Genomic DNA, 113,334 nt, shown 5'->3' on the forward strand with positions numbered 1-113,334 from the left:
ACCTATGCTCATCCAAAGACTTCACCGAAAGAGTAAAAAGATTACCAGCAGACTGGGAAAAAGTTTTTGGCTATGACATTTCCGGTCAGCGGCTGATCTCTAAAATCTACTTGATACTGCAAAAACTCAACTGCAAAAAGACAAATAATCCAATTAAAAAATGGGCAAAAGATATGAACAGACACTTCACTAAAGAAGACATTCGAGTAGCTAACTGATACATGAGTAAATGCTCATGATCATTAGCCATTAGAGAAATGCAAATCAAAACTACAATGAGATTCCATCTCACTCCAACAAGGCTGGCATTAATCCAAAAAACACAGAATAATAAATGTTGGAGAAGCTGTGCAGAGATTGGAACACTTCTACACTGCCTGTGGGAATGTAAAATGGTACAACCACTTTGCAAATTGATTTGGCACTTCCTTAAAAAGCTAGAAATAGAACTATCATATGATCCAGCAATCCCACTCCTTAGAATATATCCTAGAGAAATAAGGGCCTTTACATGAACAGATATATGCATACCCAGGTTCATTGCAGCACTGTTAGCAATAGCAAAAAATGGAAGCAACTAAGGTGCCCATCAACAGATGAATAGATAAATAAATTATGGTACATTACATAATGGAATACTATGCATCCATAAAGAACAGGCATGAATCTGTGAAACATTGCATAGCATGGAGGAATCTGGAAGGCATTATGCTGAGTGAAATTAGTCAGTTGCAAGAGGACAAATATTGTATAAGACCACTATTATAAGAACTCGAGAAATTGTTTAAACAGAGAAGAAAATATTCTTTGATGGTTGTGAGAGGGGAGAGGGAGGGAGAGGTGTATTAACTAGGTAGTAGATAAGAACTACTTTAGGTGAAGAGAAAAACAACACACAATACAGGCGAGGTCAGCACAACTGGACTAAACCAAAAAACAAAGAAGTTTCCTGAATAAATTGAATGCTTTGAAGGCCAGCATAGCAGAGGCAGGGGTTTGGGGATCGTGGTTTCAGGGGACATCTAAGTCAACTGGAATATTAAAATCTATTAAGAAAATATTCTGCAGAGGGGGGCCAAGATGGCTGACTAGGTAGACGCTACCTCAGATCCCTCTTGCAACAAAGACTTGGAAAAACAAGTGAATCGATCACATACATGACAATCTACGAACCCTGAACAACAAACACAGATTTAAAGAGTTGACCTGAGTGACAGAGACGGAGAATGAACAACTACGGGGAAGCAGCGACTGTTTTCGGAGCCTGGAGCCAGTGTCCCAGTCAGGTAACCTTGGCGCCGGGCTTTGGACTGGGCGCAGGGGAGCTGAACATGGCATCTGGTCATGGTGCAAACACGGGGCGCAGCCCTACTCCCCTGAACTAACACCGGGAGGGGGCCCAGCCTGTCCGCGGAGGTGGCGGGGCAACGCGGCTGGCGGGACTAGAAGTTCCCGGGAGGAAGCGACTGATTTTGGAGCCGGGAGTGCAGTGTCCCAGCCAAAGGACCTTGACACTGGGCTTTGGACTGACAGCGGAGGATCTGACCATGGCTTCAGCGGGCCAGACCCTCGGGGACAATCTCCACAGAGCCAGCACACATAGGCAACACACCCCTCGGGAATCTCAGATAAAATAGTCATCCCAAGCAAGATAAGCAACTTTGGCTTTATTCCGGGGTGTACTCTCTCCTGTTTTTCTGAACCCTCCCCTCCCCTTCCCAGGTGGCTTCATTAACATTGGAATTTCCTGAGCCAGAGGGAGAACGGCTCCGGCTCCACGGCTGTGCTTTTCCCTTTTTTTTTTGGTCTTTTCCTAACCCATTCTTCCGGCCTGAGAGAAGCAGCCACAAAAAACCCAGGGACCAAAAATCCTTCCCTATTTGGACTAAAAACACAGAACCAGCTCCAGCCAAGCATATGTGATCCAGATCTTGGGCTTTCATCCTTACAGTGAACAAGGTGGCAGTAATAATGCAAACGCAGTTCTGATAGGGATCTGACTGCATTTTTTTTAGTGGAGTTACTGGAAAAACAAGTTTCCCAGGTCTGCTTATTCAACAGAGCCCTAACTGACCCACAACAGGGAACTGAGGGCTGAAGCTCCCCCCAGACCACCTAGCCTCTTGCCTTAGGGGTCTGAGGAGGGTGACACCTACCAATCAGTAGGGGTACTTGCATTGGGGGCGTAAGGTCCAGCTGCAGAGCCCTCCCACCAAGGTGCTATAGGAATAGAGACACACCTACCTCACTGACACTTGGGGGAAGCCTGTCAGCATCCTGCCCCCCCTGGAGTGAGAACCCCAGCTGCTAATAGAATCTGGTGCACACAACTATCACCACTACTTCTCGAGGTGGATAGGTGTTAGGGTGCAGCACACACTTGATGACCCAAAATCAGATTCTACTCAAGAATAGTGAATAGACTCAGGCATATATATATATCTGGCAAGAGCCCAAACCAGCTGGTAATAGGTCATAAGTAAGTCAAGGGCTACAACAAACAAGACAGCACAATCTAGTAGCCCATCCACGTATATTGAAAGAAAACAAAACAAGAAAAGACTCAGTGACCAAATATAGAATAATTTTTTTTTTATATCTTAGTGATGGCTCGGAGACCGCAGTCGATATCAAACCACATAAAGAAGCAGACTATGACAGCTTCTACAAACCCCAAACAAAAGAATCAAAATCTGTCCCAAATGAAGATACAGTCCTGGAATTGCCAGATACAGAATATAAAAAACTAATTTACAGAATGCTTCAAGACATCAGGGATGACCTCAGAAATGAAATAAGGCAAACTGCAGAAAAAGCCAAGGAACACACTGATGAAACAGTTGAAGAACTCAAAAAGATTATTCAAGAACATACTAGAAAAATTAACAAGTTGCAAGAATCCATAGAGAGACAACATGTAGAAATCCAAAAGATTAACAATAAAATTACAGAATTAGACAACGCACTAGGAAGTCAGAGGAGCAGACTCGAGCAATTAGAATGCAGACTGGGACATCTGGAGGACCAGGGAATCAACACCAACATAGCTGAAAAAACTCAGATAAAAGAATTAAAAAAAATGAAGAAACCCTAAGACTCATGTGGGACTCTATCAAGAAGGATAACTTGTGTGTGATTGGAGTCCCAGAACAGGGAGGGAGGACAGAAAACACAGAGAAAATAGTTGAAGATCTGCTGACAGAAAACTTCCCTGACATCATGAAAGACGAAAGGATATCTATCCAAGATGCTCATCGAACCCCATTTACGATTGATCCAATAAGAAAAACACCAAGACATATTATCATCAAACTTGCCAAAACCAAAGATAAAGAGAAAATTTTAAAAGCAGCCAGGGAGAAAAGAAAGGTCTCCTTCAAGGGAGAATCAATAAGGATAAGTTCAGACTACTTAGCAGAAACCATGCAGGCAAGAAGGCAATGCAAAAACCAAACCAAAGCTACAAGAAATACTAAAGGAAATTGTTTGGTCAGAAAACCAATAACATCAGATACCACCACAACACAAGGTCACAGAACAGAACATCCTGATATCAACTCAAATAGGGAAATCACAAAAACAAATTAAGATTTAATTTAAAAAAAATGCTCAAAACAAGGAATCATTGAAGTCAATATGTAAAAGATCACAATAATCAAAAAGAGGGACTAAATACAGGTGGCATAGAACTGCCATATGGAAAGGGATACAAGGCGATATAGGACAATACAAGTTAGGTTTTGACTTAGAAAAATAGGGGTAGATATTAAGGTAACCACAAAGAGGTATAACAAATCCATAACTCAAAATAAAAGCCAAGAAAAACGTAACGACTCAGCAAACATAAAGTCAAATACTATGAAAATGAGGATCTCACAATTTACAAAGAAAAATGTCTCAGCACAAAAAAGTAAGTGGAAAAATGAAATTGTCAACAACACACATAAAAAGGCATTAAAATGACAACACTAAACACTTAAAAAAAATTACTTATCTATAATTATGCTGAATGTAAATGGACTAAATGCACCAATAAAGAGACAGAGAGTCTCGGACTGGATAAAGAAACACGATCCATCTATATGCTGCCTACAAGAGACACACCTTAGACTTAGAGACACAAACAAACTAAAACTCAAAGGATGGAAAAAAATATATCAAGCAAACAATAAGCAAAAAAGAAGAGGAGTAGCAATATTAATTTCTGACAAAATAGACTTTAGACTTAAATCCACCACAAAGGATAAAGAAGGACACATATAATGATAAAAGGGACAATTGATCAGGAAGACATAACCATATTAAATATTTATGCACCCAATGACAGGGCTGCAAGATACATAAATCAAATTTTAACAGAACTGAAAAGTGAGAGAGACACCTCCACAATTATAGTAGGAGACTTCAACACACCACTTTCGGAGAAGGACAGGACATCCAGTAAGAAGCTCAACAGAGACACGGAAGACCTCCTTACAACAATCAACCAACTTGACTTCATTGACTTATACAGAACTCTCCACCCAACTGCTGCAAAGTATACTTTTTTTTCTAGCGCACATGGAACATTCTCTAGAATAGACCACATATTAGGTCATAAAACAAACCTTTGCAGAATCCAAAACATCGAAATATTACAAAGCATCTTCTCAGACCACAAGGCAATAAAACTAGAAATCAATAACAGAAGAACTAGGGAAAAGAAATCAAATACTTGGAAACTGAACAATACCCTCCTGAAAAAAGACTGGGTTATAGAAAACGTTAAGGAGGGAATAAAGAAATTCATAGAATGCAATGAGAATGAAAATACTTCCTATCAAAACCTCTGGGACACAGCAAAAGCAGTGCTCAGAGCCCAATTTATATCGATAAATACACACATACAAAAGAAGAAAGAGCCAAAATCAGAGAACTGTCCCTACAACTTGAACAAATAGAAAGTGAGCAACAAAAGAACCCATCAGGCACCAGAAGAAAACAAATACTAAAAATTAGAGCTGAACTAAATGAATTAGAGAACAGAAAAACAATTGAAAGAATTAACAAAGCCAAAAGCTGGTTCTTTGAAAAATTAACAAAATTGATAAACCATTGGCTAGACTGACTAAAGAAATACAGGAAAGGAAACAAATAACCCGAATAAGAAACGAGAAGGACCACATCACAACAGACCCAACTGAAATTAAAAGAATCATATCAGATTATTACGAAAAATTGTACTCTAACAAATATGAAAACCTAGAAGAAATGGATGAATTCCTGGAAAATACTACCTACCTAAACTAACACATTCAGAAGTAGAACAACTAAATAGACCCATAACAAAAAAAGACATTGAAACGGTAATCAAAAAACTCCCAACAACAAAAAAAAAGCCCTGGCCTGGATGGCTGTACTGCAGAGTTCTACCAAACTTTCAGAGAAGAGATAACACCACTACTACCAAAGGTGTTTCAAAGCATAGAAAATGACGGAATACTACCCAACTCATTCTATGAAGCCACCATCTCCCTGATACTAAAACCGGGTAAAAACATCACAAAAAAAGAAAATTACAGACCTATATCCCTCATGAACATAGATGCAAAAATCCTCAACAAAATTCTAGCCAATAGAATTCAACAACATATCAAAAAAATAATACACCACGACCAAGTGGGATTTATACCAGGTATGCAAGGCTGGTGTAATATTAGAAACACCATTACTGTAATCCACCATATAAATAAAGCAAAGACAAAAACCACATGATCTTATCAATTGATGCAGAAAAGGCATTTGACAAAGTCCAACACCCATTTATGATAAAAACTCTCACCAAAATAGGAATTGAAGGAAACTTACTCAACATAATAAAGGGCATCTATGCAAAGCCAACAGCCAACATTACTCTAAATGGAGGGAACCTGAAACCATTTCCCTTGAGAACGGGAACCAGGCAAGGATGCCCTTTATCACCACTCTTATTCAACACTGTGCTGGAAGTCCTAGCCAGAGCAATTAGGCTAGACAAAGAAATAAAGGGCATCTGGATTGGCAAAGAGGAAGTAAAATTATCTCTATTTACAGATGACATGATCGTATACACAGAAAACCCTAAGGAATCCTCCAGAAAACTACTCAAACTAATAGAAGAGTTTGGCAGAGTCTCAGGTTATGAGATAAATATACAAAAATCAGTTGGATTCCTCTACATCAACAAAAAGAACATTGAAGAGGAAATAACCAAATCAATACCATTCACAGTAGCCCCCAAGAAGATAAAATACTTAGGAATAAATCCTACCAAGGATGTAAAAGACCTATACAAAGAAAACTACAAAGCTCTACTACAAGAAATTCAAAAGGACATACTTAAGTGGAAAAACATACCTTGCTCATGGATAGGAAGACTTAACACAGTAAAAATGTCTATTCTACCAAAAGCCATCTATACATATAACGCACTTCCAATCCAAATACCAATGTCATTTTTTAAGATGATAGAGAAACAAATCACCAACTTCATATGGAAGGGAAAGAAGCCTCGGATAAGCTAAGCATTACTGAAAAAGAAGAAGAAAGTGGGAGGCCTCACTCTACCTGATTTCAGAACCTATTATACAGCCACAGTAGTCAAAACAGCCTGGTACTGGTACAACAACAGACACATAGACCAATGGAACAGAACTGAGAACCTAGAGATAAATCCATCCACATATGAGCAGCTGATATTTGACAAAGGCCCAGTGTCAGTTAATTGGGGAAAAGATAGTCTTTTTAACAAATGGTGCTGGCATAACTGGATATCCATTTGCAAAAAAATGAAACAGGACCCATACCTCACACCATGCACAAAAACTAACTCCAAGTGGATCAAAGACCTAAACATAAAGACTAAAACGATAAAATCATGGAAGAAAAAATAGGGACAACATTAGGAGCCCTAATACAAGGTATAAACAGAATACAAAACATTACCAAAAATGACGAAGAGAAACCAGATAACTGGGAACTCCTAAAAATCAAACACCTATGCTCATCTAAAGACTTCACCAAAAGAATAAAAAGACCACCTACAGACTGGGAAAGAATTTTCAGCTATGACATCTCCGACCAGCGCCTGATCTCTAAAATCTATATGATTCTGTCAAAACTCAACCACAAAAAGACAAACAACCCAATCAAGAAGTGGGCAAAGGATATGAACACACACTTCACTAAAGAAGATATTCAGGCAGCTAACAGATACATGAGCAAATGCTCTCGATCATTAGCCATTAAAAAAAAAAAAAAAAAAGCCATTAGAGAAATGCAAATTAAAACCACGATGAGATTCCATCTCACTCCAACAAGGCTGGCATTAATCCAAAAAACACAAAATAATAAATGTTGGAGAGGCTGCGGAGAGATTGGAACTCTTATACACTGCTGGTGGGAAAGTAAAATGGTACAACCACTTTGGAAATCTATCTGGCGTTATCTTAAACAGTTAGAAATAGAACTACCATGCAACCCAGAAATCCCACTCCTAGGAATATACCCTAGAGAAACAAGAGCCTTCACACAAACAGATATATGCACACCCATGTTTATTGCAGCTCTGTTTACAGTAGCAAAAAGCTGGAAGCAACCAAGGTGTCCATCGATGGATGAATGGGTAAATAAATTGTGGTATATTCACACAATGGAATACTACGCATCAATAAAGAACAGTGACGAATCTCTGAAACATTTCATAACATGGAGGAACCTGGAAGGCATTACGCTGAGCGAAGTTAGTCCGAGGCAAAAGGACAAATATTGTATAAGATCACTATTATAAGATCTTGAGAAATAGTTTAAACTGAGAAGAACACATACTTTTGTGGTTACGGAGAGGGGGAGGGAGGGAGGGTGGGAGAGGGTATTTTACTGATTAATCAGTAGATAAGAACTGCTTTAGGTGAAGGGATAGACAGTACTCAATACATGGAAGGTCAGCTCAATTGGACTGGACCAAAAGCAAAGAAGTTTCCGGGATAAACTGAAGGCTTCAAAGGTCAGTTGAGCAATGGCTGGGGTTTGGGGACCATGGTTTAAGGAGACTTCTAAGTCAATTGGCAAAATAATTCTATTACGAAAACATTCTGCATCCCACTTTGAAATGTGGCATCTGGGGTCTTAAATGCTAACAAGCGGCCATCTAAGATGCATCAATTGGTCTCAATCCACCTGGAACAAAGGAAAATGAAGAACAACAAGGTCACATGACAACTAAGAGCCCAAGAGACAGAAAGGGCCACATGAACCAGAGACCTACATCATCCTGAGACCAGAAGAACTAGTTGGTGCCCGGCCACAATCGATGACTGCCCTGACAGGGAGCTCCTGAGGGAGCAGAAGATCAGTGGGATGCAGACTCCAAACTCTCATAAAAAGACTATACTTAATGGTCTGACTGAGACTAGAGGAATCCCGGCAGTCATGGTCCCCAAACCTTCTGTTGGCCCAGGACAGGAACCATTCCCGAAGACAACTCATCAGACATGAAAGGGACTGGACAGTGGGTAGGAGAGAGATGCTGATGAAGAGTGAGCTAATTATATCAGGTGGACACTTGAGACTGTGTTGGCATCTCCTGTCTGGAGGTGGATGGGAGGATAGATTGAGTTGGAAGCTGGCAAAATTGTCACAAAATGAGAAACTGGAAGGGCTGACTCATTAGGGGGAGAACAAGTGGGAGTACAGAGTAAGGTGTATATAAACTTATATGTGACAGTCTGACGTGATTTGTAAACGTTCAGTTGAAGCTCAATAAAAGTTATTAAAAAAAAAGAAAATATTCTGCATCCCACTTTGGAGAGTGGCATCTGGGGTCTTGAACGCTAGCAAGCGGCCATCTAAGATGTATCAATTGGTCTCAACCCACCTGGACCAAAGGAGAATGAAGAACACCAAGGACACAAGGTAATTACGAGCCCAAGAGACAGAAAAGGCCACATAAACCAGAGACTACATCAGCTTGAGACCAAAGAACTAGCTGGTGCCTGGCTGCAACTGATTACTGCCCTGACAGGGATCACAACAGAGAACCCCTGATGGAGCAGGAGAGCAGTGGGATGCAGACCTGAAATTCTCATAATAAGACCAGACTTAATGGTCTGACTGAGACTAGATGGACCCCGGAGGTCATGGCCCCCAGACCTTCTGTTAGCCCAAGACAGGAACCATTCCCAAAGCCAACTCTTCAGACAGGGATTGGACGGGACAATGGGATAGAAAAAGATGCTGGTGAAGAATGAGCTTCTTGGGTCAAGTAGACACTTGAGACTATGCTGGCATCTCCTGTCTGGAGGGCAGATGAGAGGGCAGAGGTGGTTATCAGCTGGCAGGATGGACACTAACAGAGAGAGTGGAGGGAAGGAGTGGGCTGTCTCATTAGGGGGAGAGCAATTAGGAGTATATAGCAAGGTATGTATAAAATTTTGTATGAGAGACTGACTTGATTTGTAAACTTTCACTTAAAGCAAAATAAAAATTTTAAAAAAAGAAAAGTAGGTGAGGTGTTAGTATATAGGACAAGAAAGGCAAGATGGAGTACAGCCTGAAACCCTAAAGCAGCCACTTTATTTTATCAAGTGCCTCCATTTACTTGCTCTTATTCACGTGTGTTCTTTGTCGTCTACCAAGGTGGGCAATTATGGGGGTAGGGAGGGCCTTGCAAGTTGCAAATCTGTAGGGGTTGTGGACAGGATGGAAGCTCAGTCAGGACTTGATGTTTCAGTCTAATAGCACATTTCTTCTTCTCTGGGAAACCTCAGCTTTTGCTCTTGGGACCTTCAAGTGATTGGCTGAGTCTCAACTGTATTATCAGGAGTGTTGTCTTTACTTAAAGTAAACTGAAAATTTTAGCCACAACTACAAATACCTTCACAACACCCAGATTAATGTTTGATTAAATAAGTCGCTACTATAGCCTAGCCAGGAGCCCTGGTGGCACAGCGGTTAAGCATCCAACTGCTAACCAAAAGGTTGGCAGTTTAAATCCACCAGCTGCCCCTTGGAAACCCTAAGAGGCAGTTCTACTCTGTCCTATAAGGTTGCTATGAGTCAGAATTGACTCAACAGCAATGGGTTTTGTTAGGTTATACAAGTATAGCCTAGCCAAGTTGACACGTAAAATTAAATATCACAGCCCACCCCATGTCAACCTGGCAACAATGCATATGTCCTTAGGCAATACTTAATCTCCAAATCTACCACCTGTCTGTCACTTTGTCATACTGTGGTGGCTTTTATGTTGTTATGATGCTTGAAACATGCCAGCAGCATTTCAAATACAAGCGGGGTCACCCATGGTAGACTGGTTTCTGCGGAGGTTCCAGAATAAGACTGGGAAAGAAAAAAGCTGCTGAGCTACTTCCAAAAATTAGCCAAAGAAAACTTTATGGATCACAAGAGAACATAGTCTGACTCACTTGCTTTGGACACGTCATCTGTAGAGGATAATTTTGGAGAAGAACATCACGTTTTGCAAAGTAGAGGCCAATGAGCCTTAAGGAGACCCTTGGTGAGATGGATTGGCACAGTGGCCACAGTGATGGACTCAAACAGGCTGACAATTGTGGGGATGACACAGGACCAGACAGCATTTTGTTCTGTTGAACTTGGGGTCACCATGAGTCAGAGTTGACTTGATGGCTGCTAACAAAAACAACAATCTCCAAACAAAGAAAATAACAAAGCCATACTTCTGTCTAACACTGTTCAACTATCCTGCCTACATCCCAAAACTCACTAACCATTTCAGTAAACCAAACCAAACCAAACCTGTTGCTGTTGAGCTGATTCTGACTCATAGCAACCCCGTAGGACAGAGAACAACTGCCCCGTAGAGTTTCCAAGGAGGGCCTGGTGGATTTGAGCTGCTGACCTTTTCATTAGCAGCCATAACCCTTAAGCGCTATGCTATCAACAATTTCACTAGAAACCAAAAAAAAAAAAACCCACTGCTGTTGAGTTGATTCCAACTCAGAGAGAATATATAGGACAAAGTAGAACTGCACCATAGGGTTTCCTAGTTTCAGCTGGTGGATTTGAACTGCCTGCCTGGTCATGGGCAGCTGTAGCTCTTAACCACTGTGCCATCAGGGCTCCAACCGTTTCACTAGAAAAGGATACCAATTCCTCGGATATTGTACCCTCTTCTCCGTGGTTATTTAAACACTAAGATGTAACCCAACCCACTGCCGTCAAGTTGATTCCAACCCATTACGGCCCCATAGGACAGAGTAGAATATTATTAATACTTCGTTTGTTATATAAAAATAGAAGAGGTAAGAAAATTAAAGCATGAGTGTGTATATACATGTATAAATACACATATGTATTTATATATAGACACACACAAGCATATATTTATATGTACATATGTGTACATATATACCTGTATATACACATTATGTTTATATATGTGTGTATGTCTTAGGCTGGGTTCTCTAGAGAAGCAAAACCAGTAAAGCATATAAATATATACAGAGAGAGAAATTTATATCAAGCAAACGGCTCATGCAATTGTAGAGGCTGAAACATTCGGAGTCCTTGTGAAGATCGTCAGATTCCAAGATCTGCAGATAAGTTGATAGCACAAGTCCCAAGAGCCAGAGTTCAGAGGAACAGGAGGTAGCACACGATCCACCTTCTGCTAAGAAGCCAGAACTTCTGCTTATATTTGGATGCAGGTGACACCCCCAAGGAAACTCCCTTTCAACTGATTGGCTACTCACAGCAGATTCAATCATGGGAGTGATCACACATAAACACTGAGAATCATGGCACAGCCTAGTTAACAGCAATCTTAACCATCACAGCGTGCATATATATATACACAGGGAGTCGCCAACTTATGACATATTCCACTTATGACAAACTGCACTAATGACTGTTCACATTTTGTTTTGTGGGGGAGGTTGTACATTTTATTGCCAGTAATATGTGGCAGTGCGTAATTAGATGATGTTGTCATTCTCAGACGTTCATTTGCAGATGTTAAATTTTATGATTTTGTAAAGATACTGATAATAAAAGGGAATAATAATAAACTTTTTAAAAAAATGACGTATTGAATTTACATCAGAACAAATTTATGATTGAGTGATTGGAACTGAACCCTGTCTTAAGTCAGGGACTAACAGTATACATAATCGATGTCTTTGAAATGTGGTGTTGGCAAAAATATTGAATATACCGTGGATTGCCAAAAGAATGAACAAATCTGTCTTAGAAGAAGTACAGCCAGAATGCTCCTTAGAGGCAAGGATGGTGAAACCGCATCTTACATACTTTGGACATGTTGTCAGGAGGGACGAGACCCTGGAGAAGGACATCAAGCTTGGCAGAGTACAGATTCAGCAGAAAAGAGGAAGACCCTCAACGAGGTGGCTTGACACAGTGGCTGGAAAGATGAGCTCAAGCATAAGAACGATTGCAAGGATGGCCCAGGACCTGGCAGTGTCTCATTCTGTTGTGCATATGGTCGCTATGAGCCTGAACTGCCTCAACGGCACCTAACAACAACAACAATTGGCCCGACATGCCATCAAGATGCATTAATACTTCTGGTGATTGGAATGCAAAAGTTGGAAACAAAGAAGAAGGATACATAGTTGGGCAATACGTCCTCGGTGATAGAAAGGAGGCCGGAGGTCATGATAGAATTTTGCAAGATCAATGACTTCATTGTAATTACCTTTTTCAACAACATAAACGGCAGCTATACACATAGACCTTCTGGATGGAATACAGAGGAATCAATTCAGCTACATCTGTGGAAAGACATGATGGAAAAAACTTAACATCATTTGTCAGAACAAAGCCAGGGGCCAACTGTGGAACAGACGAAGTCTCCAGGAATTCATGGAATATCAACTGACATGTTTCAGCAAATGGATGCAGTGCTGGAAGCACCCACTGTCTATTCGAAGAAATTTGGAAAACAGCTGTCTGGTCAACTAACTGCAAGAGATCCATATTTGTACCCATTCCTAAGACAAGTGATCCAGAAGAATGTGGAAATTTTGGAACGATATCATTACTATCACACACAAGTAAAATTTTGCTGAAGATCATTCAAAAGCAGTTGAAGCAGTGCACCAACAGAGAACTGCCAGAAATTCAAGCTGGATTGGAAAAAGGGATATCGTTGTTTATGTCAGATGGATCTTGGCTGAAAATAGGGAATACCAGGAAGATGTTTAACTGTGATATTAATGATATTGTCGGATCATTTCCACATTCTGTTCGTCTCCTTTCTCTGGAATGCGCATGTGTATTGATCTCTTCCAGTCGGTTTTTCCAGACAATTCTCTTCCAAGTTCTTTGACATAGATAGTGAGCACTTCCGGTGTTGCATTTGTTTGTTGAAATATCTCAATTGGAGTACCATCAATTCCCGAAGCCTTGTTTTTCCCCAATGCCTTCAGTGCAGCTTGGACTTCTTCCTTCAGTACCATCAGTTCTTGATCCTATGCTACCTCCTGAAATGGGGGAATGTCAATCAATTCTTTTGGTGCAGTGACTCTGTGTATTCCTTCCAGCTCCTTTTGATGCTTCCTGCATTGTTCAATATTTTGCCCCTAAAAGTCTTCAATATTGCAACTCAAGGCTTCAATTTTTTCCTTCAGTTCTTTCAGCTTGAGAAATGCAGTGTTTTTTCTCCCTTTTTGGTTTTCTATCCTAAAGTTTTACACATTTCATCATAATAATTTGATATAGTTTTCTCAAACAACCCTTTACAGCCTACTTCTGTTCAACTCTTTTATTTCGTCATTTCTTCCACTTACTTTAGCTACTCTACGTTCAAGAGGAAGTTTTACAGTCTCTTTGGACATTCATTTTGGTCTTTTCTTTCTTCCCTGTCTTTTTAATGATCTTTTCCTTTCTTCATATATGATATTCTTGATGTCATCCCACAACTTGTCTGGTCTTTACTAGTGTTCAATACGTCAAATCTATCCTTGAGACGACCTCTAAGTTCAGGTAGGATATGGTCATGGTTGTGCTTTGGTTCTCATGGACTTGTTTTAATTTTCTTCAGCTTCAGCTTGAACTTCCAAAGGAGCACTTGATGGTTTCTTGCACAGATGACTCCTGCCCTTGTATCTGACTAATGATATTGAGCTTCTTGGTCATCTCTTTCCACAGATGTAGTTGATCTGATTCCTTTGAATTCCACCCACAAGGCCCATGTATATAAGCTATTTTTATTCAAATAAGGTGCAACTTCTACGTTTGTTTGACAACCTCCCCCTCCCCCAGTGAGGTATTTTCATAAGCATCCTGTGATAATTTTTTTTTTAAGCAACATTTAAGAAATTTCCAGTTTAGTCATCTTTGGCATTAGTGGCTAGTGTATGAATTTAAAAAATAGTTGTATTAACTGATCTTCCTTGTAGGCACATGGATATTATCCTGTCACTGACAGTACTGCATTTCAGGATAGATCTTAAAATGTTCTTTTTAACGATGAATGGGACATCTTTTCTCTTCAATTTGTCTTTCCCAGCATAGCAGACAAAATGATTATCTAATTCAGAATGACCGATACCAGTCCATTTAGCTCTTTAATGCCTTAAAGCTTTCCATTTCATTTTTAGTGGCTTTCAATTTTCCTTGATTCATACTTCATACATTTCAAGTTCCAATTACCAATGTAAGTTTGCAGGTATTTCTTGTCATTTTGAGCCTTGCCACATCCGTAAATGAAGATCCCCAAAACTTTTCTCCAGCCAGTCATTAAGACTCACTCGACTTTCAGAAGGCAGGTCTCCCCTAGTTATATTCTGAGTGCCTTCCAACCTCAGGGGCTCAGCTTCCAGCACTACTATCAGACAATGTTTTAATGCTATCCATAAGGCTCTCAAGTATCGGGCAGTTTGTACAACTGTGGTGGCTTGCATATTGCTGTGATGCTGGAAGCTATCCACTTGGTATTTCAAATACCAGCAAGTTTACCCATGGTGGAGAGGTTTTAGCTGAGCATTCAGACTAAAACAGACAGGTAACATATATCTTAATAACCTACTTTCAAAAAAAAAAAATAGCCAGTGAAAACTTATTTTGGTGTGTGTATATACTGTGTGAGGACTGTTACCTGATTGGGGCCCATGCCCCGAAGGATTCAAGTCAATGAAATGTACTCCAAGCTAGAAACAGTGAGAATGTTTATTCAGGAGATGTAGACATGACTGGGAGCTCAGCAGCAACACAAGCTGTCTCTATGGAGTCTCAAAGAGCAATTTTTACATCAGAGTTTATATATCATTTTGGCAAGGGTTACCTAATGGTTTTAAGCACATAGCCCACAGATGGTCCTATACATCACAAAACAACTACAAGAAACTCTTTCTTAAACTAAAGATATGCATGTCAGACATCTGGACTCTAATCTGTATGCTGTAACAGGCTGAAAAGAACTTACATAAGGATCTCTCAGCTAGCAGAACTGATCTGCCCAGTCCACTCTGACTGAGATAAGGAGCAAGAAAGGAAGTTTCAGACCAAAAGTGCCAGGCAGCCATCCTAGCTGCCCTCTTGCAGGCTGAAAGCCATTTCTCAAGAGAACAAAGAACAGATGAGAGACCAAGGCCACAGGAGCTGAGAGAGCTCTGCTCCCCTTTAGAAGAGATCAATGCAACTGGTGCAATAAAAAATGCTCAGAGATTACTCAGAACATCATTATGGGATTAGTTATGTCAAGCTCTCAATCACCCATTTTGAGTAGGAGAAAACATATTGCAAGGCATTAGCGTCACAGGACATTTTAAATTTTGAGATGCCAGTAGGTCTAACTGGAGGGAATGTCAGAACTAAAATTAAGAGCTCTATAATCAAATTAAACTTACTTAAATTACTTCTACTCTCATGATAACATTTGACTTCTGTTAAAGTTTACCATTTGAAAAACAAAGCTCAGTCATGCTAGTTATGTTAAGAGTGGAACAGGCTGCTCAGCCATATCTTGAACAGAACCTGCACATTTTTCCTTTCCCTAGCCTGTCGCTGTCTCCAAGTATGATTTTGCATTAACTCCTCTAAAAGTTAAATGGTAACCAATGTTTCCCCTAGGACCTTGAAAAACAAGTGATATCAATCTAAGCCTGTCAAATAGGACTATGCTCATCAAGATGGCACCAGTCACCCCCTGGACTGATGAGATAATAGCAGGGAAAGATCAACCTGTTTGAGATGTGCTCACCTAAACCACACAGAAAGAGAATGGACATTTCACAAGTTCCTGAAACACGGTGTCCCCTTTTCCCTATAAAACCCCAGTGGGGCTGCAGTTTCTCGAGACAGACAGCTTTCGGAGGAGATCATTCCCTTCTGTCTCCATATACCGGTATATACAATAAAGCTCTTGCTACCCACCTCAGCCCTGTCTCAAGAATTGGCTGTTTGCGGCAGGCGGGCGGCTCTAACTCACGAAATCTCAGTAACAAGAGTGTTCCCACAACTGGTGTTAAAAACAGGCTTCATTGAGTTGTTAAAAAACTTAGAGCCTATAGATAGACACATTATTTTAAGTACCTTAAAGAAGTTCCTCAGCAAGCACCTAGGCATTATCTCTTTTCCTCTCAGTTAAATAAAAAAATCGAACCTGTTGTCACGGAGTTGATTCCAACTCATAGCAACCCTATTGGAGAGAGTAGAACAGCCCCATAGAGTATCCAAGGATTGGCTGGTGGATTCAAATTGCCAAACTTTTGGTTAGCAGCCATGCTCTTATCCACTGCACCACCAGGGCTCCGCCTCAGCTAAGGAAGCAGAGTTCATTTGCAATTTCCGAACTAATGGTCAGCTTTGTGTTCAAAGATTCCAATTCACTATGAGTCGGAATTCACTCAACCTCAACGGTTTGGATTTTGGGTTTTTTTTTTTTTTTTTTTTAGTTTCAGATGTAGCACTAAACTTTCTGATCACTACACTTTCATGTCAAAATTTTCTATACTTTTCATTTTAGAAATATCGCCTTAGTTAAATTGTATCAGGAGTGAGATATTTGTGTTAGACTAGAAACTAATGTAAAGAAAGATTTGCAGTTAAATTGCCACCCTTGAAAATCTCACCTCCTTTCCTGTCATTTGCCTTGATGTGACACTGTTATCTGTACTCACTCTACTTGATACATATCTCTTCATTTTGTCAGAAAGCAGAGCATAGCATTACAGCCAAACACAAGCTCTCCCATGCTTCATTCCTTCAATAAATTATAATTGTTTTTAATATTAAATTGGAGTGTTGGTCCAGGGGCTTCACTAAGACATTTACTAGCAACACCATGAAGCAACTCAATGGATTTTACCTCTGCAGCATCCAGGGCAGCAAGAAAATCAGAGCAAAACCTCTTGGGCCTGTCTGCTTTTCATGCCATAACAAGGGTTAAGGCAGGTAAACACCTCTTGGGTCCCAGCCCTGCTCACTTTTCATACAGGCCCTCCAGCATTTATTGAAGGATTTGTTTTTCTCTCCTCTCTGTCTTTTGAACAGAACATAAGTTCCTTTGTTTCAGGTACCTCAGGGTCACTGTTTAAAGACCTCAGAACTTTAAGAGCTGCATTCCCAAACTCTGTGGCAGTCTTTTGTTAAATAAATTAGCGGGGTCTGAGAAGCTGAGAGCTCTGATCCTCTGTTTGAAGAGCTTCCAGAGCTAATGTACACACCCTCTGGAAGTATGGAGAATGCTAATGCCAAGGGCAAGATGGGGTTTTCTCTGAAAACTCCTGCTCATTATATAAATAAGCATTATGGTTCTTCCTCTTGCTTCTTTTTGTCTACTTGGCATGATTCTACTAAGTCCAGTTTGAATGAATAGCCAAATTATGGAATTTTGAACTTGCTTAACTGAATCATTTGTGCAGTAATTAGAAAAGAGGAACTCCAGAATAAAAGAAAAAAAATTGTAATGGTATGTTTTTTCTGCCTAGCAATTGGAAGCCATGAAGTTGCAGATTCTCTATCTAAACTGACTAAACAGAATAAAGAATTGCAGAATGCGGTTTCTGAATTAACTAAAAAAAATAAAGAATTAGAAAGCCACAGCACTGCTGTATTTAGACTCCTCGCAGGAGCTCCTTCTGCCAGCAACCTCTTCTCTACATCCTCCTCTGCTTATTTGTCCATCTAAAAGTACTCTACGTGCACTTCCTTTCTTTTAGAGAGATCGTACTCATGATTCTAAGACAGATGATCTTATTCGTGATGCGAAGATCCCCATAAATTTACTAGACAATTCAGGGTCCTTATTAATGCTTACCGGAAACCCTGGTGGCGTAATGGTTAAGCGCTACCACTGCTAACCAAGGGGTCGGCAGTTCAAATCTGCCAGGCGCTCCTTGGAAACTCTATGGGGCAGTTCTACTCTGTCCTATAGGGCTGCTATGAGTTGGAATCGACTCGACGGCACTGGGTTCTGGGTTTATTAATGCTTACCAGCCCAGATTGGCTAATTTATATAAATTAATTCGTCTGTGAATTTGTCCTAGGGAAGTAAAATTATGCTGAGAATGTGCAGAATGGAAAAAAAGAAAAAAGAAAGAGTTTAGCTTCAGATATAAGCCAATGTCCTTCTCAAAGAAGTTAAAGACTAAGTCAACCAGCTGCATAAATGGAATCCTTAAGGCCTTTCTCCTCCAGAATCACCAGGATGAAAGTTCATTCTTGCACAAAACACAGAGATGAAAGTGTTCATGATTATCGATACGGATTATTTCAGAAGTTCTCAGAACATCCTGGGCTGAACCCATCAGATGAGAAAATGAAAGGAACTTTCAATACAGTGATTTCTGGCCTCAAGTCTGAAAATGCAGAATTAGTCAAGAAGCATCGTTTAGATTGGAAAGCAGCTTCCATTGAGGAGTTAACTGCTTTAGTTTATGAGCTTACTTAGACTTTAGGAACAAAGCAAACTGCTCAAACTAACAAATCAAATAAATCAATAGCCCTCCAGTTACAACAGCTAAATGGGTCTACTCAGAAAAAAATGGTTTAAAACCCTCCAGTAGACCTCGAAGTAGTTTCTGAAACTATTATAAAAGCCCTGCTCACTAGAAAAGCAAATGCTTTAAGTTAAAGGATAAACAGAAGGCTTCCACCTCAGCCACACTTCCTTTACCTCATTGAGAACGAAAGGGCTCTCCGGACAGAACAGAGACTTTTTCTATGGTAGCTCTAAACTCTCAAAGACAAGCAACTACATATACTAATGGAGAACCTTGTAAATTTTTATTTCATTAGGGGACTGCTTTATCTGTGATAAATTTCACTTGCCCAAAAAGCCCATCCCAGAGTAAAAAGATTTCAGTTTTAGTGGAAGTTACAAATAAAGAAGAACGTTCTTTCATTCTCTACCTGCACCATTCTGTCTTGGTTCTACGGAAAGTTTTCATCCCCGACTTACTAAGCCTTGAAACACTTGTTAATTTATTAGGAAGAGATGTTTTATCTAAATGGAATTGCCACTTACAATTCAATGAAAAGGGGGAAATATTGTTAATCTTGCCTAATAATCTAAACTCAGGAGTGAATAACATTTGAAAGGAAGAGATTATTCGCCATATGCAAGCCCCTACAATGCCTCTTCAAAATTCTCTTCCAATACATTTTCTCCCCTCTGAACTTATTTCTCAAGTCTCTGAAACTTTGTGGGCCATAAATCACATAAAAACCAAAAAAACCAAACTTGTTGCTGTCAAGTCAATTCCGAGTCATAGCAACCCTATAGGACAGGGTAGAACTGCCCCATAGGGCTTCCATGGAGTAGCTGGTGGACTCGAACTGCTGACCTTTTGGTTAGCAGCCTTCACTCTTAACCACTATGCCACCAGGTTTTCCAATAGATGTTAGTAAAGCTTTATCTGCTAAACCTATTAAAATCCTAGTAGATGTATCTAACCCTTTATTAAGATCCCCCAATACCCACTCAAACAGAAAAAAAAAAAAAGGAGGAATAACACCTATTATTCAAGAATTTCTTTCTAAAGGATTATTTGTCACCTACACTAGCCCTTGCAACACCCTTATCCTCCCTGTTAAGAAACCTCATAGAAAGCGTTGGAGATTTGTTCAAGACCTACATGCAATAAACCATTTTGTTATTCCTAATTACCCCATTGTTCCAGTCCATACCTGCTACTTTCTAATGTTCCCTTAGAAGCAGTGTGCTTTACTGTTACAGACCTTTGAGCTCTGGTGACACAATGGTTAAGAGCTACGACTGCTAACCAAAAGGTCAGCATTTCAAATCCAGCTGATCCTTGGAAACCCTATAAGGCAATTCTACTTGGTTGTATAAGGTCCCTATGAATCAGAATTGACTCAATAGTAATGGGTTTGTGATTAGTGCCTTTTTTAACACTCCTCTTGACCCCAAAAGCGGATACCTGTTTCCTATTTCCTAGGAAAACCAACTGACTTGGAATGCCATGCCCGAGGAGTATAGAACCTCCCAGTTATTTTTCTCAAATTTTACGCATAGACTTGTGGCCTTTGCAACTTCCAAGTAAATCTACTCTGTTAAGACAGTATTGGATTGTTAAAACATTTAGCCCTTGGTGGACATGAAGTTTCAAAGGAAACATTGGAATTAGCTCAGCCTTCTGTCAAATACCTAGGTCATTTAATCTCTACAGAAGGCATTTCCATGGATCCCAAAAGAGGCAATGCTGCTTTTCCCTTGCCTAAGACAAGGAAACAATTAAGGGGATTTCTAGGTCTTTGTAGTTATTGTCAAGCTTAGATTCCTAATTATTCTTTAATGACACAAACGTTATGTACAGATCTAAAAGCCTCTAAATCTGATCCATCCTGCCTTATCCCCAAAGGTCAAGAGGTGATAACTAAAAAGAAAGCTTTGATTAAAACATCTGCTTTAACGTCTGGGGTCTCAAAAGCTTGTGAGTGGCCATCTAGATACTCCACTAGTCTCACCCCATCTAGAGCAAGGGAGAATGTAGAAAAACAAAGACACAAGGGAAAAATTAGTTCAAAGGACTGATGAACCACAAGTATCGTATCCTCCACCAGACTGAGTCCAGCACAACTAGGTGGTGCCCAGTTACCACCACTGTCTCCTCTGACAAGGATCACAAAGCGGCAGTTATGTTAACGAAGCACAACTCAACCTGCAAGATTGGATTGTGTCTTGAGACAATTTCTTTTGGGATATAAAAGAGAGAAGCCAGCAGAGGGAGAGGGAGTTCATACTACGAAGAAAGCAGGGCCGAGATTAGAGCACGTCCTTTGGACCTGGGTTTCCTGTTTGGAGAAGCTCCTAGTCCAGGGGAAGATTGATGACAAGGACATTCCTCCAAAGCTGACAGAGAAAGCCTTCCCCTGGAACTGATGCCCTGAATTTGGACTTCTAGCCTACTAGACTGTGAGAGAATAAACTTCTGTTTCTTAAAGCCATCCACTTGAGGTACTTCTGTTATAGCAGCACTAGATGACTAAGACAGCAGCAAAAAAGTACAATAATTCATCTTATATTTGGGCTTTGATGTGTTTAGCTGGCTGGAGCGTGCTAGGCCAATGTACTCCAGGAATATTAGGAGTTTCCATGAGCACCCATTCATACAGTGATTACTTACTATGGAAAAGTGATTCAGAATTTATATCCAGAAAGAAGAGAGACCTTGTTCTTACAAACAATCCCATAGCTGGTTATTCAGGATAGGGGTAGTCTTTCTTATGTGCTAGTATACCATGGTTTCTAATTGTGCCATTGGAAATGTCCATTCATAATCGATCTGCCACTATGGCCCAAACTGCTGATTGTGTTGCTAATGAAATAACTACACCAAAAGAACCTTTAGAGTCCTTAGTAAAGGTGGTATTGAATTACCGAATTGCATTAGATTTTATCTTAGCTCAACAAGGAATGATTTGTGCTGTCTCTGATATAACCATATTTATAACAACTTTTTTCTACTATCCTTTCCGTATTCCCTGATTACCTGGCCTCCATAAGCCCCTACTCTTACTGGTGAACCAAACTGGTATTGTAAGTACATAACCAGTGTGGAATAATCCCCCAAAGTCTTATTATTTTCTTTCCCCAAATGCACAATGTGATTGTTTATGCTTCAACTTGGATAGCCAATAGTGTCCAATTGCTGGATCAAACACTGGTCTAGATATAATGAACTATTTGCATGTGATTGAACCCATTGACCTGAAGTATAACAGATGAGCCCCCATAATCTTGGTGGGTCTCATCCAATCAGTTGAAGACCTTGAAATCAAATATGGAGGTTTTTCAAGGGAGTATTCTGCTCCAGAGGATAAACAGACCACTTCTACTGGCTCCTCCATCAGCTGACCTACCAATTTTGAGACACAAGACTGCCATGTTTTCCAGACTCACCTACATATTTTGGACTTGCCAGCCCCACAATCACATGAGTTTATTCCTCAGATATGAATCTCAATCTATCTACACACGTATATTTATATCTGTCATGGACTGAGTTACATTCCCCAAAAGTTGTGTGTATCAGTTTGGCTGGGCCATGATTCCAGTACTGTGTGATTGTCCTCTATTTTGTGATTGTAATTTTATATTAAAGAGGATTAGGGTGGGCTTATAACACCCTTACTAAGGTCACATCACTGATCCAATGTAAATGGAGTTTCTCTGGGGAGTGACCTGCATCAGCTTTTATGTTACAAGAGATAAAAGGAAAGGGAAGCAAGCAGAAAGTGGGGGACTTCATACCACCAAGAAAGTAGCACCAGAAGCAGAGCACGTCCTTTGGACCAGGGGCCCCTGTACCTGGGAAGCTCATCAACCAGAGGAAGACTGATGAGAAGGCTGACAGAGAAAGAAAGCCTTCTCCTGGATTTGATATCCTGAATTTGGACTTTGACCCTATGTTACTGTGAAGAAATACATTTCTCTTTGTTAAAGCCATTCACTTGTGGTATTTCTGTTAGAGCAGCACTAGACGACTAAGACAATATCTGTTGATCACCTATCTATTGTACTGGGTCTGTTTCTCTAAAAAATCCTGACTTTGACACACAGCCACTCTGTTAAAAACTATAGATACTTTTGGAAAAGGCTGGGAGAAATATTAACAGTATAAATTATCAACAGTGTAGTGCAGTCCTACGTCAAAATTAAGTATTTAGTACACCACTTATCTATTTCTCTTTTGTGAAGGCTATGATCAACCATAGTTCTCCACTAGTCAGACTATTCTGATTAATGTTTCCACTCCTCTGTCTATTATGGTAACCACACACACACCTTGTCTTTGGTGATTAAGTGCACCCCTTGGGCCCTGCCACCTGGGATACAATTATCCCCATTGCACTTAAAGATTCCCAGTTCAGTGGCAGTACTTCCCTCTGTAAATTCTAACATACATGGAAGAACAACCATGGAGTTTTTTACGTATATTTGGACTCCTTTCCTATTTATTTCTCAAGCTATGAAAAATATGTCCTCTGAGCTCTTTTGGGATGGATGGCTAGGTTTAACCCTTTGAGCTATGAAACTGAATCTAGAACCTCTGCTTAGTGAACCCATATCAATAAATTCACAGTGATTCAACTTTATGTTCCTTCTACCATTATCCCAGGTACTTAATATCCATTCTCACACAAATTCTCTAGATTTTTGTTTGTATAAATTGGAATAATCATGCATCTTTTTGGAGTATTGCAAACTTATGGGTCATACTTTGTACCTTATCTTTTCGGGCCTGATGAAACTTAAGTCTTGTTATAATCCAGAAGACAAGATGAGTGGCTGGGTGGGTTCTGAGAAGAGTCAGCAATGTCTTTCAGGGAAAATACCTGAGGGGAGGCCATTACAGATTCTCTTGGAAAAGTAAGGTTAATTTACCAAACCTCAGACAGGAGTGTAAGGACTACTTCTACTGGCAAAGAAGACACATTAGTGGCTTCAATGTCCCCAGCTTCATCAGAGTCTGCCTACATGTCTCTCTTCCAATTTTCAAAGATCCTATTCCTTTCCAGGAAACCCTGGTGGCGTAGTGGTTAAGTGCTATAGCTGCTAACCAAAGGGTCAGCAGTTCAAATCCACCAGGTGCTCCTTGGAAACTCTATGGGGCAGTTCTACTCTGTCCTATACGGTCTCTAAGAGTCGGAATCGACTCGAGGGCACTGGGTTTGGTTTCGGTTTTTGGTATTCCTTTCCAATCCATTGTCCTATAGGGTCGTGGTTCTAGGAGGTTCCAATCAATAATCTCACTTTAACAGAAGACACCCTGCAAGGTTGGGAAATCAATTTGCATTACAATTCAGCCACTCACAGTATGAAACTCTGGGTTTTGTTTCCTGAAACCTTATGCTTGTGACTATAGGGGAAAACATATTTTTTTTTCAGGGAACACATAGAAACTTTTATGTCACTTATAGGGTACGGCTACTGGGAATTTGAAGCCCACAAATAATGCTTTTCTTTCTCTATTTCCTTCAAAACAGTTAAGAGCAACTACCCAATCTCATTATACCCATGAGTTTCATACAAATTTTGTAAGGTATCAAATACGTGTTCATCCAGAATCTTGCCTCCAATAAATACTAGGAATATTCAGTGATAATATTTTGTATATCTTGACTGACACATCTGATCATGAAATACTAGTGCTCTTTTTACAACTTGAGGAGTCGCTGGTGATGCAGTTAAGCATTCAGATACTAACAAAAAGGTTGGCAGTTCTAATCCACCCAGAGGAGCCTCAGAAGAAAGGCCTGGGGATCTACTTCTGAAAATCAACCATAGAAAACACCTATGGAGCACAGTTCTACTCTGACACACCTGGGGTCACCAGGAGTCAGAAAGAGCTCGAAGGTGACAGAAAAAAAATCATTCTTTGCTCTGTTTGAGAGTGATAACAGAAAGAATTCAGTTAGGGAAAGATTAAGCCATGGTGATCAATATAAGTATTACAGAAAATGGAGAACAAGAGATAAATTTATTTCATGAAACACAAAAAGTCCCCTTAATAGAGTGGATATTCATTAGATCTTGAAGGAATAGGGGATATGGAGAGGAGAGTTCAAGAAAACTAAAGGGAAGGAGTTAACGACGCCCCAGTGCAGGGGATTTGCAAGTACAGGAGGGGAGCAGTACGACAGTATGGCTTTTTCAGACAGGAATGAAGCAGAGCTGATACGAGGGTGGCACAGAGGCCAAGCCATTGGTCACTGGGGTGGTGTCAATATGTTTTGGATCAACCAGAGGCTTCAAGGTAAATTTCTGTAAAATGGTGGTCAGGAATAAAAACAGCTCCACGCGGGCCAAGCCTTCTCCCAGACACATTCGTTTTCCTGAAAATAACAAGCAGAGAGGTTAGATACTCCGTGGACGCTATGTTTCTTATCTGGTACTGACAGAATATGCAGTAATTATTTGATGAATAATTATATACACGGGTGGAGGAAAAGCAGGATGGATGGAAGGATAGTTGCATAGACAGATGGACAGAGGTATGAACAAACTTGCTATCTAACTAATAATACATTATGTTAACAAAAACCTTCATTCAAGGAATATTTATTTTGAGCTCTATACCAAGTACTTTTTTAAGTATCCTGGATTGTACTTGTTGTTTTGACATTTCAAGTTTCCATCACTCTTTTCCTATAAACCACCTACATTGCTTGTCCAAGAACATTAAAGGGAGAGGTGTAAGAGGAGGGGGCTCATACATCTGTGTTTCCTCTGTACCCCTGGCATAAATTTAGTCAAAGACTATGTTTCCCTCATGTACTTTCAAAAGCACATATCTAAACATGTTTCTCCCACACTTCACATCTTCAAATGGCTCCCCGAAGCTATCTTAAGGCTTAAGGGTGAAACTGGTTGATTGGCCCTTCAGATTATGTTCCCAGTCTGACTTCCATGACCTTTCCTCCAGTCTTCAACCCCACATGCTTAGCTCTCACCATACTCATCCTTTGTCAATTTCCACCACACCATGCAGTTTCTAGATTTATTTCATGCTTTTTTCTTTGTCTAAGACATACTTCCCTCATACTTTCTTCAACAACTAGGTCAAACGTCACTTTCTCATTAAAATGTGATCCCCTTAGGCAGTAGAATCTTGCTCTCGAATGATTTCCTCAGCATCATATTTATCATAGTCTTGCTTTCATTGAAGCAAAAATCACATTGAATTGTAATTCTGTCACTATTTATTCTTCATTCCTGCTAAAACGTGAGTTGCTTAATGGGAGTGTACAGACCTTTGCCATCTGGGTATTTTCCATGCCAGATCCAATGCGGGCATCAAAAGCCAAATAATTAGAGAAGTTTCCTTCATGACCAGAAACTCAACTGACACACAGGAGGTGTTGAAATCTCAATATCCAAGAAGGAACCTCACGACTGGAAGAAGATCAGGGTGCTCTGGAATCATTGTAAGGTATGCAGACACATTCTCATGGTTTCCCTGACCCCTCAGGTAATTGGCTGGCAGTTCTAACATATTTGATATAGAGAGAATGTCCTATTCTGTCCTTTTGGTTAATTACATAGGTGAAAATAGCCTGCCCCTCAATTGTACACCAAGAAATTAGATAACCTACATGTAATGCACAAAGTCCTAGAAACACATAAACTTCCTATACTGACTCAACAAGAAATGGAAGACCTCAACAAAACCATAACAAGTGAGGAGACTGAATCAGTAATTAAAATCTCCCTAAAAAGAAAACACCCAGACTAGATGGCTTGACTGAGGAATATAGGAAACATTTCTAAGAATTAACTCCACTGCTTCTTAAACTTATCTCAAAAATAGAAGAGGAGGGAACATTTCCGAACTCAATCTATGAGACTAGGTAGTACTTTGATATCAAGCCAGGCAAAGACAACACAAGAAAAGAAATCTATACTGCAAAATTCCTTATGACTTTAGATGAAAATATCTTAAACAAAATACTAGCAAACTTAATCCAAACACGTATTAAAAGGATTATGCACCACATTCAAGTAAATTTTATCTTAGGAATGCAAGGGTAGCTCTACATTAGAAAATCTATCAATACCTTATAGCACCTTAATAGAACAAAAGATCATCTCAGTTGATGAAGAGAAGGTATTTGATGAAAATCCTACATGCTCTCATGATTAAAAAAACATTCAACAAGGTAGGAATATGAGGGCTATTCCTCAAGTAATAAAGAACATTTAGGAAAAGTCCACATATAACCTCATACGAAACGGACAAAGTCTGAGAACATTCCCTTTAAGATCAGGGACAAAACAAGGATGCCCACTCTCACAGCTCATGTTCAACTTTATATTGGAAGCCCTATCTGGAGCAATTAGGCAAAATAAAGAAAATAAGAGGTATGCAGATCAAGAAATTAGAAGAAGTAAAACTATACCTTTTTGCTGGTGTCATGATCTTATATATAGAAAATCCAAAAGAATCCACAAAAAAGTTACAAAAACTAACAAATTCAGCAATGTGACCAGATAAAAGGTAAACACACAAAAATCAATCAGGCTTCTATATATCATCAATGAATATTCAGAAAAGGAAATTAAGGAAACAAGTCCATTTGCAATACCATCTAAAATAATAAAATATCTTGGAATGAACATAGCCAAAGATGTAAAAGACTTGTACACTGAAAACTATAAATCATTACTGAAAGAAATCAAAGATGACCTAAATAAATATAGGGGCATTCCATTTTCATAGACTGGAAATCTTACTATTGTTAAGATGTCAATATTACTCAAAGCAATATATAAATGCAATGCAATACCCAACAAATGCCAACATTCTTCTTTGCAGAGATGGAAAGCCATTCCTCAAATTTATGTGTAACTGTGCAGGGCCCCTGATAGCCAACACACTCTTAAAAACACAACAAAGTAGGAAGACTCACATTTTCTAATATCAAAGCATATCATAGAGCTACAGTGGTCAAAAGAGTTGGGTACTGATATAATGATAGGTATATTCACTGATGGAATAGAATTAAAAGTTTAGAAAGAAACCCACACATCTGTGATCAACTGAGTTTTTATGAGGATGCTAAGTCCATTCTATGAGGAAAAGAATAGTCACTCTAATAAATAGTGCAGAGACAACTGTAACATTCCAAATTAAAAGGAAAAAAGTGAACTCAAAATATATCAAGAACCAAAATGCAAAAACTAAAACTATAAAACTCTTAACAAGAAAACATATCAGTAATGCTCTGAAATTTAATATTTAACAATGGGTTCTTAGGCATGGCAACAAAAACATGAACAACAAAAGACAACATAAATAAATGGGACTTTATCAAAATTTAAATGTTTATTCATCAAAGAGCTTCATCAACATAGTGAAAAGACAACCTACAGACTGGGAAAACATTTTGGGGACTCTATATCTGGTATGGTTTAATATCCAAAATATATAAAGACCTCCTGAAACAAAAAGACTAACAATGCAATAATAATAAAAAAAAAGACAAATGGACTAACAGCATAAACAGACATTTCACCAAAATGAAATACAAATGGTCAGAAAGCACCTGAAAAGATTCTCATGTCATTTGTCATAAGGAAAACTACAAATCAAAACCTCAATATCACTTCACCCCCACTAAGATTACAATAATAAAAAGAAAAAGAACAGGTGCTGGCAAGGATGTGGAAAAATTGTGAGTACAAAATGGTACAGCAACTGTGAAAAATAGTTTGAGGTTCCTAAAAACATTACCACTTGTTCTTCTAAAGTAAGAAAGCTAGAGAAGGGGTTGATTGCCTTCTGCTTCCAGATACTTCACTGAGCTACACTCAGTACCACTCCTAGGCATACACCTAAAAGAATTGAAAGCAGAAACATAAACAGATAAATGTACACCAATGTTCACTGCAGCACTGATCATGACAGCCAAAAGGTAGAAACAAACTAAATAACCATTAACAGATGAACAGACAACAAAATGTGCATACAGACAATGGAATATTACTTTGCCATAAAGAGAAATGAAGTCCTCATCCATGCTCCAGCATGGAAGAAACTTGACAACATTATGCTCACTGAAATAAACCAGTTACAAAAGGGTGGATATTGCATGATTCCACTTACATGAAATATCCAGAATAGGCAAATGTAAAAGAACCAAAGTTTATTAGTAGTTACCAGAGATGGGACTGTTAGTTTGTCATACTGTGGGGGCTTGCTTGTTGCTGCGATGCTGGAAGCTATGCCGCCAGTATTCAGATACCAACAGGGTCTCCCATGGAGGACAGGTTTAAGCTGAGCTTCCAGACTAAGATAGACTAAGAAGAAGGATCGGCAGTCTACTTCTGAAAAGAATTAGCCTGTTAAAACCTTATGAATAGCAGCGGAACATTGTCTAATATAGTGTTGGGAGATGAGCCCCCCAGGTTGGAAGGCACTCAAAAGACAGCTGGGGAAGACCTGTCTCCTCAAAGTAGGGTCGACCATAATGACATAGATGGAGTAAAGCTTTTGAGACCTTCATTTGCTGATGTGGCATCACTCAAATTGAGAAGAAACAGCTGCAAACATCCATTAATAATCAGAAACTGGAATGTACAAAGTGTGACTCTAGGAAATTTGAAAATCATCAAAAATGAAATGGAACACATAAATGTTAGGCATTGGTGAGCTGAATGGACTGGTATTGGCCATTTTGAATTGGACAATCATATAGTCTACTATGCCAAGAACGACAACTTGAAGAGGAATAGTGTTGTGTTCATCATCAAAGAGAACATTTCAAGATCTATCTGGAAGTACAGCACTGTCAGTGATAGGATAATATCCATATGCCTAGAAGAAGACCAGTTAATATGACTATTTTTCAAGTTTACGCACCAACCACTAGAGCCAAAGATGAAGAAATTGAAGACTTTTATCAGCTTCTGCAGTCTGAAATTGACCAAACGTGCAATCAGGATCCATTCATAATTACCGGTGATTGGAACAGGAAAGTTGGAAACAAAGAAAAAGGACTGGTAGTTGGGAAATATGGCCTTGGTGATAGAAATAATGCTGGAGATTGAATGACAGAATTTTGCAAGACCAATGACTTTTTCATTGCAAATACCCGTTTTCACCAACAAAAATGGTGACCATACACATGTACCTTGCCAGATGCAACACACAGGAGTCAAATCAACTACATGTGTGGAAAGAGACAAAGGAGAAGCTCAATATCATCAGTCAGAACAAGGCCAGGGGCCGACTGTGGAACAGGCCATCAATTGCTCATATGCAAGTTCAAGATGAAACTGGAGAAAATCAGAGCAAGTCCATGAGAGCCAAAATACAACCTTCAGTATATCCCAGCTGAACTTAGAGACCATCTCGAGAATAGATTTGACACCTTGAACACTAATGAGCAGAGACCAGAGGAGTTGTAGAATGACATCAAGGACATCATACATGAAGAAAGCAAGGGGTCACTGAAAAGACAGGAAAGAAAGAAAAGGCCAGGATGGATGTCAGAAGAGACTCTGAAACTTCCTCTTGAAGGTGGAGCAGCTGAAGCAAAAGGAAGAAAGGAAAAGTAAAAGAACTGAACAGAAGATTTCAAACGGTGAATCAAGAAGACAAAGTAAAGTATTATAATGACATGTGCAAAAAGCTGGAGATAGAAAATCAAAAGGGAAGAACACACTCGGCATTTCCCAAGCTGAAAGAAGTGAAGAAAAAATTCAAGCCTCAAGTTGCAATAGTAAGGGTTCCATGGGGAAAGCACTAAAGGACGCAGGAAGCATCAAAAGAAGATGGAGGGAATACAGAGTTCTTTACCAAAAAGAATTAGTAGACTTTCAACCATTTCAAGAGGTGGCACATAATCAGGAGTCAATGCTACTGAAGGAAGAAGTCCAAGCTGCTCTGAAAGCATTGGCAAAAAACAAGACTCCAGAAATTGATGGAATATCAATTGCGATGTTTCAACAAACGGATGCAGCACTTGAAGTGCTCACTTGTCTATGCCAAGAAATATGGAAGACAGTTTCCTGGCCAACCAACTGGAAGAGATCCATACTTATGCCTATTACCAAGAAAGTTGATCCAACTGAATGTGGAAATGATAGAACAATATCATTAATATCACACGCAAGCAAAATTTTGCTGAAGATCATTCAAAAATGGCTGCAGCAGTATATTGACAGGGACTGCTAGAAATTCAGGCTGGGTTCAGACGAGGACATGGAATCAGGGATATCATTGCTGATGTCAGGTGGATCTTGGCTGATAGCAGAGAATACCAGAAGGATGTTTACTTGTGTTTTATTGACTATACAAATGCATTCGACTGTGTGGATCAGAACAAATTACAAATAACAGTGCAAAGAATGGGAATTCCAGAACACTTAATAATACTCATGAGGAACCTATACATAGATCAAGAGGCAATTGTCCAGACAGAACAAGGGGGTATTAAGTGGTTTAAAGTCAGGAAAGGCGTGTGTCAGGGTTGTATCCTTTCACCATACCTATTGAATCTGAATGTTGAGCAAACAATCCGAGAAGCTAGACTATATGAAGAACAACGGGGCAACAAGAGTGGAGGAAGATTCATTAACAACCTGCTTTATGCAGGTGATACAACCTTGCTTGCTGAAAGTGAAGAGGACTTGAATCACTTACTGATGAAGATCAAAGATCACACACAGCCTTCAGTATGGATGACATCGCAACATAAAGAAAACAAAAATCCTCACAACTAGACCAATAAGCAACATCATGATAAACGGAGAAAAGATTGAAGTTGTTAAGGATTTCATTTTACTTGGATCCACGATCAACACCCATGGAAGCAGCAGTCAAGAAATCAAAAGACACATTGCATTGGGCAAATCTGCTGCAAAGGACTTCTTTGAAGTGTTGAAAAGACGTCACATTGAAGACTAAGGTGTGCCTGACCCAAGCCATAGTATTTTCAAATGTATCATGTGCATGTGAAAGTTGGACAATGAATAAGGAAGACAAGAAGAAACTGACGCCTTTGAACTGTGGTGTTGGTGAAGAAGTGGAGAAGGACATCATGCTTGGTAAAGTACAGGGGCAGTGGAAAAGAGGAAAAGCCCCTATGAGGTGGATTGACACAGTGGCTGCAAAAATGGGCTTGAGCATAACAATGATTGTAAGGACGGTGCAGGACTTGGCAGTGTTTCGTTCTGTTGTGCATAGGGTCTCTACGAGTCGGAACCGACTCGATGTCACCTAACAACAACAACTAAGGAGCAAAGGAGAAAGAGGCATTGTTCAAGGTTACTGAGCTTCTGTTAAGGGTGAGAGAACAATTTGGAAATGGATATCGGGTGACTGTTGTATGCCGTGATAAATGTAATAATGTCACTGGTTGTACATCTAAAAATGTTGAAACAGGAAATGTTTTGTCATATGTATACAAATACATATATAAACACTACTACAATTTTTTCAAAAATGCCTTGCCCTCTCTTCTTTCTTTGTTCCCTGCCCCTGTAATGCAGCTCACATTTCATTGCTATTATTAGAATGCTGCTTATTCCATTTTATGCCTTATTGTGAGGTATGTGAGAGCAGGAAGTTGGTGGCTTTCCCAGTTTGTCCCCTGAGCAGCCTGTGGTTCCCTCTCTCACAGCTCTAGTCATATTGGATTATAATGGTTTGTTTACTCATTTGCTTTCTTATCTAGGGAGTGGATGAGGCCCTTGAGTGCACATTCTGTGTTTATGGATATTTGTGTTCCTAGAGGTCAGCTTTGGGGCAGGGGGGAGATGGTGTGAGGGGCTCACAAAGATGCTAGCAATCTAAATGAGTTTCACCCTGTAGGAGATGCTATCGGGTAGCTCAGTGATGTATCTGGAGACAGAATTCAATCAACTCATTCCCTAACTTTCTCACTATGGGAGAACTGGGTCACATCCCCCAAAACTCACTAAAAAAATCTGGCCCAATATTAAGAATTTTTCATGAATAGGAAAGCATATGGCATTGGGAATGGTGCTCGAGATCACATACAAGCAGCAATTCTACTAGCCCCAAGTAGGCACCATGCAAGCCTCAGCCGATCTCTTACAGGTACCCGGTTCCCTAAATTACAGGTGGATAACCCATCAACTCATTGCCGTCGAGTTGAGCGTCTGGTGGACACAAATTACACAAATTACAGGTGGATACAAATTTCTATTACCTGCTGAGAAAGGCATGAAGTAATCACTCTTCTTAAAGTTGCCACGTTCATCCAGAAAGTGACCAGGGTCAAACATCTCTGGGTTAGGGAATTCTTTGTTGTCATGGAGCACAGAAGACAGTGAAGTTAATATGGTTGTGCCCTAGAATGAATAGGTATCATTGGACTTAGTTATACAGAAATCATGGAGTTGGTAAAATACTGGACATCACTTAGCCTAATGTCTTTGATCTATAGATGAGGAAACACACATCCAAAGAAACACAGTTACATTTCCACCCAGATAGATAAAGTAGTAAACAAGGATGGTTTTCTTTACATCTCTGGGGGTTTATATCTGTAATAATAATATTACAAAAGTAGCCTCCAACTATAATGGAAGTAATGAATATCTAGGTGACAGACCTTCTGAATGTCTTAGGTATTGTATATAAAATTTGTCCATGATTCACTGACTCCTACATATTCCTATCCTCAGAATATTATTGATCAGTTTATAAGGAAGTTGTCATGTATTTCACCTATAATGAATTTTATTCTACATTCTGAAAAAAAAAATGAAACAGAGATAAAGAGTTATGACTGATTATAAATTATTCCATTTATGTCACATTTCATTATATAACATTCTTGAAAAGGCAAAACTGCAGGGACAGACAGACAAAACTGGAGGCGGTGGAGTAGACTGGTTGCAATAATAGCAGGAAGGAAGTTTTTTGGGGGATGGTGATTGAAATGTCTTATATCTCAATTGTGGTGGTGGTTACATAACTGTGAAAACTCAATGAACAGTTTACTTAAAAGGGTGAGTTTTATTAAAAAATAGAATACGTCAAGACACAAGAGTACTTGTAGTCAAAACTATGACTTCATTGCATTTAACAAAAGAACCCCATTTAGACTTTCTAGAAACAGCAATTCCCACCAATTAGTTACATATCCTTCCAGAAATATGCCCTTCCAAAAATATTTTATGCACATCAGGCAGATGAACCTATATGCATTCATGTCACTTCTCAATTTCCTCTTTCCTTTACCTGAATGTCAAGCACTCTACTACATCTTGATTTTTATATTTATTGAATGATTTGAATATTGTCCCATACAAACACATACATTCTATTTGTTGTTAGGTGCTGTCAAGTTGGTTCTGACTCACAGCGAACCTATGTACAATAGAATGAAACACTGCCCCTTCCTGTGACATCCTCACAATCCTTCCTATGTTTGAGCCCATTGTTGCTGCCACAGTGTCAATCCGTCTCATGGAGGGTCTTCCTCTTTTTCGCTGACCCGCTACCTTACTGAGTATCGTATCCTTCTCCCGGGACTGATCCCTCCTGATAACATGTCCAAGGTACATGAGATGAAGTGTTGCCATCCTTGCTTCCAAGGAGCAGCACTCTGGCAGTTCATCTTCCAAGACAGATTTGTTCGTTCTTTTGGCAGTCCATGGTATAGTTCAATATTCTTAGCCAACAGCATAATTCAAAGGTGTTGATTCTTCTTCAGTCTTCCTAATTCATTGCCCAACTTTTCCATGCATATGAAGCAGCTGAAAACATCATGGATTGGGTTCCCAAAAAACCTGGCACACCATAGTCCTCAAAGTGACGTCTTTGCTTTTCAATACTTTAAAGAGGTCTTTTGCAGCACATTTGCCCAATGTAAAACATCATTTGATTACTTGACTGTTGCTTCCGTGGGCATTGAATGTAGATCCAAGTAAAATGAAATCCATCACAACTTTGATATTTTATTTTTTAATTTCTCATGATATTGCTTATTGGTCAAGTGGAATTTTTGCTTTTTTTGTACTGAGGTTCAGGCTGAAGGCTATAGTCTTTGATCTTCACCAGTAAGTGCATCACGATTTCTTTACTTTCGGCAAGTATGATTGTGTTATCTGCATATCACAGGTTGTTAATCAGTCTTCCTCCAATCTCAATGCTGCATTCTTCTTCATAAAGTCTAGCTTCTCTCATCATTATGAACACAGATACATCTGCCTTATTCATGTTGTACAATATGAAAGAACCATTTCACTTCTGACGAATATACAGATAGTTTATAAAAAAAAAAATAGTATTCCTTTATTCCAAGCAATGATGAAACTTATTTAGATGCTCCTCCAATTGTACATGGAGTAGACATCAAGAATTTGAATTCTTACATTATAAGATATTAAATTTTATATTATACTAGATATTGTCGTCTTCCAAATAGATGTACTATTTAGTAATTCAGCCACCAGTGTATGCAAGTACTCATCTACACATATCCTCACCAATACAACATTTTTCAGCTTTTGTCTTCATCAGTTTGATGGGTGAAAATGGTATGTTACAGGTTAGAAGCTTGACAATATGAAAAACAAGTTATCAGGATTGGAAGAAGATTCAGTAACAACCTGTGTTATGCAGGTGACACTACCTTGCTTGCTGAAAGTGAACAGGACTTGAAGCACTTACTGATGAAGATCAAAGACCAAAGCCTTCAGTATGGATTACATCAAACATAAAGAAAACAGAACTCCTAAGAACAGGACCAATAAGCAACATCATGAAAAACAGAAAATATTGACGTTCTCAAGGATTTCATTTTACTTGGATCTACAGTCAACATTCATGGAAGCAGCAGTCAATAAGTCAGATGACATTGGGCAAATCTGCTGCAAAAGACCTATTTAAAGTCATGAAAAGCAAAGATGTCACCTTGAAGACTAAGGCACACCTGACCCCAAAGATTTCATCTTGAAGACTAAGGTGCTCCTGACCCAAGCCATGGTATATTCAATTGCCTCATATGCATGCCAAAGCTGGATGATAAATAAGAAGACCAATGAGGTATCAATGCCTTTGAATTGCGGTGTTGGCAAAGAATACTGAATATATCCTGGACTGCCAAACAAACCAACAAATCTGTCTTGGAAGAAATACAAGCAGAACGATCTTTAGAAGCAATTATTTAGCAGTAGTTAATACTGATAACGAAAACTCTAGTGGCATAGTGGTTAAGTGCTGTGGGTGCTAACCAAATGTGGGCAGTTCGAATATGCCAGGTTCTCCTTGGAAACACTATGGGTAGTTGTACTCTGTCCTATAGGGTCGCTATAAGTCGGAATCTACTTGACAGCAACAGGTTTGGTTTTTTGATTTTGGTAAGTCATACATTGCTAATAATATTTGAATTTAAACCAATTAAAAATAAATAAAATTAAAACCTTAGTTCCTTAGTTGCATTAATCATATTTCAGGTACTCAGGAACTGGCTACTGTATTATACAGTACAGATGTAAGACATTTCCATCATTGCAGAAAGCTTTTTGGGTATGGCTGTCTTAAATCAGTTGTCAACAAATCACAGTCCATAGGAAGCCCAAATCCCACCTACTATCTGTTTGTTTTTATTTGTTTATTTGTTTGTTTTTAATAATTATATGCGTGAAATTCATATAAGATAAATCAACCATTTAAAAGTGAACAATTCAGTGGCATTTAGTACGTTCACAATGTTGTGCAAACACTACCTCTATCTAATTCCAAAACATTACCTTCACTCCTAAGTAAGCCTCCTACCATTAAGTTTATCCCCATTACCCCTCCCCCAACCCCATATAAATGAATAACATAACATGTAACCTTTTGTGTCTGGCTTCTTAGCAGATGTTTTAGTGGCTAATTGCTGGTTTATAGAAACACAACTGATTTTTGCAGGTTGATCTTGTACTCTTGCTAATTTGATGAATTTGTTTATTAGCTTTTGAAGCTTTCTTTTGTGAATTATTTGGAATCTCCTATATATAATCACGTCATCTGGGACTAGATTTAATTTTTGAAACCTTACCAAACTCACAGCCCTACCACCCCAAACAGAATTTTTAGTTCTCTTTATTTATTATAATAGCAATATGTGATGGCTTCAAGTGGGATGGAGTAGCTTGAGCAAGTAGGCACCATGTGTTAGAAGGCCTTGGAAAGCTGCTAACAAAAGATGTGCAAGCCACTGCACTGAAAACAAAGCATTATTGAGAAAAGTAAAGAACGCCCAAATAGATTGGTAGCATATACCATATTCATGAATTGAGAGATTCAACATGTCAATTCTTTCCAATTTGATCTACAAATTTAAAGTCACGCTAATTAAAATCCCAGTGAAATGTTTTGGGAAATTGACTAACTGATACTAAAATTCATTTGGCCATGTAAACAGGAAGGAGAAACCTAAGCAATCTTAAAGAAGCAGAACAAATTTGTAAGACTTACACTGCCAGGTCTCAAGGCCTGCAACAAAGCATGTAGCCCCAAACTAGATACACCACTTGTGATATTTGCACTTTTCTCAACCCGAGTTTGTCAAAGATTGAAATCATACTGTGAATATGGGAACTTTAAGAGAACTTGAAGAAACAAACCTTACCTTGGGGATGAGGCAGTTCCTGAATTTAATGTCACGGGTCACCCTGTGGGGCAGGGACATGGGGGCGAGGTCAGTGTATCTCTGGATCTCGTGCACTACGGCATCTGTGTAGGGCATGCTGCTCCTGTCCTGCATGCAGGGGCTCCGGTTTCGGCCAACCACATGGTCAATCTCCTCCTGGACTTTAACTGATAAGACAAAAGTAAGAACTGATGAAAAGGAGAAAACTGGCACAATTGCTATAGAAATTCAGCATTACATGAAGCCTTATGAAATTGTCCCGATATCATTATTAACATAAGTTATATGCCCAGAAGTACACCTAGACGGAGAGAATTGCATACATACTACCACCCGTCTGTCAGTTTGTTGTACCGTGGTGGCTTTTGTGTTGCTGTGATGCTGGAAGCTATCCCACCAGTATTCCAAATATCAGCAAGGTTACCCATGGTCTCACCTTCTTTGGAGATGTTCAGAGGAGGGACCTGACCTGGAGAAGTACATTATGCTTGATAAAGTAGAGGGTCAGTGAAAAGGAGGAGACCCCTCAACGAGATGAATTGACAGCATGGCTGCAATAATGGGCTTAAATAGAGCCATGATTCTGAGAATGGCACAGAATCGTGTAGTGTGTCATTTTGTTGTACATTGTATCACTGTGAGTTGGAACCAACTAGACAACACCTAACAACAACAACAACCAGGTATGGGAGATAAGGATTTACAAGTTCAACTCACCCCCATACAAAACACACATATACATGCATGCACACTCATACACACATGCACAAGCACTCATGCACACATATGCACATACACTCATACATACATTTCCTACCCCTTTCTATATCATATTGATATCACCATTTTTTGTTATATCAATACTCATTTTTTATATCATTATGACTACATAAATATTATTTCCTGCTGTGATCAAAAAAATTTTTTTTTCATATGCTTATATTTCATTTTTATACACTCTTTGATTTAAAAGTGTCTCTTTATTTTATTACTAATTTCTTAGATGCAAATTTAGAATGACTTCTAGATGCTCTGGAAAATCTAGAAGTTTGAAACTCCTAGTAATAATCTCCTAATTGTGCAGAAGCCTGAGATAATTGATCACATCCCCTTCATTCTTGGTCTTCCCTCACATGAGCTTTATCCACCCACTCCACTGGGAACTGGTTGCTTTCTAGGCCTGGTGGCCAGTAGCCTTCCTGAAATTTTCCTGCTGCAACTCTCTTCCCATGGAATCCTGACACCGCACCAGAGCTTTATCATGTTTAGTTCTGCCCACACTGTCCTTTCCTTCTCTCAGTGCCCTTCCCTGTAATGGGTTGAATTGTGTTCCTCAAAAATGTGTGTCAACTTAATGGTCTGACTGAGACTAGAGGAATCCCGGCGGCCATGGTCCCCAAACCTTCTGTTGGCCCAGGATGGGAACCATTGCCGAAGACAACTCATCAGACATGAAAGGGACTGGTCAGTGGATAGGAGAGAGATGCTGATGAAGAGTGAGATATTTGTATCAGGTGGACACTTGAGACTGTGTTGGCATCTCCTGTCTGGAGGGGGGATGGGAGGAGAGAGAGAGTTGTAAGCTGACAAAATTGTCATGAAAGGAGAGACTGGAAGGGCTGACTCATTAGGGGGAGAGCAAGTGGGAGTACAGAGTAAGGTGTATATAAACTTATATGTGACAGTTTGACTTGATTTGTAAACGTCCACTTGAAGCTCAATAAAAGTTAATAAAAAAAGAATGTGTGTCAGCTTGGCTAGGCCATGATATGCGGTATTGTCTGGTTGTCCACCATTTTGTGATCTGATGAGATTATCCCATGTGTTATTGTTCCAAACCTCAATGATGTTAATGGAAACCCCAGTTAAGAGCTATGGCTGTTCACCAAAAGGTTGGCATTTGAATCCACCGGGCAGTTCAATTCTGTCCTACAGCGTCACTGTGAGTCTCAATCCACTCAACAATGGCAATGGGTTTAGTTTTGGTTTATGATGTTAATGAGGCAGTATTAGAGGCAGTTACATTAATGAGGCAGCAGGACTCAATCTACAGCATTAGGCTGTATTTTGAGCCAATCTCTTTTGAGATATAAAAGACAGAAATGAACAGAGAGAATAGGGACTTCATTACCACCAAGTAAGGAGAGCTAGGAGCAGAGCATGTCCATTGAACTTGGGGCCCCCTAGACTAAGGGGAAGTTTGATAACAAGGACCTTCTTCCAGAGCTGACAGAGAGAGAAAAACTTCCCCTGGAGCTGATGCCCCGAATTCAGACTGCTAGCCTCCTAAACTGTGAGAGAATAAATTTCTGTTTTCTAAAGCCATCCACTTGTGGTATTTCTGCTAAAGCAGCACTAGATAACTAAGAAACTCCCCTATTGAGCAAAGTTCTCCCATTTTTACCTCTTCATCAAATTTAGACAAATTGCACCTGGGGGCACAGAACTTTAAATAATGAGCCTTGTCTAAGAGAAACATGATGGAATACATTAGCTGTGTCTTGCCAACTTCCTTTCTGAATTTTATCTTGCCCACCATCTGTGGTTTTACCTGTGACCTCTGGGTGCTTTAGCAGAAGCAGGAGTCCGTATCTCAAGGTGGTGCTTGTTGTCTGTGACGCTGCTCCAAGCAGATCATGTACTGTGTTCAACAAATTTTCAACACTGTATTCAGACTGTTGATTATGCTTTTCCTAGGAATGATTTGACAAAATGTTGACAAATTAGTTTGCCAGCATATTTAATGACAATGCATCCAAAACAACTCAGGTTGTCCTAGAGCTAAGCAAACTTAGAAACTGAAAGTAGAGTTTTCTAAAATAAACTAGTGTATTTTTTTTTTTTTTATGGCATGGCAGAGGTTGTAGATGAATTGACCTAATCTTTATTTTCTAACCCTTTATCGTATACTTGAAAAATAATTTCATTTCACAGCTTCTTTAGCAGTAATATGGGTGAAACAACATATTTCTTGCCAATGAGATATGAGCAAAAGTCCCCTGATACAACTTCTTCTCTTTCCTACTTCTTATTCAAAACCCACATGTGCAAGTGCATGTTGGACAGACATTATCTCGGGACAAGAAGATTGAAGCATGAAGATAAAGGCCTATATATTGAGTTTGGTGAAGGCAAGCACAAGACACTTGACTCCTTGATGCTTCTAGGCTCTTGTACTTGCTTGGACTGCCTAACATGAGACTCCTTGTGAGGTAAATATGAGACAAACCCACTATGTGATTAAGCGTATTGTTAATTTGGTTTAATTGAAGAACAAACACAATCTTAATTGATAAAAAAAAAAAAATTTTTTTTTCTAAACAAGTGAGGTTGCTTTAGGACTAGGAGATGATGATGGGACACTGAACAGTCAATACAAAAAGGAAAGCATGAAATATTGACTTGAAGGAGTCATCCACATACCTGAGGAAAAACTCTTTTCCTAACTAGTACACTACAGCAGCAATATTTTAATGAGGCACCTTAAAATCTCCTGGTGACCTGTGGCATATCTAACATCACACAATGAACCCCATTAAGACTGATTTACTCCTATCAATGGGTGTACATGTTAGGCAAACCAAGTCAACTCCCTTGGCAACATTAATTTCATTGTTTTCTAACTCATCAACACAAAATTGCTCTAAAGCCAAAAAAGGAGCAGAGCACTTATAAACCAATATTACTACTGTCATCTGTTCGAGTGAATTTAAAGATTAAGTGGTCATGTGTGCATAGCCTATCAAAATTAAGATAGATTACACCAAACCTTGTTGAAAGAAATTAAAGAACGCTATATAAGTGGAAATACATTTCATGTTTATCAATCTTAACACTTTTTATTGCTAACGTGGCATTACTCCCACACCTAGTTACAGATTTAAGGAGATCTCCTATCAAAATCAAAATCCAAAATCCTGTCTTCTGCAGACATTGGGAAACTTATCCTAAAATTCACGGGGGAGGGTTATGGCAAAATGGAGGATGACTGCTAAAGGGCATGTGGTATCCTTCAGGTCGATGAAAATGTTCTGAAATTGATGGTAGTTATGGCTACACAACACTGAATAAACTAAAAACCATTGAATTATGTACTTTATATGAGTGAATTTTGTGCCATGGGAATTAGATCTCAATTTAAGTTTAACAAAAAAATTAATCCAGGTTCTTAATACAGGAGTAAGGCCCAGAAAAATAATACTCTTTTTAAATATCACATTGAGATAATTGATGTTGTTAGTTACCACAGAGTCAGCTTCAACTCATGGCTCCCTTGTAATTGAAATGCCAGAGAGCTCAGAGCCTCCGTAACCTGGGATAACTGCAGATGCTTCAGATGATTAAGGATCCCCTATAAACGCAAGCAAAATACTGGATCTCGTGTAGGTGCATTGGTAAAAATCATTCAGGTGCAACTCATGTGCACACTTCTGAGAAAGTGTCCACACCTTGAATCAGATTCTCAAAATAACTGGACCACAAGAAAGGAGAAAAATCATTGCCCTAGCAGCAGCAAAGGAAACCCTGGTGGCGTAGTGGTTAAGTGTTATGGCTGCTAACCAAGAAGTCAGCAGTTCAAATCCACCAGGCGCTCCTTGGAAACTCTACGGGGCAGTTCTACTTTGTCCTGTAGGGTCGCTATGAGTCGGAATCGACTCGACGACAGTGGTGGTGGTTTGGTGGTGAGCAGCAGCAAAGGCTGACAGGGGAAGTTATTTGCTTTTTCTCTCTACCAGTTTCTTTAAACCCCTCCATCTCCTTCACTGCATTTCATCTGGAACACATGATTTGAGTGGTCTGGGTCAAATTCAGGGATAATTCTTTGAATATTACTTCCTTCAGTATTTCACTCCCTCCCATTTTGGGCTACTATTTTTCTGCCCAGTGCCAAAAAAAGGTGGCTGAATGGAGTAATGATGGCCTCAGGGGAAGGACTCTCTATCAGAGTTAGCTCTTTTCAGAGTGTTCTGAATTCTACCTCTCCCCATTTCAATGAGAACATTGTAGCTTAGCACGTATCTTTATGGAATCTATATTACTCTTCTTACACAGATTTTCAGCATGTCCTTATCGTTATTAAAATTCAGCAAAAAAATCATTATCTCTTTGCTAAACTTGTCAAATATGACGTCTTGTCTCATGACTACAGTTTCCCACACAATCCCCTGTTATTTTTCTCCCACCCTCCCCTCTCTACTAAAACCACACTCTATAGGGTTCTTCCAGCACAAAATCTCAACTAAATTCACAGACCTTTCCAAATACAACATCCTTCACTTCTCTATTTTATTTGATCCATTTCTTCTAAAACATTGCTTCTTCTTTGACTTCCTGGGCACTGCCTCACTGATTCTCTTCCCAGATCTCTGAGAACACGACATAATGAACAACTTTCATTTTATTTCAGACACCTCTGCATTTCCAAGGTTCACACTTTCATTGAGACCAAGTCTAAATAAATGGAAAATCTCCCAGATGGTCCTTGAGCTCCATTCTTATCATACAGAGTTTTTTTACAGGTACCAGAATGATTTCCTTAATAATTATTTGCATTTCATCCTGGCATGACTCGTAAACTAGCTACTTGATTAGATGAAATCTTTCCATGCCAGCATTTATGTTTACAGTTTCCCTGAAAGACATCAACAGCCAATTCCCTATTTGTCCAAATTCATCTTCGGGAACACTCCATGAAGGCTTTGCTCTTCCAACTCCTTTATCTCTTTGACATCACAAACCTCTCATCCTCTGAATACACCATTCAACCCATCTGTAATGCTCTTTCATGTCCTTCACTGAAAATATTGTAAGATCTGCATCAAACCTCAGGACATGCAGAAAGTTTACCTAAGTCAAGCCTTTCCTTCTCACGGTGGGCAATGTTCACTTGCATCTTTGTTTTTTGCCATCGTATTTCCTATATTTTATCTTGTTTGTAATTGATTCCATTTCACTGAGGTGTGCATTCTGCTTCTCTTTAAGTAGATTATTAGTACCTAAAGAACAGGGTCTATGTGCTCTAATTATTTAACAATTTATTTCTTCTGTGATGCTTAATGCAGATCTATGCATACCTAGGTACTAAAAGTGCTTGTCAAGAATTTCTTGCCTGACATTTAACCATCCCTAGTAGTTTTTTCTTTTAAGTACAGAACTATGCAATTAACCACAAAATGCAAAAGCAATAAAGAACTGAATGGCCTCTGACATCTTACCTGTTCCATTTTGATCAGGAAACAATCAATAAAGTCCCGAGGATTGTTAATGTCCAAGCTTTCTTGGTGTTCTTTCACTTTCTCCAAAATATAACTTTTTACATAAGCATCATTATTAATATAATTCTTATGACTCCCTGGGAAATAATCAGTGAGCAAAGGGAATGCATTACAGACCTACAAGAGAAAAACATCATTTATTAAATATAAATCTTTTAAATAATATATAGGTATGATGTGCGGAAACCTGGTTAAAACTGGAGCTATAAAGATGAATGAAAATGTCTCCATCTGGAGCTGGAGTTTCTTACTTTACACATAATTCTCTATGCTTATAGAAAGATTCCAGGCAGAAAAGTGACCAGATGATCAATGATGATCATCATTTCTGATACTCAGATATTATTCCTATAGTATAAAAGGAATCTTTATATCAATCCTCTCATTTTTTATATCAATACTTTTCTACAAATTTTATTTACCAATGGCATAAATTACTATGATTCACACTTTACTGTTGAGGACAGAGGAGGTTAAAGAAGTCTAAGCAACCTGGTTGATATAGACCACAAAGCTACTCATGACTACTATCAAGCTGAAATAGAAATAGAATTGGGGTTTTAGAACTGGGAGGAGATTGAAGATACCATGAAACCCAACTGAACATTTTGTGGATAGATACCTGTACACCAGAGCAGCTAAGTGAGTTCTCTAAGAGCACACGAGTGTCATCTAGGCAGGGTGCAGGATATGCCAGCTAAACACAGGGTAAAATTGTGATGATTGTTTATGGTTCATACCCTGTAAACCCCAATCATTTTGTCATCTAGGATCCCAGATGAGGCATAACCAAACTTATCTTAGTAACATCAGTTGTCCTATACATTCTCCCTCTTTGACATGCTAAGTTAGAATATTTCTGCCAAGTTTTCTGATGAATATGTCACTACAAATTGAATGAAGGACAAGCCTTACTGGTAATGGAAGCCTTTCAGCAAGGGCCTTGGATCTCCAATGACTGCTATAGGCATACTTTTGGGGCAGTAACCATAGTACTTTATGGAAACTGGGCTTTGAGGTTTAGGAGAAAAACCACTGTGTAGGGAGCCAATGGGATTGAAAAGAGCTCTATATTCTGAGATCTCAATTTCTTCTGTGTAAAATAAAGAGGTTGGTTATATTTCCCAGATGTTTACTCCAGGTTGCTAAGCTCTGGCCAGGATTTTTGTGTTCAAACTTTCATTCCACAGCTTGGTCCATTACATAATTTTGCACTTCTCAAAGAAAGGGTATTGGCCTCACCTGAATCCATGGGGAGCACAGAATCTTGATGTTTTCATTTGATTTTTTATCAAATTAAGAAAATTCTGATCATTATAATCAAAACGATTCTGGAAAATAATGGAGCACATCACATTGTAGGGAGCACAACCCGTGATGAAAGTGGGATCGCAGGGCAAGGCTAAAGAATTGGACACGTGAAAAAAATAGCATTAAAATATACATATAAAACTGTCACTGAAATAACTTTGGAAAGTTTGAAGCAACATGTACCTAGAAATTCCCTTGTCACTTACACATTCATGCATGCCTATAATCTCTTCAGAGTGAATTGACCCTTTTTTTTTTTACTCTCTAGTTTAATAATGATGTTCCCAAAACTGCCTTCACTTCCCTTGCATTTTATTTACACCATTCTAAATCAAGATGCCTATAATTTTGGAGGGTAAAAGAAAAAAAAATTTAAGAGACCATTTTCTAAAAAATAATAATAAACCTCTTTAGAGTTCTAAACTGCAAAGATGTCACTTTAATGACTGAGGTCGACCTGATCCAAGCCATGTCTTTTCAATCACCTCAAATGCATGCAAAAGCTGAACAATGACAAAAGAAGACAGAAGAATTTATGCATTGAAATTGGGGTGCTGGCAAGCAATGTTGAATATACCGTGGATTGCGAGAAGTATGAACAAATCAGCCTTAGAAGCAATGTAAGCAGAATGCTCCTGTGAGGGAGGAGGATTTGTCTGGCTTAATTTATACATGTCATCAGAAAAGGCCAATCCCTAAATAAAGACATTATGTTTGATAAAATAGAAAACACCCATTGCTGTCAAGTCAATTCTGACTCGTATCAACCCTACAATAGGTAAGTACAGAACTAGCAAAAATGAGGAAAACCCTCAATGAGATGTACTGACACGCTAGAGAAGGGTTCATTCTATTATACATGAGGTTGCCAACATCAACAACAATAAATCTAAATTATGATGGTAGAATCACATCTGTCTGCAAAGTCTGCGAACAATTAAGCATTGATAAGGGAAAGGAGAAAATAGTTAGAGACCTCAACACTTCTTATATATACCGAGTAGTTAAAGGAACCACGTATAGAACTGGCAGAGGGACAGATTAAAGAGAGTATTTACAGGCAAATTTGGGTATTTAAAGGAACAAATGTAAAAAATAAAAAAGCCTTCCTTGCAGTATGAGTAGGTAGGTTAATACCAACAAAGAGAAGTCCTAAGAAGATAGTTTGCCTAATAAAAGTAAAACGAGAAATTTTCATTTCATACTAAAATGATATGTAGGGCAAAAAAATGAAGAAAGTTAATTAATAAATGGAATACTTTTCTTTCTTTCTTTCTGTTGGGGAAAAGAGGATTCTTTCCTGCTCTATAAAGTAGTATGCATCATCTCCAATCAGGAGCCTTGGTAGCACAGTGGTTAACTGCTCAGTTCCTAATAGAAAAGTCAGTGGTTTCAATCCACCAGCTGTTGTTCCTCTAGAGAAAAAAAGGTGTGGCAGTCTGCTCGCATAAAGATATAGAGCCTTGCGTTATTCACGATAGCAAAAAGATGGAAACAATCTAAGTACTCAACAACAGATAAATGAAAAAACAAATCACGATACATATACTCAATGGAATACTACCTAACATAAAGAACATGGATGAATCCACAAAACATCTCACAATATGCATGAATCTGTCACAAAAGAACACACACTGCGTGAGATCACTTTCTAAAAGCTCAAGAAAAGGTTTATACACAGAAAAAAAGAATCTTTGATGGTTACAAGGTAGGAGAGCAATGGAGAGGGGAAATTACAAAGTAGATAGTAGACAAGTGTTAACTCTGGTGAAGGGAAACACAACATACCATACAGGGGAAGTCATCACAACTTGACCAAGTTAAAATCATAGACACTTCCAGGAAACATTCCAAGCACCTTGCGGGACCAATTTACTGGGTCTGAGCATTGGAGATCATAGTCTCAGGGGACGTGTATGTCAATTGGTATAACAGAGTTCATAAAGATAACGTTCCACATCCTACTTTGGTAAGTAGCATCTGGGATCTTAAAAGCTTGTGAGTGGCCATCTGAGATACTTACATTGGTCCCATTCCATCCAGAGCAAAGGAGAATGAAAAAATCCAAAGACACAAGGAATATATTAGTCCAAAGGACTGATGGACCACATGAACCACAGCCTCCCCAAGACTGAGCCAAAGAAGAAGTAGATGGTGCCAGGCTACCACCACAAACTGCCCTGACAGGGACCACAACAGAGGGTCCTGGACAGAGCAGGAGAAAATTATTGAACAAAATCTGAATTCCAAAAAAAAAGAGCAGAGTTACTGGTCTGAAAATGACTGGAAGAACCCTTAAGACTATAGACCCTGGACAGCCTGCTAACTCATAACTGAAGCCATTTCTCAAGTTCACGTTTCAGCCAAAGATTAGACAGGTCTATAAAACAAACAATAACACACTTGAAGAAACTGGTCCTTAGTTCTATCACGCATATGAGACAAAATGGGCAACACCTGCCCAAAAACAAAGAGGGCAGAAAGGAACAGGAAAACTGGACGAGTGGACAAGGAGAACCTGGGATGGAACGTGGAAGAGCGCTGACACATTACAGGGATTGCAACCAATGTCACAAAACAATTTGTGTATAAAATTTTAAACGAGAAACTAATCTGTGCTATAAGCTTTCACCTAAAGGACAGTAATTTTTTTTTTTAAAAGAATTGCTTAAGAAACACATTTGTATATATGTTCTTATTGTTTTTTTATTGTTAGGTGCTGTCAGTTCAGTTCTGACTCATAGCGACCCTATGCACAATAGAAGAAAATATTGCCCGGTCCTGCACTATCCTCACAATTGTTGCTATGCTTGAGCCCATTGCTGCAGCCACTGTGTCAATCCATCTCCTTGAGGGTCTTCCTCTTTTTCTCTGACCCTCTACTTTACCAAGCATGATGTCCTTCTTCAGGGACTGATCCCTTCTGACAATGTGTCCAAAGTATGTGAGACATAGTCTCACCATCCTTGCTTCTAAGGAGCATTCTGGTTGGATTTCAAGACAGATTTCTTCGTTCTTTTGGCAGTCCATGTTCTGTTCAATATTCCTTACCAACGCCACAATTCGAAGGCCTTTATATATATATATGTAAAAATATATTTATATATATATAAAGAGAGAGAATCTTGGAAACTATATGTGTCTCTATGAATCTGAATCTATATCTATATAAAGAAAGAGAATCTTGGAAACTGTATGTGTCTCTATGAATCTGAATCAACCCTACTCAATGACTTTTTTGGGTTCATCTCCAATCAGACTAAAACAGACAGGTAACATATATCTAAATAACCTACTTTCAAAAAAAAAAAAAAATAACCAGTGAAAACTTATTTTGGTGTGTGTATATACTGTGTGAGGACTGTTACCTGATTGGGGCCCGTGCCCCGAAGGAGTCAAGCCAATGAAATGTACTCCAAGTTAGAAACAGTGAGAATGTTTATTCAGGAGATGTAGACATGACTGGGAGCTCGGCAGCAACAGAAGCTGTCTCTATGGAGTCTCAAAGAGCAATTTTTACATCAGAGTTTATATATCATTTTGGCAAGGGTTACCTAATGTTTTTAAGCACATAGCCCACAGATGGTCCTATACATCACAAAACAACTAGAAGAAACTCTTTATTAAACTAAAGATATGCATATCAGACATCTGGACTCTAATCTGTATGCTGTAACAGGCTGAAAAAAACTTACATAAGGATCTCTCGGCTAGCAGAACTGATCTGCCCAGTCCACTCTGACTGAGATAAGGAGCAAGAAAGGAAGTTTCAGACCAAAAGTGCCAGGCAGCCATCCTAGGTGCCCTCTTGCAGGCTGAAAGCCATTTCTCAAGAAAACAAAGAACAGATGAGAGACCAAGGCCACAGGAGCTGAGAGAGCTCTGCTCCCCTTTGGAAGAGACCAATGCAACCGGTGCAATAAAAAGATGCTTAGAGATTACTCAGAGCATCATTATGGCATTAGTTATGTCAAGCTCTCAATCACCCATTTTGAGTAGGAGAAAACATATTGCAAGGCATTAGCGTCACAGGACATTCAAATTTTGAGATGCCAGTAGGTCTAATTGGAGGGAGTGTCAGAACTAAAATTAAGAGCTCTATAATCAAATTAAACTTACTTAAATTACTTCTACTCTCATGATAACATTTGACTTTTGTTAAAGTTTACCATTTGAAAAATAAAGCTCAGTCATGCTAGTTATGTTAAGAGTGGAACAGGCTGCTCAGCCATATCTTGAACAGAACCTGCACATTTTCCTTTCCCTAGCCTGTCCCTGTCTCCTAGTATGATTTTGCATTAGCTCCTCTAAAAGTTAAATGTTAACCAGTGTTTCCCCTAGGACCTTGAAAAACAAGTGATATCAATCTAAGCCTGTCAAATAGGACTATGCTCATCAAGATGGCACCAGTCACCCCCTGGACTGATGAGATAATAGCAGGGAAAGATCAACCTGTTTGAGATGTGCTCACCTAAACCACGCAGAAAGAGAATGAACATTTCACAAGTTCCTAAAACCCTTGTCCCCTTTTCCCTATAAAACCCCAGTGGGGCTGCAGTTTCTCGAGACAGACAGCTTTCGGAGGAGATCATTCCCTTCTGTCTCCATATACGAGTATATACAATAAAGCTCTTGCTACCCACCTCAGCCCTGTCTCAAGAATTGGCTGTTTGCGGCAGGCGGGCGGCTCTAACTCACGAAATCTCAGTAACAAGAGTGTTCCCACAACTGGTGTTAAAAACAGGCTTCATTGAGTTGTTAAAAAACTTAGAGCCTATAGATAGACACATTATTTTAAGTACCTTAAAGAAGTTCCTCAGCAAGCACCTAGGCATTATCTCTTTTCCTCTCAGTTAAATAAAAAAATCGAACCTGTTGTCATGGAGTTGATTCCAACTCATAGCAACCCTATTGGAGAGAGTAGAACAGCCCCATAGAGTATCCAAGGATTGGCTGGTGGATTCAAACTGCCAAACTTTTGGTTAGCAGCCATGCTCTTATCCACTGCACCACCAGGGCTCCGCCTCAGCTAAGGAAGCAGAGTTCATTTGCAATTTCCGAACTAATGGTCAGCTTTGTGTTCAAAGATTCCAATTCACTATGAGTCGGAATTCACTCAACCTCAACGGTTTGGATTTTGGGTTTTTTTTTTTTTTTTTTAGTTTCAGATGTAGCACTAAACTTTCTGATCACTACACTTTCATGTCAAAATTTTCTATACTTTTCATTTTAGAAATATCGCCTTAGTTAAATTGTATCAGGAGTGAGATACTTGTGTTAGACTAGAAACTAATGTAAAGAAAGCTTTGCAGTTAAATTGCCACCCTTGAAAATCTCACCTTTCCTGTCATTTGCCTTGATGTGACACTGTTATCTGTACTCACTCTACTTGATACATATCTCTTCATTTTGCCAGAAAGCAGAGCATACCATTACAGCCAAACACAAGCTCTCCCATGCTTCATTCCTTCAATAAATTATAATTGTTTTTAATATTAAATTGGAGTGTTGGTCCAGGGGCTTCACTAAGACATTTACTAGTAACACCATGAAGCAACTCAATGGATTTTACCTCTGCAGCATCCAGGGCAGCAAGAAAATCAGAGCAAAACCTCTTGGGCCTGTCTGCTTTTCATGCCATAACAAGGGTTAAGGCAGGTAAACACCTCTTGGGTCCCAGCCCTGCTCACTTTTCATACAGGCCCTCCAGCATTTATTGAAGGATTTGTTTTTCTCTCCTCTCTGTCTTTTGAACAGAACATAAGTTCCTTTGTTTCAGGTACCTCAGGGTCACTGTTTAAAGACCTCAGAACTTTCAGAGCTGCATTCCCAAACTCTGTGGCAGTCTTTTGTTAAATAAATTAGCGGGGTCTGAGAAGCTGAGAGCTCTGATCCTCTGTTTGAAGAGCTTCCAGAGCTAATTTACACACCCTCTGGAAGTATGGAGAATGCTAATGCCAAGGGCAAGATGGGGTTTTCTCTGAAAACTCCTGCTCATTATATAAATAAGCATTATGGTTCTTCCTCTTGCTTCTTTTTGTCTACTTGGCATGATTCTACTAAGTCCAGTTTGAATGAATAGCCAAATTATGGAATTTTGAACTTGCTTAACTGAATCATTTGTGCAGTAATTAGAAAAGAGGCACTCCAGAATAAAAGAAAAAAAAATTGTAATGGGATGTTTTTTCTGCCTAGCAATTGGAAGCCATGAAGTTGCAGAATTCTCTATCTAAACTGACTAAACAGAATAAAGAATTGCAGAATGCGGTTTCTGAATTAACTAAAAAAAATAAAGAATTAGAAAGCCACAGCACTGCTGTATTTAGACTCCTCGCAGGAGCTCCTTCTGCCAGCAACCTCTTCTCTACATCCTCCTCTGCTTATTTGTCCATCTAAAAGTACTCTACGTGCACTACCTTTCTTTTAGAGAGATCGTACTCATGATTCTAAGACAGATGATCTTATTCGTGATGTGAAGATCCCCATAAATTTACTAGACAATTCAGGGTCCTTATTAATGCTTACCGGAAACCCTGGTGGCGTAATGGTTAAGCGCTACCACTGCTAACCAAGATGTCGCCAGTTCAAATCCGCCAGGCGCTCCTTGGAAACTCTATGGGGCAGTTCTACTCTGTCCTATAGGGTCGCTATGAGTTGGAATCGACTCGACGGCACTGGGTTCTGGGTTTATTAATGCTTACCAGCCCAGATTGGCTAATTTATATAAATTAATTCGTCTGTGAATTTGTCCTAGGGAAGTAAAATTATGCTGAGAATGTGCAGAATGGAAAAAAAGAAAAAAAGAGAGTTTAGCTTCAGATATAAGCCAATGTTCTTCTCAAAGAAGTTAAAGACTAAGTCAACCAGCTGCATAAATGGAATCCTTAAGGCCTTTCTCCTCCAGAATCACCAGGATGAAAGTTCATTCTTGCACAAAACACAGAGATGAAAGTGTTCATGATTATCGATACGGATTATTTCAGAAGTTCTCAGAACATCCTGGGCTGAACCCATCAGATGAGAAAATGAAAGGAACTTTCAATACAGTGATTTCTGGCCTCAAGTCTGAAAATGCAGAATTAGTCAAGAAGCATCGTTTAGATTGGAAAGCAGCTTCCATTGAGGAATTAACTGCTTTAGTTTATGAGCTTACTTAGACTTTAGGAACAAAGCAAACTGCTCAAACTAACAAATTAAATAAATCAATAGCCCTCCAGTTACAACAGCTAAATGGGTCTACTCAGAAAAAAATGGTTTAAAACCCTCCAGTAGACCTCGAAGTAGTTTCTGAAACTATTATAAAAGCCCTGCTCACTAGAAAAGCAAATGCTTTAAGTTAAAGGATAAACAGAAGGCTTCCACCTCAGCCACACTTCCTTTACCTCATTGAGAACGAAAGGGCTCTCCGGACAGAACAGAGACTTTTTCTATGGTAGCTCTAAACTCTCAAAGACAAGCAACTACATATACTAATGGAGAACCTTGTAAATTTTTATTTCATTAGGGGACTGCTTTATCTGTGATAAATTTCACTTGCCCAAAAAGCCCAACCCAGAGTAAAAAGATTTCAGTTTTAGTGGAAGTTACAAATAAAGAAGAACGTTCTTTCATTCTCTACCTGCACCATTCTGTCTTGGTTCAACGGAAAGTTTTCATCCCCATCTTACTAAGCCCTGAAACACTTGTTAATTTATTAGGAAGAGATGTTTTATCTAAATGGAATTGCCACTTACAATTTAATGAAAAGGGGGAAATATTGTTAATCTTGCCTAATAATCTAAACTCAGGAATGAATAACATTTGAAAGGAAGAGATTATTCGCCATATGCAAGCCCCTACAATGCCTCTTCAAAATTCTCTTCCAATACGTTTTCTCCCCTCTGAACTTATTTCTCAAGTCTCTGAAACTTTGTGGGCCATAAATCACATAAAAACCAAAAAAACCAAACTTGTTGCTGTCAAGTCAATTCCGAGTCATAGCAACCCTACAGGACAGGGTAGAACTGCCCCATAGGGCTTCCATGGAGTAGCTGGTGGACTCGAACTGCTGACCTTTTGGCTAGCAGCCTTCACTCTTAACCACTATGCCACCAGGTTTTCCAATAGACGTTAGTAAAGCTTTATCTGCTAAACCTATTAAAATCCTAGTAGATGTATCTAACCCTTTATTAAGATCCCCCAATACCCACTCAAACAGAAAAAAAAAAAAAGGAGGAATAACACCTATTATTCAAGAATTTCTTTCTAAAGGATTATTTGTCACCTACACTAGCCCTTGCAACACGCTTATCCTCCCTGTTAAGAAACCTCACAGAAAGCGTCGGAGATTTGTTCAAGACCTACATGCAATAAACCATTTTGTTATTCCTAATTACCCCATTGTTCCAGTCCATACCTGTTACTTTCTAATGTTCCCTTAGAAGCAGTGTGCTTTACTGTTACAGACCTTTGAGCTCTGGTGACACAATGGTTAAGAGCTACAACTGCTAACCAAAAGGTCAGCATTTCAAATCCAGCTGATCCTTGGAAACCCTATAAGGCAATTCTACTTGGTCGTATAAGGTCCCTATGAATCAGAATTGACTCAATAGTAATGGGTTTGTGATTAGTGCATTTTTTAACATTCCTCTTGACCCCAAAAGTAGATACCTGTTTCCTTTTTCCTAGGAAAACCAACTGACCTGGAATGCCATGCCCGAGGAATATAGAACCTCCCAGTTATTTTTCTCAAATTTTACACGTAGACTTGTGGCCTTTGCAACTTCCAAGTAAATCTACTCTGTTAAGACAGTATTGGATTGTTAAAACATTTAGCCCTTGGTGGACATGAAGCTTCAAAGGAAACACTGGAAATAGCTCAGCCTTCTGTCAAATACCTAGGTCATTTAATCTCTACAGAAGGCATTTCCATGGATCCCAAAAGAGGCAAGGCTGCTTTTCCCTTGCCTGAGGCAAGGAAACAATTAAGGGGATTTCTAGGTCTTTGTAGTTATTGTCAAGCTTAGATTCCTAATTATTCTTTAATGACACAAACGTTATGTACAGATCTAAAAGCCTCTAAATCTGATCCATCCTACCTTATCCCCAGAGGTCAAGAGGTGATAACTAAAAAGAAAGCTTTGATTAAAACATCTGCTTTAACGTCTGGGGTCTCAAAAGCTTGTGAGTGGCCATCTAGATACTCCACTAGTCTCACCCCATCTAGAGCAAGGGAGAATGTAGAAAAACAAAGACACAAGGGAAAAATTAGTTCAAAGGACTGATGAACCACAACTATCGTAGCCTCCACCAGAATGAGTCCAGCACAACTAGGTGGTGCCCAGTTACCACCACTGTCTTCTCTGACAAGGATCACAAAGCGGCAGTTATGTTAACGAGGCACAACTCAACCTGCAAGATTGGATTGTGTCTTGAGACAATTTCCTTTGGGATATAAAAGAGAGAAGCCAGCAGAGAGAGAGGGAGTTCATACTACGAAGAAAGCAGTGCCGAGATTAGAGCACGTCCTTTGGACCTGGGTTTCCTGTTTGGAGAAGCTCCTAGTCCAGGGGAAGATTGATGACAAGGACATTCCTCCAAAGCTGACAGAGAAAGCCTTCCCCTGGAACTGATGCCCTGACTTTGGACTTCTAGCCTACTAGACTGTGAGAGAATAAACTTCTGTTTCTTAAAGCCATCCACTTGAGGTACTTCTGTTATAGCAGCACTAGATGACTAAGACAGCAGCAAAAAAGTACAATAATTCATCTTATATTTGGGCTTTGATGTGTTTAGCTGGCTGGAGTGTGCTAGGCCAATGTACTCTAGGAATATTAGGAGTTTCCATGAGCACCCATTCATACAGTGATAACTTACTATGGAAAAGTGATTCAGAATTTATATCCAGAAAGAAGAGAGACCTTGTTCTTACAAACAATCCCATAGCTGGTTATTCAGGATAGGGGTAGTCTTTCTTATGTGCTAGTATACCATGGTTCGTAATTGTGCCATTGGAAATGTCCATTCATAATCGATCTGTCACTATGGCCCAAACTGCTGATTGTGTTGCTAATGAAATAACTACACCAAAAGAACCTTTAGAGTCCTTAGTAAAGGTGGTATTGAATTACCGAATTGCATTAGATTTTATCTTAGCTCAACAAGGAATGATTTGTGCTGTCTCTGATATAACTATATTTATAACAACTTTTTTCTACTATCCTTTCCATATTCCCTGATTACCTGGCCTCCATAAGCCCCTACTCTTACTGGTGAACCAAACTGGTATTGTAAGTACATAACCAGTGTAGAATAATCCCCCAAAGTCTTATTATTTTCTTTCCCCAAATGAACTGCACAATGTGATTGCTTATGCTTCAACTTGGCTAGCCAATAGTGTCCAATTGCTTGATCAAACACTGGTCTAGATATAATGAACTATTTGCATGTGATTAAACCCACTGACCTTAAGTATAACAGATGAGCCCCCATAATCTCTGTGGGTCTCATCCAATCAGCTGAAGACCTTGAAATCAAATATGGAGGTTTTTCAAGGGAGTATTCTGCTCCAGAGGATAAACAGACCACTTCTACTGGCTCCTCCATCAGCTGACCTACCAATTTTGAGACACAAGACTGCCATGTTTTCCAGACTCACCTACATATTTTGGACTTGCCAGCCCCACAATCACATGAGTTTATTCCCCAGATATGAATCTCAATCTATCTACACACGTATATTTATATCTGTCATGGACTGAGTTACATTCCCCAAAAGTTGTGTGTATCAGTTTGGCTGGGCCATGATTCCAGTACTGTGTGATTGTCCTCTATTTTGTGATTGTAATTTTATATTAAAGAGGATTAGGGTGGGCTTATAACACCCTTACTAAGGTCACATCACTGATCCAATGTAAATGGAGTTTCCCATGGGAGTGACCTGCATCAGCTTTTATGTTACAAGAAATAAAAGGAAAGGGAAGCAAGCAGAGAGTGGGGGACTTCATACCACCAAGAAAGTAGCACCAGGAGCAGAGCACGTCCTTTGGACCAGGGGGCCCTGTGCCTGGGAAGCTCATCAACCAGGGGAAGACTGATGAGAAGGCTGACAGAGAAAGAAAGCCTTCTCCTGGATTTGATATCCTGAATTTGGACTTTGACCCTATGTTACTGTGAAGAAATACATTTCTCTTTGTTAAAGCCATTCACTTGTGGTACTTCTGTTAGAGCAGCACTAGACGACTAAGACAATATCTGTTGATCACCTATCTATTGTACTGGGTCTGTTTCTCTAAAAAATCCTGACTTTGACACACAGCCACTCTGTTAAAAACTATAGATACTTTTGGAAAAGGCTGGGAGAAATATTAACAGTATAAATTATCAACAGTGTAGTGCAGTCCTACATCAAAATTTAGTATTTAAAAAAAAAATTTTTTTTTTTTAGTACACCACTTTTCTATTTCTCTTTTACGAAGGCTATAATCAACCATAGTTCTCCACTAGTCAGACTATTCTGATTAATGTTTCCACTCCTCTGTCTATTATGGTAACCACACACACACCTTGTCTTTGGTGATTAAGTGCACCCCTTGGGCCCTGTCACCTGGGATACAATTATCCCCATTGCACTTAAAGATTCCCAGTTCAGTGGCAGTACTTCCCTCTGTAAATTCTAACCTACACGGTAGAGCAACCATGGAGCTCTTTAAGTATACTTGGACTCCTCTCCTATTTATTTCTCAAGCTATGAAAAATATGTCCTCTGAGCTCTTTTGGGATGGAAGGCTAGGTCTAACCCTTTGAGCTATGAAATTGAATCTAGAAGCTCTGCTTAGTAAACCCATATCAATAAATTCACAGTGATTCAACTCTATGTTCCTTCTACCATTACCCAACTGCTTAACATCCATCCCCACACAAATTCTCTAGATTTCTGTCTGTATAAATTGGAATAATCATGCATCTTTTTGGAGTATAGCAAACTTATGGGTCATACTTTGTACCTTATCTTTTTGGGCCTCATGAAACTTAAGTCTAGTTATAATCCAGAAGACAAGATGAGTGTCTGGGTGGGTTCTGAGAAGAATCAGCAGTGTCTTGCAGGGAAAATACCTGAGGGGAGGCCATTACAGATTCTCTTGGAAAAGTAAGGTTAATTTACCAAACCTCAGACAGGAGTGTAAGGACTACTTCTACTGGCAAAGCAGCCACATTAGTGGCTTCAGTGTCCCCAGCTTCATCAGAGTCTGCCTACATGTCTCCCTTCTGATTTTCAAAGATCCTATTCCTTTCCAGGAAACCCTGGTGGCGTAGTGGTTAAGTGCTACAGCTGCTAACCAAAGGGTCAGCAGTTCAAATCCACCAGGTGCTCCCTGGAAACTCTATGGGGCAGTTCTACTCTGTCCTATAGGGTCACTATGAGCCGGAATCGACTTGACGGCACTGGGTTTGGTTTTGGTTTTTGGTATTCCTTTCCAATCCATTGTCCTATAGGGTCGTGGTTCTAGGAGGTTCCAATCAATAATCTCACTTTAACAGAAGACACCCTGCAAGGTTGGGAAATCAATTTGCATTACAGTTTAGCCACTCACAGTATGAAACTCTGGGTTTTGCTTCCTGAAACCTTATGCTTGTGACTATAGGAGAAAACATATTTTTTTTCAGGGAACACATAGAAACTTTTATGTCATTTATAGGGTATGGCTACTGGGAATTTGAAGCCCACAAATAATCCTTTTATTTCTCTATTTCCTTCAAAGCAGTTAAGAGCAACTACCCAATCTCATTATACCCATGAGTTTCATACAAATTTTTTAAAGTATCAAATACATGTTCATCCAGAATCTTGCCTCCTATAAATATTAGGAATATTCGGGGATAATATTTTGCATATCTTGACTGACACATCTGATCATGAAATACTAGTGCTCTTTTTACAACTTGAGGAGTCGCTAGTGATGCAGATACTAAAGAAAAGTTTGGCAGTTCTAATCCACCCAGAGGAGCCTCAGAAGAAAGGCCTGGTGATCTACTTCTCAAAATCAACCATAGAAAACACCTATGGAGCACAGTTGTACTCTGACACATGGGGTCACCAGGAGTCAGAAAGAGCTTGATGGCAACAGAAAAAAAATCATTCTTTGCTCTGTTTGAGAGTGATAACAGAAAGAATTCAGTTAGGGAAAGATTAAGCCATGGTGATCAATATAAGTATTACAGAATATGGAGAACAAGAGATAAATTTATTTCATGAAACACAAAAATTCCCCTTAATACAGTGGATATTCATTAGATCTTGAAGGAATAGGGGATATGGAGAGGAGAGTTCAAGAAAACTAAAGGGAAGGAGTTAACGACGCCCCAGTGCAGGGGATTTGCAAGTACAGGAGGGGAGCAGTATGACAGTATGGCTTTTTCAGACAGGAATGAAGCAGAGCTGATACGAGGGTGGCACAGAGGCCAAGCCATTGGTCACTGGGGTGGTGTCAATATGTTTTGGATCAACCAGAGGCTTCAAGGTAAATTTCTGTAAAATGGTGGTCAGGAATAAAAACAGCTCCACGCGGGCCAAGCCTTCTCCCGGACACATTCGTTTTCCTGAAAATAACAAGCAGAGAGGTTAGATACTCCGTGGACGCTATGTTTCTTATCTGGTACTGACAGAATATGCAGTAATTATTTGATGAATAATTATATACACGGGTGGAGGAAAAGCAGGATGGATGGAAGGATAGTTGCATAGACAGATGGACAGAGGTATGAACAAACTTGCTATCTAACTAATAATACATTATGTTAACAAAAACCTTCATTCAAGGAATATTTATTTTGAGCTCTATACCAAGTACTTTTTTAAGTATCCTGGATTGTACTTGTTGTTTTGACATTTCAAGTTTCCATCACTCTTTTCCTATAAACCACCTACATTGCTTGTCCAAGAACATTAAAGGGAGAGGTGTAAGAGGAAGGGGCTCATACATCTGTGTTTCCTCTGTACCCCTGGCATAAATTTAGTCAAAGACTATGTTTCCCTCATGTACTTTCAAAAGCACATATCTAAACATGCTTCTCCCACACTTCACATCTTCAAATGGCTCCCGAAGCTATCTTAAGGCTTAAGGGTGAAACTGGTTGATTGGCCCTTCAGATTATGTTCCCAGTCTGACTTCCATGACCTTTCCTCCAGTCTTCAACCCCACATGCTTAGCTCTCACCATACTCATCCTTTGTCAATTTCCACCACACCATGCATTTTCTAGATTTATTTCATGCTTTTTTCTTTCTCTAAGACATACTTCCATCACACTTTCTTCAACAACTAGGTCAAACGTCACTTTCTCATTAAAATGTGATCCCCTTAGGCAGTAGAATCTTGCTCTCGAATGATTTCCTCAACATCATATTTATCATAGTCTTGCTTTCATTGAAGCAAAAATCACATTGAATTGTAATTCTGTCACTATTTATTTTTCATTCCTGCTAAAACGTGAGTTGCTTAATGGGAGTGTACAGACCTTTGCCATCTGGGTATTTTCCATGCCAGATCCAATGCGGGCATCAAAAGCCAAATAATTAGAGAAGTTTATTTCATGACCAGAAACTCAACTGACACACAGGAGGTGTTGAAATCTCGATATCCAAGAAGGAACCTCACGACTGGAAGAAGATCAGGGTGCTCTGGAATCATTGTAAGGTATGCAGACACATTCTCATGGTTTCCCTGACCCCTCAGTTAATTGGCTGGCAGTTCTAACATATTTGATATAGAGAGAATGTCCTATTCTGTCCTTTTGGTTAATTACATAGGTGAAAATAGCCTGCCCCTCAATTGTACACCAAGAAATTAGATAACCTACATGTAATGCACAAAGTCCTAGAAATACATAAACTTCCTATACTGACTCAACAAGAAATGGAAGACCTCAACAAAACCATAACAAGTGACGAGACTGAATCAGTAATCAAAATCTCCCTAAAAAGAAAACACCCAGACTAGATGGCTTGACTGAGGAATATAGGAAACATTTCTAAGAATTAACTCCACTGCTTCTTAAACTTATCTCAAAAATAGAAGAGGAGGGAACATTTCCGAACTCAGTCTATGAGACTAGGTAGTACTTTGATATCAAGCCAGGGAAAGACAACACAAGAAAAGAAATCTATACTGCAAAATCCCTTATGACTATAGATGAAAATATCTTAAACAAAATACTAGCAAACTTAATCCAAACACGTATTAAAAGGATTATGCACCACATTCAAGTAAATTTTATCTTAGGAATGCAAGGGTAGCTCTACATTAGAAAATCTATCAATACCTTATAGCACCTTAATAGAACAAAAGATCATCTCAGTTGATGAAGAGAAGGTATTTGATGAAAATCCTACATGCTCTCATGATTAAAAAGACATTCAACAAGGTAGGAATATGAGGGCTATTCCTCAAGTAATAAAGAACATTTAGGAAAAGTCCACATATAACCTCATACGAAACGGACAAAGTCTGAGAACATTCCCTTTAAGATCAGGGACAAAACAAGGATGCCCACTCTCACAGCTCATGTTCAACTTTATATTGGAAGCCCTATCTGGAGCAATTAGGCAAAATAAAGAAAATAAGAGGTAACCAGATCAAGAAATTAGAAGTAAAACTATACCTTTTTGCTGGTGTCATGATCTTATATATAGAAAATCCAAAAGAATCCACAAAAAAGTTACAAAAACTAACAAATTCAGCAATGTGACCAGATAAAAGGTAAACACACAAAAATCAATCAGGCTTCTATATATCATCAATGAATGTTCAGAAAAGGAAATTAAGGAAACAAGTCCATTTGCAATACCATCTAAAATAATAAAATATCTTGGAATGAACATAGCCAAAGATGTAAAAGACTTGTACACTGAAAACTATAAATCATTACTGAAAGAAATCAAAGATGACCTAAATAAATATACGGGCATTCCATTTTCATAGACTGGAAATCTTACTATTGTTAAGATGTCAATATTACTCAAAGCAATATATAAATGCAATGCAATACCCAACAAATGCCAACATTCTTCTTTGCAGAGATGGAAAGCCATTCCTCAAATTTATGTGTAACTATGCAGGGCCCCTGCTAGCCAACACACTCTTAAAAACACAACAAAGTAGGAAGACTCACATTTTCTTATATCAAAGCATATCATAGAGCTACAGTGGTCAAAAGAGTTGGGTACTGATATAATGATAGATATATTCACTGATGGAATAGAATTAAAAGTTTAGAAAGAAACCCACACATCTGTGATCAAATGAGTTTTTATGAGGATGCTAAGTCCATTCCATGAGGAAAAGAAGAGTCACTCTAATAAACAGTGCAGAGACAACTCTATCCTCCAAATTAAAAAGAAAAAAAAGTGAACTCAAAATATATCAAGAACCAAAATGCAAAAACTAAAACTATAAAACTCTTAACAAGAAAACATATCAGTAATGCTCTGAAATTTAATATTTAACAATGGGTTCTTAGATATGGCAACAAAAACATGAACAACAAAAGACAACATAAATAAATGGGACTTTATCAAAATTTAAATGTTTATTCATCAAAGAGCTTTATCAACATAGTGAAAGACAACCTACAGACTGGGAAAACATTTTGGGGGACTCTGTATCTGGTATGGTTTAATATCCAAAATATATAAAGACCTCCTGAAACAAAAAGACTAACAATGCAAAAAAAAAAAAAAAAAAAAGACAAATGGACTAACGGCATAAACAGACATTTCATCAAAATGAAATACAAATGGTCAGGAAGCACCTGAAAAGATTCTCATGTCATTTGTCATAAGGAAACTACAAATCAAAACCTCAATAAGATATCACTTCACCCCCACTAAGATTACAATAATAAAAAGAAAAAGAAAAGAACAGGTGCTGGCAAGGATGTGGAAAAATTGTGAGTGTAAAATGGTACAGCAACTGTGAAAAATAGTTTGAGGTTCCTAAAAACATTACCACTTGTTCTTCTAAAGTAAGAAAGCTAGAGAAGGTGTTGATTGCCTTCTGCTTCCAGATACTTCACTGAGCTACACTCAGTACCACTCCTAGGCATACACCTAAAAGAATTGAAAGCAGAAACATAAACAGATAAATGTACACCAATGTTCACTGCAGCACTGATCATGACAGCCAAAAGGTAGAAACAAACTAAATGACCATTAACAGATGAACAGACAACAAAATGTGCATACAGACAATGGAATATTACTTTGCCATAAAGAGAAATGAAGTCCTCATCCATGCTCCAGCATGGAAGAAACTTGACAACTTTATGCTCACTGAAATAAACCAGTTACAAAAGGGTGGATATTGCATGATTCCACTTACATGAAATATCTAGAATAAGCAAATGTAAAAGAACCAAAGTTTATTAGTAGTTACTAGAGATGGGACTGTTAGTTTGTCATACTGTGGGGGCTTGCTTGTTGCTGTGATGCTGGAAGCTATGCCGCCAGTATTCAGATACCAACAGGGTCACCCATGGAGGACAGGTTTAAGCTGAGCTTCCAGACTAAGACAGACTAAGAAGAAGGATCGGCAGTCTACTTCTGAAAAGAATTAGCCTGTTAAAACCTTATGAATAGCAGCGGAACATTGTCTGATACAGTGTTGGAAGATGAGCCCCCCAGCTTGGAAGGCACTCAAAAGACAGCTGGGGAAGACCTGTCTCCTCAAAGTAGAGTCGACCATGATGACATAGATGGAGTAAAGCTTTTGAGACCTTCATTTGCTGATGTGGCACGACTCAAATTGAGAAGAAACAGCTGCAAACATCCATTAATAATCAGAAACTGGAATGTACAAAGTGTGAATCTAGGAAATTTGAAAATCATCAAAAATGAAATGGAACACATAAATGTTAGGCATTGGTGAGCTGAATGGACTGGTATTGGCCATTTTGAACTGGACAATCATATAGTCTACTATGCCAAGAACGACAACTTGAGGAGGAATAGTGTTGCGTTCATCATCAAAGAGAACATTTCAAGATCTATCTGGAAGTACAGCACTGTCAGTGATAGGATAATATCCATATGCCTAGAAGAAGACCAGTTAATATGACTATTTTTCAAGTTTACGCACCAACCACTAGAGCCAAAGATGAAGAAATTGAAGACTTTTATCAGCTTCTGCAGTCTGAAATTGATCGAACGTGCAATCAGGATCCATTGATAATTACTGGTGATTGGAACAGGAAAGTTGGAAACAAAGAAAAAGGATTGGTAGTTGGGAAATATGGCCTTGGTGATAGAAATAATGCTGGAGATTGAATGACAGAATTTTGCAAGACCAATGACTTTTTCATTGCAAATACCCATTTTCACCAACATAAATGGTGACCATACACATGTACCTTGCCAGATGCAACACACAGGAGTCAAATCAACTACATGTGTGGAAAGAGACAAAGGAGAAGCTCAATATCATCAGTCAGAACAAGGCCAGGGGCCGACTGTGGAACAGGCCATCAATTGCTCATATGCAAGTTCAAGATGAAACTGGAGAAAATCAGAGCAAGTCCATGAGAGCCAAAATACAACCTTCAGTATATCCCAGCTGAACTTAGAGACCATCTCGAGAATAGATTTGACACCTTGAACACTAATGAGCAAAGACCAGAGGAGTTGTAGAATGACATCGAGGACACCATACATGAAGAAAGCAAGGGGTCATTGAAAAGACAGGAAAGAAAGAAAAGGCCAGGATGGATGTCAGAAGAGACTCTGAAACTTCCTCTTGAAGGTGGAGCAGCTGAAGCAAAAGGAAGAAAGGAAAAGTAAAAGAACTGAACAGAAGATTTCAAACGGTGAATCAAGAAGACAAAGTAAAGTCTTATAATGACATGTGCAAAAAGCTGGAGATAGAAAATCAAAAGGGAAGAACACACTCGGCATTTCCCAAGCTAAAAGAAGTGAAGAAAAAATTCAAGCCTCAAGTTGCAATAGTAAGGGTTCCATGGAGAAAGCACTAAAGGACGCAGGAAGCATCAAAAGAAGATGGAGGGAATACAGAGTTCTTTACCAAAAAGAATTAGTCGACTTTCAACCATTTCAAGAGGTGGCACATAATCAGGAGTCAATGCTACTGAAGGAAGAAGTCCAAGCTGCTCTGAAAGCATTGGCAAAAAACAAGACTCCAGAAATTGATGGAATATCAATTGAGATGTTTCAACAAACGGATGCAGCACTTGAAGTGCTCACTTGTCTATGCCAAGAAATATGGAAGACAGTTTCCTGGCCAACCGACTGGAAGAGATCCATACTTATGCCTATTACCAAGAAAGTTGATCCAACTGAATGTGGAAATGATAGAACAATATCATTAATATCACACGCAAGCAAAATTTTGCTGAAGATCATTCAAAAATGGCTGCAGCAGTATATTGACAGGGACTGCTAGAAATTCAGGCTGGGTTCAGACGAGGACATGGAATCAGGGATATCATTGCTGATGTCAGGTGGATCTTGGCTGAAAGCAGAGAATACCAGAAGAATGTTTACTTGTGTTTTATTGACTATACGAATGCATTCGACTGTGTGGATCACAACAAATTACAAATAACAGTGCAAAGAATGGGAATTCCAGAACACTTAATAGTACTCATGAGGAACCTGTACATAGATCAAGAGGCAATTGTCCAGACAGAACAGGGGGGTATTAAGTGGTTTAAAGTCAGGAAAGGCGTGTGTCAGGGTTGTATCCTTTCACCATACCTACTGAATGTGAATGGTGAGCAAACAATCCGAGAAGCTAGACTATATGAAGAACAACGGGGCAACAAGAGTGGAGGAAGATTCATTAACAACCTGCTTTATGCAGGTGATACAACCTTGCTTGCTGAAAGTGAAGAGGACTTGAATCACCTACTGATGAAGATCAAAGATCACACACAGCCTTCAGTATGGATGACATCGCAACATAAAGAAAACAAAAATCCTCACAACTAGACCAATAAGCAACATCATGATAAATGGAGAAAAGATTGAAGTTGTTAAGGATTTCATTTTACTTGGATCCACAATCAACACCCATGGAAGCAGCAGTCAAGAAATCAAAAGACACATTGCATTGGGCAAATCTGCTGCAAAGGACTTCTTTGAAGTGTTGAAAAGATGTCACATTGAAGACTAAGGTGTGCCTGACCCAAGCCATGGTATTTTCAAATGTATCATGTGCATGTGAAAGTTGGACAATGAATAAGGAAGACAAGAAGAAACTGACGCCTTTGAACTGTGGTGTTGGTGAAGAAGTGGAGAAGGACATCATGCTTGGTAAAGTACAGGGGCAGTGGAAAAGAGGAAAAGCCCCTATGAGGTGGATTGACACAGTGGCTGCAAAAATGGGCTTGAGCATAGCAATGATTGTAAGGATGGTGCAGGACTTGGCAGTATTTCGTTCTGTTGTACCTAGGGTCGCTATGAGTCGGAACCGACTCGACGGCACCTAACAACAACAACTAAGGAGCAAAGGAGAAAGAGGCATTGCTCAGGGTTACTGAGCTTCTGATAAGGGTGAGAGAACAATTTGGAAATGGATATCGGGTGACTGTTGTATGCCGTGATAAATGTAATAATGTCACTGGTTGTACATCTAAAAATGTTGAAAAGGGGAAATGTTTTGTCATATGTATACAAATATATATATAAACACTACTACAATTTTTTCAAAAATGCCTTGCCCTCTCTTCTTTCTTTGTTCCCTGCCCCTGTAATGCAGCTCACATTTCATTGCTATTACTAGAATGCTGCTTATTCCATTTTATGCCTTATTGTGAGGTATGTGAGAGCAGGAAGTTGGTGGCTTTCCCAGTTTGTCCCCTGAGCAGCCTGTGGTTCCCTCTCTCACAGCTCTAGTCATATTGGATTATAATGGTTTGTTTACTCATTTGCTTTCTTATCTAGGGAGTGGATGAGGCCCTTGAGTGCACATTCTGTGTTTATGGATATTTGTGTCCCTAGAGGTCAGCTTTGGGGCAGGGGGGAGATGGTGTGAGGGGCTCACAAAGATGCTAGCAATCTAAATGAGTTTCACCCTGTAGGAGATGCTATTGGGTAGCTCAGTGATGTATCTGGAGACAGAATTCAATCAACTCATTCCCTAACTTTCTCACTATGGGAGAACTGGGTCACATCCCCCAAAACTCACTAAAAAAATCTGGCCCAATATTAAGAATTTTTCATGAATAGGAAAGCATATGGCATTGGGAATGGTGCTTGAGATCACATACAAGCAGCAATTCTACTAGCCCCAAATAGGCACCATGCAAGCCTCAACTGATCTCTTACAGGTACCCTGTTCCCTAAATTACAGGTGGATAACCCATCAACCCATTGCCGTTGAGTCGAGTGTCTGGTGGACACAAATTACAGGTGGATACAAATTTCTATTACCTGCTGAGAAAGGCATGAAGTAATCACTCTTCTTAAAGTTGCCACTCTCATCCAGAAAGTGACCAGGGTCAAACATCTCTGGGTTAGGGAATTCTTTGTTGTCATGGAGCACAGAAGACAGTGCAGTTAATATGGTTGTGCCCTAGAATGAATAGGTATCATTGGACTTAGTTATACAGAAATCATGGAGTTGGTAAAATACTGGACATCACTTAGCCTAATGTCTTTGATCTATAGATGAGGAAACACACATCCAAAGAAACACAGTTACATTTCCACCCAGATAGATAAAGTAGTAAACAAGGATGGTTTTGTTTATATCTCGGGGGGTTTATATCTGTAATAATAATATTACAAAAGTAGCCTCCAACTATAATGGAAGTAATGAATATCTAGGTGACAGACCTTCTGAATGTCTTAGATATTGTATACAAAATTTGTCCATGATTCACTGACTCCTATATATTCCTATCCTCAGAATATTATTGATCAGTTTATAAGGAAGTTGTCATGTATTTCACCTATAATGAATTTTATTCTACATTCTGAAAAAAAAATGAAACAGAGATAAAGAGTTATGACTGATTATAAATTATTCCATTTATGTCACATTTCATTATATAACATTCTTGAAAAGGCAAAACTGCAGGGACAGACAGACAAAACTGGAGGCGGTGGAGTGGACTGGTTGCAATAACAGCAGGAGGGAAGTTTTTTGGGGGATGGTGATTGAAATGTCTTATATCTCAATTGTGGTGGTGGTTACATAACTGTGAAAACTCAATGAACAGTTTACTTAAAAGGGTGAGTTTTATTAAAAAATAGAATACATCAAGACACAAGAGCACTTGTAGTCAAAACTATGACTTCATTGCATTTAACAAAAGAACCCCATTTAGACTTTCTAGAAACAGCAATTCCCACAATTAGTTATATGTCCTTCCAGAAATATGCCCTTCCAAAAATATTTTATGCAAATCAGGCAGATGAACGTATACGCATTCATGTCACTTCTCAATTTCCTCTTTCCTTTACCCGAATGTCAAGCACTCTACTACATCTTGATTTTTATATTTATTGAATGATTTGAATATTGTCCCATACAAACACATACATTCTATTTGTTGTTAGGTGCTGTCAAGTTGGTTCTGACTCACAGCGAACCTATGTACAATAGAATGAAACACTGCCCCTTCCTGTGACATCCTCACAATCCTTCCTATGTTTGAGCCCATTGTTGCTGCCACAGTGTCAATCCGTCTCATGGAGGGTCTTCCTCTTTTTCGCTGACCCGCTACCTTACTGAGTATCGTATCCTTCTCCCGGGACTGATCCCTCCTGATAACATGTTCAAAGTACATGAGATGAAGTGTTGCCATCCTTGCTTCCAAGGAGCAGCACTCTGGCAGTTCATCTTCCAAGACAGATTTGTTCGTTCTTTTGGCAGTCCATGGTATAGTTCAATATTCTTAGCCAACAGCATAATTCAAAGGCGTTGATTCTTCTTCAGTCTTCCTAATTCATTGCCCAACTTTTCCATGCATATGAAGCAGCTGAAAATATCATGGATTGGGTTCCCCAAAAACCTGGCACACCATAGTCCTCAAAGTGACGTCTTTGCTTTTCAATACTTTAAAGAGGTCTTTTGCAGCACATTTGCCCAATGTAAAACATCATTTGATTACTTGACTGTTGCTTCTGTGGGCATTGATTGAAGATCCAAGTAAAATGAAATCCATCACAACTTTGACATTTTATTTTTTAATTTCTCATGATATTGCTTATTGTTTAAGTTGAATTTTTGCTTTTTTTGTACTGAGGTTCAGGCTGAAGGCTATAGTCTTTGATCTTCACCAGTAAGTGCATCACGATTACTTTCGGCAAGTATGATTGTGTCATCTGCATATCACAGGATGTTAATCAGTCTTCCTCCAATCTCAATGCTGCATTCTTCTTCATAAAGTCTAGCTTCTCTCATCATTATGAACACAGATACATCTGCCTTATTCATGTTGTACAATATGAAAGAACCATTTCACTTTTGATGAATATACAGATAGTTTATAGTATTCCTTTATTCCAAGCAATGATGAAACTTATTTAGCTGCTCCTCCAATTGTACACGGAGTAGACATCAAGAATTTGAATTCTTACATTATAAGATATTAAATTTTATATTATACTAGATATTGTCAAATTGTCTTCCAAATAGATGTACTATTTAGTAATTCAGCCACCAGTGTATGCAAGTACTCATCTACACATATCCTCACCAATACAACATTTTTCAGCTTTTGTCTTCATCAATTTGATAGGTGAAAATGGTATGTTACAGGTTAGAAGCTTGACAATATGAAAAACAAGTTATCAGGATTGGAAGAAGATTCAGTAACAACCTGTGTTATGCAGGTGACACTACCTTGCTTGCTGAAAGTGAACAGGACTTGAAGCACTTACTGATGAAGATCAAAGACCAAAGCCTTCAGTATGGATTACATCAAACATAAAGAAAACAGAACTCCTAAGAACGGGACCAATAAGCAACATCATGAAAAACAGAGAAAATATTGACGTTCTCAAGGATTTCATTTTACTTGGATCCACAGACAACTTCCATGGAAACAGCAGCCAATAAATCAAATGACATTGGGCAAATCTGCTGCAAAAAGACCTATTTAAAGTCATGAAAAGCAAAGATGTCACCTTGAAGACTAAGGCACACTTCACCCCAAAGATTTCATCTTGAAGACTAAGGTGCTCCTGACCCAAGCCATGGTGTATTTGATTGCCTCATATGCATGCCAAAGATGGATGATGAATAAGAAGACCAATGAGGTATCAGTGCCTTTGAATTGTGGTGTTGGCAAAGAATACTGAATATATCATGGACTGCCAAAAGAACCAACAAATCTGTCTTGGAAGAAATACAAGCCGAACGATCTTTAGAAGTAATTATTTAGCAGTAGTTAATACTGATAACGAAAACCCTGGTGGCATAGTGGTTAAGTGCTGTGGCTGCTAACCAAATGTGGGCAGTTCGAATATGCCAGGTTCTCCTTGGAAACACTATGGGTAGTTGTACTCTGTCCTATAGGGTCGCTATAAGTCAGAATCTACTTGACAGCAACAGGTTTGGTTTTTTGTTTTTTTGTTAGTCATACGTTGCTAATAATATTTGAATTTAAACCAATTAAAAATAAATAAAATTATTTCAGGTACTCAGGAACTGGCTACTGTATTATACAGTACAGATGTAAGACATTTCCATCATTGCAGAAAGCTTTTTGGGTATGGCTGTCTTAAATCAGTTGTCAACAAATCACAGTCCATAGGAAGCCCAAATCCCACCTACTATCTGTCTGTTTTTATTTGTTTTTAATAATTATATGCCTGAAATTCATATAAGATAAATCAACCATTTTAAAGTGAACAATTCAGTGGCATTTAGTACGTTCACAATGTTGTGCAAACACTACCTCTATCTAATTCCAAAACATTACCTTCACTCCTAGGTAAGCCTCCTACCATTAAGTTTATCCCCATTACCCCTCTCCCAATCCCATATAAATGAATAACATAACATGTAACCTTTTGTGTCTGGCTTCTTAGCAGATGTTTTAGTGGCTAATTGCTGGTTTATAGAAACACAACTGATTTTTGCAAGTTGATCTTGTACTCTTGCTAATTTGATGAATTTGTTTATTAGTTTTTGAAGCTTTTTTTTTTTGTGAATTATTTGCAATCTCCTATATATAGTCACATCATCTGGGACTAGATTTAATTTTTGAAACCTTACCAAACTCACAGCCCTACCGTCCCAAACAGAAATTTTAGTTCTCTTTATTTATTATAATAGCAATATGTGATGGCTTCAAGTGGGATGGAGTAGCTTGAGCAAGTAGGCACCATGTGTCAGAAGGCCTTGGAAAGCTGCTAACAAAAGATGTGCAAGCCACTGCACTGAAAACGAAGCATTATTGAGAAAAGTAAAGAACGCCCAAATAGATTGGTAGCATATACCATATTCATGAATTGAGAGATTCAACATGTCAATTCTTTCCAATTTGATCTACAAATTTAAAGTCACGCTAATTAAAATCCCAGTGAAATGTTTTGGGAAATTGACTATAACTGATACTAAAATTCATCTGGCCATGTAAACAGGAAGGAGAAACCTAAGCAATCCTAAAGAAGCAGAACAAATTTGTAAGACTTACACTGCCGGGTCTCAAGGCCTGCAATAAAGCATGTAGCCCCAAACTGGATACAACACTTGTGATATTTGCACTTTTCTCAACCCGAGTTTGTCGAAGATTGAAATCATACTGTGAATATGGGAACTTTAAGAGAACTTGAAGAAACAAACCTTACCTTGGGGATGAGGCAGTTCCTGAATTTAATGTCACGGGTCACCTTGCGGGGCAGGGACATGGGGAGGAGGTCAGTGTATCTCTGGATCTCGTGCACTACGGCATCCGTGTAGGGCATGCTGCTCCTGTCCTGCATGCAGGGGCTCCGGTTTTGGCCAACCACGTGGTCAATCTCTTCCTGGACTTTAGCTGATAAGACAAAAGTAAGAACTGATGAAAAGGAGAAAACTGGCACAATTGCTATAGAAATTCAGCATTACATGAAGCCTTATGAAATTGTCCCCATATCATTACAAATGTAACTTATATGCCCAGAAGTACACCTAGACGGAGAGAATTGCATACATACTACCACCCGTCTGTCAGTTTGTTGTACTGTGGTGGCTTTTGTGTTGCTATGATGCTGGAAGCTATCCCTCCAGTATTCCAAATATCAGCAAGGTTACCCATGGTCTCACCTTCTTTGGAGATGTTCAGAGGAGGGACCTGACCTGGAGAAGTACATTATGCTTGATAAAGTAGAGGGTCAGTGAAAAGGAGGAGACCCCTCAACGAGATGAATTGACAGCGTGGCTGCAATAATGGGCTTAAATAGAGCCATGATTCTGAGAATGGCACAGAATCGTGTAGTGTGTCATTTTGTTGTACATTGTATCACTATGAGTTGGAACCCACTAGACAACACCTAACAACAACAACAACCAGGTATGGGAGATAAGGATTTACAAGTTCAACTCACCCCCATACAAAACACACATATACATGCGTGTACACGCATACACACATGCACAAACACTCATGCACACATATGCACATACACTCATACATATATTTCCCACCCCATTCTATATCATATTGATATCACCATTTTTAGTTATATCAATACTCATTTTTTATATCATTACGACTACATAAATATTGTTCCCTGCTGTGATAAAAAAATTTTTTTTTCCTATGCTTATATTTCATTTTTGTACACTCTTTGATTTAAAAGTGTGTCTTTATTTTATTACTAATTTCTTAGATGCAAATTTAGAATGACTTCTAGATGCTCTGGAAAATCTAGAAGTTTGAAACTCCTAGTAATAATCTCCTAATTGTGCAGAAGCCTGAGATAATTGATCACATCCCCTTCATTCTTGGTCTTCCCTCACATGAGCTTTATCCACCCACTCCACTGGGAACTGGTTGCTTTCTAGGCCTGGTGGCCAGTAGCCTTCCTGAAATTTTCCTGCTGCAACTCTCTTCCCATGGAATCCTGACACCGCACCAGAGCTTTATCATGTTTAGTTCTGCCCACACTGTCCTTTCCTTCTCTCAGTGCCCTTCCCTGTAATGGGTTGAATTGTGTTCCTCAAAAATGTGTGTCAACTTAATGGTCTGACTGAGACTAGAGGAATCCCGGCGGGCGTGGTCCCCAAACCTTCTGTTGGCCCAGGACGGGAACCATTGCCGAAGACAACTCATCAGACATGAAAGGGACTGGTCAGTGGGTAGGAGAGAGATGCTGATGAAGAGTGAGATATTTGTATCAGGTGGACACTTGAGACTGTGTTGGCATCTCCTGTCTGGAGGGGGGATGGGAGGATAGAGAGAGTTGGAAGCTGGCAAAATTGTCATGAAAGGAGAGACTGGAAGAGCTGACTCATTAGGGGGAGAGCAAGTGGGAGTACGGAGTAAGGTGTATATAAACTTATATGTGACAGTTTGACTTGATTTGTAAACGTCCACTTGAAGCTCAATAAAAGTTAATAAAAAAAGAATGTGTGTCAGCTTGGCTAGGCCATGATATGCGGTATTGTCTGGTTGTCCACCATTTTGTGATCTGATGAGATTATCCCATGTGTTATTGTTCCAAACCTCAATGATGTTAATGGAAACCCTGGTTAAGAGCTATGGCTGTTCACCAAAAGGTTGGCATTTGAATCCACCGGGCAGTTCAATTCTGTCCTACAGCGTCACTGTGAGTCTCAATCCACTCAACAATGGCAATGGGTTTAGTTTTGGTTTATGATGTTAATGAGGCAGTATTAGAGGCAGTTACATTAATGAGGCAGCAGGACTCAATCTACAGCATTAGGCTGTATTTTGAGCCAATCTCTTTTGAGATATAAAAGACAGAAATGAACAGAGAGAATAGGGACTTCATTACCACCAAGTAAGGAGAGCTAGGAGCAGAGCATGTCCATTGAACTTGGGGCCCCCTAGACTAAGGGGAAGTTTGATAACAAGGACCTTCTTCCAGAGCTGACAGAGAGAGAAAAACTTCCCCTGGAGCTGATGCCCCGAATTCAGACTGCTAGCCTCCTAAACTGTGAGAGAATAAATTTCTGTTTTCTAAAGCCATCCACTTGTGGTATTTCTGCTAAAGCAGCACTAGATAACTAAGAAACTCCCCTATTGAGCAAAGTTCTCCCATTTTTACCTCTTCATCAAATTTAGACAAATTGCACCTGGGGGCACAGAACTTTAAATAATGAGCCTTGTCTAAGAGAAACATGATGGAATACATTAGCTGTGTCTTGCCAACTTCCTTTCTGAATTTTATCTTGCCCACCATCTGTGGTTTTACCTGTGACCTCTGGGTGCTTTAGCAGAAGCAGGAGTCCGTATCTCAAGGTGGTGCTTGTTGTCTGTGACGCTGCTCCAAGCAGATCATGTACTGTGTTCAACAAATTTTCAACACTGTATTCAGACTGTTGATTATGCTTTTCCTAGGAATGATTTGACAAAATGTTGACAAATTAGTTTGCCAGCATATTTAATGACAATGCATCCAAAACAACTCAGGTTGTCCTAGAGCTAAGCAAACTTAGAAACTGAAAGTGGAGTTTTCTAAAATAAACTAGTGTATTTTTTTTTTTTTTTTATGGCATGGCAGAGGTTGTAGATGAATTGACCTAATCTTTATTTTCTAACCCTTTATCGTATACTTGAAAAATAATTTCATTTCACAGCTTCTTTAGCAGTAATATGGGTGAAACAACATATTTCTTGCCAATGAGATATGAGCAAAAGTCCCCTGATACAACTTCTTCTCTTTCCTACTTCTTATTCAAAACCCACATGTGCAAGTGCATGTTGGACAGACATTATCTCGGGACAAGAAGATTGAAACATGAAGATAAAGGCCTATATATTGAGTTTGGTGAAGGCAAGCACAAGACACTTGACTCCTTGATGCTTCTAGGCTCTTGTACTTGCTTGGACTGCCTAACATGAGACTCCTTGTGAGGTAAATATGAGACAAACCCACTATGTGATTAAGCGTATTGTTAATTTGGTTTAATTGAAGAACAAACACAATCTTAATTGATAAAAAAAGAAAAAAAATTTTTTTTTTTTTCTAAACAAGTGAGGTTGCTTTAGGACTAGGGGATGATGATGGGACACTGAACAGTCAATACAAAAAGGAAAGCGTGAAATATTGACTTGAAGGAGTCATCAACATACCTAAAGAAAAACTCTTTTCCTGACTAGTACACTAGAGCAGCATTATTTTAATGAAAAGAAAAATTTTTTTTAATGGGGCACCTTAAAATCTCCTGGTGACCTGTGGCATATCTAACATCACACAATTAACCCCATTAAGACTGATTTACTCCTATCAATGGGTGTACATGTTAGGCAAACCAAGTCAACTCCCTTGGCAACATTAATTTCATTGTTTTCTAACTCTTCAACACAAAATTGCTCTAAAGCCAAAAAAGGAGCAGAGCACTTATAAACCAATATTACTACTGTCATCTGTTCGAGTGAATTTAAAGATTAAGTGGTCATGTGTGCATAGCCTATCAAAATTAAGATAGATTACACCAAACCTTGTTGAAAGAAATTAAAGAATGCTATATAAGTGGAAATACATTTCATGTTTATCAATCTTAACATTTTTTATTGCTAACATGGCATTACTCCCACACCTAGTTACAGATTTAAGGAGATCTCCTATCAAAATCAAAATCCAAAATCCTGTCTTCTGCAGACATTGGGAAACTTATCCTAAAATTCATGGGGGAGGGTTATGGCAAAATGGAGGATGACTGCTAAAGGGCATGTGTATCATTATCTCTTTGCTAAACTTCTCAAATATGACGTCTTGTCTCATGACTACAGTTTCCCACACAATCCCCTGTTATTTTTCTCCCACCCTCCCCTCTCTACTAAAACCACACTCTATAGGGTTCTTCCAGCACAAAATCTCAAATAAATTCACAGGCCTTTCCGAATACAACATCCTTCACTTCCCTATTTTATTTGATCCATTTCTTCTAAGACATTGCTTCTTCTTTGACTTCCTGGGCACTGCCTCACGGATTCTCTTCCTAGATCTCTGAGAACATGACATAATGAACGACTTTCATTTTATTTCAGACACCTCTGCATTTCCAAGGTTCACACTCTTATTGAGACCAAGTCTAAATAAATGGAAAATCTCCCAGATGGTCCTTGAGCTCCATTCTTATCATACAGAGTTTTTTTACAGGTACCAGAATGATTTCCTTAATAATTATTTGCATTTCATCCTGGCATGACTCGTAGACTACCTACCTGATTAGATGAAATCTTTCCATGCCAGCATTTATGTTTACAATTTCCCTGAAAGACATCAACAGCCAATTCCCTATTTGTCCAAATTCATCTTTGGGAACACTCCATGAAGGCTTTGCTCTTCCAACTCCTTTATCTCTTTGACATCACAAACCTCTCATCCTCTGAATACACCATTCAACCCATCTGTAATGCTCTTTCATGTCCTTCACTGAAAATATTGTAAGATCTGCATCAAACCTCAGGACATGCAGAAAGTTTACCTAGGTCAAGCCTTTCCTTCTCACGGTGGGCAATGATCACTTGCATCTTTGTTTTTTGCCATCGTATTTCCTATATTTTATCTTGTTTGTAATTGATTCCATTTCACTGAGGTGTGCATTCTGCTTCTCTTTAAGTAGATTATTAGTACCTAAAGAACAGGGTCTATATGCTCTAATTATTTAGCAATTTATTTCTTCTATGATGCTTTTTTTTTTTTTTTATGATGCTTAATGCAGATCTATGCATACCTAGGTACTAAAAGTGCTTGTCAAGAATTTCTTGCCTGACATTTAACCATCCCTAGTAAGTACAGAACTATGTAATTAACCACAAAATGGAAACGCAATAAAGAACTGAATGGCCTCTGACATCTTACCTGTTCCATTTTGATCAGGAAACAATCAATAAAGTCCCGAGGATTGTTAATGTCCAAGCTTTCTTGGTGTTTTTTCACTTTCTCCAAAATATAACTTTTTACATTAGCATCATTATTAATATATGTCTTATGACTCCCTGGGAAATAATCAGTGAGCAAAGGGAATGCATTACAGACCTACAAGAGAAAAACATCATTTATTAAATATAAATCTTTTAAATAATATATAGGTATGATGTGCGGAAACCTGGTTAAAACTGGAGCTATAAAGATGAATGAAAATGTCTCCATCTGGAGCTGGAGTTTCTTACTTTACACATAATTCTCTATGCTTATAGAAAGATTCCAGGCAGAAAAGTGACCAGATGATCAATGATGATCATCATTTCTGATACTCAGATATTATTCCTATAGTATAAAAGGAATCTTTATATCAATCCTCTCATTTTTTATATCAATACTTTTCTACAAATTTCAGTTACCAATGGCATAAATTACTACGATTCACACTTTACTGATGAGGACAGAGGAGGTTAAAGAAGTCAAAGCAACCTGATTGATATAGACCACAAAGCTACTCATGACTACTATCAAGCTGAAATAGAAATAGAATTGGGGTTTCAGAACTGGGAGGAGATTGAAGGTACCATGAAACCCAACTGAACATTTTGTGGATAGATACCTGTACACCAGAGCAGCTAAGTGAGTTCTCTAAGAGCACACGAGTGTCATCTAGGCAGGGTGCAGGATATGCCAGCTAAACACAGGGTAAAATTGTGATGATTGTTTATGGTTCATACCCTGTAAGCCCCAATCATTTTGTCATCTAGGATCCCAGATGAGGCATAACCAAACTTAGTAACATCGGTTGTCCTATACATTCTCCCTCTTTGACATGCTAAGTTAGAATATTTCTGCCAAGTTTTCTGATGAATATGTCACCACAAATTGAACGAAGGACAAGCCTTACTGGTAATGGAAGCCTTTCAGCAAGGGCCTTGGATCTCCAATGACTGCTATAGGCATGCTTTTGGGGCAGTAACCATAGTACTTTATGGAAACTGGGGTTTGAGGTTTAGGAGAAAAACCACTGTGTAGGGAGCCAATGGGATTGAAAAGAGCTCTATATTCTGAGATCTCAATTTCTTCTGTGTAAAATAAAGAGGTTGGTTATATTTCCCAGATGTTTACTCCAGGTTGCTAAGCTCTGGCCAGGATTTTTGTGTTCAAACTTTCATTTCACAGCTTGGTCCATTACATAATTTTGCACTTCTCAAAGAAAGGGTATTGGCCTCACCTGAATCCAAGGGGAGCTCAGAATCTTGATGTTTTCAGTTGATTTTTTAACCAAATTAAGAAAATTCTGATCATTGTAATCAAAACGATTCTGGAAAATAACGGAGCACATCACATTGCAGGGAGCACAACCCGTGATGAAAGTGGGATCACAGGGCAAGGCTAAAGAATTGGAAACATAAAAAAAATAGCATTAAAATATACATATAAAACTGTCACTGAAATAACTTTAGAAAGTTTGAAGCAACATGTACCTAGAAATTCCCTTGTCACTTACACATTCATGCATGCCTATAGTCTCTTCAAAGTGAATTGACTTTTCCTTACTTCCTAGCTTAATAATGATGTTCCCAAAACTGCCTTCACTTCCCTTGCATTTTAATTACACCATTCTAAATCAAGATGCCTATAATTTTGGAGGGTAAAAGAAAAAAACAATTAAGAGACAATTTTCTAAAAAATAATAATAAACCTCTTTAGAGTTCTAAACTGCAAAGATGTCACTTTAATGACTGAGGTCGACCTGATCCAAGCCATGTCTTTTCAATCACCTCAAATGCATGCAAAAGCTGAACAATGAAAAAGGAGACAGAAGAATTTATGCATTAAAATTGGGGTGCTGGCAAGCAATGTTGAATATACCGTGGATTGCGAGAAGTATGAACAAATCAGCCTTAGAAGCAATGTAAGCAGAATGCTCCTGTGAGGGAGGAGGATTTGTCTGGCTTAATTTATACATGTCATCAGAAAAGGCCAATCCCTAAATAAAGACATTATGTTTGATAAAATAGAAAACACCCATTGCTGTCAAGTCGATTCTAACTCATATCAACCCTATAGTAGGTAAAGTAGAGGACCAGCAAAAATGAGGAAAACCCTCAATGAGATGCACTGACACACTAGGAAAGCGTTCATTCTATTATACATAAGGTTGCCAACATCAACAACAATAATCTAAGTTATGATGATAGAATCATATATGTCTGCAAAGCTTGCCAACAATTAAGCATTGATAAGGGAAAGGAGAAAATAGGGACCTAAACACTTCTTATATATACTGAATAGTTAAGGAATCAGGTACAGAACCAGCAGAAGGAAAGAGTAAAGAGAGTGTTTACAAGTCAATTTGGGTATTTAAAGGAACAAAAGTAAAAAAAAAAACCTTCCTCACAGTATGAGTAGGTAGGTTAATACAAACAAAGGGACATTCTGAGTAGATAGTTTCCCTAATAAAAATAAAATGAGAAATTTTCATTTCATAATTAAATGATATGTAGGGCAAAAAAAAAATGAAAAAAGTAAATTGATAAATGGAGTCTTTTTCTTTTTTACTTTCTTACTTTCTGTTGGGGAAAAGAGGGTTCTTTCCTGCTCTAGAAAGTAGTATCCATCATCTCCAATCAAGAGCCCTGGTGGCACAGTGGTTAAGTGCTCAGCTCCTAACAGAAAGTCAGTGGTTTGAATCTACCAGCTGTTCCTCTAGAGAAAGATGGGGCAGCCTGCTCACATAAAGATATAGAGCCTTGCATTACTCACGATAGCAAAAAGATGGAAACAACCTAAGTACTCATCTACAGATAAATGAATAAACAAATCATAATAGATATACTCAATGGAATACTACCTAACATAAAGAACACGGATGAATCCACAAAACATCTCACAATACGCATGAATCTGTCACAAAAGAAGAAATATTGAATGAGATCACTTTCTAAAAGCTCAAGAAAAGGTTTATACACAGAAGAAAAGAATCTTTGATGGTTACGAGGGAGGAGAGCAATGGGGAGGGGAAATCACAAAGTAGATAATAGTCAAGTGATAACTTTGGTGAAGGGAAACACAACATACAATACAGGGAAAGTCATCACAACTTGACCAAGGTAAAATCATAGACACTTCCTAGAAACACCTCTAGGGACCAATTTACTGGGCCTGAGGTTTGGGGATCACAGTCTCAGGGGACATGTACATCGATTGGCACAATGGAGTTCATAAAGATAATGTTCTACATCCTACTTTGGTGAGAAGCATCTGGGGTCTTAAAAGCTTGTGAGTGGCCATCTAAGATACATATATTGGTCGCATTCCACCCAGAGCAATGGAGAATGAAAAAATCCAAAGACACAAGGGATATAATAGTCCAAAGGACTAATGGACCACATGAACCACAGCCTCCCTCAGCCTCAGCCAAAAAAGAACTAGATGGTGCCAGGCTACCTCCACAAACTGCCCTGACAGGGATCATAATAGAGGGTCCTGGACAGAGCAGGAGAAAAATATCAAACAAAATTTGAATTCCAAAAAAACAAAAGAGGAGACTTACTGTTCTGAAAGTGCCTGGAAGAACCCCTAAGACTATAGATCTTGGAAACCCTGCTAAGTTAGAACTGAAGACATTCCTCAAGTCCACCTTTCAGCCAAAGATTAGACAGAGTATAAAACAATAACACACTTGAGGAAGCTGCTCCTTAGTTCAATCATGTACATAAGACCAAATGGGCAACACCTGCCAAAATCAAAAACAGGAGAGCTGAAAGGAATAGGAAAACTGGATGAGTGGACAAGGAGAACCCAGGTTGGAAAGGGGAAGAGTGCTGACACATTACAGGGATTGCAACCAATGTTACAGAACAATTTGTGCATAAAATTTAGAACGAAAAGCTAATTTGTGCTGTAAACTTTCACCTAAAGGACAGTAAAACTAAAAAAAAAAAAAAAATGCTTAGAAAGGAGCAGCCCAGATAGTGGAATAGACGTTTCCAGAGAGCTCTATTTACAACAAAGACCTGGAAAAACAAGTGAAATGAGTATATTTATGACAAGCTAAGAGACCTGAACATCAAAGGGAAGCTTAGAAATCAAACTGAGGGGCAGGGGGAGAAAGAGATGGTTCAGAAACAGAGAGGAGTTACCAGATCTGAATCACGGGGAGCCCTCAGGTACCATTCCCAGGAGCTGCGGCAGCGGGCTGCTACTAGCATTCTGCTGCAGTTTCCTCAGGGAGAAGCAGCAAGCCGCACAGCCTACTCACACCTCCAGAACCAGAGAAGAACGGTGCTCTCGCCAAAAGCTAAGTACTTGAGTATATTTTACAGTGCCCCTCCTACCCCTCCCCCCCCCCCCCGCCGCTCCAAAAGCCAACTTCAGCGTCTAACTTCCCTGGGCCAGAGATAGGCCCTGTCAAACGCCTAAAGCCATCCTCCCAGCCTTGGAGAACGAATAAAATTGCGATTGGGGGAAAAGATAATTTGCCAGCTCCACTAACGGGGAGCTCAGGACTGAAGCGTCTCCTGTCCAGTCATAAACAGTCCGTGGACTTGGAGTAAGTTTCCCCACTGCATGAACATGTGTGGGCCTATTTCAGGAGAATAGGCCCTTGTTTGCAGACTACAACCATTTCAGCTGTGCAGTGGAGAGGAGGGTGTTTGATGTTTGACATTGTTTTGCCTATTAAACGGGTTTTTTTTTTTTTTTTCAGTACCCACATCAGGGACCTATGGACTGGTGGCTCCACTCAGGTCATGCAGCCACCAGCAACAGGAGTCCAAGGATAACTGGTACCTCCCAGTCCTTACAACCCCCAAAAATTAGGTGCCCATGGTCTATCTGCAGAACCAACCCACCTGTACACTCTAGGGAACAGGGACATGTTTTCCTCAGAGACACGTGGGGGATGATTCTCAGCCCCCTGCTGCAACGAGATACTGCTACCTACACCATTCACTCCTGCCCCACTAAGTCTGTAGGACAGAGCCTGTACCACGCACTTGATGATCAGCGACCTGGACACCTGAGCTGAATTCATACAAGAAAAGTCAATGGACTCATAGACTGATATACCTGATAACAGCTCTAGCCATCTGGGGACAGGAAGTCAGAGCTCCAAAGGTGAAAATAATCAAGCTTGCTCACTCAAGCAACCCCTTTGGGCATATCAAAACAAAAGAAAGCAACAAGCTACCACACAGTAAGCAAGCATAAACTAAGACAATAACTTATAGATGGCTCGGAGACAACAGTCAGTATCAAGTCACATAAAGAAACAGACCATGGTCTCCTCAACAAGCTATCAAAACAAAGATTCAAGGGATCTTCTAGATGAAAGTGCCTTCCTGGAATTACCAGAGGCAGGCTATAAAAGATTAATATACAGAACCCTTCAAGACATCAGGCAATATGCAGAACAAACCAAGGAACACACAGAAAAAGCAACAGAAGATCTTAAAAAGGTTATTCAGGAACATAATGAAAAATTTAATAAGCTGGATAAATCTCTAGACAGAAAACAATCAGAAATTCAGAAGATGAATAATAAAATTACCGGACTAAACAAATCAATAGCAAGTCAGAGAAGCAGACTTGAGCAAGCAGAAGGCAAAACTTTTGAACTTGAAGATAAAGCACTTGGCGCTAATACATTTGAAGAAAAATCAGATGAAAGAATTTAAAAAAAGGAGAAACCTTAAGAATCATGTGGGATTCTCTCAAGAGAAATAACCTACGAGTGATTGGAGTACCAGAACAGGGAGGGATAACAGAAAATTCATGGAGAATTCTTGAAGGTTTGTTGGCAGAAAACTTCCCTGATACCGTGAAAGATGAGAAGATATCTATCCAAGCTGCTCATTGAACGCCACATAAGGTAGATGTTAAAAGAAAGTCACCAAGACATATTATAATCAAACCTGACAAAATGAAAGATAAAGAGAGAATTTTTAAGAGCAGCTAGGGATAAACAAAAAGTCATCTAAAAAGGAGAGCCAATAAGTTCAGACCACTCAGCAGAAACCATGCAGGCAAGAAGGCAATGGGATGATTTATATTAAAAATTGAAGGAAAAAAATTGTCACCCAAGAATCAAGTATGCAGCAAAACTGTGTTTCAGATAAAAAAATATGAAGGTGAAATTAGGACATTTCCAGATAAACAGAAGTTTAGGGAATTTGTAAAAACCAAACCAAAACCACAAGGCATACTAAAGGGAGTTCTTTGGTTAGAAAATCAATAATATCAGGTATCTACCCAACACTCTACAACACTGGGTAGAGCAATCAGAAGTCAACCTTGACAGGGAAATAATAAAAAAAAAAATCAAGATTAAAAAAATGCTCAAAACAGGGTAACAGTGATGTTATTATGTAAAAGAGGACAGCATTAAAATAATAAAGAGGGACTGAGAAATTCAGTTATAGATCTTCCAAACGGAGAGGAAGATAAGGCTATACAAAGAAATAAAAGTTAGGTTTAAATTTAGAAAAAAGAGGTAAACAATAAGCTAACCACAAAGGAGACAAACTATCCTGCTCACCAAAATAAAATACCAGAAAAAAATAGAGACTCAGGACAAACAAAATCAACAACAATGAACAGGAGGAAAGGAAAATATATAAAGATAATTTACTTAGCACATACAATTAAAAAGGAAAAAGAAACTGTCAACAACACACAAAAAAAGACATCAAAGTGATAGCACTAAATTCATACCTATCCATAATTATGGTGAATGTAAATGGCCTAAATGCACCAATAAAGGGACAGAGAGTGGCAGAATGGATTAAAAAACACGATCCATGTATATGCTGCCTACAAGAGACACACCTTAAAATTAGAGACAAAAACAAACTAAAACTCAAAGGATGGAAAAAAATATATCAAGCAAAAAAGAGCAGGAGCAGCAATATAAATTTCTGACAAAATAGACTTTAAAGTTAAATCCATCATAAAGGATAAGGAAGAACACTGTGTAAAGATTAAAGGGACAATACACCAAGAAGATATAGCCAAATTAAATATTTACGCACCCAAATACAGGGCTGCAAGATATATGAGACAAACTCTAACAGCATTGAAAAGGGAGATAGACCACTCCACAATAATAGTAGGAGACTTCAACACACCATTTTCAGTGAAGGGCAGGACATCCAGAAAGAAGCTCAATAAAGACATGGAAGATATAAATGCCACAATAAACCAATATGACCTCATAGACATACACAGAACACTCCACCCAATAGCAACCAACTATACTTTCTTTTCTAGTGCACATGGAACATTCTCTAGAATAGACCACATATTAGGTCATAAAGGAGCCTTAGCAGAATCCCAAACATTGAAATATTACAAAGCATCTTCTCAGACCATAAGGCCATGAAAGTAGAAATCAATAACAGAAAAAGCAGGGAAAAGAAATTAAAACCTTGGAAACTGAGCAACACTGTGCTCAAAAAGACTGAATCATAGAAGACATTAAGGATGGAATAAAGAAATTCATTGAATCCAATGAGAATGAGAACACTTCCTATCAGAACCTTTGGGACACAGTGGAAGCAGTGCTCAGAGGACAGTTTATAACAATAAATGCACATATACAAAAAGAAGAAAGGGCCGAAATCAAAGAATTATCCCTATAACTTGAACAAATAGAAAGCAACAAAAGAAACCCTCAGGCAAAAGAAGAAAAACAATAAAAATGAGAGCAGAACTAAATGAAACAGAAAAATAATTGAAAGTATTAACAAGACCAAAAGTTGGTTCTTTGAAAAAATTCACAAAATTGAAAAACCACTGGCCAAGCTGACAAAAGAAAAACAGGATAGGAAGAAAATAAATCCAATAAGAAATGAGGTGGGCGATATTACAACAGACCCAACTGAAATTAAAAGAATCATATCAGATTACTCTGAGAAATTATATTCTAACAAATTTGAAAACCTAGAAGAAATGGATGAATTTCTAGAACCACACTACCTACCTAAACTAACACAAACAGAGGTAGAACAACTAAATGGACCCATAAAAAAAGAAGAGATTGAAAAGGTAATCAAAAAACTCCCAGCCAAAAACAAAAGCCCTGCACTGGATGGCTTCACTGCAGAGTTCTACCAAACTTTCAGAGAAGAATTGACACCACTATTCCTAAAGGTATTTCAGAGCATACAAAAGGTTGGAATACTCCCAAACTCATTCAATGAAGCCACCATATCCCTGGTGCCCAAACCAAGTAAAGACACCAGAAAAAAAGAAAATTACACACCTATATCCCTCATGAACCGAGATGCAAAAATCCTCAATAAAATTCTAGCCAATAGAATTCAACATATCAAAAAAATAATTCACCATGATCATGTGAGATTTATACCAGGTATGCAAGAATAGCTCAACATTAGAAAAACAATTACTGTAATCTAATCCATCATAGACATAAAACAAAAGATAAGAATCACATGATTTTATCAATTGATGCAGAAAAGGCATTGGACAAAGTTCAACACCCAATCATGATTAAAATTCTCAGCAAAATAGGAATAGAATGAAAGTTCCTCAACATAATAAAGGGCATTTATACAAAGCCAACAGTCAACATCATCCTAAATGGAGAGAGCCTGAAAGCATTCTCCTTGAGATCGGGAACCAGACAAGGATGCCCTTTATCACCACTCTTATTCAACATTGTGCTGGAGGTCCTAGCCAGAGCAATTAGGCTAGACAAAGCAATGAAGGGAATCCAGATTGGCAAGGAAGAAGTAAAATTATCTCTATTTACAGATGACATGATCTTATACACAGAAAACTCTAAGGAATCCTCCAGAAAACTACTGAAACTAATAGAAGAGTTCAGCAGAGCAGCAGGATACAAGATAAACATACAAAAATCAGTTGGATTCCTCTACACCAACACAAAGAACATCGAAGAGGAAAACAACAAATCAATACCATTCACAGTAGCCCCCAAGAAGATAAAATACTTCGGAATAAATCTTACCAGAGATGTAAATGACTTATACAAAGAAAACTACAAAACGCTTCTGCAAGAAACCGAAAGAGGCCTACATAAGTGGAAAAACATACCTTACTCATGGATAGGAAGACTTAACATTATAAAAATGACTATCCTACCAAAAGCGATCTATACATTAAATGAAATACCAATCCAAACTCCAACGACATTTTTCAATGAGATGGAGAAACAAATCACCAACCTCATATGGAAGGAAAAGAGACCCCAGAGAAGTGAAGTGAAAAAGAGGAATAAAGTGGGAGGCCTTTTGCTCTACCTGATTTTAGAGCCTATTATACCACCACAGTACTCAAAACAGCCTGGTATTGCTATGAAAACAGATACATAGACCATTGGAACAGAATTGAGAATCCAGACATAAATCCATCCCCATAAGAGCAGTTGATATTTGACAAAGGCCCCAAAACATTTAAATGGGGAAAGGACAGTCTTTTTAACAAATGGTGCTGGCATAACTGGATATCCACCTATAAAAAAATGAAACAAGACCCATACCTCACTCCATGCGCTAAAACTAACTCAAAATGGATCAAAGACCTAAAGATAAAATCTGAAACGATAAAGACCATGGAAGAAAAAATAGGGACAACTTTAGGAATGGCATAAACAATATAGAAAACATTACTAACAACGCAGAAGAAAAACTAGATAACTGGGAGCTCCTAAAAATCAAACACTTGTGCTCATTCAAAGACTTCACCAATAGACTAAAAAGACTACCTACAGACTGGGAAAAAGTTTTTAGCTATGACATTTCCGGTCAGCACCTGATCTCGAAAATCTACATGATACTGCAGAAACTCAACTACAAACAGACAAATCACGTGATGAAAAAATGGGCAAAAGATATGAACAGACACTTCACTAAAGAAGACATTCAGGTAACTAGCAGATACATGAGGAAATGCTCACGATCATTAGCCATTAGAGAAATGCAAACCAAAACGACAATGAGATTCCATCTCACTCCAACAAGGCTGGCATTAACCCAAAAAACACAAAATAATAGATGTTTGAGAGGCTGTGGAGACATTGAAACACTTATACACTGCTGGTGGGAATGTACAATGGTACAACCAGTTTGGAAATCCATTTGGCACTTCCTTGAAAAGCTAGAAATAGAACTACCATATAATTCAGAAATCCCACTCCTTGGAATATATCCTAGAGAAATAAGAGCCCTTTACATGAACAAATATATGCACACCCATGTTTATTGCAGCACTGTTTACAATAGCAAAAAATGGAAGCAACCAAGGTGCCCATTGACAGATGAATGGATAAATAAATTATGGTATATTCACACAATGGAATACTGTGCATCGATAAAGAACAGTGATGAATCTGTGAAACATTTCATAACATGGAGGAATCTGGAAGGCATTATGCTGAGTGAAATTAGTCAGATGCAAAAGGACAAATATTGTATAAGACCACTATTATAAGAACTCGAGAAATAGTTTAAAGAGAGAAGAAAATATTCTTTGATGGCTATGAGAGTGGGGAGGGAGGGAGGCTGGCGGAGGCGTATTCACTAATTAGATAGTAGATAAGAACTACTTTAGGTGAAGGGAAAGACAACACACAGTTCGTGCAAGGTCAGCACAACTGGACTAAATTAAAAGCAAAGAAGTTTCCTGAATAAACTGAAGGATTCAAAGGCCAGGGTTTGGGGACCATGGTTTCAGGGGACATCTAAGTCAATTGGCATAATAAAATCTATTAAGAAAACATTCTGCATCCCACTTTAGAGAGTGGCTTCTGGGGTCTTCAATGCTAGCAAGCGGCCATCTAAGGTGCATCAATTGGTCTCAACCCACCTGGACCAAAGGAGAATGAAGAACACCAAGGACACAAGGTAATTACGAGCCCAAGAGACAGAAAGGGCCACATAAACCAGAGACTACATCAGCCTGAGACCAGAAGAACTAGATGGTGCCCAGCTAGAAGAACCAATGACTGCCCTGACAGAGAACACGACAGAGAACCCCTGAGGGAGCAGGACTGCAGTGGGATGCAGACCCCAAATTCTCGTAAAAAGACCAGACTCAATGGTCTGACTGAGTGAGACTGGAAGGACCCTGGTGGTCATGGCCCCCAGTCCTTCCTTTGGCCCAGGACAGGATCCATTCCCAAAGCCAACTCTTCAGTCAGGGATTGGACTGGACAACGTCATGGAGAGGGATGCTGGTGAGGAGTGAGCTTTTTGGATCAGGTGGACACTTGGGACTATGTTGGCATCTCCTGCCTGGAGGGGAGAAGAGACGGTAGAGGGGGTTAGAAGCTGGTGGAATGGACACGAAAATAGAGAGTGGAAGGAGGGAGTGGGCTGTCTCATTAGGGGGAGAGCAATTAGTAGTATGTAGAAAGGTGTATATAAGTTTTTGTGTGAGACTGACTTGATTTGTAAACTTTCATTTAAAGCACAATAAAAATTTTTTTTTAAAAAGGAATTGCTTGAGAAACACGTTAAATATATATGTTGTTGTTAGTTGCCGTCCATTTCGTTCTGACTATAGCGACCCTATGCACCACAGAACGAAACATTGCCTGGTCCCGCACCATCTTCACAATTGTTGCTATACACGAGCCCATTGCTGCAGCCACTGTGTTAATCCATTTCCTTGCGGGTCTTCTTCTTTTTCTCTGACCCTCAACTTTGCCAAGGATGATCTCCATCTCTAGGGACAGATTCCTCCTGATAGTATGTGAGACATAGTCTCGTCATCCTTGCTTCCAAGGAGCATTCTGGTTGTATTTCTTCCAAGACAGATTTGTTCGTTCTTTTGACAGCCCATGTTCTAGTCAATATTCTTCACCAACATCACAATTCAAAGGCATTTATATACATATAAAGAGAGAGAGAGAGAGAATCTTGGAAACCCTATGTGTCTCTGTCAATCTAAATTGACTCTACTCAATGAGTTTTTTGGGTTCATCTCCAATCACCTTCATAACTGAATTTTTTGCCAGGCTCACCCTCTTGTGGACTTGTGGGATATTGCTCTACATAACCATCTACGGAATAACTGTTACAGTCCATTTTAAAATTTGACCATCATTTAGGTCAATTCCATCATTTTACAGAAAAAGAATTTCAAGCAAAGGAAATTTTTTTTTAGTTTTTGGTTGAAGATTTTTAAATGAAGCGATTCTAATCAAATGAACAGTAAATTTTGTACGTAAAAAGTCCCCAGACTCCTATCTGTAGATGTAATTAAGCGTAAATTGAACCAAAAGTGTTGTGAAGGGAAAATAAAACATCAGATAACAGGAAGCCTGTGCGACTAGCTTCTACTGTACCATCTGAAACCCAAAGCTTTGCAGGGATCTAAGCTTTCAGAAAAGTTGTATTTTCACTTGGTGCTGGGGATATTTGGGAATCTTTTGGTATATATTGTGTATGGGGTTCAAAGCTAAAATACAATTTTTAGTCTTTCCTTTTTGTTCTTTTGAAAGAAGGTATTAAAATCCAGGGTAATTTGGAATCAAAGCTGAAAACCACTCTTATAGTGATATGTATTTTATAGGTCAGAAGAGCTGGCAGTGGGAGCTAAATAATAACTTTCTTACCAAAATCCAGTTATGGAGTAGAAAGAGATAAGTAAAGACAAACAGAACCAACTCATCATTAGAGAAGTTAGAGCAGAGTTATTAATAGCAGTTGACATCTACTTAGTAAGTAATTTTACAAACTGGTATTTCTATATTTTACAGAAATGTGCCATACCATACATTTTCTTAAAATATGAATATCAATACAGTTAGCAGAGAGTAACATTAAATAATTCATGCTGATAGTTTTAAAATAGTCCTGTGTTTACAGGAACCACAGTTGATGAGAGTGGCACTAAGAGACGCCTAGGAAATCAAAGGAGCCCTGGTGGCGCAGTGGGAAAGAGCTGGGCTGCTGACCAAAGGCAGGCAGTTTAAGACTACCCGCTGATCCTGGGAAACCCAATGGGTCAGCTCTGCTCTGTCCTGTGGGGTTGTTGTGAGTCAGAATCTACTCCACGGCTGCTGATTTGGTTCTTATTTATTTATTTATTTATTTTACACGATGAAAACCACAGACCAGCACCACACCTGGTCACAATTGTAGCCGTGACCTTGACAGAAACCTTCATGCATGTCAGTGAGGGTGACCATAACATAAACTCCAATGAAATGAAAGCAAAAAACCCTTGCCTCATGATCCATAAGAGTGTGATGAGGTCACAGCCACAGTGTCCACATGACTGACAAGTATTCCCCTGTGAAATGATCTGCCATAGGTAACCCACAATCCCGGCAGCATAAAATACTGCTTTTTAACTCTAAAAAAAATGAGACTTAAAACCTTCTGTCTTGATAACTTTCTCACATAAAGACAAGAAGGGAACAAAAAGATTCAAAGCCTTTTATACGCACTCTGTGTGCACAATCATGCACACACACAGCATGTACAAATGCCCCCTTGTTCTCTGCTTCAAACCCTCCCTCCTCCACTTATGGGCTGGTAGTGCCTATCCACAAGGAAAGATTCGGCCTCCCCTGAAATGTTTCCAAAGACCCCATAAAGAAGAGCGCCTTCTGTTAAGGTCAGTGTTAGAGCGAAAAAAATCACCCACCCTTCGTTTTTCTCAACTCCTCCACTAGGCAGCTGGCTTCCTCCTGAACTCGGTCCTCAAGGCGCCTCTTCCCCATCCCCAAATTCCGCAGGGTCATGAGTGAGAAGCGCCTGGTCTCCTTCCACATCTTTCCATTGCTGAAAGCGACCCCTACAGGGGGGAGAACGGAAATTAGTTTGGAGATCCTTGGCAAGAAGCACGATGCTGACCTAGGCAGCCACGCCGATGGGCCAAGTTCTGCCTGAGCGCCTCTTCAATCTCTGTTTTCCAGTCTTCCACACTCGCCATTACCTCTGCCCAACAAACAGACACAAAGACCTACCAAATCCTTTCTTAGATCTTTCAGACAGTGGAAAATGACCTCTTCCCGAAAACTCTTCTCCCATATCAATCAGGGCTTCCTTAATTGCTTCATACCCATGCAACACCACTGTGGGCTTCATGCCAATATACAGAGTGAACACTGGGCCATAGGCTTTTGAGAGCTGGGAAATGGAAAGTGGAAACAAATATTAGCAAAGAAGTCACTACTTGATCTATAAGCTGTGCATCATTCAGGCGGATATTGTCATCATGTTCTTGACATTTTATTGAATCACATCCATTTCAAATATTTTTAATTTTGTACAGACATGATGGTGAATTTATAGCTGCCTTTTGAGGAATCTCTCATGTGCCAGGCGAGGGGACAAACACTTGTTCCACACATTGTTATAGCTACCCTCACATGAATACCATGAGCAGGTTTACTTACCCCTATTTTACAGAAAAGAAAAGTGAGATTCAGAGAAGTTCGATTTTGTTTCTAGTGTCTCCCAGCTAATAATTAAAACCGGGTATAGTCAAGTAGATTCTGACTCATAGTGACACTGTAGGACAGAGCAGAACTTTCCCTTAAGGTTCCCAAGGCTGTAATTTTTTTACAAAGCAGACTGCCACGTCTTTCTCCTAAGGAGGGGCTGGTGGGTTCCATCTACTGACCTTTGCTTAGCACAGGAATGCTTAACAACTTCGCTACCAGGGCTACTTCAGCTCGTAACTTGTTGTTGTGGTTAGGTGCCACTGAGTCAGTTCCAACTCATAGCTACCCTGTGTACAACAGAACGAAACACTGTCCCGTCCCCTGCCATCCGCAGATGCTTGTTACGCTTGAGCCCATTGTTGCAGCCACTGTGTCAGCCCATCTCCTTGACAATTTTTCTTTTTTTTCCACCCTCTGCTTCACCAGCATAATGTCCTTTTCCGGGGGCTGATCCCTCCTCATAACATGTTCTAAGTGTGCAAGACATAGCCTCTCCATCCTTGCTTCTAAGAAGCATTCTGGTTGCACTTCTTCCAGGACAGGTTTGCTCATTCTTTTGGCATTCCATGGTATATTCGATATTCTTCACCAACACCACGATTCAAAGGTGTCAATTCTTCTATTTCCTTATTCATTGTCCAGCTTTAGCATGCATATAGGGTGACTGAAAACAGCATGGCTTGGATCAGGCACACCAGAGTCTTCAAGGTGATATCTTTGCTTTTGAACATTTTGAAGAGGTTTTTTGCAGCAGATTTGCCCAATGCAATGCAACTTTTGATTTCTTCACTGCTGCTTCAATGGGTGTTGATTGTGAATCCAAGTGGAATGAAATTCTTCACAACTTCAATCTTTTCTCCACTTATCATGATGTTGCTTAATGGTCCACTTGTCAGGATTTTCATCTTCTTTTTGTTGAGGTGTAATGCATACCGAAGGCTGTGGTCTTTGATCTTCATCGGTAAGTACTTTAAGTCCTCTTCACTTTCAGCAAGCAAGGTTGTGTCATCTGCATAACACAGGTTGTTAATGAGCCTTACTCCAATCCTGATGTCCCATTCTTCTTCATACAGTCCAGCTTCTCAAAATATTTGCTCAGCATACAGATTGACTAAGTATAGTGAAGAAATATAACCCTGACGCACACCTTTCTTGACTTTAAACCACGTCTTATTCCCTTGTTCTGTTCACATGACAGCCTGTTTATCTACGTACGGGTTCCTCACGAGCATGAATTGTTCTGGAATTTCCTTTCTTCACAATGTTATCCGTAATTTGTTATGATCCACAGAGTCGAATGCCTATGCATGGTCAATAAAACACAAGTAAACATCTTTCTGGCATTGTCCACTTTCAGCCAGTTGGAAGACCCAAATTTGAAATGTTGCTGGTTGATTTCTGGTCCATGGAAACACTTTATCCATAATGCCTAACTTGGGCCCATTACCCAGCTGACTGATTTATACACCTCTTCCCATGGGGATTCTATTCAGTTGCACTGTGATGAATACTAGAAATGTATATTTTTGAAAACCAGTCCATGTGATTCCAAGGCCAACCCAGTCTGACACCTGTGGGTATTGTTCACACAGAAAGAGAATGGGCACCACAGAGGTAGTGCCAGTACAGGCTGCATCTCCTGGAAGAATCATTTCTTCCATCCTGTGGCGTTTCCAGGTCACAGACAGCAACTCCGTGCAGAGTCCAAAAGGATGCTGTCACTACCAGGGCCTCCCTGATCACCGCTTTCTTTCATTCACCCAGGCTGCTCCTCAGCCCATCCCTGTTCCCTTGACACCAGGCATAATCACCTTCCTAGGAGAAGTTTAATTTTCACGGCTAATCTGAACAAAACACACAGCTTATACAGTAGATGACTCCTGAACGGACATTCGAATCACAAAGCACTTCCAACACCATTTACCTTCAGCCAAAAAATCACAGCAGTCAACTGTGAAACAATGAAGGGCAGCATTGCTGCTTTCTTTTGTCACTTCGCCCCTTCATTATTTTGATTCTGTGCTACCAGGACTGAATCAAGTTTTTCTCTTCTCCTGTAATGCATTACTTCATTCCTTTATTTCTGAGGATGACAGACCAAAAAAAAAAAAAAAAGAGCAACAAAAACAAGAAAATCCACAGGGGGCTCTTTTGCTTTAAGATGATCTACTTTAATACTTTGCTTCTAAAAAAGAAAAAAAAAAAACACAACCATTGCCATTGAGTGGTTTCTGACACATAGCAACCCTAGAATACGTTATACTTTAAAGTAGGTGTTAATTTCTTTACCCCCTGCGAGCCACTGAAGAGCATAAAACATACTTACATTTTGCATGGATTTCTTGATGTTCCTCATATCTAACTGTAGGATATTTCCAATAATCGGGAGAGGAGTGGGGCCAGGCGGGAGCTTCCCTTTCCCATAGTTCTGTTTCCAGAGTGAAAAGAGAAGCAAACTGGACAGACAGAGCACCAGAATCACAAACGGATCCATTGGAGCCTTCTCTTCTTACTCAGGCAACTATGGGCTTCCCACCCAAAGATTTTATATGCTCCCTATTGCATAACTTGTGATTCTTACAAATAAAGTGACCAATCAGATAGATTTGCTGTAATTCTTTCTGAGTAGACTTTGGCTCACTGATAGAGACAAAAATAAAGTGTCATTTAGCGTTGCTGTCTTTCTTTCCAAAGACAAGGCCCCACCCTGGAGGTTTGGATTCAACAGGCATAGGGTCAAGCCCAGGTACTGGTTAAAAAAAAAATTTAACAAAACACCACTTGTGATTCCAATCTAAAGCCAGGATTGAAAAATATTGAAGTAAATGATTTGATAAAAAGTATTCCAGGCACTCTGGATTCTCAGACTGATGGCAAGTTGGAAATTTAAGTACTGAGGGAGTCAGTGTATTCTAAGCCTTGAGTATAAAAATGTCCTGCAATGATTTTTTTGAAATATTAGAAGACTTTGACCTTGAACATGGAAGACTTTTGAACTTTTTAATGTATCATAGTAATAATTCCCCTATCTGAACATAAAATACAGTACCTAGCATAACTCACGCACCTTGTAATTTATCTGTTTCAGTACATACCTTTTCCCATTAAAGCCCACCCTCCACCCAAACCAGTGCAAGGTAGAAATTCATTTTTTCATTTTTCAAACCAAAAGGAAGACACTGAGTGAACGGCCTTCGAGTATCACACGGCTCATATGTGGCGGAACTGGGATTTGAGTGAGAACCTCTGATGCCCATGTGGGGCACTCTCTCTTACGTCGCAGCTAACTCAAGAATAAACCGAGTACAACAAGAGAAAACCCCCAAACATTTGTTACTCTGAATATACTCCCCACTAACTCTGTTTACAAAACTACATGCTTCACACGAAATAAACAAAATACAAGCAGTTGCGCTAGAGTCAATTATAACTCATGGCGACCACTTATGTGTCAGATTGGAACTGGGCTCCATAGACTTTTCAACACCTGAGTTTTTGTAAGTAGATCACTAGGACTTTCTTCCTAGGCACCTTTATGTGGACTCATACTTCCAACCTTTCAGTTAGCAGGCGAGCCTTTTGCACCACCCGAGGACTCCCCACACTGAATAGAAGCCCATATCTGACTCCATAGATAACAGGGCCATCAGTGCTCAAGATACAGTATCTTCCCTCTCCATCACTGCAGAGATGAAGTGTGCTCAGCATGACAGAGGGAAGAGCCAGTCTCAGAGGAATTTAATGGGAAGGGCCTGAGAGTCTATGGCTTCCCCACTTCCCAGTTACCTCCACACACAGATGCGTCTGTTGCTTTTTTGGTCTGTCCTTGTCAGAAAAAACAGAATGAACCTATTGCAGAGCAAGGAAGGGAGATTATAGGAGGAACAGCAGCTGTGTGTTTTGGTGTAAAATGGGAGCAGGGACTTCATTAAACAGACACACAGCACGGAATGAACACAATGTCCACATACCACAGAACCAAATGGGCGACGACGCTTAGTGGTCATGAAAACCTAAATATAACTGGATTGATATACATTACTACATCACTAGTTGCAATGCTTGCACAAAGATGTGAAGATATATCACATTTGCTTGATAGTTATTAGTGTAGTTGTTTTTAAGGTCTTCTATTATAATTTTAATATATTGGGGAAAATTACTTTGTCAATTCAGAATCTCTTACCTCGCAGGTTTACAATGCAGACTGGCAATTTAGAGAGGATTTTCACACCCATAATATCTCTTTTGATTTCCTCAATTACTTAGGCCTATGCTAAAATGATTCCCCTTTAGAGATGAGGAATTTGGGCCTAGGAGGTTCTGTGCCTTGTCCAAGGACACACAGTCTGAGCACTGAACACTGAACATTCAGTTCCAGCACGTCACCCACATTTACTGAGTGTGAACTATGATGCAATATTTCATGATTCATCCTAAGCAGTGACTTCTGAAATAAGCAATAATCAAGTTAATAATTGCAGCAGCTCTAGCTGATTAAAATCAGAGGTAGAAATGTTTGACTTTGTAACCTTTAGAACTGGTATGAGCCCTGGTCTCCTGGGGTCCTTTATCCAGGACAAAGGGAAGCAGGGATTTAGCTGCTTGACTCACAGAGCTCCGGAGTGTAAAACAATCACATTACCTTACTTGGGTAAAACGAACTCCATTGGTCTCTTTAGAGCAACCATTTTATTTCTGAGAGATAGATGTCTCTACTCTGCTCCTCCTTCCTTCTGCTGAGGTTCATGCCTGGCTCTTCTCATTTTAAAGAATGAGGGAACTGTACATATTTTAGAGACAGAAGGGATCTCAGATCCAACAGTCCGATCTTTGTTTATTTTTAAGAATAAGCAATTGATGATTCAGTGAGATGGAGTGTCACCAAAGATCAGTACAAGGCCTTGTCTCAGTTTCCAGATTCCCCACTCCCAGTTCAGTGACTTTCCACATTGAAGAAATTTCCCATCACTGTCCAAATGGATGGCATAAAGGCATCAGCACGAAGCCTCCACAGTCACAGGGTAACGCAAACTTCAGCTTAGCCAGAGTGGTGAATTTGAACCATTTCTTTTTCAATGCCCTTTTTCATTGAATCATAATATGCATAAAGTTGCACATGTCCTAAGAGTATAGCTCGATGAATTATCAAAAAGTGAACATTCTATATAACCAACACAAAAGTCAAGCAAAAGAATTTTGCCAAGACTCCAAAAGCCCCCTTATGCCCCCGCACTTATTTGTATCCCCTCCTCAATTGTATCCACTATCATGCCAGAGTGTGTCTTGCTTGTTTGTGAACTTTATATAAATGGAATTACACATTGTTGTCCTTCTTAGGTGCCGTCAAGGCGGTTCCAACTCATAGCAACCCTATGCACAGCAGAATGAAACACTGCCCGGTCCTGAGCCGTCCTTATAATTGTTGGTATGCTTGAGCTCATTGTTGCAGCCACTGTGTCAATCCACCTCGTTGAGGGTCTTCCTCTTTTCCAATGCCCCTTTATTTTGCCAAGCATGATGTCTTTCACCAAGGTCTGATCCCTTCTGACAACATGTCCAAAGCATGTAAGACGCAGTCTCGCCATCCTTCCTTCTAAGGAGCATTCTGGATGTACTTCCTCTAAGACAGATTTGTTCGTTCTTTTGGCAGTCCATGGTGTATTCAATATTCTTCGCCAACAGCACAATTCAAAGGCATACATTCTTCTTCGGTCCAGCTTTCACATGCATATGACGCGATTGAAAATACCATAGCTTGGGTCAGGCTCACCTTAGTCTTCAAGGTGACATCTTTGCTCTTCAACACTTTAAAGAGGTCCTTTAGAATAGATTTACCCAATGCAATGCATCTTTTGATTTCTTGACTGCTCCTTGCATAGCTGTTGATTGTGGATCCAAATAAAATGAAATCCTTGACAACTTCAATCTTTTCTCCTTTTATCATGCTGTTGCTCATTGGTCCAGTTGTGAGGTTTTTTTTTTTTTTTCGCTATGTTGATGTGCAATCCATACTGAAGGCTGTGATCTTTGATCTTCATTAGTAAGTGCTTCAAGTCCTCTTCACTTTCAGCAAGCAAGGTTGTGTCATCTTCATAACACAGGTTGTTAATGAGCCTTCTTCCAATCCGGATGCTCCATTCTTCTTCCTATAGTCCACCTTCTCAGATTATTTTCTCAGCATACAGATTGAATAGATGTGGCGAAAGAATACAACTCTGACACACACCTTTCTTGACTTTAAGCCAATCGGTACTCCCTTGTTCTGTCCGAACAACTGCCTCTTTATCTATGTAAAATTTATCATGAGTGCAGTTAAGTGTTCTGGAATTCCCATTCTTTGCAATGTTATCCATAATTCGTTATGATCCACACAGTTGAATGCCTTTGCACAGTCAATAAAACACAGGTAAACATCCTTCTGGTATTCTCTGCTTTCAGCCAGGATCCATCTGACATCAGCATTGATATCCCTGATTCCACGTCCTCTGCTGAAACCGGCCTGAATTTCTGGCAGTTCCCTGTCAATATACTGCTGTAGCTGTTTTTGAATGATCTTCAGCAAAATTTTGCTTTTGTGTGATATTAATGATATTGTTCTATAATTTCCACATTTGGTTGGATCGCCTTTCTTGGGCATAGGCATAAATACGGATCTCTTCCAGTCAGTTGGCCAGGGAGCTGTCTTCCATATTTCTCGGCATAGAGGAGTGAGCGCCTCCAGTGCTGCATCTGTTTGTTGAAATATCTCAATTGATATTCCATCAATTTCTGGAGCCTTGTTTTTCGCCAATGCCTTCAGAGCAGCTTGGACTTCTTCCTTCAGTACTATTGGTTCCAGATCATATGCTACCTCTTGAAATGGTTGAACATCAATTAATTTTTTTGGTATAATGACTCCGTGTATTTCTTCCATCTTCTTTTGATGCTTCATGTGTCGTTTGATATTTTCCCCATAGAATCCTTAACTATTACAACTCGAGGCTTGAATTTTTTCTTCAGTTCTTTCAGCTTGAGAAACTCTAAGCATGTTCTTCCCTTTTGGTTTTCCATCTCCAGCTCTTTGCACATGTCATTATGATACTTTACTTTGTCTTCTCGAACCACCCTTTGGTATCTTCTGTTCAGTTCTTTTACTTCATCAATTCTTCCTTTTCCTTTAGTTGCTCTAGGTTCGAGAGCTGGGTCCAGAGTCTCCTCTGACATCCATCTTGGTCTTTTCTTTCTTTCCTGTCTTTTCAATGACTTCTTGCTTTCTTCATGTATGATGTCCTTGATGTCATCCCACAACTTGTCTGGTCTTCGGTCACTAGTGTTCAATGTGTCAAATCTATCCTTCAGATAGTCTCTAAATTCAGGTGGGATATACTGAAGGTCGTGGACTTGCTCTGATTTTCTTCAGTTTCAGCTTGAACCCCCAAAACCCATGCATAGAAAGAATCGATGGTCTGTTCCACAGTCAGGCCCCTGGCCTTGTTCTGACTGATGTTATTGAGCTTTTCCATCATCTCTTTCCACAGATGTAGTCAATTTGGTTTCTGTGTGTTCCATCTGGCAAGGTCCTTGTGTATAGTCACATTTATACTGGTGAAAGAAGGTATTTGCAATGAAGTCACTGGACTTGCAAAATTCTATCATTCAATCGCCAGCATTGTTTCTATCACCAAAGCCACATTTACAACTACTGATCCTTCCCCTTTGTTTCCAACTTTCACATTCCAATCATGAGTAATTATCAATGAATCTTGATTGCATGTTCGATCAATTTCAGGCTGCAGCAGCTGAGAAAAATCTATTTCTTCATCTTTGATCTTAGTGGTTGGTGTGTAAATTTGAATAATAGTTGGATTAACTGGTCTTCCTTGTAGGCATATGTATATTATCCTATCACTGACAGCGTTGTTCTTCAGGATAGATCTTGAAATGTTCTTTTTTGACGATGAATGCAACACCATTCCTCTTCAAGTTGTCATTCCCAGCATAGTAGACTAAATGACTGTCCAATTCAAAACGGCCAGTACCAGTCCATTTCAGCTCACTAATGCCTAGGATATTGATTTTTATGCTTTCCATTTCAGTTTTGATAATTTCCAATTCTCCAGATTCATACTTCGTACCTTCCAGGTTCTGATTACTAATGGATGTTTGTAGCTGTTTCTTCTCATTTTGAGTCGTGCCACATCACCAAATGAAGGTCCTGAAAGCTTTACTCCACCCACATCATTAAGATCGACTCTATTTTGAAGTGGCAGCTCTTCCCCAGTTATCTTTTGAGTGCTTTCCAACCAGGGGGGCTCATCTTCCAGCACTATAGCAGACAATGTTCCACTGCTATTCATAAGGTTTTCACTGGCTAGCGTTTTTCGGAATAGACTGCCAGGTCCTTCTTCCTAGTCTGTTTTAGCCTGGAAGCTCAACTGAAACCTGTCCTCCGTGGGTGACCCGACTGGTGTCTGAATACCAGTGGCATAGCTTCCAGCATCACAGCAACACGCAAGCCCCCACAGTACGACAAACTGACAGACACGTGGGGTATGTAGTTTTTCGTGTCTAGCTTTTTTCACTTACTAGTATGTTTACGAGATTCATGCATGTTGTAAATGGCAGTATTAGGTTATACTTTCAGTGTAGAGTTGCATTTTGTAATTATTCCACAATTTATTTTTTCCATTATATTATTATGGGTGTTTGGGTTGCTTCTAGTTTGAGGGTATTAAGAATAATGTTATGAACATTTCTATACATGTCTTTTTGATTTCCCAGTGTATTCCATTTCTGTTTCCTCCTGCGTGGGTTGTCCTTATTATCAGTTCTCAGAGCAATATATTCTTTTCTGTAATTCCTTGTTATCATTGTTTATTTCCATGCTGAAATAATCAATACCACTTTTCCTGGTAGATACTGTCAGTTCCCCGTATCATGGGTCATATCTGTTTATGCTCATCACTGTATCCTTAGTACCCAGTATAGTGCCTGGCAGAAAAGAGCTATTCAGTAAGTATTTTTAGAATGAATGATATACACAGGTAATAAATCTGAGAGGTAAGGCGTATTTTCTTCATATTAATGATATGGAGTACCTCGGTGGTCCAAAAGGTTAAATGCTTGGGTACTAATCAAAAGGTTCATGGTTTGAGTCCACCCAGGAGCACCTCAGAAGAAAGGCCTAATGGTCCACTTTCAAAAGATTACAGTCACTGAAAACCCTATGGAGCACAGTTCTACTCTGAAACACATGGTATTGCCATGAATTGGAACTGACTCTATAGCACCTGCATTTTAATGATGCAATAACTAACTTATGAAGCTAGTAAGAAATCTGCACAAGTGTCATGGAGTAGATATGTGGCAGAGCTAAGATTTCTACACTGGTCTGTCTAACACCAAGGCCAAGAAGGAATTTCAAGGTGCAGTGACTGGGCAACCAATCAACACTGGTGATCAAGAGGATCATCTGGGTTGAGACACCAGATTTTCTGAGTTCAGTGATGAAAGAAAATTAAACTCATTGGAGCCCCGCTGGCACAGTGGTTAAGAGCTCAGTGCTAACCAAAATGTTAGCAATTCAAATCCACCAGTTGCCCCTTGGAAACATTATGGGGCAGTTCTACTCTGTCGTATAGGGTCACTATGTGTAGGCATCGACTATACAGCAATGGGTACTCCCTCACTTCTTCATCAAATACAGGAAAACTTGCTAAAGCTGGAACCTGTATAAGGCAGAAACCTATCAGAGAAGGAAGGCACAGATATTTTGCACTAAAAAAAGCAATAGGAAAGTGGTAAGTCTACACCCTGTCAAAAGCAGAAAACTTGCAAAACCTGAAGAAACAAGGCAGTCCCATTGAGTTCTGGCTCTCACACCTTTCACTGTACTCTGGAAGACCCAAGGTTTGACTTAACCACATGTGGCTACGTAGGGACGCTTCTCTGCTTGGACCACACACATAAACGTTGTCTCCGAATATCAATGTAACTGTATCACAGCACAATCTTAGAAAAAGGAACTGAAGTTCTAACAGAAATAACTAATCACTACTTTTTTCACTTTCAGTTGATTTTAAAACTACAAAAAATATGACTCATGTATGTATACTGTACTTTATATCTGAAAGAATTTCTTTGCTTCTTCTGTAATTTGCACTGATAAAAACGAATGTGTTATTTTAAAATTTTATCCTTTAAATTTGGCCTGGAGATGAAAATTAATTAAAAATATAAAAGGCTTTACTTAATCACTGCAAACTAGATGCAAGAATAAAACAGACTTAACATATATAGGAATTTGCTGTTATCCTTAGCATTTATCTGAAATATATTCCAAGAATTAAGGAAGGAGGCCCAGGAGAGCACTTCTTTTTTTCATCCACTGTGCCCAGAGTAAAAGGAGAAACACACTTGAGAAATAAAGTACTAGGGCCACAACTGGATCCACTGAAGTTGAGCATTGCAAAATGTAATGCAGAATTTAGAATCGAAAGTCTTCTTACCGTTTCTTTACTTTTTTTTCTTTTTCTTTGTAACCTTTAGAACTTCAGTATATAGAAAATTCAATGAATCTGTTAAGCCTGAAAAAGAAAAACAGCTATTACCTACCTGGCACTATGTGTGGTTGAGTGTGACTCAAATTCTAAATTCTGAATGTACAGCATTTATCTGAATGATAAAATGGCTTGGCCAGTAGTAAAGACACATGCATCACCACAGAACGACACTTCTACATGTCACAGAGGGCCCATCCAAAGCTCTCACACATTTAGACATATGCCTTAGGGATTTGCTGGTGGTAAATTCATAAAAGATTCCCTTTCCTAGGTGAATCTTTGGCTTTCAGCCCTGAAATGGAAACCAGATTCTGACTCCTCTTGAGGTCCCATACGTCAAAAAAGCATCTCCTCTGCTCTCAGAAAGAGATTATAGGATTTCACGATAAAGTAGATAAGGAATTTGGGAAGCTGAGCTAACTTCTGACATCATCAATTAAAGTGGAATCTAATTTCACATAGGGAAGCATGATGCTATGTTTTTATCAGGTGCTGTGGAGGCAGTTCCAAATCACAGTGAACTTATATACATCAGAAAAAAATGCTCTCCAGTCCTGTGTCAGCCTCACAACCATTGCTATGTTTGAGCCCATTGTTTCAGCCACTTTGTCAATCCATATCACTGAGGGTTTTCTTCTTTTTTACTGACCCTGTACTTTACCAAGCAAGACGTCCTTCTCCAGGGACTCCTCCCTCCTGAAAACATGTCCAAAGTATGTAAGACAAAGTCTCACCATCCTCACTTCTAAGGAGCATTCTAGCTGTAATTCTTCTAAGAAATATTTGTTTGTTCTTCTGGCAGTCCATGGTATATTAAAAAATTCTTTGCCAACACTGTAATGCAAAGGCATCAGTTCTTCTTTGGTCTTCCTTATTCATTGTCCAACATGCATACGAGGCGATTGAAAATACTATGATTTGGGTCAGGAACATCTTTGTCGTCAAAGTAACAACTTTATTCTTTAACACTTTAAAGAGGCCTTTTGAAGTATTTTTGCTCAATGCAATAAGTCATTTGATTTCTTGATGGCAGCTTCCATAGGCTTGATTATGAATCCAACTATCTAAAAACTTAGTTGGTTGCACAGCCCTACTTGCAATATACCCTGAACTGTGGTATCAAGCTAAGTTTCCTTCTACAGACTCTAGCATTAAGCTTTTCTTTGCTTTAAAGGAACATTATCTTGTCTATCACTTTGGCCCTCAGTGCTTAAGAGACCTTATCAGAGCAAACCCTATTTAAATGCTCAACTATTGGATCCATTTCCTTTTTTTCCCTGGTACTGGTAGGTTATGCATCTAAAGAATTATTATTAGGCTCCAAACAGTTTATAAAAGAATTGGTTTAGGATAACAGGACTCAATACAATAGCTGGGATCTCTTATAATGACCATTTTCTGAGAACTGCAGAATTTACATTAAATAATTTTACAAAACAATTTAGATTTAGATTATAGTCTCATCTTTCAAGGTGGATCTGTGCCATAGTTGGAAATCAGTGTTGTGTGTATATCAATGACACTGAAAGTCAAGTTGCTCAAAGTTGCCAATGCCAAGTCTCACGCTAGGAAAGCGACCTAGGCAACTCATATTGAGTCTAAGGTGCCTTGGAATCTTTCCACTTGGTTTTCAATTCCTAATCCTGTAATCAACAAGTTGTTACAGACTTTACTCCCCACCAACAAAAAAGTTGCACGAGCACTTATAGGTTTATGGGGGTATTGTAGAGAACATATAGCACACTTAGGATTAATTCTTAAACCCATTTATGAAACAGCTAGTAAGAGTAAGACATTCACTTGGGGACCTACAAAGGAACATTCTCTAACACTTTTAAAAGAAGCTGTGCAAACAGACCACAGTCTTGCTCCCATACATTCTGAATCAAAGCTCAGATTACAATGTTTATATTCACAAAGATTTGCCACATGGTCTTTATGGATTAAAAATCTTACAGACTCTAAATTTAACCCAATTGGCTTTTGTTCTAAAAATTTCCTTGGGTAGACGACAAATATTCCCCCATGGGAAGTCTTACATGGGCATCGAAGGAAGTGCTACAACACACAACCACTAACTGAAAAAAGGAGTGTTCATCTCCACATACCTGGGCCAACCCTGGCATGGGTCCAACATATTCCTGGCAAAAATTGTAATATCTGACCACAGTATATTAGTGAGGAAGACATATGGCTGGAGGGTTGAACCCATGCATTAACTAAGGAAATGTCAGCATTGCCAACAGTGGGCTTGCTGGAATTTCCAAGAGTTAGGCCAATGCATGTCCAAGCAGTTAAGCAATAGCGACTGTCCCTGTCATTCATCAATGCATGGTTTACAGATTGTTGAGCTACCACGACCCCATTCCGAGTATGCTGTAAGGCTATGGCCTTGTGAACTTCATATGGCAGGACCCTAACCAAGAAAGATGTAGGTAAATTGGCTCAATATCCAAAATCGATAGCTCTGAACTTAGCAATCAGACAAACTCTAATGGAAGGACAGAAAATTATGTATATTTGTAGATAAATTTATACTGATTCCTGGTCCACCCATTTAGCCCTAGTACATGCCACAAAGAACCCATCCTAGCCCCTCCCCTTCAGCTGGAACTTCCCTTCTGCACCATACCTGAGCAACTGGACCTGCCCTTTGGACAAGGACATGACAAGTATCGTGACCACCGATGAGCAAATAACAAAGAACGCACAGCCTGCCTGCTCAGACATAACCAAATAAAACAAAAAAGCAGGACAGAACAAACAGATCTACAACCAATAAATGAAGAAAATAACTACTGAATGTCCCAAAGACAGCAGACAATATCAAAACACAGTAAAAAAAAAAAAAGGACAGGATGGTACCAGTAGGCATCCAAAAGAAAACAACAGATGACTTTCCAGTAGAAAAAAAGGCACTGCCTGACAGTGAATTCAAATCTCTAATATTCAAAGCTATCCAAGAGTTGAAGCAAAGAGCAGACAAAAATGAGGAAAAAATAGACAAATTCATGGAAAAGGCAGACAAAATCATGAAAAATACAGATAAAAAATGAAGAATTCAGGAAAATAATACAGGAACAAGATTCCAAAATAAATTCACAACCAGAAATCATATAAAAACAACAATTAGAAATTCAAAAGATAAACCAGAAGATTTCAGAAATGGAGAGTGTCAGAGAAGTGCTGAGGAGCAGGTCTGAAATGATGGCAGACAGGATCAGTGAAATTGAAGACAAACACTTGGGTGCAACTGTGTTTGAGGAAAAATCAGAAAAAAGAATGAAGAAAAATGAAAAAAACCTGAGAATTATGTGGGATATAATCCAAAGCAAAAATTTGCAAGGGATCAGAGTTCCAGAACCAGGCACAATCATTGAAGAATTGCTGAAAAAAACTTCTCTAATACCATGAAAGATGAAAAGCTGAGCATCCGAGAAGCTCAAAGAACCCAATATAGGATTGACCCCAAAAGAAATCATCAAAGTATATCATAATTCCACTCACTAAAACCAAGGACAAAGAAAAAACCCTGAGAGCAGCTCAAGAAAACCAAAAAGTCACATACAGAGGAGAAACAATAACACTAAACTCTGATTATTTGGCAGAAACCATGTAGACAAGAAGGCAATGGGATGACATATATAATACCTTGAAAGAGAAAAATTGCCAACCAAGAATAATACATCCTGTAAAACTCTCATTCGAGTATGATGGTAAATTAGGACATTTCCATAAAACAGAAATTAAGGGATATGGAAAAACCAAACCAAACTTACAAGAACTACTAAAGGGTGTCCTTTGGTCTGAGAACAAGCAACTTCAGGCCACAGCCTGAATCTAGGACATAAGATTGTACCAGCCAGATACCAACCTAGGAGATGAATTCTCAAGGACTATCCAAAACCAAAAGAAATACAACAGGAAACCAGAGAAGTTAATCTATCAATGACATCAGAACATTAAAAGAGGGAATAAACAGTGTGTATAAAGCATTTTCTAATGGGAGGAAGGCAAGGCTATACGAAGCAATAATAGACTGGTTTTGGGGGAACTCTTCTGTACAGGTACATTTCAGTGAAAAATGAAAAGGAATGGTAAAATTAGAAAAATCATTGTATGATAATTCAGGCAAGGATCATCACTTAATGCTAAAACTGTGAATTGTTTGGCAAACAAGATATTCAAAGGCTTAAAGTACCATGCCATAGATTTTTCCATTAATTACGTATGGAAAACAGTACCTCTACAATGAAGACATCACATAGACACTTTTTACCAAGTGAGGAACTTAGCATAAGCAATAATGGAATAAACTGTCATTATTTCCTACCCCCATCCATTCATACCCCCACACAATGTGTTGCAATGGGACATACACAGCATCACCTATGTAATTTTATTTCCAACAACACATAACTGGAAACTCATTACAAAAAACAGTGCCCCCAAATCAGGCTGGTGAACATGTTATATAGCTAGACCCTTTAAAAATATCAATATGCTGAAAGGAAACAAAACAAAACAAAAAAAAGAACTCATCTTTTTAAAAATATTTTATCTAACTTGTTGTTGGTGGAAATATACACAGCAAAACATGCACCAATTCAATAATTTCTACATGTGCACTTGTGTGACTTTGCTTCTATTTTGTCAGTGGTGCAACAATTCTCACCTTCCTTTTCTCCTTTTCCTTTCTTTCTTCCTATTTTTCCTTCCCCAATAAAGTAAACTCGCTGCCTCCAACATTTCCTATCTAATCTTTCAAGTTTCTGTTGTCAGTTTGATCCCACATAGAGAGTTTTTAAAAGAGGTAGGCATTCATTCCCAATTAACTATTGTTTGATTTAAAGAAGGGTTCAGGGAATACTTTTGGTTTAAAAATAAAGAGTGCTGTACTTTTACACACACAAAAAATGTGCACCTTCTATGTTTGTTTGCCAACCGCTCCCTCCCCGTTGTTACAGTCTGGGACCCACAGACCCCAAAAAGTGAGTCCTTCTCTTATCCACGAGAAAAGAATTACTCCGGGAGACTTGGCTGACTTTTGAAAGGAAAGCATTTATTAGAAAATGAAAGCACTGTGCAGTGGGGCAGCAGCCGAGTGTATAGCACTCTAGCAGGCTACTCCTGCACACAAGTCTTTGTCTTGAGCTTTTATTATTCGATGAGAAAAGGAAATGGGGTAATAGCAAATCAGCAGCTAGGATTTCATATAGTTCTTTATTTGGTAGAAGCAGTTCGACATGGCTCTTTAGTTCCTTATCTGAGTGCGCACTCTGCCGGTAAGTTGGAGTCCATGACAAAGGCTTCTGAGAAGGCTGGCAGCACTTATTATGGAGTATCGTGCCTGCGCAGTCACCTGTTCCCCAAGGTCAATTCCCAACTGCAGCCACAGCTCTTTACTGCCTCTGCTGGAAAGTCATATAGCGGTCACGGATGGATGTTCTACACATGTCCCTAGGACTGTGCACTTCTGTGAAAACTTCTGCTTCTGAAAAACAACGTTAGGGAAATGTATCTTAGGTAATCTGAAACTCTAACAGCATTTTATGGAGCTGTTTTTCCCAGGAAATGGTTTGGACATAGTCAGATGCTACAGGGCTTCTTGTTCTAGCCTGCCTGTTTCAATTCCCCCCTGAGAGAATGTTACTCATGTTACTTATGGAAGACGGATGATGGTCTCTTCTTCTGTATCTACTTCCTGCTGGTTAGGGGTGCTGTCCTGCCTGGCTGAGTAAAATTCTCTCTCTCTTTCTAGATCTAGCTTTTGACAATCCCGGGGAACCAGGTGAAAGCCCTGCAGCATCATGACCTTCATCTGGAACTGTTTTAGCCTGGAAGTAACCAATTTAACTAGTCAAACTCTGAGAGAGAAGGGTTATAGGATAAGGAAAGGTTCATTGAATTGAACTATGAAGTATGATTGGGGGTGTTGTTCTACCAAAAGGGTAGGCACTTGCGTGTATGGCGAGCTGGTGGAAACGCATGCAGCAAAGACGTTGGGGAAATTTGTAACTGGGGAAATTTCAAAACAGAGGTGGGTGGTTGAGGCAGAGTGTCATTTGCAGGAGCACATCCAACAGTTAGATAGATTTGACCCCAAACTGTATGCCTGAACCAACCTAGCCAATGAGTTAGCCTCCCATCGCCCTGCTGCTTCGTATGAAAAGAGAAGGAAGAAGTAGGGAGATTTTCCAAAGCATTAATGCTCTTATACTAGCACAGGGGAATCAACTGATGATTGATGGGCAGAGCCCCCACCCTGGGGGCTTCACAGCACCAGGGGACCTGATTTGTCCCAAACAGAGGAAGTACTTTGGGGCTGACTAGGACTATGAGGGGTATTAATGCTACAACAAAGCCCACGCCTAAAACGCTAGTTAGGGTATGGGGATGGCTACTCATCTGGAGGAGGGGTCTCTTCACCTTAAGAGGAATTTGAGGTCTTCGATGGGCTCACAGGGACATTCCTGCTCCTTTTCTTGTATTTCGTGTAAGACATAAGGCTTTACTCTAGACACGTGAATCCAAGAGGAAATTCCTTGGACTTTGATGGCTGACGATGTGGCTGTAATAATGTGGTGCCGTCCCTTCCATTTCTCCTGAAGTTGGTGTTCAGGCCCTCCCTCTCGCCAGGATTTTATAAGCACCTGATCTACGGGTTGTATTTTTGTTTCTCCTATTTGCGTTGGAGGCCTAGGGAGGGCCTTCCCTCCATAGTCTCTTAAGGCCTGTTGGAACTTTCCTAATTCTGTTATGTATTTGACAAAGCCTTGAGTTACGAAGGGCTTGCCATGAGTTATTTCAAAAGGGCTTCATTTTATTTTCCCTCTAGGGGCTGCTCGGACCTGCATTAAACCAATTGACAGCATGACAGGCAATTTAGACTGAGTCTCTTGACATAATTTAGCAATGGTTCTTTTTAAGGTTTGCTTCATTCTCTCTACTTTTCCAGAAGCCTGAGGATGCCATGAGGAATGTAACCTGTTTTTAATGCCCAGTGCCTCTGATAATTTTTGGATGACTGCTGCCATAAGTGCTTTGGAGGGATTTTGGTAGAGCCAAACCTGGGGATAATCTCTTTTAATAAGGCTTTGCAGACTTCCATGGCCCTTTTGGTCCAAGCTGGAAAGGATTCAACCCACCCAGTGAAGGTGTCTACAAACACCAGTAGGTATTTATAACACTGTGATTGGGGCATAAGTGTGAAATCTACTTGCCAGTCCTCACCCAGGTATGTTCCTTGGTGCTGGACAGGATTAAGCATGGGGGTGGAGTAGGGTGATTTTTTAAACTGTTATGAAGGCATACTTCACAGCCCTTTACTACCTGCTTAACTGTTTTCTCTAGATCTGGGTGAAACACGATGGACTTTAGAAGCCTTGAAAGGCTATCTGGTCCATAATGGGTGTCCTGATGGATTGACTTCACTATTTTCCATTCTTATTCCTGAGGCAGCAGGATCTGACCTCCCACTGTGACATATCACCCAGAAGTCTCTTTTTCTAATCCCCTTTTCTGACAGTATTGGATATCTTCTGGCCCATACTCGGGCCAGTGATGCTTTGGGAAAGAGGGGGTATTCTTGACAAACCCCCTCCCTTCTTGCTGCCGACTTTGCCTCTGTGTCTGCCCTAGAATTTCCTTTGAAGACTTTGTCTTCTCTCTTTTGGCGACCCCTACAATGAACCACTGCCAGTTGTTCTGGCAAGGTTACAGCCTGTAGCAACCTTAAAATGAGGTCTTTATGTTTTATAGCGGAATTTCTTGCTGTTAACATTCCCCTTTCTTTCCATATTGCTGCACAAACATGAAGAATCAAAAAGGCATATTTGGAGTCTAGATACAAATTAAGCCTTTTCCTTTTTCCCAATTCTAGAACTCTGATCAGGGCAAATGGCTCAACCTTTTGGGCTGAGGTTCCTTTTGGCAGGGGGCCGGACTCAACGACCTGGCTTTGGCTCACTACTGCATCACCTGACCTCCTAGTTCCGTGTTCTACATAACTGCTTCCATCAGTGAACCATTCCTAATCTGGATTTTCTAACGGCTGGTCCATCAGGTCTGGTCTTGAGGAGAATACTTCGTTTATTATGTGGGTGCAGCCGTGGAGTGCGGAAGCCTGGTTTGAGATGGGGATTACGGTGGCTGGGTTTAAGGTATTACAGACCTTTAGGGTGACTTCAGGGGTATACAGCAATAGGGCTTAATGCTGACTAATATGTCCCCTGGTTATCCATTTATCTTTTGTTTCCACAACTGCCTGGACCGGGTGTGGAGTGAGTACCTCTGTGGGCTGGCCCAAAGAAAGTCTGGATGCTTCCTTAACCGTTAGAGCAGTAGCCGCCACAGCTCATAAACACCCGGGCCACCCTTTGGCCACTTCATCTAGCTGTTTTGACAAGTAAGCCACTGGTTGGAACACTGGGCCTAACATCTGCCTGAGGACTCCCACAGCTACTTCATGCTTTTAAGATACATATAACTTAAAGAGTTTCTTAAGGTTGGGAAGTCCCAGAGCTGGTGTGGCAGTCACCTCTTCTTTGAGCATCTGAAAAGCCTTTTTACATTCCGGGCTTCAGGTCAAGGGTTGGGCTTCTTCTCCCTTCAAGGCCTCATGCAAGGCTTTAGCTATTACTCCATAATTTGGGATCCATATCTGGCAAAACCCACTCATACCTAAGAATCCCCAGAGATGTTCCCTGGTAGTGGGCTCAGGGATATCGAGGATAAGCTTCTTTTGCCCAGGGTCTAGCATTCTTTTTCCCTCAGTAATGATAAACCCCTGATATTTAACTTAGGGTTGGGATAGCTGAGCCTTTTTAGGGGAAACGTGATATCTCCGTTCATCCAGGAATCTTAACGTCCTTACAGCGTCCTCCCTGGAATCTTGTCAGGTCGGGCTTGCAATCAGTAGGTCGTCTACATATTGGACCACCGTGCTGTTCTCAATTCTCCTCCCAAAGCGTTTCCAAACAGGTGAGGGCTGTCCCCAAATCCTGTGGGAGGCGAGTGCAGCAGACTTGAGCGGTCTCACCCGTATGAGGGTCTCGCCATTCAAAAGCAAATAGGAACTGGGAATCAACATGCAGGGGGATACAGAAGAAGACTTCTTCCAAATCTAACACAGTGAATACTTTTGGTCCCCCAGAATTTGGGACATTAGAGTATAGGGGTTGGGGACCATAGGATGAATAGGAATCACAGCCTCATTTACCACCCACAAGCCCTGCACAAACCTGTAAGTTTCATCTGATTTCTTTACAAGTAAGATGGGAGTGTTACAGGGGGACTCACAAGGAACCAAAATTTTATGTGCCTGGAAGTGGTTTACTAAAGGTTTCAACCCTATTAAAGGCTCCAATTTTATAGGATACTGTGTTTTCCAAGGGCAAGGAAATCCTGGCTTTAATTGGATTTTTACAGGGGGTATATTACCTGCTAAACCCACGCTGCTAATATCCCATACTGGTTGGCCCACCTCATCGCTGAGAGGCAAAGTTTGTTTTAGTTCCTGGTCACCAGCCGTACCTGCCACCATCAGCAGCGGGTGGATATCTTCTGCAGGGCCCCAAAACACCTGAGTCTCCAGTTGGCAAATAAGGTCTTGCCCCAGTAAAGGGTCTGGGCATTCAGGGATAAAAAGGAGAGAGTGGGCTCCTTGCCACTCTCCCACCTGGCATTTTAGAGGCCGTGTAAAATATTGGGGTTTTGGCTTTCCATCAACCCCAACCACTGAGTTACTTTTAGGGAGAGGTACCATTCCAAATGAGAGAACAGAAAAGGCTGACCCCTTATCCAATAAAAAAAAGGATATCCTTACCTTCCACCTCAAGAGACACCCAAGGAAAGCTTGGAGAGATGATAATCTCACCTGAAGGGGGGACCCTCAGGGAGCCGTCAGTAGTCCTGCTGCTAAAGAGGCAGCAAGGGGGATGGTGGTTTGGGGTTCTCGCATCTCCTTCCTTTAGGGAGACGCAGGCACTCACCTTTCCAAAGACCCTCTTGGCTGCAACAGGCACACTGGTTTTGCCCGAGGCTGAGGCTTGTTTTCCCGCTAGCAGTGTGGGGCCCTCCAGTGGAGGTACCGGTGACCACAGCCAAGGGTTTGGCCTGTTGACTTCTAGGACACGGGTTTGCTTCTCTATTTTCCTATCTTTCCCGGCCTCTCTCTCCTTTTCGCCTCTTCCTCCTGGTCTCGGTTATCGAAAACCTTGGTAGCCTCTTCCACCAGTCTAAAGACTGGGGTCTTGGGTCCCGCTTCTAGCTTTTGTAACTTTCTCCTAATACCTGGTGCAGCCTGGGTGATAAATGCATGTGCCAAAACTATCTTCCCTTCGGAACTCTCCCAATCTGTACGGGTGAATTTCTTAAAACCCTCTGTCAGTCTTCGTAAGAAAACTGCAGGATTCTCCTCGCTGCCTTGAGTGATTTCTTTAATTTTGTCATAATTTACAGCCTTTTTGATTCTTCTTGCCATCCCTTGTAGAATGCACGCTAACGTGTTTTAGATTTTCTTGACTGGCCCTAGTATTTGGATCCCACCTTGGCTCCCCTGGAGGAATAGCTTCGTCCACTAGGGGAAGTTGCGGATTAGACCGTTGCATTTCATCTGCCAACTCTCAGGCTCGGGCTAAAATCCTGAATTTCTCTTCATCATTACAGCATCGGGTTAAAATGACCATGACATCTCTCCAGGTTAGGGAGAAATTTAAGCTCAGCTTTTCAAACTCTTTTCTGAACCTCTGGGGGCTCTCTGATTAGAATCCCAGTTGTTCCGTACATTGGCTTATATCCTGCATAGAGAAGGGAACATGGACTTTAATAGCGGTTCCTATTCCATTGGGGACTTCTCTCAAGGGGCACAGTATAGGGGCTGCTGGCTTAAGGACCTCCTCCAAAGGAGGGTATAATTTATGGCCTGATGTAAGTCCCATTGGAAATGAGGCATGAGTGGGTGGGGCCTGAGCATCTGAGGGCACTGTGACCGGCCTTGTCTCTGGCTCCACAGTGATCAGGCCTGGTTGCGGGGGGGGGTGGTTTGGAATGAAAAGGATATCCAGGAGATCTTCTTCCTGGCCAGTGGATTTATTTAGGAGCACCGTAGGAGGACACCTGTTGGGATATCCTAAATTACACTTTTTTCTAAGTTTCTTGTCTTGTACAAGCCCATGAAGGCTTGTACATAGGGAATTTCAATGGTCTTCTCTTCCCTTTGGCAAAAAAAAAGAATACTCAATTGAAGGATGGTGTTAAACGACAGAGACCCAGAGGCCAGCCACTTTTCTTGGTACCCCAATTCATTCTAGGGACAATCCTGAGTGCAATATTTAATAAGTTTTTTCTTCCTTAACCCATCTAACTGATAGGGCCCCCACTTCCTTAAAAGACAGCCCAACGGGGTGTTCTGGGGAATGCTGGGATTATTTCCCATGGTGATAAAGTTTATGCCCTACTAGCAATTGATATGAGGGCAAAGGGGGAAGTCCACGGGATCGGGCGTCCTGTTGGATATAGGAGCATTCTCAATCCCAGTGTCCCCAGTGACAAAGCAACCCTAACAATTTTGAAGCAGCCAAATCTTTTTTTTTTTTAATTTTTATTGTACTTTAAGTGAAAGTTTACAAATCAAGTAAGTCTCTCACACAAAAACTTATATACAGCTTGCTACACACTCCCAATTACACTCCCATTAATGAGACAGGCTGCTCCCTCTCTCCACTGTCTCTTTTCATGTCCATTTCACCAGATTCTAACCTCCTCTACCCTCTCATGTCCATTCCAGACAGGAGATGCCAACATAGTCTCAAGTGTCCACCTGATCCGAGAAGATAACTCCTCACCAGCATCCGTCTCCAAACCATTGTCCAGTCCAATCCCTGTCTGAAGAGTTGGCTTTGGGAATGGTTCCTTTCCTGGGCCAACAGAAGGTGTGGGGACCATGACCACAGGACTCCTTCTAGTCTCAGTCAGACCATTAAGTCTGATATTTTTATGAGAATTTGGGGTCTGCATCCCACTGCTCTCCTGTTCCTTCAGTGGTTCTCTGTTGAATTCCCTGTCAGGGCGTCATCAGTTGCAGCCAGGCACCATCTACTTCTGTTGGTCT

General features: G+C 39.6%; 1 protein-coding gene and 1 pseudogene across 2 annotated transcripts; both read right to left on the bottom strand.

Annotated features, from left to right (window-relative positions):
* Positions 1 to 25,032: 25,032 nt before the first annotated feature.
* On the bottom strand, positions 25,033 to 49,783 carry LOC126060004 (cytochrome P450 2C42-like; annotated as a pseudogene).
* An 8,619-nt stretch (positions 49,784 to 58,402) lies between these two features.
* LOC126059554 (cytochrome P450 2C19-like) lies at positions 58,403 to 93,172 on the bottom strand. Of its 2 annotated transcripts, XM_049855314.1 has the most exons (9): positions 93,005 to 93,172; positions 90,199 to 90,361; positions 89,877 to 90,026; positions 77,467 to 77,627; positions 76,170 to 76,346; positions 73,554 to 73,695; positions 70,983 to 71,170; positions 66,612 to 66,753; positions 58,403 to 58,769 (listed from the first exon to the last, which is right to left on the bottom strand). In XM_049855314.1, exons 1-9 carry the CDS (start codon positions 93,170 to 93,172, stop codon positions 58,588 to 58,590), a joined length of 1,473 nt encoding a protein of 490 aa, XP_049711271.1. In that variant the 3' UTR covers positions 58,403 to 58,587. The 2 variants fall into 2 exon arrangements, with proteins under 2 accessions (XP_049711271.1, XP_049711272.1); XM_049855315.1 differs by lacking the exon at positions 76,170 to 76,346.
* Between the last annotated feature and the right edge of the window lie 20,162 nt (positions 93,173 to 113,334).

The sequence above is a fragment of the Elephas maximus genome, chromosome 16 (genome assembly GCF_024166365.1).
Source record: "Elephas maximus indicus isolate mEleMax1 chromosome 16, mEleMax1 primary haplotype, whole genome shotgun sequence".
In the NCBI taxonomy this organism is placed as follows: Eukaryota; Metazoa; Chordata; class Mammalia; order Proboscidea; family Elephantidae; genus Elephas; species Elephas maximus.

Bases quoted from the DNA above. Each gene is read 5' to 3' on its own strand.
- LOC126059554 (XM_049855314.1), bottom strand. From the start codon at position 93,172: ATGGATCCGTTTGTGATTCTGGTGCTCTGTCTGTCCAGTTTGCTTCTC. The intron at 90,027-90,198 runs GTAGGTCTTTGT...TCCCCCCTGTAG, and splicing joins AAGATCTAAGAAAGGATTTG to GGGTCGCTTTCAGCAATGGA. The intron at 76,347-77,466 runs GTGAGGCCAATA...TTTCTCTTGTAG, and splicing joins TGAGCTCCCCTTGGATTCAG to GTCTGTAATGCATTCCCTTT.